This window comes from Salmo trutta, chromosome 24, assembly GCF_901001165.1.
Source record: "Salmo trutta chromosome 24, fSalTru1.1, whole genome shotgun sequence".
NCBI classification, from domain to species: domain Eukaryota; kingdom Metazoa; phylum Chordata; class Actinopteri; order Salmoniformes; family Salmonidae; genus Salmo; species Salmo trutta.
In genome coordinates, this window is record NC_042980.1 from 31,912,547 (window position 1) to 32,056,725 (window position 144,179).

The 144,179-nt window shown below is 44.1% G+C and overlaps 2 protein-coding genes and 1 long non-coding RNA gene across 6 annotated transcripts; 2 read left to right on the forward strand and 1 right to left on the reverse strand.

Moving 5' to 3' along the window:
- The first annotated feature begins 31,997 nt into the window (after positions 1-31,997).
- On the forward strand, positions 31,998-83,826 carry LOC115161116 (radixin). Of its 4 annotated transcripts, none has more exons than XM_029711870.1 (14): positions 31,998-32,283; positions 42,665-42,764; positions 64,662-64,745; positions 71,515-71,733; positions 73,192-73,343; positions 73,757-73,840; positions 73,954-74,100; positions 74,377-74,473; positions 75,688-75,851; positions 76,294-76,424; positions 79,522-79,682; positions 80,495-80,587; positions 82,421-82,630; positions 82,936-83,826. In XM_029711870.1, the coding sequence occupies exons 2-14, from the start codon at positions 42,753-42,755 to the stop codon at positions 83,098-83,100; spliced, it is 1,719 nt and encodes a 572-aa protein (XP_029567730.1). In that variant the 5' UTR covers positions 31,998-32,283; positions 42,665-42,752; the 3' UTR covers positions 83,101-83,826. The 4 variants fall into 4 exon arrangements, with proteins under 4 accessions (XP_029567730.1, XP_029567731.1, XP_029567732.1 ...); XM_029711871.1 differs by having other exon boundaries at positions 31,998-32,177; XM_029711872.1 differs by lacking the exons at positions 31,998-32,283; positions 42,665-42,764 and adding an exon at positions 48,090-48,108.
- On the forward strand, positions 44,219-46,078 carry LOC115161118 (uncharacterized). The gene is made up of 3 exons (XR_003869178.1): positions 44,219-44,365; positions 44,796-45,145; positions 45,287-46,078. It is a non-coding gene; the product is annotated as an uncharacterized LOC115161118 (long non-coding RNA).
- Positions 83,827-88,197: 4,371 nt separating the features above from the next.
- Positions 88,198-108,033, reverse strand: LOC115160529 (probable ribonuclease ZC3H12C). Its single transcript, XM_029710696.1, has 6 exons — positions 107,742-108,033; positions 102,112-102,901; positions 101,803-101,942; positions 90,077-90,311; positions 89,856-89,962; positions 88,198-89,760 (listed from the first exon to the last, which is right to left on the reverse strand). The coding sequence occupies exons 2-6, from the start codon at positions 102,792-102,794 to the stop codon at positions 88,313-88,315; spliced, it is 2,613 nt and encodes an 870-aa protein (XP_029566556.1). The 5' UTR covers positions 102,795-102,901; positions 107,742-108,033; the 3' UTR covers positions 88,198-88,312.
- Between the last annotated feature and the right edge of the window lie 36,146 nt (positions 108,034-144,179).

Below are 144,179 nucleotides of genomic sequence, written 5' to 3' on the forward strand. Positions count from 1 at the left end.
CATCAAATCAATCTTCTATATATAAATCAATCTTCCCTCTTCTATTCTTACTCTCACAATAAACCCATATCTCCTTCTACTTGTACCTATCCGTGAGCCCTCATCTCACCCCTACCTTGACCTCACCACCTCTTTACCTAACCTCTCTCCTCTCTCTTCCTCTCCATGTTTCTATTTTCGTCAACCCTCTCTCACACGTCTCTTTTTAACTTCGCCACATAACCTCATTTTCTATACCTTTGCTCATCTCACCCATTTCTCCCCTCTTTCCACTCCCTCTTTCAGAGTGAAGATTGATTGAGGTGTTTGTCAGCAGCTCTCTCTCTCAGAACAAAGATGTCATCACTGTGAGACGTCTCAGATGAGTGACTGAGTGTGTAAAAGCCACCTCTCTTCCCCTGCTCTCACTAATCACGCCTCAACAGATTCCACACAATCCATCAGTGAGTTATGTCTCAATTAGAACTGAGGGGAAAGTGGAGGCAACATAACACACATTTCTCAGGGGGGAAAGGAGATGTCTGTCAAATGAAAAATGCAACAGTGTAAAGATGCTGAACAGAGGAAGAATGCCCAGAATGTTTTCAAGAGATTATAAATCTGAAAAGTTTGATACATTTTCATAGCCGCGGGAGTGGGCGTGCTGAGAATCTTGTTAGGTGGGGGGGAGGGAGATTTGCCCATGCTATAGACGGCAACTTCAGCACCCCTACTTCCCGAGGCTAAACATGTTTTGTCAAATTTGTATCATGGTTTAGGCCTACCTGAACGTGGATGACACAAGGTAAAATGACAGTAGGAGACAAAATACAGAGTGGATGCAGTGATGTTAATAATTTGGAAAACTGTTTTATTTGATCATTTCAAAGGGAAATGGGAAAGGGGGATACCTAGTCAGTTGTCTAACAATGTATTCAACTGACAATTAAAGTCTTTGTTTTTAATTAGGTGGAAACTTGACTTTCACTTACTGGCTATTTACTGTATGTTACGAGCTATTTCCTGTACACTGTAAGAATGTCCTGTTGTTTTTACAGTAACTTACTGGCAGCTAGTTGCCTGTAAGGTACCTTAGAAAGAGTTACAGTATGTTCCCATAGCATAATTCCTGGTGTCCAATATGGTTACTGTAATTTATTTACGATACCAATAATGCTACTGTAGTAATTTTACGGTGAATAATACTCTTGGTGGCTCCACGCCTGGTGCGTGGAGCCAGCACAGGTTGCACCGGACTGATGACACGCTCCTCAGGGCGAGTGTGGGGAGCCGGCACAGGACGTACCAGGCTGGGAAGGCACACTGGAGGCCTGGTGCGTGGAGCCGGCACAGGTTGCACCTGACTGATGACACGCTCCTCAAAACGCCTGCGCTGCAGCATACTCCTAGCCAACATCTCGCTCCAATATCCCTCCTCAAACTGCTCCATCGACTCCCAGACGATCTCTGGCTCTCTCCTCGGCTCGGCCGACCGCCCCTTGTGCCCCCCCCCCCAAAAAAACTTGGGGTTGCCCTTGGGTTGTTTGTGGCCATGGACCTCGGCGTTGTCGCTGTCCTCCTTTACTCCTCGGTGACTCCCGCCAAGGAAGGCTGGATGTGCATGGATGTGCATACTAGGTGGATGTGCATCCACCTAGTATCTCTTCCCATGACCAACTCTCCTTCACCACCTGGGCACGCTGCTTGGTCCTGACTGCGTGGGATATTCTGTTACGATTGTCATATAAATAATTGGACCAAGGCGCAGCGTGAGTAGAGTTCCACATTTCTATGTTGGTGTGTGTGTATGGTTCCCAATTAGAGGCAGCTGATAATCGTTACCTCTAATTGGGGATTATACTTAGTGTGTCCTTTTTCCCACCTGCTATGTGGGATATTGTTTTGTATGTGTGCTTATGTGCGCTACGTATTTCACATCGTTATATCTTTGTTGTTTTGAGAAGTTTCACTATTATTAAAATGTGGAACTCTACTCACGCTGCGCCTTGGTCCAATTATTTATATGACAATCGTGACAACCGCCCTTTTCTATTGTTACGAATAAAACCCCCTCCTGAGGAAATCCTTTTCAGACCACGCATATCTCGGTGTAAGCTGAGGTGGCACAGGTTTGAGTACCAAGACTAGAAAACCATAGCACGTGGAGCATTGGCTACATGAATGGAAAGGGTTCAACTCTGAGACTATCGACACGAATTACTAGACTTAGATACTAATAACTAGACTGCAGCTAGAAATTACAGTTGAAGTCGGAAGTTTACATACACTTAGGTTGGAGTCATTAAAACTAGTTTTTCAACCACTCCACAAATTTCTTGTTAACAAACTATAGTTTTGGCAAGTCGGTAAGGACATCTACTTTGTGCATGACACAGGTAATTTTTCCCCAAATTGTTTACAGACAGATTATTTCACTTATAATTCATCGTATCACAATTCCAGTTGGTCAGAAGTTTACATACACTAAGTTGACCTTTAAACAGCTTGGAAAATTCCAGAAAATGATGTCATGGCTTTAGAAGCTTCTGATAGGCTAATTGACAACTGGAGGTGTACCTGTGGATGTATTTCAAGGCCTACCTTCAAACTCAGTGCCTCTTTGTTTGACATCATGGGGAAATCAAAAGAAATCAGCCAAGACCTCAGAAAAACAATTGTAGACCTCCACAAGTCTAGTTCATCCTTGGGAGCAATTTCCAAATGCCTGAAGGTACCACAAGGAAGAAGCCATTGCTTCAAAACCGCCATAAAAAAGACAGACTATGGTTTGCAACTGCATATGGGGACAAAGATCGTACTTTTTGGAAAAATGTCCTCTGGTCTGATGAAACAAAAATAGAACTGTTTGGCCATAATGACCATCGTTATGTTTGGAGGAAAAAGGGGGAGGCTTGCAAGCCGAAGAACACCACCCCAACCTTGAAGCACTTGGGTTGCAGCATCATGGTGTGGGGGTGCTTTGCTGCAGGAGGGACTGGTGTACTTCACAAAATAGATGGCATCATGAGGGAAGAAAATTATGTGGATATATTGAAGCAACATCTCAAGACATCAGTCAGGAAGTTAAAGCTTGGGTCTTCCAAATGGACAATGACCCCAAGCATACTTCCAAAGTTGTCGCAAAATGGCTTAAGGACAACAAAGTCAAGGTATTGGAGTGGCCATCACAAAGCCTCAATCCCATAGAAGATTTGTGGGCAGAACTGAAAAAGTGTGTGCGAGCAAGGAGGCCTACAAACCTGACTCGGTTACACCAGCTCTGTCAGGAGGAATGGGCCAAAATTCACCCAACTTATTGTGGGAAGCTTGTGGAAGGCTACCCAAAATGTTTGGCCTAAGTTAAACAATTTAAAGCAATGCTACCAAATACTAATTGAGTGTATGTAAACTTCTGACCCACTGGGAATGTGATGAAAGAAATAAAAGCTGAAATAAATCATTCTCTCTACTATTATTCTGACATTTCACATTCTTAGAATAAAGTGGTGATCTCAACTGACCTAAAACAGAGATTTTACTAGGATTAAATGTCAGGAATTGTGGAAAACTGAGTTTAAATGCATTTGGCTAAGGTGTATGTAAACTTCCGACTTCAACTGTATGTAAACCTGGTATGCGAATACCGATAGCTGCCGATAGACCTACAACCACTCTCTGATGAACTGCCTCTCCCGCAGACAGACCAACGACTCCAACAGAGAATACAACAACGACATATGGGCGTAAATATATTGATTACAATTATTCCTGAATGAGCGAGCGTTCATGTGCAAAGGATTAGCATTTCAATGAATATAATTATCCACTGTGTGTAGTGATCCATTTTGTCTTTCCCGCTCCTTATCAGTCCACACCCCCTTTTCTTTGTATACCAAGCCGTCATATCGGTTTAGTCCACTAGGCGATCTTCCCTATCATTGTTAGTAACCAATATCTACTGTTTGTTTGTGCATTTCTGTGATTATTTAGTTAGTTAGTAAATGCATGATTAAGCCAATTGGTGTATGGATGATTCATAGTGTAAGCTGGGTTCGTGGAGATTCTACGACGTTTGAAATGAGACTTACGTACGGTAAAGAATAATTAATTAATAGAAGACTAATTGATCAGATATTAAACAAATTTGTTTACATCCCTGTTAGTGAACATTTCTCCTTTACAAGTTAATTCATCCACCTGAGAGGTGTAGCATATCAAGAAGCTGATTAAAAATCATGATCATTACACCGGTGTTCCCGACACAACAATAAAAGGCCACATTAAAATGTGCGGTTTTGTCACACAAAACAATGCCACAGATGTCTCAAGTTTTGTGGGGGAGTGCAATTGTCATATCGGACTGTTAGCTAATAGGTCCATCGGCCAATTTCTCGTGCCGCTATTCCTATTTTGCCAATCGGCCTGGGCCCCTTTTACTACACGAAGCCCTGCTTATCCATCACGACTGGATTACCGACGTAATCTGCCCAAGGGTTTTTCTCCAACAGGCCCCTCCGTTGCAACCGTCGCAACGTCCCCTGAATGCCCATCTGCTAGTCTGCTAGCCGCGGCCCGCTTGTCTGTACATTATGCCTTGAATCTATTCTATCGCGTCCAGAAACCTGCTCCTTTTACTCTCTGTTCCGAACGTACAAGACAACCAGTTCTTATAGCCTTTAACTGTACCCTTAACCTACTCCTCCTCTGTTCCTCTGGTGATGTAGAAGTTAATCCAGGACCTGCAGCTCCTAGCTCCATTCCTATTCCTCAGGTGCTCTCATTTGTTGACTTGTGTAACCGTAAAAGCCTTGGTTTCATGCAGGTTAACATTAGAAGCCTCCTCCCTAAGTTTGTTTTATTAACTGCTTTAAAACACTCTGCCAACCCAGATGTCTTAGCCGTGTCTGAATCCTGGCTTAGGAAGACCACCAAAAACCCTGAAATTTCCATCCCTAACTATAACATTTGCCGCCAAGATAGAACAACCAAAGGGGGCGGAGTTACAATCTACTGCAGAGATAGCCTGCAGAGTTCTGTCTTACTATCCAGGTCTGTACCCAAACAATTCGACCTTTCCAGAAACAAGTCTCTTACCGTTGCCGCTTGCTATAGACCACCCTCTGCCCCCAGCTGTGCCCTGGACACCATATGTGAATTGATTTCCCCCCATCTATCTTCAGAGCTCGTGCTGCTAGGTGACCTAAACTGGGACATACTTAACACCCCGGCCATCCTACAATCTAAGCTTGATGCCCTCAATCTCACACAAATTATCAATGAACCTCCCAGGTACAACCCCAAATCCATAAATATGGGCACCCTCATAGATATCATCCTAACCAACCTGCGCTCCAAATACACCTCTGCTGTTTTCAACCAAGATCTCAGCGATTACTGCCTCATTGCCTGCATCTGTAATGGGTCTGCGGTCAAATGACCACCCCTCATCACTTTCAAACACTCCCTAAAACACTTCAGCGAGCCGGCCTTTCTAATCCACCTGGGTATCCTAGAATGATATTGGTCTCATCCCGTCAGTATAGGATGCCTGGTTATTCTTTAAAAGTGCCTTCGTCACCATCTTAAATAAGCATGCTCCATTAAAAAATGTAGAACCAGGAATAGATATAGCCCTTGGTTCACTCCAGACCTGACTGCCCTTGATCAGCACAAAAACTTCCTGTGGCGTATTGCATTAGCATCGAATAGCCCCTGTGATATGCAACTTTTCAGGGAAGTTAGGAACCAATATACACAAGCAGTTAGAAAAGCTAAGGCTAGCTTTTTCAAACAGAACTTTGCATCCTGTAGCACAAACTCAAAAAAGTTCTGGGACACTGTAAAGTCCATGGAGAATAAGAGCACCTCCTCCCAGCTGCCCACTGCACTGAGGCTAGGAAACACTGTCACCACCGACAAATCTACAATAATTGAGAATTTCAATAAGCATTTTTCTACGGCTGGCCACACCCCCCACAGCAACTCGCCCAAACCTCCCCCACTTCTCCTTCACCCAAATCCAGATAGCTGATGTTCTGAAAGAGCTGCAAAATCTGGACCCCTACAAATCAGCCGGGCTAGACAATCTGGACCCTCTCTTTTGAAAATGATCTGCTGAAATTGTTGCAACCCCTATTACTAGCCTGTTCAACCACTCTTTCGTATCGTCTGAGATTCCCAAAGATTGGAAAGCTGCCGTGATCATCCCCCTCTTCAAAGGAGGAGACACCCAAACTGCTACAGACCTATATCTATTCTACCCTGCCTTTCTAAGGTCTTCGAAAGCCAAGTTAACAAACAGATTACCGACCATTTCGAATCCCACCGTGCCTTCTGCGCTATGCAATCTGGTTTCAGAGCTAGTCATAGGTGAACCTCAGCCATGCTCAAGGTCCTAAATGATATCATAACCGCCATCGATAAGAGACATTGCTGTGCAGCCGTATTCATCGACCTGGCCAAGGCTTTCGACTCTGTCAATCACCACATTCTTATCGGCAGACTAAACAGCCTTGGTTTTTAAAATGACTGCCTCGCCTGGTTCACCAACTACTTCTCTGATAGAGTTCAGTGTGTCAAATCGGAGGGCCTGTTGTCTGGACATCTAGCAGTCTCTATGGGGGTGCCACAGGGTTCAATTCTCGGGCCGACACTCTTCTCTGTATACATCAATGATGTCGCTCTTGCTTTTGGTGATTCTTTGATCCTCCTCTACGCAGACGACACCATTCTGTATACTTCTGGCCCTTCTTTGGACACTGTGTTAACTAATCTCCAGACGAGCTTCAATGCTATACAACTCTCCTTCCGTGGCCTCCAACTGCTCTTAAATGCAAGTAAAACTAAATGCATGCTCTTCAACCGATCGCTGCCCGCACCTGCCCGCCCATCCAGCATCACTACTCTGGACGGTTCTGACTTAGAATATGTGGACAACTACACATACCTAGGCGTCTGGTTAGACTGTAAACTCTCCTTCCAGACTCACATTAAGCATCTCCAATCCAAAATTAAATCTAGAATCGGCTTCCTATTTTGCAACAAAGCATCCTTCACCCCATATACTACCTACCATTGCGACCTGTACGCTCTCGTTGGCTGGCCCTCGCTTCATACTCGTCGACAAACCCACTTGCTCCAGGACATCTACAAGTCTCTGCTAGGTAAAGCCCCGCCTTATTTCAGCTCAGCTCAGCTCTCAATAGCAGCACCTACCCGTAGCACGCGCTCCAGCAGGTATATCTCACTAGTCACCCCCAAAGCCAATTCCTCTATTGGCCGCCTTTCCTTCCAGTTCTCTGCTGCCAATGACTGGAACGAACTGCAAAAATCACTGATGCTGGAGACTCATATCTCCCTCACTAACTTTAAATCACCAGCTGTCAGAGCAGCTCACAGATCACTGCACCTGTACATAGCCCATCTGTAATGTAGCCCATCCAACTACCTCATCACCATACAGTATTTATTTATCTTGCTCCTTTGCACCCCAGTATCTCTACTTGCACATTCATTTTCTGCACATCAATCACTCCAGTGTTAAAATGGTATATTGTAATTACTTCGCCACCATGGCCTATTTATTGCCTTACCTCCCTTCTCTTACCTCATTTGCACACACTGTATATAGATTTTTTTTCCTGTATTATTGACTGTATTTTTGTTTATTCCATGTGTAACTCTGTGTTATTGTATGTGTCGAACTGCTTTGCTTTATTCTTGTCCAGGTTGCAGTTGTAAATGATAACTTGTTCTCAACTAGCCTACCTGCTTATATCAAGATGAAATAAAATACAAAAATTAAACTACAAGGTGGCTGAGAGCCTCAAGTTGCTGACACAGAGCACCTGTGAGGGAGAAAAAAACATATTTAATCAGAAAATGTTTTATAACTATACTTATTTGATTTGTCACCTGAGGGGAATTAGTACAGTTTTCATACCTAACTGATTATATTCTAATGTGAAGTGAATTGGGCAGAAACAATCGTTAATAGTCAAACTATGATTATATCTTTAAAACCTGTCTGGGCTAGGGGGCAGTATTTTCACGGCCGGATGAAAAACGTTCCCAATTTGAACAGGTTACTACTCTGGCCCAGAAACTAGGATAGAAAACACTCTGAAGTTTCTAAAACTGTTTGAATGGTGTCTGTAAGTATAACAGAACTCATATGGCAGGCAAAAACCTGAGGAAAAATACAAGCAGGAAATGAAAATCTTGTGCCTGTACTTTTTTCAAGTCATTGCTAATGGAACACACAGTGACTAAGGATTCATTTTGCACTTCCTAAGGCTGCCACTAGATGTCAACAGTCTTTGGAAAGTTGTTTGAGGCGTCTACGATGAACAGAGACCGAATGAGAAGGCTGGGAATTTGGTCACCCAGGGAAGGACATCACTTCATTGGTGCGCTTTCACGAGGGAGGAACCTCTGTTCCAAAACGTTTTTCAAGACACAGGAACCGTCCGGTTGAAATATTACTGAATCTTCACGTTCTAAAGGCCCTAAAGATTGATGCTATACAACGCTTGACATGTTTGAACGAACTTAAATAGATTTTTAAAAACTTTTTGTCGTCACATTTTCTGCGCGCTTCCTACATTCGGAGTAGCTGAACTGAACGTGCGAACAACAAGGAGTTATTTGGACATAAATTATGAACTTTATCGAACAAAACAACATTTGTTGTGGACCTGGGATTCCTGGAAGTGCCTTCTGATGAAGATTATTAAAGGTAAGTAAATATTTCTAATGCTATTTATGCATTTAGATGACTCCAAAATGGCGGCTATCTGTATTGCGTAGTGTATTTTTCTGAGCACAGTACTCAGATTATTGCAAAGTGTGCTTTCCCAGTAAAGTTATTTTGAAATCTGTCAATGCGGTTGCATTCAGGAGATGTTAATCTATAATTCTTTGAATAACAGTTTAATATTTTATCAACGTTTATGGCGAGTATTTTTGTAAATTGTAGTGATGATTCACCGGCAGTTTTGGGGGAAATACATTTTCTGAACGTCACGCGCCGATGTAAAATGCTGTTTTTAGATATAAATATGAACTTGATAGAACAAAAAATGCATGTATTGTCTAACATAATGTCCTAGGAGTGTCGTCTGATGAAGATTGTCAAAGGTTAGTGCATCATTTTAGCTGGTTTTCTGCTTTTGGTGACGCCTGTCCTTGCATTGAAAATGGCTGTGTGTAATTTTTTGTCTATGTACTGTCCTAACATAATCTAACTTTATGCTTTCGCCGTAAAGCCTTTTTGAAATTGGACAACGTGGTTGGATTAAGGAGATGTTTATCTTTCAAATGGTGTAAAATAGTTGATTGTTTGATAAATTGAAATTATTAGATTTTTGCTATCTTGTCAAGCAATCCCGTTACCGGGATGAGAACGGGAAGGGGGTCCCCTAGAGGTTTAATCTGCTCATCTCACCCGGTATCTGAACCGCTTGATATCTTGGCTGGAAACCTACCCGAGATATCGTGACTTATGAGAAGGTGTGAAGGTGTGAAGGTGTTAGCCAGCGGTAACTCACATGCTGGTTAGGCCATTGACCAGGCTCAACATGTTCATACTGTAGGTGTTCTGTGTGTTTCGGAGAGAGTATATAGTATGTGATGTGTATGCATCAGCAAGTGTGTCACTTGTGAGGCCTTAAGCCACATTGATCTTCCTGTCAATGTGTGTTTGTTAATGACTACCTACGTGTGTGTGTATGTATGCCTACGTGTGTATGTGTGTGCGTGCGAGACTCACATGTCAGTGAGGCCAAATGCCAGGTCCAGCATGTCATTCTCCTCATCAATGACGGGCCCCAGCTGGTCGTACACCTTCTGATCCAGGATCACATGACAGGTGGAACAGGCCAGGGTCCCCTCACACACACACACACACACACACACACACACACACACACACACACACACACACACACACACACACACACACACACACACACACACACACACACACACACACACACACACACACACACGCGCACACGCACACGCACACACACACACACAAACTGTTAAGACACAGTTTATTTAGGTACTATGTCAACATAGCTAATGAACTCAGACCTAGTGAAATGTGCTATATCAATGTAAAGCATTAAATGAATATCACGTCTGGTTCTGGTTGAATCCCTAGACACCCTGGCGCTGTGCTATCTGGGGAGTTGAGTGTAGGGGGTTAGTGGTGGGTGGGTCATTCTGGCAAACCTCTCAGCCTCCAAAATCACTCCATTCTGAGTAACGGAATGCCCTATTATGTCATAATAATGCCTTATTATGTTGGATGTAATTCACTGTAGAGCATAATTCATTCCAGGGACACAGAGGTCAGTGCGAGTGAGGTAAGACCTCCCCAGTCAGTCCAGCTCCAATTAGTACTGGCCCTTCTGATGGTACTGCTGAGCACCTCTAGCATCTCTCCACATCTCTCTTTGTTGATGCTTGTTGATGGTTACAAAGCTCTTACAAAGCCATGAGCTAATCCTGGCTCTGCATCACCATCATATGGTCTGTATCCCTCAGAGACTATGGGATGAATGGATGAGAATATGATACTTTACTAGGATATCAATGTGATGATGTGAATGAAGTTCACCCATGATACAAGTCAGTATTTGACGTCCATCCATGTCTTAGGACGCCGGGAGATTACGTGGAAACCGGCCACAAGGAGCAACAGTAAGTTCTGTTACCTTCAAGTAGGTTTCAGTTTTGCTGGAGTGTTGTGAATGGGCGTAAGCATTTGCCAAATCCAGTGATAGAAAATTGTTTTTGAGATTTTTGTTTTAAGCCTATCGCAAACCTTATATATATATATATATATATATATATATATATATATATATATATATATATATATATTATTCAAATGTTTGGACACACCTACTCATTCAAGGTTTTTTTTTTTTTTTTTCCTATTTTCTACATTGTAGAATAATAGATAAAGACATCAAAACTATGAAATAACACATAGGAAATCATGTATTAACCAAAAAAGTGTTAAACAAATCAAAATATATTTTAGATTCTTCAAAGTAGCCACCCTTTGCCTTGATGACAGCTTTGCACACTCTTGGCATTCTCTCAACCAGCTTCACCTGGAATGCTTTTCCAACAGTCTTGAAGGAGTTCCCACATATGTTGAGCACTTGTTGGCTGCTTTTTCTTCACTCTGTGGTCCAACTCATCCCAAAACATCTCAGTTGGGTTGAGGTCAGGTGATTGTGGAGGCCAGGTCATCTGATGCAGCACTCCATCACTCTCCTTCTTGGTCAAATAGCCCTTACACAACCTGGAGGTGTGTTTTGGGTCATTGTCCTGTTGAAAAAAAAATGATAGTCCCGCTAAGCGCAAACCAGATTGGATGGTGTATCGTTGCAGAAGGCTGTGGTAGCCATGCTGGTTAAGTGTGCCTTGAATTCTAAATAAATCACTGACAGTGTCACCAGCAAAGCACCCCATACCTCCTCCTCCATGCTTCACACATGCAGAGATCATCCGTTCACCTACTCTGCGTCTCACAAAGACACGGCAGTTGAAACCAAAAATCAAAAATTTGGACTCATCAGACAAAAGGACAGATTTTCACCTGTCCATCTATATGGCACGGCTGTACATTTTTTGGTCCTTAAATGAAACTGGTATACTTTTATTGGTCACAATTTTCTTTAACCAAATATAGTCTTTAATGCAGGGCCGACAGAGAAGTTCCTTACTTTTTTCCCCTTCCTCTTTCCTCTTCCATTTTTGCGGTAATGCTACAATTGGTTGGTTGTAATTTTGGGTAGAGCAGACATTTCCATATGTTTTTGTTAGCTACATGTGTGACATAACTCCACCAGTCCTATTTATGATATCATTTTCAAAGATTATACTTTAAAAAATATATATATATTATGTATTTTTATCAATTAATATATTTGAGTTTAACCAGAATATTTGTTGTATTATTTGTTCTTTCTTTTGTGGTGGATTAAATTGAAATTGCAACAAACTTTCTATGGCTTGTTTTAAAAATAGCAATTTGGGAGATCATTTCCTTTTCAAATTACTGAAAGTGAGAGGTTGTAATCTGAATAAAGGGAAAAAGACCATTCTTGAACATAGGGTGAGACATTCTTACTAATTTGCTAGAGAACCAGTTCGTATTTAAATATAACTTTTGTATGACTGAAGCCTTACCTTAACCATTCAGAGTTAATGCCTAACCTTAACATTTCTGAGTTAATGTCTAAACATAACCCTAACCTTAAAAATGTGGAGTCAATGCCTAAACTTAACCTTAAACACTTTTGACATTTGAGAAACATGGATGCACGTCTAATTCTGACGTGAGACTGTGAGAGCTAGTTGGAATGATATCCAAGGTTATTCTCCATTATGAACGGTATGGCAGAGTACACAGGGTTGGGTGTTGAAACCAGGCAGAACAAAGGTAGCCATACTACACAGGTTTGAATGTGTCACCTTGGAGTAATACTTCTGTAAGATATGTAACGACTGTATAGCTTTGCTCAACTGTTACTGCTGAAGTTTACACTGGATTAGATGTTTCTAAAGAATGTGCGTTGGGGAACTACAAAGGAAAAGGATGTAAAACAATGAGACTGTACATTACAGACCACTCTGTACTGGATTAGATTATGTACATTACAGATGTAGACTACATTACAATTTAAATACATTACAGTTCACTGTACATTGCTGGTTTAGGACATCATGTTTATAAATTCTTCCAGGTCAAAGGGTGAGGGATAAGGGATGATGTATATCAGGATCTATCGGTAGAGCAGAGCCCAAGACTTGACTGACTTTCATTTAGTTCATTTGATAGAAACGTTTGGGGGAATACATCATTGTATTACCTTCACCCTGCAGTTTCAGTATGGGGAGAGTGAGTGAGTGAGGCACCAGGGTGTGTGGTTGGAGCTAAAAACATTGTTTTGTTCATTTGATGGGACATAGACGTCCAGAAGGCTCAAAGGATCAAGGCACTATAAAGTTCTGGAGCTACTGGATTAAGGTCTACTCTAACGCATGTAGCGGTTTTCACTGTGAGGAGAGAGAAAGAGGCGAGGGGTTGGGAGCTTTACACCTGGCTGAGCCACGCGTTGGGTTCGTTCAAAACACAGTTCCACCCACACCCTGGACCTGCCCAGAAACAGTCCATTAAAATCAGTTCAGCCTATGAAATGCACATTCCATTCAGGATGTCCTTCCTTCTGCGAGAGGAGAGTTCTCTCTGAATAAGGAGAATGTTATCGGAGCACTTGGTTTTTACCAGCCTTGGCCTCACATGGTCCAAGTAGGATTGAGAACGAATGGAGTCCCTCTCTCTCTCCTTCCCTCTCTCCTTTCCCTTCGCGCCTCTTACACTGTTCTGAAACACATTCCATCCGCTAACGAACTCTTTCTGCAGCACCACCCAGGGCCTCTTTGGCTTAACTACTTTCTTCAGGCCCTCCATCAACATTGTTGATAACTTTGCACCCAATTTGAGTTTGTTCTTTATTAGTCTGGGTTGCCAGATCTGCCTGTCCAACTTTATGGTTGCATTTAGGTTATTGCTTGTGGCTGTGCAGGCCATTGTGAGGCCCACATGGTCTGACACGAGGTGTTAGTTTAGTAGAAATCCAGCAATACTTTGAGGGCCCTTGAGGGCCGGTAGTTGAGTAGCCCTGCCATAGAGGTCCTATATAGCAGTGATTCTCAACTGGTGGGTCGCAACCGAAATTTGGGTTGCCGGAAGTGTTGAATGGGTCACGGGAGTTTGAGTAAGAAAAACATACAGTACTCGTGAAAAGTTTGACACACCTACTCATTCAAGGGTTTTCTTTGTTTTTACTATTTTCTACACTGTAGAATAATATGGAATCATGTATAAACCAAAAAAGTATTAAACAAATCAAAATATATTTTAGATTCTTCAAAGGAGCCACCCTTTGCCTTGATGACAGCTTTGCATGTTCTTGGCATTCTCTCAACCAGTTTTATGAGATAGTCACCATTAACTAAGAATGTGAGAAATGTAGGTTTTTCCTCATAAAAACGAATAATTGGACATTTCTTACACACATACCACAAGTACCTAACCTGAGGACAGTGTTAATAACGGCATGTGAAAATCAAGACAATTAAGTGTCTCTTTTGGAAATGTTTTTAACATAAAATGATTAATCAGATAACTCTAAAATGAACAATGTTGAAGTCCTGACATCTGCAAAAGAAGACAGAACACCAGACCAGTTTTCTTTCTCTTTTTAACACTTTTTAACACAGAGTCCTTCCATGGATCCAGATTGTATCATGTCAATGCCTAAATAGGACAGATGTGCAGGAGAAAAGAGTGACAGAGGAAGAGAAAGGGAAATATAGAGCGAGAAAGAAAGCCTTGCAAACATCAAAGGTGACATTGCTGACGCATATTGTGTTCACCCTCTCTCTCTCTCTCTCTCTCTCTCTGCTTCTTCTCTGCCTCCCTCGGTTCAATCACTGTCTGGATAGACTGTTTGATCCTGGGGCTCATCCATATAAAGCCATGCAAATATTTAGTGGAAACCAAACCAAACGTGCCCAGAGTGCCAGAAGTAAATGGGCAGCATGTTGAAGTGCCACTCTTAGTGAGAGGGTGACAGTCTTATTACATGCCCTAATATGGACACAATGCCATGCCATCCTCCATATTCTTCTCAGCTTCTTCTGGGAAATGTGTCTTGGATCTTATCAAATAAACACAGCATCAGAAATATGGATCCATGTTGGCAATTTCCAGGATGCCAACAGTGCATGCACCATATACAGTAAAGCATTTAACCAGGACTGTATCCACTTGTTTGTAGACCACTTCCACCATGGCACACCACACTTACCAAAGCCATCGATATCTACGTTTTGGTCGACGTTCAGGTCTAGAAGACTGTTGCCTTTGGCACCGGAAGTGGTGATCTTCTGCCCGTCACGGTTGATGAAATAGACTGTCACCTTCTCCTCTGACCTAGAGTATGGGAGGAGAGTAAATGGAGGCAGAATGAGACAGAATGAGAGAGAGAGGGGGGGATCATTCAAGTGTATTCAGGTGTATACTGTACATTACTCTTCGGGTGAGCCAAGAATAACATCATATAAAACCTTCACAGGATCAAAACATATTGGACTGCCTTTGAACCCAACTGAAATGAGTTTACATGATGTATGTTAGCGGTGCAAGTACATTTAGTTACCTTTGAAGCCTCAAAAGGACCAAAGTATCCAGGTAATGCTACCCACACACATTCTATTCTTTTTCAGTTACTCTTTTTCTTAGAAAAACTAAAACATAGTTTCACTGCTATGTAGGCTTTTAGTGGATGGTCAACAAACCATGGTGCCGCTTTACGCTGTCTGGTCACAGTACCAAGTATCCCCTCGTCTTACTACATCATCTGAAAAAAAGCAACACTGTCTGTTGAGTATCCAACACTGTAGTGGTTTGGTTGCCAGAGCACAGCACCCAAACACCATCAACATAACAGACTTTTACAAGGCAGAATGTTTCTGTGTGCTGTACTGTACTGTACTGTGTTGGCCAGAGGCTTTGGTTTATAGAGTTAGACAATAAGAACAACACACTTTCTCTGTTTGTACTCTCACATGCTGAATCACTGCCATGGGGGTTTAAAACCTCTTAAGGATCAGACCCTTTTTTTCTTATTTTGGCCTAAAATGACATACCCAAATCTAACTGCCTGTAGCTCAGGACCTGAAGCAAGGATATGCATATTCTTGATACCATTTGAAAATAAACACTTTGAAGTTTGTGGAAATGTGAAATTAATGTAGGAGAATATAACACATTAGATCTGGTATAAGATAATACAATGAAAAAACATTTGAAATGCAAGAGAACGGCCATAACGTATTATTCCAGCCCAGGCACAATTTAGAGTTTGGCCACTAGATGGCAGCAGTTGATGTGCAAAGCTTTAGACTGATCCAATGAACCATTGCATTTCTGTTCAAAATGTTGTATCAAGACTGCCCAGGTGTGCTTAATTGGTTTATTAATACATTTTCAAATTCATAACTGTGCACGCTCCTCAAACAATAGCTAGGTATTCTTTCACTTTAATTGCTACTGTAAATTGGACAGTGCAGTTAGGTTAGCAAGAATTTAAGCTTTCTGCCCATATCAGATATGTCTATGTCCTTGGAAGAAATGTTTTTACTTACAACCTAATGCTAATCACAGTAGCCTACGTTAGCCTACGTTAGCACAACCCGCGGGGGGACACCGATCCCGTAGAGGTTTTAACAGAGGTCAGACCGAGAGCTTGATAACTGTCATGTCAGTCAGTGCTCCTCCCCCCTATGCAAACAAACATAGTCTTCATTGTAACCAGACAACATGGTTTAGTCAAGGTCAAAGTGTTCATGCTGCTGCCTCTAACAATTTAGTTATTAATTTATATACCAAAGGCTACCACAAGAAATGTGAAATACTAATTAAATATATCAAATGCAATCAGGGAAGGACTGGCCATCTGGCATTTGCCTGAAATGCCAGATGAGCTGATCCATTTTTAGCCCAGTACAGCACACAGAAACAGTCTGCACAATTATAATTATCTGGCTACAACTTGGGGTCTCAAGGGGAAAAAAATGGGCCGGTGTGAGGGCCTCAAGGAAAATAATTGTCCGGTGTGTTATAAATGCCAGAGATGATTTCTGGTCTAAGTCCGCCTCAATGAAATACTAAACCAAAAGAGTCAACAGCACATACAATGGAAGGGTTTATGGTAATCTTTTGCTGTCCTCTTGTGTCTACATGTGAGAAGACAGTTTTGGCATGGAGTCGCCACCCCTTCACCCTGAAGAGTGCACCTGCTCACTCTCTCTAATGAATTTAAAAAATTCAATAAAAATACAATCTATTGGTTGCATACACTTATTTTGCAGATGCTTTTGTTTCTAACTCTAACAGTGCAGTAACACCTCACAATACAAAACAATACACACAAATTCCCCAAAATAAAAATAAACACATTAAGAAATGTCAGAACGAGCAATGTCAGAGTCCGGAATATAAATATATATATATATATATAACACACACCCACCGAGTGTAGAAAACATTAGGAACACCTGCTCTTTCCATGATAGACTGACCAGGTGAATCCAGATGAAAGCTATGATCCCTTATTGATGTCACCTGTTAAATCCACTTCGATCAGTGTAGATGAAGGGGAGGAGACAGGTTAAAGAAGGATTTTTAAATCTTGAGACAATTGAGATACGGATTGTGTATGTGTCCCATTCAGAGGGTGAATGGACAAGACAAAAGATTTAAGTGCCTTTGAACAGGGTATGGTAGTAGGTGCCAGGCGCATCGGTTTGTGTCAATAACTGCAATGCTGCTGGGTTTTTCCACACTCAACAGTTTTCGGTGTGTATCAAGAATGGTCCCCTATCCAACGGACATCCAGCCAAGTGCAGGCCAGTGGTCGAAAACGGGTCATTGATGAGAGAGGACAATGGAAGCTGACACGAATTGTGCAGCGCAACAGACGGGCACAGTTATTCAACTGACAGTCGAGTACAACATTGGTGCCCAAATACCTAGGGTATGGAGAAAACCACATGAGTACATGCATCCATCATGCCGTGTGTCAAAATTGCAGGCCGGTGGTGGTGAAGGTGTGGGGTGAGTTTTCATGGCACACATTGGGCCCCCTGATAAAAGTGGATCAATGTTTGAATGTCACAGGATATCTGAACATCATTGCCAATCAGGTGCATTCCTTCATGGAAGCAGTGTATCCACCTGCAAATAGATTTATTCATCAGGATAATACCCATGCCACAAGGCTAGGATTGTCCAGGAATGGTCCACAAACGTCAATTCAGCTTACTGCAGTGGCCTGCCCAGTCACCAGATCTCAATCCAATTGAGCATCTCTGGGATGAGATGGAACAAGCTATTCGGAGTAGAGATCCACTACCAGCCAACTTGACACAACTGTGGGAAGCATTGGAGTCAACATAGGCCAGTATCCCTGTGAATCACTTTCAACACCTTGTAGAGTCCAATTGAGGCTGTTCTGAGGGAAAATGGGGGTGCAACTCAATATTAGGAAGTTGTTCATAATGTTTGTACACTCAGTGTATAATGATGTGTATGGACAGTATATGAATAGAAGAGGTGTAGGATGAGCCTTGACAAGATTAAAGTACATACATATGAAGTCGGTAAAACAGTATGTAAACATAATTAAAGTGACCGGTGTTCAATGACTATGTACATAGGGCAGCAATCTCTAATATGCAGGGAGAGTAAAGATTGGTAGCCGGCTAGTAACAGTGATTAAGTTTAGGGTAGGTTCCTGGGGGTGGCCGGCTTGTGGTGACTATTTAACAGTCTGATGGCCTGGAGATAGAAGCTGTTTTTCAGTCTCTCTGTCCCTGCTTTGATGCACCTGTACTGCCTAGGCCTTCTAGATGGTAGCGGGGGGAACAGACCGTGGCTCGGGTGGCAGAGGTCCTTGATAATCTTCTTGGCCTTCCTGTGGCACTGGGTGCTGTAGATGTCCTGGATGGCAGGCAGTGTGCCCCCGGTAATGCGTTGGGCTGATCACACCACCCTCTGGAGAGCCCTGCGGTTGCGGACGGTGCAATTGCCCACAGCCTGACAGGATTCTATCAATGGTGCATCTGTAGAAGTTTGTGAGGGCCTTAGGGGCCAAGACAGACGCTGTTGCGCCTTATTTACCACACAGTCTGTGTGGATGGATCATTTCAGGTTGTCAGTGATGTGCACACCGAGGAACTTGAAGCTTATCACCCTCTCCACTGTGGCCCTGTCGATGTGGATGGGGTGTGCTCTCTCTGCTGTCTCCTGAAGTCCACAATCTGCTCCTTCGTTTTGCTGATGTAGAAGGAGAGGTTATTTTCCTGGCACCACTCCACCAAGGCCCTCACCTTCTCCCTGTAGGCTGTCTCGTCATTGTTGGTAATCAGGCCTACCACTGTTGTCTCATCAGCAAACTTGATGACTGACTTGGAGACGAGTAAATAATATAAGAAATAAAATAAAAAACAAACAAAATACTGAAAGTTGGCTAGAAACAGGGCAACCCTTTCTGTCGGCACCATCTTGTCTGGCACTATCAATGTAAAAGAAATGTCAGTGCACTTTGGTTCGTTCCTCAGGACTTTCTCAGGACTGCTGCTTCTTTCTACTAACTGGCTAGGCTGGATGGCCTTATAAGCGAGATAAGGGCTTCTAAACCCAGTAATCACCACCCTTCTAGATGTAGTCATTTGTGGCTGTGTTCAAGGCCATCTCATTACAGATAAACTTGATGTGAGGAAATTTGAGCTGTTGTTCAGAAATAACTATGGCAATTGCTGTTTTAAACTAACTGTCCAGGGAAAATAGAACTTATAAAAGTTCATATTCTGTTAACTCATATCTAAATAATGTTGTTGACTCGTATTTGTGGCCAAAGCATACATTGGAGAAAAAACACCCCACCTCAAACTTGCATCTCAAACAGACCGTTTCATAAAACGCTAACTATTTCAAAGTAAAGGTAGCTGCATCCCGGACTGGTCTCGGAGTAGTGGGCATGTCTAAAGAAGTGGATGCATGAAAGCAATCGTGACAAGACATGAAGATCTGCCACCAGGGTAACCTAATTCGACAAGTTTAATAATGACATTGCGCACAGTAACCTACACAATTGCAATGAAATGTGATACATTTAAATGTTCACAACATAAATGATTTTCCTGAGTGATTTCATGACACCATCATTTTGAGTTTCCCAAACGTCTTCAAGTTCATTTCGATGTGCCTTCCTACACAGCCATGTTTCCATGAGTCTCTGCACTTGCTGACAAGAACTGACAGAAAATCTACCTATTTTTTTTCCCGAAACCCCCATTTATTTAGATGCACCCAGTCTCTGGCTGCCATATTGGGCTACAGCTACCCTCTTCTCTGCTATTTCCTCATAGAACATGATGTCATGTTGGCTCATTGGCTGAGCTGGCCAATCATCGGTCTACTTGCATGAATGATAATAATGAGCAGTATAATCCCACACCATTCTGTTTGTTGGGTATGTCCACACCATTGCAACACATAAAAGATGCTTTTACTTAGTGTTCAACACTAGCCATAAACCTCAACATATTTCCCTCGAAAGAGAAATGGAACGCAACCGACATGTTGCCGACATGTTACCACGACGCCAACGTAAAATAGCCTAAAGTATTGCCAATCAATAATGACAAGCAGCTCAGGAGTGTAGAAATGTACCAGGCTAGAGTGAAGTGCAAAACCTTTACCTTACTTGCTGTCCTAAATGGATCACTCCTGGCTCCCTCGGAATTGCTCATAGGGCAGGAGGGGACAAATTACACAGAACAATGTAACCCAAACCAGGATTTGTGTGTGTATGTGCTTGTGTGTCTTGAGCAGCACTGTGCGTGGTAGGTTACTAATTCATTTAAAACCCTAGACTCCATGGTTTATTTCTAATACCGATGATTGCCTCTAAAATGTCATTTTAAAATAAAGTAGAAGAATTGATACGTTTACTAAGTAGATTCCTTATTTCAGTCAAGTGATTTTGAAACATCTAGTTGCCTATCCCTGGCCTATAGAGATGTGTGAAATGTGGTGCGTTGTTACATAGACAGATTGAAATCCAACAAACATCACCAGACTACTGCCTTCTGTCACCCCCTAAGAATGCTATTTATGGAACAAAATACTCTAACTGGAGCAGTTTGGCTCTTGCTCCTCATCTCTTTCATATGTTTCCTGTCTTCAATAGGCTTATAGATCTTGATGTATTCCCCCACACTGGTCTCAGCCCCAAGGTCTCATAATACTCTTACTGTAGTATTTCAATGAATCCCATCACAAAGCACTGAGTTGACTTAACCATAGACTTGTTAAACTCACTCATGCAGCCTTGATTTTGTTTAAATTAACAATGAACCCTCAGGTCAATGTATAGGCTACAGTAAGACTGAGCATTAGCACTAGACTTTCGATAGAAGTTGCCCATAGGCACCGATCTAGGATCAGCCTATCCTCTAATCCCAACCTTAATTAGTGGAAACTGCTAAATTGACCAGAGATCAGTGTCTAGGGGCAGCTTTATACCTACTGAGTGAGTGGAGGTGGGGATGGTAAGGATGAAGGAGGAATAGGGGAGGAGACAATGGTTTAATTAGAAGACTGGGTGGAAGTAAGGATGGGGGAGGAGAGGAGGGGTTAATTAGAAGACTGGGTGGAAGTAAGGATGGGGGAGGAGTGGGGGGGTTAATTAGAAGACTAGGTGGAAGTAAGGATGGGGGAGGAGAGGAGGGGTTAATTAGAAGACTGGGTGGAAGTAAGGATGGGGGAGGAGAGGAGGGGTTAATTAGAAGACTGGGTGGAAGTAAGGATGGGGGAGGAGAGGAGGGGTTAATTAGAAGACTGAGTGGAAGTAAGGATAGTGAGGAGAGGAGGGGTTAATTAGAAGACTAGGTGGAAGTAAGGAAGGGGGAGGAGAGGAGGGGTTAATTAGAAGACTGGGTGGAAGTAATGATGGGGGAGGAGAGGAGGGGTTAATTAGAAGACTGGGTGGAAGTAAGGATGGGGGAGGAGAGGAGGGGTTAATTAGAAGACTGGGTGGAAGTAAGGATGGGGGAGGAGTGGGGGGGTTAATTAGAAGACTGGGTGGAAGTAAGGATGGGGGAGGAGTGGGGGGGTTAATTAGAAGACTAGGTGGAAGTAAGGATGGGGGAGGAGAGGAGGGGTTAATTAGAAGACTGGGTGGAAGTAAGGATGGGGGAGGAGAGGAGGGGTTAATTAGAAGACTGGGTGGAAGTAAGGATAGGGAGGAGAGGAGGGGTTAATTAGAAGACTGGGTGGAAGTAAGGATGGGGGAGGAGAGGAGGGGTTAATTAGAAGACTGGGTGGAAGTAAGGATGGGGGAGGAGAGGAGGGGTTAATTAGAAGACTAGGTGGAAGTAAGGAAGGGGGAGGAGTGGGGGGGTTAATTAGAAGACTGGGTGGAAGTAAGGATGGGGAGGAGTGGGGGGGTTAATTAGAAGACTAGGTGGAAGTAAGGATGGGGGAGGAGAGGAGGGGTTAATTAGAAGACTGGGTGGAAGTAAGGATAGGGGAGGAGAGGAGGGGTTAATTAGAAGACTGGGTGGAAGTAAGGATGGGGGATGAGAGGAGGGGTTAATTAGAAGACTGGGTGGAAGTAAGGATGGGGGAGGAGTGGGGGGGTTAATTAGAAGACTAGGTGGAAGTAAGGATGGGGGAGGAGAGGAGGGGTTAATTAGAAGACTGGGTGGAAGTAAAGAAGGGGGAGGAGAGGAGGGGTTAATTAGAAGACTGGGTGGAAGTAAGGATGGGGGAGGAGAGGAGGGGTTAATTAGAAGACTGGGTGGAAGTAAGGATGGGGGAGGAGAGGAGGGGTTAATTAGAAGACTGGGTGGAAGTAAGGATAGGGAGGAGAGGAGGGGTTAATTAGAAGACTGGGTGGAAGTAAGGATGGGGGAGGAGAGGAGGGGTTAATTAGAAGACTGGGTGGAAGTAAGGATGGGGGAGGAGAGGAGGGGTTAATTAGAAGACTGGGTGGAAGTAAGGATGGGGGATGAGAGGAGGGGTTAATTAGAAGACTGAGTGGAAGTAAGGATGGGGGAGGAGAGGAGGGGTTAATTAGAAGACTGGGTGGAAGTAAGGATGGGGGAGGAGAGGAGGGGTTAATTAGAAGACTGAGTGGAAGTAAGGATGGGGGAGGAGAGGAGGGGTTAATTAGAAGACTGGGTGGAAGTAAGGATGGGGGAGGAGAGGAGGGGTTAATTAGAAGACTGGGTGGAAGTAAGGATGGGGGAGGAGAGGAGGGGTTAATTAGAAGACTGGGTGGAAGTAAGGATGGGGGAGGAGAGGATGGGTTAATTAGAAGACTGAGTGGAAGTAAGGATGGGGGAGGAGAGGAGGGGTTAATTAGAAGACTGGGTGGAAGTAATGATGGGGGAGGAGAGGAGGGGTTAATTATAAGACTGGGTGGAAGTAAGGATGGGGGAGGAGAGGAGGGGTTAATTAGAAGACTGGGTGGAAGTAAAGAAGGGGGAGGAGAGGAGGGGTTAATTAGAAGACTGGGTGGAAGTAAGGATGGGGGAGGAGAGGAGGGGTTAATTAGAAGACTAGGTGGAAGTAAGGATGGGGGAGGAGAGGAGGGGTTAATTAGAAGACTGGGTGGAAGTAAGGATGGGGGAGGAGAGGAGGGGTTAATTAGAAGACTGGGTGGAAGTAATGATGGGGGAGGAGTGGGGGGGTTAATTAGAAGACTGGGTGGAAGTAAGGATGGGGGAGGAGTGGGGGGGTTAATTAGAAGACTAGGTGGAAGTAAGGATGGGGGAGGAGAGGAGGGGTTAATTATAAGACTGAGTGGAAGTAAGGATGGGGGAGGAGTGGGGGGGTTAATTAGAAGACTAGGTGGAAGTAAGGATGGGGGAGGAGAGGAGGGGTTAATTAGAAGACTGGGTGGAAGTAAGGATGGGGGAGGAGAGGAGGGGTTAATCAAAACTCAGGGACAGATTAGAGTTAGATCATAATCCCCTTCACCATCCCCAATGTCCCAATACTGTAAAAACACTAGAGACTTTAACAGGAGCTGCAGCTGAGATGTCTAAATATGACAGATATACCTTGATGTCTTGTTATTATACTTAGACAAGATACAATATTATAGTTGTCTTATACATGCAACAATACAAAGAATTCATCATCATAGAAGTATATTGGATATATATTATAGATGTAGACCACTGTATAGGTCTTTATCAATAAAATGTCACAACAAGGTGCAGAGCGTTCGATTTGCTGCTGGGGGGCAAGAATACCCCCAGCTCTGCTAAAACCATTGACAACTGCATGACGTTTTCAAGGGATTGTGAACACACTGAGCTACATTCCAATAATGATCCGATTTGGTCACTTGTAATTTGTTGTTTGGACAGTCAGTATTCCAAAACAGATTTGAAAAACAGAAATGATTTGAGCAGACCTGCAGTGTGAAAACGGCTAAGAACATTCCGTGGATTGTTGTGGCATCCACAAGATTAAAATGGAATCAGAGCCAGCTCTAGCCTTTTGGTGGCCTAAGCAAGATTTGGTTGTGGGCCCCAGCCACCAAGCAGGCAGCGAGGGGTGTAGAGTGTAGAGAAAATGTTTCAGTTTTAAAGCAAGTTTTCTTCAGTTATAGACACATTGCATGCAATTCTACTTATTTTGCCATCCATAGGGCAAAGAGACATTTTTGCAGTTTTATAGCATATTTCCTGCAATTCTACACATTTTGCCAAGACTTATGCCATATTACTGTCACGTCCTGACCAGTAAAGGGGTTATTTGTTATTATAGTTTTGTCAGGACGTGGCAGGGGGTATTTGTTTTATATGGTTTTGAGTATGTGTTTATGTAGAGGGGTGTTTGATTTATGTATTCCTGTGTTTTGGTCATTGTTCTATATTGTATCTTTCTATGTCTGTTCTAGGGTGTTTAATTCTATGTTTAGGTATTTGGGATTAGGGCCTTCAATTGGAGGCAGCTGTGTATCGTTGCCTCTGAAGGCCCTATAATTAGGAGTATGTTTGTTTTGGGAATTGTGGGAGGTTGTTCTTAGCACTGCTGTATTTAGCCTGCAAGACTGTTAGTTCGTTCGTTTCTTGTTTTGTTAAGTGTTCACAAATAAAAGTTAAGATGAGCACTCGACCCGCTGCGCCTTGGTCCATTTACTACGACGATCGTTACAATTACAGTTTTTCTCAATTGCTAAAACACTAAAACCCATTGGCTGAACAAAGTTCTCAGTTGCCTGGACTCATTTAGCTAATTATGCAGTCTGTTGTCAATACCTTAAACCATTTTACATGGTAAAACACAATTTGCAGATCTCACTTAGACTTTTCAGCAAAACTCTAAACACATTCTCATTCTCAAAACACATTCTGCACTCTAATGCACATGTCATCCATACTGGTAAACACAAGTGGCAACAATAAAATACAAATAGAGAAGACGTGTCATTGATTGAACACAACCACTCAAAATTAACCACTCAACAACCTGTTTCAAATGATGCGACACAACCAATATAAGCCAGTTCGGAGAGCAAACAGGTTGTTGAAGGTGGGAAGGAGAAAGTCTGAGAATGCATAGAAGAAACAATGTGAGAGGGCGAGGACGAGTGCGTATGCGAGTTGGGCGACGAGGAGGAGGGCAAGAAAGAGGAAGAGGAGGACGAAGAGGAAGACAAAGAGTGGAAATATCTGATGAAATTCGAGCAACAGTTATAGACCATGTTCTTGTCCATGGACTGACAATGAGGGAAGCAGGACTTAGAGTGCAACCCAATTTGAGCCGATTTTCTGTGTCCACCATAGTAAGGACTTTCAGAGAAGAGAACAGGTACAGTATACTACTGTATTTTTGTAATTGCAAATTTACTGTACTACACTATATGCAGCTGTTTCAATAGACATTTGGAAAGTTAATCACTGTATGTATTGTACTGCATGAATATGTTTTGTAACTACACAACTACTTTTTGTAGAATTGCTAGGCTGCCACATGCAGGTGGAAGGACAGCTATATTCACTCGGGAGCAAGAGGCCGTTTTAGTTGGCATGGTCCTTCAAGATAATGCAATACGACTCAGAGAAATACAGGAACGAGTGATACAAGCCAACACACACTTCCAGGCAATCGACAATGTGAGCATTTCCACAATTGACCGTGTCCTCCATTGTAACAGGATGCGAATGAAACAAGTATACAGAGTACCTTTTGAGCGCAACTCACCAAGGGTGAAAGAACTGCAAGCTCAGTATGTGCAAGTAAGTGTACATTCAGAAACATTTACTGTAATCCAGATTGTCTACAGTACTAACACATACTATGTGAATGACATTACTCTTCAGTACATACAATGTATGTGAATCAGAAGTGCATACAGTAGGCCTAATTGTACTCTACAGTATAGCACTGTCTCTGTACGACTTACAAAATCCTACATACAGTATATTGTATTTCTACACAGACAATATTTGACTTGGAATCCTTGGACAGACCCCATGAGTTCATCTTTGTCGATGAAGCAGGCTTCAATCTAACAAAGAGGAGAAGGAGAGGCCGAAACATGATTGGACAGCAGGCCATTGTTGAAGTCTCTGGTCAACGAGGTGGCAATGTCACAATCTGTGCTGCCATCAGCAACCATGGTGTTCTACATCACCATGTTACACTCGGGCCATATAACACCCAGCACCTTCTAACATTTATTGCCAATCTAAGAGATATTTTATTTGAGCAGCAGGTTCAAGAGCAGCAGGGTAAAGAGCTAAATGAGAATCCCATTCCCACCTATGTGATAGTGTGGGACAATGTCAGTTTCCACCGAGCTGCTAAGGTAAGGGAATGGTTTAACATCAATGGGCAGTTTATGAACTTGTACCTCCCTCCATACTCGCCTTTCCTGAATCCGATTGAGGAGTTTTTCCCCTCTTGGAGATGGAAAGTGTATGATAGACAACCCTACACCAGAGTAAATCTGCTGCAAGCCATGGATTTATCCTGTGGTGATATAGGTGAGGAATCATGTCAGGGCTGGATACGGCACACAAGAGGCTTCTTCCCCCGTTGCCTCAAGAGGGACAATATTGCTTGTGATGTCGACGAAGTGCTCTGGCCTGACCCAGCCCAAAGACAAGAAGAAGCACATTGATCGCATGTTTACTCCTTTGATTTTTGTCCCTTTTAGTATTGTATACTGTAGTACAGTGCATTGTAGGCTGTATACTGTACAATGGACAAATTGTATGGCCCTGAACATTGTGCTTTCCATTTATTAACAGTACTGACTGCTCAATAGATTTTGACTGGTTGCGGGTTCATATCAACAAAGAACAAGAATTACAGTATCACAGAGACAAAGGACACGTTTGTGAGATGCAGGGTACAGTAGTGTAAAAATAGGGGTACAAGGAGGAGGAAGAACAAAAAACAAAATTGCAAAGAGCAAAGCAGAGTAGTAATTTCTGATCAATTTTGAGCTACTATGATAGAACATGTTTTCGTTCATCAAAAGACAATGACGGAAAAATATTTTTTTAGATTTAAAATGTACTTCTCCCTGAGAATTGTATGTTTTGAACAATGTGTTTTCTATTTTTCGGTGTATTGTTTACTGACTGCGAGAGGAGTCAGAGGTTATGTAAATAGTGCTTGAAGATGAGGAGAGGAGAGGAGAGGAGTCAGAGGTTATGTAAATAGTGCTTGAAGACGAGGAGAGGAGAGGAGAGGAGTCAGAGGTTATGTAAATAGTGCTTGAAGATGAGGTTTTGTGTTTAATGTTTTCAGGAAATTGAGCAAGGTTTCAGAAATTGTGTTTTAGCAATTGAGAAAAACTAATGATATCTGAGTGAGAGTGACTAACAAAATCAAAAGTCCACCCTGGTGGTCAGTGTCGAGAGAGAGAGCCCACTAGATGGCGATAATGGCTTTACAGTCAGTATTCAGAGTTACAGCGAAGTCAAAGTAGACTAGTGCCAAGAGATAAACTGAGCTAGTCTTGCTGCATTTACACTGGTAGCCCAATTCAGATATTTTTTCCTACTAATTTGTCTTTTGAACAATCACATCAGATCTTTTCCAGATCTGGTCTGATTGGTCAAAAGACCAATGAGCGAAAAAAAAAACTGGGCTGCCTGTGTTAATGCAGACTAAATGAGTCAGAGACATAGCATAGGCTTAAAGAGTCAAATCAAAATGTATTATTCACGTACACAGTTTAGCAGATGTTATAGGTCCCGTGTGGCTCAGTTGGTAGAGCATGGTGTTTGCAACACCAGGGTTGTGGGTTTGATTCCCACGGGGGACCAGTATATGAAATGTATGCATTCACTACTGTAAGTTGTTCTGGATAAGAGTGTCTGCTAAATGATTAAAATGTAAAAAATGTTATAGTGGGTGCAGCCAAATGCTTATATAACTAGCTCCTAAAAATTCATTACAGTGCTTAATTTGAGCCAGATCCTGCCGGAACAGGATCAGGCACCTCACAGTTTTGGATTGTTTTGTTCCAGAACACATTTGCTAGGATCCGGTACCTCTCCTAGCATACCAAATTATTTTCACTGTTTGCAATGTAAAAAAACGAATAAAAGCAATCGAGAGTTAATTCAAATTCACTTCTCTGTATTTCTCCTGGCTGCCCGCTGAAAAACGCAATATGATATTCTAGGAATTGATTCAAGTGTTAAGGCTGGTCCGGGTTTATGGTTTGCACAACATTTTAGCCCAATACTCTGGTGAGGGAGACAGGCATGCTTGTATCTCTCACATAACTAAAACGAGATTCACTTTCTATGATCTCTCTCTGCTCTGATAGACATGAGCCTGCAACTCTCATCTCTCCAGTGTTGCACTTCATCATGTATTTCCTTATAGAATCATAGCTGCAGGAAGGGTGCTGGAGGTGGTGCAGCACCCCTGATAAATATAAATACATTTGCCAAAGTTAGAGAATTACTGCTGTCTGTTAAGAAAAAAAAAATGCCCCACCACCACAGAAAGCACTGAGCTAAGCTGAAACATCTGCATTTTGGAGCTGCCTTAGTCAAGAAAACAATAAAAGGCCATGTTTGTATGCAGCTTTATTAATGCAATGATATATATCCATTTTTACATTGTTCACACGCCTAGGCTATTGATAGATTGAATATGGATTTATTGGATGTATTGATCTCAGATTCTCAGTTTGTCAGTATCAAAGTAGCCTCTCATTTCGATCATGTGAGGTATTAAAATATATTCTGCTAAAGTCTCCAGTCATCTAAAATGATGTAGAATTGCATGAAATGCGTTTATAAAAGCCACATTTCTCACAGACCTTAGGCTACAAAAATGTTTCCCCATGTGTGCAAGTTCTGCAAGTACCTCAACTCTACTGCTCTATGCCAGTAGCAAAAGCGATGATAATGCATGCAATGCTTTATTATAAAGGTGATTTGTTTTCATGTGTTCCACTACCTCAGAGGCCCCCAGACAACACCCCCAGGTACCCCATCCAGGGTTCACTTGTTCCGGCACCTTCCAATTTATGAATTAAGCACTGCAGTATGATGTCAAACAGTGCAAAAATAATAAGAAAATGTAAATATATAAAACAAAATCAAGAAATGTTGAGGCTGTGGTAATGGAGTGTGAAGTAACCACATCAGTAGGTAGGCTAGGTATGACTCATCAACAAAGAATGGGGGCAGTTACGATGTGGTGGTAGTGTGAGGGACAGTCAGAGAACAGTGACGGACCAAGTAACAATGAGAATGTGTAGCCTACATGTGAGAATGTGCGACTACAGTCGTGGCCAAAAGTTTTGAGAACGACACAAATATTAATTTTCACAAAGTCTGCTGCCTCAGTTTGTATGATGGTAAAAAGGACCAGCTGACATGTCAGTGATTCTCTCGTTAACACAGGTGTGAGTGTTGACGAGGACAAGGCTGGAGATCACTCTGTCATGTTGATTGAGTTCGAATAACAGACTGGAAGCTTCAAAAGGAGGGTGGTGCTTGGAATCATTGTTCTTCCTCTGTCAACCATGGTTACCTGCAAGGAAACACGTTCCGTCATCATTGCTTTGCACAAAAAGGGCTTCACAGGCAAGGATATTGCTGCCAGTAAGATTGCACCTAAATCAGCCATTTATCAGATCATCAAGAACTTCAAGGAGAGCGGTTCAATTGTTGTGAAGACGGCTTCAGGGTGCCCAAAAAAGTCCAGCAAGCGCCAGGACCATCTCCTAAAGTTGATTCAGCTGCGGGATCGGAGCACCACCAGTACAGAGCTTGCTCAGGAATGGCAGCAGGCAGGTGTGAGTGCATCTGCACGCACAGTGAGGCGAAGACTTTTGGAGGATGGCCTGGTGTCAAGAAGGGCAGCAAAGAAGCCACTTCTCTCCAGGAAAAACATCAGGGACAGACTGATATTCTGCAAAAGGTACAGGGATTGGACTGCTGAGGACTGGGGTAAAGTCATTTTCTCTGATGAATCCCCTTTCTGATTGTTTGGGGCATCCGGAAAAAAATTTGTCCGGAGAAGACAAGGTGAGCGCTACCATCAGTCCTGTGTCATGCCAATAGTAAAGCATCCTGAGACCATTCATGTGTGGGGTTGCTTCTCAGCCAAGGGAGTGGGCTCACTCACAATTTTGCCTAAGAACACAGCCATGAATAAAGAATGGTACCAACACATCCTCCGAGAGCAACTTCTCCCAACCATCCAGGAACAGTTTGGTGATGAACAATGCCTTTTGCAGCATGATGGAGCACCTTGCCATAAGGCAAAAGTGATAACTAAGTGGCTCAGGGAACAAAACATCAATATTTTGACCTTAATCCCATTGAGAACTTGTGGTCAATCCTCAAGAGGAGGATGGACAAACAAAAACCCATGAACTCTGATAAACTCCAAGCATTGATTAGCATACCACCCTGCATCCCACTGCTGGCTTGTTTCTGAAGCTAAGCAGGGTTGGTCCTGGTCAGTCCCTGGATGGGAGACCAGATGCTGCTGGAAGTAGTGTTGGAGGGCCAGTAGGAGGCATTCTTTCCTCTGGTCTAAAAAATATCCCAATGCCCCAGGGCAGTGATTGGCCCTGTGTAGGGTGCTGTGTTTTGGATGGGATGTTAAACAGGTGTCCTGACTCTCTGAGGACATTAAAGATCCCATGGCACTTATTGTAAGAGTAGGAGGTGTTAACCCTGGTGTCCTGGCTAAATTCCCAAGCTGTCCCTCATACAGTCACCTAATCATCCCCAGCTTTCAATTGGCTCATTCATCCCCCTCCTCTCCCTGTAACTATTCTCCAGGTTGTTGCTGTAAATGAGAATGTGTTCTCAGTCAATTTACCTGGTAAAATAAATAAAAATGATGCAAGAATGGGCTGCCATCAGTCAGGATGTGGCCCAGAAGTTAATTGACAGCATGTCAGGGCGGATTGCAGAGGTCTTGAAAAAGAAGGGTCAACACTGCAAATATTGAGTCTTTGCATCAACTTCATGTAATTGTCAATAAAAGCCTTTGACATTTATAAAATGCTTGTAATTATACTTCAGTATTCCATAGTAACATCTGACAAAAATATCTAAAGACACTGAAGCAGCAAACTTTGTGGAAATTAATATTTGTGTCATTCTCAAAACTTTTGGCCACGACTGTAGGAGAAGAAAGTGTGTGTAAACCGGGACATGTTTGATCAAGTGCATGAAATGTAGGCTTATTATATTCCCAGAAGAGTATGAGTTGGCCTAGGTCTATAAAGAAGACAGGTTTAGGAACCACAGGTGTCACAACAAGTTGCAGTCATATGTTCTCATCATTAGGACGTTCATAATCAGTGAGTCACATTTCCTGCTCACCATAAGCTGGTAATGCAGTACGGTACTCATAGAAGAAAGCAATATGTCAGTGAATAAATTGGTAGGTCTTATGTTTCTGAAGTGTCATCCTCACAAGCAGATCTTGGTAGTCAGTCATATGTCATGCCTGGAACTGGTCTAGTCTGTAAACTACAGTATGTGGATTATGTAACTCACAAAATGAATGCTATATTTAATTAGACCTTAAATACAAATAGAAAAGATAATGACATTTTAGCTGCTGAAAAAAGTATATTCATAGAAACAACACTACCTTGAAATGATATACTGATCTCAACACTTAATCTGTATAAAATAATTACTTTTTCAGAAATATTTTATATTGGCTGTAGTCTAGTCCATCTTTCTATGGGTTACCTTCAGGTTATTGTAGGCTGGATATTTTGAAGTTGACTCTTTTGTTATATTAACGTTTTTTGTTGTGTGTGTGTTAATGGGGTGATTGGTGGCTAATCGGGTGGTGTATGTGTATTCCTCTCTCAACTCAGTTTGAAGGGAGCGTGTCTGAATTTCGCGGCACACGTTATGCCCCCGGCTCAACCACGCCTCGCGTCGCACGGTAAAGTTCGACGGCCATATTGACTGTCTACACCTCCTCTCTTGCCCGGCGGTGAAACTGGCTCAGTCGCTTCATACATCACACTGCATACCGAGGCTGAGAAACAGCGGAGTGTCTAACGGTAAACAAATCGATCTATTTTGGTCGCGTTGGATATATAAAGTAGACTACCCTGTGGGCCCAGGGGAGGCAGTTTACCATTTTCTGAACGCAGTCCATCTACTGAGGTGAGTTTTTATCGGGTGTATTTCTTCGCTGGTGGCTCCTAAAGAGCTCAGAATGAAGAGGATTTGCCCTGTGCTCGACGGTGGCTGTTTGTCGTCGTTACGCAGGCTTGTTGCCTACCTAAGTATAGCCTACGTGCTGTCTATATGCCTATTGGTATTAATCCGTTGTGTAAACATTTGGTATCATGTTCCACGTTTTATTCAAGGGGATTACTGTGGTCCATCGACAATAGAACAACATTTAAGCGCTAAACATTTCAAAAGTTATCTAATTAGATAAGCGCTTCATGACTAGCGTTGCACCCTTAGGTTACTGTGAATCAACATTAAGCTAATTGGCAACTTCATTCACTTTAAAACGTTACATTTAATTCATTGTACTGGCATAGATAAGGTGTTAAGTGTTTATATATATATATATATATATATATATATATATAATATTTGTGTATTGTATTATTTGAGATTCATGGACATGCTCCCCATTGTGGCATAGTGGAAACAACGGTGTGCAACTTTGTTGCAAGTGATTATATGCAGCATTTGTAACAGCAGTTTATTTTTGCACTCTTGTGACCAGGGTCCTCAAAATAGCTTGCCAGTGGAGTGTTTTTCTTTGGCTTTACATTTTTTTTGTGGTAGTAACTTAATTCAAATTTTACTTGTCTCCTCAGGCAGGGTTGCCAGGTTAAGCTAAAATGTCGAGCCCAATGACCACTCAAAACTGTCCCAAAAGGCCTGAAAACTAGACCATTTATGATTTTTTTTCACATCAAGAGTGGCGTTGCCATATTTATACAATAAACCCTTTTCCATAGCGTTATCGAGACAACTAAGAAGGAATATCATATTAACTTGTGTTACAAGCTAAATCTGGGTTTCAAAATAATAATTATTGCAAGCTATGACATTAAGCAAGCTATGACATGACGTAACAAAGGAATTTGAATATGTGGCAAGAGAAAAGATAATTCACCCTTATTAACCTCACCAGATCATTTGCACAAGGGGGTATCGTATATGGCGAATATAGCACGGCTAAGGGCTGTTCTTAAGCGTGATGTAACGTGGAGTGCCTGGATACAGCTGTTAGCTGTTTGTAAAGGGTGCGTAACTGGTGGCAGGGAAGTCAAACGCAGGAGAGCAGAACTTGGTGAATAGCCGGAGCAGTTTAATATATAAAACTAACGGCATACAAAACAACAAACACATGGGTACAAAACCCATAGCACACCAGTAACACATAGCACGAGTACTTACAAAAGAAACAATTCCCGACAAGGACATGGGGGAAACAGAGGGAATATATACAACATGTAATTAGGGAATTGAAACCAGGTGTGTGTGAAAACAAGACAAAACAAATGGAACATGAAAAATGGATCGGCGATGGCTAGAAGACCAGTGATGTCGAACACCACCCGAACAAGGAGAGGAAAAGACTTCGGCAGAAGTCATGACAGCCGTGGTATATTGGCCATATACCACAATCACCTGGGGTACCTTATTGCTATTATAAAATGGTGACCAACGTAATTAGAACAGTAAAAAGTTATGTTTAATCATACCCATGGTATATGATCTGATATACCACGTCTTTCAACCAATCAGCATTCAGGGCTCGAACCAGGTTTATAATTGTAAATAAATCCCCTTTGCACATGTGCATAACTATAGATACATCCGACAGGAGAGTTGGACAGAGGATCTCAAAATCTTTGAGCAAGAAAAACTTAGTTAAACAATGCCTACGTCTCATTTCAGTTAGTCTACAGTAGACTAGACAAGATGTAGGCATGATGAAAACCGAACAATTTAGCAGCTTGCTTAGTTCAAGTTAACTGACTAATTTATTCAACATGAATAGCGAGGCAATTTAAGAGGTAAGAAGTGTTTGTGTTTCCCAATAGCTTGCTGGAATAGGCTACTGAGGATGGGGTCATTTCAATGACTGAATTAAATATTAATAATATGTATATGAACTGAATTTGCTTGTCAACAGCCAGTGTTTATATTTTAGAATGTTTTACCTGTAGCATAATCTGACTGCTATTACCGTCAAACTAATGCATTCTAACAATTGCGATAGAGCTTTGATCATTTCCAATTTAATTAACTAAACATGTCCATTAATAATTGCATAATAACACAAGGCTACAACAACAATAAACTGAAGTTTAAGGCTATTTATTAAATTGGCTACACAAGTGACACAAATTGATTTGCAATGACTCCAGAGATATCGTCATTTCATCATATTTATTGTACCAAATGGTAGCCGACAATGGCATATACATTAATTGGCTACTTGATGACCAACAGAGGCAAATGTATCATTCCTCAGACTTTGCCTAATGTCAGTTTCATTTAGGACTTTCTCCATAAAAAGAGCCATACAAGGAAGTTCCATAACCTCCATTTCAAATTTCCCCAAGAGCTAAGCATGCATAAGCACTTCGCTTGATACCGTTTTCTTTTAGCAGTAAACATTAGACTGCAGTTTAAACCAACTACGACCGAATTCATCTAATATGCTCTAGTGTGCCCAAAGTGTTTTTCCAGTGCTTTGTCTCCATTATTTCTTGATGTGCATCAGTTTTAGTGTATTCATGTTTTATGTATAAAGAGTTGGAAGTTGGCGTCTCCATAATGACAATCTAAATAGCCTACATACAACTGGCAGTGGCTGTTCTAGCTTGTATGGCTCCCTGGGTGAACCCCCCTTCAAATTCTGCACTAACTCTCATTTTTATTCAGACATTTGGAACAACACAAATAAATAATCATAACATTTAAAACTATATAAATATATATACAAAAATAAGACTCAAATATCAAAAAGAAGTAGCAAAGACAAATAGAAACAAATCGTAGTATATCAATTATTACACTATTACCCTATTGCTAACAAAAAACACACCTAAAACTAAATTGCACAAATCTTATCACACAAATACACAAATAGAATAACACACTTATAAAGAAGAGAACCTGATTATTACACTATTGCACTTCAAACAAGAAACACACAAACTAAATTGCACAACCAATTGCGTTAGTACTGTACAAAGTTAGAGGTGTGCTATTTTATAGATTCTCCCCTTACCTCAGGCTTCCAGTGGGGAGACCTGAGGTCAACCTACCCCCGCTCCCTCCCCATCTCATACTTCTGAGTGGGAGACCTTCCCAGGCAGTAGCCTGCCTAGCTCACAAACTAGAATCAGGGCGCCCACTCCGACAAGGTTAATTGACCCACAGTCCCACACGGTGACATGATATCATTGACGTGATGTGCAAAGGAGTGATAGAAAACCGATCAAGCAAAAGTCACCATTTGGAATATATATATATATTTTTTTGTGCGGGCGCCCCATGCTATTCCCGGCAAGATGCCACCCTGGGTGGCTGCCCATGTCGCCTATGCCTAAATCCGCCACTGACAACTGGTAATAAGTTGTCACAACGTGCATGCGTGCTACTCACACACACACACACACACACACACACACACACACACACACACACACACACACACACACACACACACACACACACACACACACACACCCCACCCCTCCGGCCACTCACTCATCAACAGCCTGCCTTACTGCCTCAGCAGCAGGTCACAGTGAAATCTACATTTAAGAGGAATGCCATGACGGCCGCGGTGCAACTTAGAAGTAGCCCAAAAACCTGCAACAATTACATTTTCACCCGCAAAAAACAGGGAAAACAGCGAACATGGCAACACTGTTCTCGGGGCACCAAATACTTCAGATCCTAGAAACTACACTATGGGGTACTATGCATTTGGGCAGGTTGCGTTCTCCTGGCATCTGCCAAACCCAGTTTAGTCTGTCGGACCGCCAGATGGTGAAGCGTGATTCATCACTCCAGAGAACGCGTTTCCACTTCTCCAGAGTCCAATGGCGGCACGCTTTACACCACTCCAGACAACACTTGGCATTGCACACTGTGATCTTAGTCTTGTGTGCGGCTGCTCGGCCATGGAAACCGATTTCATGAAGCTCCAGATAACAGTTCTTGTGCTGATGTTGCTTCCAGAGGCAGTTTGGAACTCGGTAGTGAGTGTTGCATCCCGAAGACAGACGAATTTTACCCGCTACTCCCTTCAGCACTCGGTAGGCTTGTTCTGTGAGCATGTGTGGCTTACGACTTTGTGGCTGAGCTGTTTCCACTTCACAATAACAGCACAGTTGACCAGGGCAGATATTTGACAAACTGACTTGTTTGAAAGGTGGCATCCTACAGTATGGCGTGCCACGTTGAAAGTCACTGAGCTCTTCAGTACGGGCCATTCTACTGCCAATGTTTGTCTATGGAGATTGCATGGCGGTGTGCTCGATTTTATACACCTGTCAGCAACAGGTGTGGCGGAAATAGCCGAATCCACTAATTTGAAGGGGTGTCCACATACTTTTGAGGACACCCCTTCACTATAGTGTACCTTAATTGAAAATGACTAAAGTAAAAATTAAAGTCACTCAGTAAAATACTACTTGAATATACTTAAGTATCAAAAGTAAAAGTATAAATCATTTCAGATTCCTTATGTTAAGCAAACCGGACAGCTTTTTTAAAATTTACGGATAGCCAGGAGCACACTCCTAAACTCAGACATAATTTACAAACGATGCATTTGTGTTTGAGTCCATCAGATCAGAGGCAGTAGGGATGACCAGGGATGTTCTCTTGATAAGTGTGTGAATTGGACCATTTTCCTGTCCTGCTAAGCGTTCAAAATGTAAAAAATATAAATAGTATAAAATACAGATACCCCAAAAACTACTTAAGTAGTACTGTAATGTATTTTTACTTTACTTTTTTACTCTATCTTTATGTAGTGTTGTCTATCTTGTTGTGATGTGTGTTTTGTCCTATATTTATATTGTATTTATTTAAAAATTATTTTAATCCGAGGCCCCCGTCCTCGCAGGAGGCTTTTTGCCTTTTGGTAGGCCGTCATCGTAAATAAGAATTTGTTCTTAACTGACTTGCCTAGTTAAATAAAGGTTAAATAAATAAAATACTTCAGTACTTTACACCACTGCTATGGAGGAGGGGTTAAGGTTCCTTCTGGACAGGGCCTAACTATAAAAGTAATATATTACCCCCAATGCTGGTCCGAAGTGATTCTTTTGCAATTTGTCTATTTTTCCACATTAAAAGTTGTAGATGGAACTCTGTGTTGTTTATTGTTTTGGTATAACTGATATCATCATTGCTTAAATGGCAAATGTGAGAGTACAGACATGCTACTGTAAATATACACATTTCTGAAATTCTGAGAATGTCAACCATGTTCTGGGTATGTTTCTGTAAGAAGCAACACTGCTACCTCAGCCATGTTTCTATCAGAAGCAACAGAACTACCTCGTACCATGTTTCTATCAGAAGCAACACTACTACCTCGAACCATGTTTATATCAGAAGCAACACTACTATCTTGAACCATGTTTCTATCAGAAGCAACACTACTACCTCGGCCATGTTTATATCAGAAGCAACACTACTACCTCAAACCATGTTTCTATCAGAAGCAACACTACTACCGCGACCATGTTTATATCAGAAGCAACACTACTACCTCGAACCATGTTTATATCAGAAGCAACACTACTACCTCGAACCATGTTTATATCAGAAGCAACACTACTACCTCGAACCATGTTTATATCAGAAGCAACACTACTACCTCAAACCATGTTTATATCAGAAGCAACACTACTACCTCGAACCATGTTTCTGTCAGAAGCAACACTACTACCTCGAACCATGTTTCTGTCAGAAGCAACACTACTACCTCAAGCCATGTTTATATCAGAAGCAACACTACTACCTCGAACCATGTTTATATCAGAAGCAACACTACTACCTCGACCATGTTTATATCAGAAGCAACACTACTACCTTGAACCATGTTTATATTTGAAGCAACACTACTACCTCGAACCATGTTTCTGTCAGAAGCAACACTACTACCTCGGACCATGTTTCTGTCAGAAGCAACACTACTACCTTGGACCATGTTTATATCAGAAGCAACACTACTACCTCGGACAATGTTTTTATCAGAAGCAACACTACTACCTCGAACCATGTTTATATCAGAAGCAACATACTACCTCGAACCATGTTTATATCAGAAGCAACACAACTACCTCGAACCATGTTTCTATCAGAAGCAACAATACTACCTCGAACCATGTTTATATCAGAAGCAACACTACTACCCCAGACCATGTTTATATCAGAAGCAACACTACTACCCCGGACCATGTTTATATCAGAAGCAATACTACTACCTCGGACCATGTTTATATCAGAAGCAACACTACTACCTCAAACCATGTTTATATCAGAAGCAACACTACTACCCCGGACCATGTTTATATCAGAAGCAACACTACTACCTCGGCCATGTTTATATCAGAAGCAACACTACTACCTTGAACCATGTTTCTATCAGAAGCAACACTACTACCTCGGACCATGTTTCTGTCAGAAGCAACACTACTACCTCGGACCATGTTTCTGTCAGAAGCAACACTACAACCTCAAGCCATGTTTATATCAGAAGCAACACTACTACCTCGAACCATGTTTATATCAGAAGCAACACTACTACCTCGACCATGTTTATATCAGAAGCAACACTACTACCTCGAACCATGTTTATATCAGAAGCAACACTACTACCTCGAACCATGTTTCTGTCAGAAGCAACACTACTACCTTGGACCATGTTTATATCAGAAGCAACACTACTACCTCGGACAATGTTTTTATCAGAAGCAACACTACTACCTCGAACCATGTTTCTGTCAGAAGCAACATTACTACCTTGGACCATGTTTATATCAGAAGCAACACTACTACCTCGGACAATGTTTTTATCAGAAGCAACACTACTACCTCGAACCATGTTTATATCAGAAGCAACACTACTACCTTGGACCATGTTTATATCAGAAGCAACACTACTACCCCGGACCATGTTTATATCAGAAGCAACACAACTACCTCGAACCATGTTTCTATCAGAAGCAACAATACTACCTCGAACCATGTTTATATCAGAAGCAACACTACTACCTCGGACCATGTTTATATCAGAAGCAACACTACTACCTCGAACCATGTTTATATCAGAAGCAACACTACTACCCCGGACCATGTTTATATTAGAAGCAACACTACTACCTCGGCCATGTTTATATCAGAAGCAACACTACTACCTTGAACCTTGTTTCTATCAGAAGCAACACTACTACCTCGGCCATGTTTCGGAAATGCAAGGACGAGAACTGATGCCATTCCTTATCAGAGACACATTTGGTGCATGTGGTGTGGATTTCAAAAAGACAATAGCTGAGCATCTCAAAAAGAACTCTATCTAGAATTCTACCGATTCCCGTCTTTTAATGAGAAACACATTTTAATGAGATCAGATAGGTGTTTTTTATAATTGTTGCCAAATAATGACATTAACATATATTGCTAAGAATGTGAGTGTAGGGGGACTCCCCAAGCGGGTCGCAAACCCAGGCCACTAGCACCAATGACAAACACCTTAACCACTGTCCCAGTAAGGGAAATCTCTAGGGCATGTGCTAATTGGGCCAGTACAGTTAGGCCGTGTCCAGAAGAAACCGTAAACCCTCCTCCCTAGGCACTTGTGTAGATCTGAAACAACTTGATAGGGGTAAGCAATAGGGTGAAGGCACTTGAATCTCAGCTCTGTTAAAGGTACACTTAACAAAAACTATTATTGATCATAGTGATCACTTTAACCATATCTACATGTACGTACTACCTCAATCAGCCTGACTAACCGGTGTCTGTATGTAGCCTCACTACTGTATATAGCCTGTCTTTTTACTGTTGTTTTATTTCTTTACTTACCTATTGTTCACCTAATACCTTTTTTGCACTATTGGTTAGAGCCTGTAAGTAAGCATTTCACTGTAAGGTCTACACCTGTTGTATTCAGCGCACGTGACAAATAAACTTTCATTTGATTCAGGAGTATCCTTTAAACAGGTTAATATGCCCCACCAATATTAGATAACTAAGCCCTTACATGAATGATGAGAGAATATTCAAATGAACTAAATGATAACTGACATAGACATGGTGGCGTAGCAGCAAGATGTGAAGCAAGAGGATATGTTGAATACTAATAACTGTGTAAATGAACATGCACTATGTAATAATGTATGTCAAAGTGTGTTAAATATGTAAGTTGAAAACACTGTTAAAAGCACTGTGTGTGTGAGTATCCTTGCCAACAGACAGAAATAGCTGTGAATGGAGCAGTGGTTAGCCAATCAGGGTCTTTCTTGATGGGCTTGGCAAAAGTAACAAGGTTTGATGTGCAATATCTTTTGGGGGGGGTGAACTTTTCTTTGGAACCATCAGACGAGGTCATGACAGAAATCGTACACAGTGTCACTCTTGTGAGCCTTTCACCCAACTATCTGGAAGTTGTAATGCCCCCACAAGGAGAGCCTAGTACAGTTTCTTGTTGTTGTAGTGGGTTCTACATCTCCTTTGTTTGTATACCCTCTGTAGTATCACTCACACCACAGCTGGAGATGTGGCCATCAGATCTGTAAACACACACACACCCCGCAAACCCATTGGCCCATGTGTTCAGCAGCCCTTCTGCACTCGCTTGTACCACTGCAGTGAAAGTATGAAATGAGAGGAACAAGGGAATGGAGAGGAGGGAAACAGGATTCATGAGGAGTACACTGACAGGGTGTGGAAAAGGCTTGTTATTTATACGCCTGTAACTAGTTTTATGAGAGCTATAAGCCATGTCCTGTTAAAAGCTACTGCGTCAGAGAGAGCAAAAGAAAAATTCAGAAAGGGAGAGAGATGAAAGAGAGTAATGTGTGTGTGGAGATCAGAGCCTGTTACTTTCTGCATGAATGGTGACCTGGAAGCTGTATCCGTTTGAGAGTGACGCTCAGGATTTGGTGAATGGAGGGGTCAGGTAACACACACACACACACACACACACACACACACACACACACACACACACACACACACACACACACACACACACACACACTGCAGACAGGATTATAGCTTTTCTCTGCCAGGCAGGTTTAAAAGTGAGTGGGGTAAACAGGGAGTACCTATGTTTGGCGCCGGATGCTATTTAATGACCTCACAAAGTCGCCGGTTAAGGCTGCCCTGAGGTGGGAGGGGAAATCACAGGTCATCTTTCTCCCAAAGACCCACCGGAGGTCCTTGTAGAGACTAATATAGCTAGAATATATAGAAACCAGTCCTGCTCTAGGGATGAAATCTAAGCACCTGTGTCACGTTGGGGACGGTGATAGATATGATTGCTTCCTCTACATGTTAGCGAGGCATGTCTGGCCTGATATATTTCTATCTCAGCGTACCACAACGCTGTGCCCTACTAAACGCAGGGAGTCCAGGTACTTGACGACACCCTATAATTTATTAGGGAGATAAAAGGGAGATTAAAAGGTAGAGGAATAACATGAAATGTCTATTTGGACTCAATACCTTATCTAAAATAGTTCCTGTGTCCTTCAAAAGGGTAATTCTTACTCAGAAGTTAGAATAACCTTATTTTCTTCCTTCGTGCTCAATGAGGGAGAAAGTTAGTTAGGAAGCAATGTAGAGCTTCTGCCCCTTCTTCCTCCACCACTCTAGTGATTCTGTCCACTCTTTTATCTCCTCTGTACCAGGTAAGTGGGGCAGGCCCAGCTTGGGTTCTCTACCTCCCCTATCACACTGCAGTATATCTGTTCCCCCAGTCTCTGCTAGGGAGAGAGAGAGTGAGAGGTAAAGATAGAGTCAGATTACCGTCCCTCAGTAAGACTGCTCCTCATTTCCTGCTTAGTTCTGCAGCCCTGCCTGCCTGGCTGGCTGCTATCACATCTCTCTGCTCTCTCTCTGGGCTGACTTTCATTACTTCATTAGCAGAGCCTATTTCTGGCCTTTGCCATCTCAGGGCTCTGTCACCACAGGGACTACATCAAGGCCTACCTAACGCTGGCGCTCGAGCCCTCCCCCTCCCTCCCGCCATGTACGTTCCCTCCCTCCCATTTTCTATTTTCACTGTTTGGAGTTGTTGTTCAGGAGCCAGCATATGTTTTCAGTTGGGAAGTGTAGTAACCACTACAACTGACTCAATACTAAATAAATTCAAATGTAATGTTTTTTTACATGAGTTTTGTTATCCTGAACTGTCAATTATCACTGACATTGATGTTAGATACATCTTTTTCTTTCTCTGTGTTAATGGTAACTGATCTGCGCTCTCCTTTGTTATTTATAGTGTTAATAATAACTTATCTGCTCTCTCCTACAGGCAGTGGAGCCCAGGGCGAGTCAACGAGACGGAGGACGATTTCTTTGCATTTTCTCAGCAGAAGGGCAAGGCTGGAGAGAGGACAAAGATGCCCAAACCGGTGAGACTCACCTCGGGAAAAAATGATGAAAATATAGATGTATAAACACATTGGGGAAAACAATATTCACAGGAGACATGAATGTTCAGGTTGTGTTGTGAATTTCACAATGTATTTTCCACCACAACACCTCAGGCTTTGTCCAAAAGTATCTTTCACACCATGCAAGAACAGCAGCCACATGTTAGGACACAGTAACCTGTCTGTAACAAACACTCACATACACCGCAGGAGGTTGGTGGCACCTTAATTGGGGAGGACGGGCTCGTGGTAGTGGCTGGAGCGGAATTAGTGGAATGGTATCAAGTACATCAAACACACCTATTTGATGCCTTTCCATTTGCTCCGTACTCCCCTCAGCAGCCTCCACTGACAACCACACAGTACCCCCCCAACACACAAACAAAAACACAGACAGTGTCCTGATTACCCACTTCAGACCTGTTTGTAGAAAACACAAAGGCATCTTTACTCTTATTTTGAGCAAACGCACACACACACACACACACACACACACACACACACACACACACACACACACACACACACACACACACACACACACACACACACAGGCTTATTTTGTCTGTAACAGGCTCAGAGCTTGGGGACAGACAGACGGAGAGCTCCAGAGAGTCTCCCTATGGTTTACATAATCACTGTAAACCCTCCACTCTATAGTCCGTCAATCACTGTAAACTAGAGGTGTCAAACTCATTCCACAGAGGGCCGAGTGTCTGCAGGTTTTTTTGGGGGAGGGGGGTTGTATGTGTGTTAGTGAGTACTTGTTTGTTGTGTGTTAGTGAGTACTTGTTTGTTGTGTGTGTACTTCATCTGTATATTTGTGTGGCTTGTAAGCATGTATCACCATTGTAGGACTATGGTGTGGGGCATGGAGGGACTTAATGCATTATTGATTTACTGAAACGTTTTGCACATGTCGCCCCTCTGGTTCGCCTCACTACTTTCCCTGCTCCACACCAGCATGCCTGCGCCCACCCGCCAGACACACAGGCAGGCTTTAAATATTTCATAAGCCGGTTTTCATTAATATAATGGGAATTATCCAAGTCAGTAAATCTAATTATCAGGTGTGAAGTTCACTCACCCATCCCTTTCCCTCAACCTTACCTTAGCCCAAACACATAAAAAAACGTAGGCTCTACATAATCCTCCGCTCTCCACGTCTACCGTCGCTCTCCCCTGCTCATTATTTTCTCAATACCTTTTGATGTCCTTCTAGTCCTCCCTCTCTATTCTCATCCTCTCCTAGTCTCTCCATCTGGAACAGTTTGTGCATATATTATGAAGACATTTTGTGACATTTTGGTTCGTTTTGGTCTTCGTTAAGGGTTTTGTTCATCTGTTTGTGCACACAAAATGTTTTGACGAAGCAAGCCGAAGTTCGGTAGCCGAAGTCTACACCCCTTCGTTGGCGATTGGTTAACTGTAGGGGTGACGCGAGTTTCTTCTTATCGATTTAGTCCGAAAACTCAGTGTGGATTCAACATGGCGAACGACAACTTCAAGCGTTGCTTAGCCAAGGAGGTACAGAAGTAAGCAAGACGGAAAGCAACATGCCATCTTCACAAGAGAATGAGGTATGTTGTATTTTCTATTGTAGTCGAGGAAAAGAGTAGCCATGTTTGCAAACAAAAGCCAGCCAGCCAGCCAGCCAGCTAGCTCTAGCCTAGCAACATACTCATGTAGAGAAAGCAAGCAAGCCAACCAACTAAACTAAAGATCTTTACAACTTTTTGATCAAACATAATTTTGTCAGAGAAAGAAAATCATAAGCTTCCCACATTGGTAACACCTAAGTCAAAGTTCGGTATCAAGGTCCAGCTAGCTAAAATGTTGCAAATGTTTGAGCAGAGTTGAGTAGCTAAGCCAACTCAACTCTGCGCAAACATTTGCAACATTATAGTCTATTTTAGTCCTGGTTAATGATATTTCATATGTTGTTCATTGAATGTTTTGGATGGTTTGATTATGTGAACTAAAAAGCCCTCTACTTTTTTATTTTTCAAGGCACAAACACCAGTGAATGGGGACAACACCAGGTTTTGTTCTCTGCTCTGCAGCATTGCCTCTTCACCTGCCCCCAGCACTGACTGGTCATTAACCCCCAACCCATCTGCAGTGCAGAATGGAAAACCATCTCAATGATGGACCTGGGAAGCCCTATCCTGGGCCCACCTCCAATACCTACTCCACTGGCTTGCTCCTCACCAATGCCACAGAGCAGCAGCAGTAGTAGCAGGACTGTGAGAAGAAGGGAGAAAAGAGCTGCAGACTCAGCCCTTGACACATCACTCGCAATGGCGTTGCAAAGACCGATTTCAAGATCTGGAGAACGTCATGCATTGAGCCACCCAGAGGTAAATCATTTCAGACTCTCCTCCTTTATTCTGATATCCTTTCCTCTCTTCTGTTGTCCTTTTTTCCTCCTCTCCTCACCATGCACACTGCTCTCCACAGACACTCCTAACATGTCCCCCCTCTTCTCATCCTCTCCACAGGGCCCTGGCACCTATAGCTGATTTCATGGATGAACTATTGCCAAAACTCTGGTTGGAATTTGATCACCAGCTGCATGAATTTGTGCATGACTTCAAGAAGAAGACATGGACCGAACGACTGGGACCACAGTGAAATTAACAACTTGTTCTTGTTGTTCAGACATCTCAGGAGTCAGACTCTAGACAATTTTATTCAATAGACACTTTTGTTTGCATGTCTGTTTTTCACAGACACATTTGTACTATTCTACAAATAATTGCATTTGTCTGACACTTTAATGATATTTCATTGATGTGTTGTTTACATGTCTGTTCTTAGCAGACACTGTTGTATTGTGGTTTACTTTCAGAGCCCAGATGCAAGAATAAGGTTAATTTTTTTGTGTGCTGAAAAAGCTCTGTTCATCTCGATACAAGGTGTTTCAATGCATTCTATTTGATGATCAAGTACTGACAATGTTGAGAAGAGCTGTGTGCTGCAGACCTTACCGGCTATCTTTTGTGTGGTGTAGTTCAATCTAATCTAAATTAATGCACACAGACATCATAAAAATGAGTTGTAGTTGTGGAAGGCCAGACAAGCCTTCAGAATGTCCTTAGCCTTTTCAGGGTTACACTCGGTTAGCCGAACAAGAGTCCTCATCCTTGCAGCCATGATGCCGAATGCATTCTCTATGACAACGAGAGTGGCGGTAGTTGTAGGAACACCCAGGTTCATTGAGATGGACACCTGTGAATGAGAGATAATGAGAATATATGTTAGATATAAAATATAGCCTATTGGTAAAAAAAGAATACCATTTTCCGGGAACCATATTCCAAAAGCCTTAATAAAATGGCATTTCTCATATAGATGTGCATACATGTATGCAGTAACAAGGGAAATTAGAAACAGAAAGATTGATTCCAACATTCTATTATCAACATACCTGGATAAGGGTGAATCAGTTTTTCATGTAGGGGGCTGTATCTCCCAGAAAAACATGCACTTGGTGTTGTGGTGCCTGGCAGGACAACTGGTGGTGGTATATCAAGAGTCTTCTGCAGCAGTTTGGACCCAAAATAACTATCTTGAAACACTCAACCCTTAACCCCAAAGAACTCTCTTGAAACACTCACCCCTTGACCCCAAAGAACTCTCTTGAAACACTCAACCCTTGACCCCAAAGAACTCTCTTGAAACACTCAACCCTTGCTCTCTCGGCCGTATGTCCCTACATCCGTCTCTGTATCTTTTCTATTATATGTCTTGCTAGGTAAAACAAATCTAGTAGATCCCGGGCAAGAGATGAGGGAGAGGGTGAGGTAATGGAGGTAAAGGGGGATGGGTGAAGAGGGGTTAGGCAGAGGGTGAAGTGGGATGAGGTAGAGGAGGAGGATGGGTGAGGGGTGAAGAGGGGTGAGGTGGAGGTCAATGGTTAAGAGGGGTGAGGTAGAGGAGGATGAGTGAGGGGTGAGGTGGATGAGGATGGGTGAGGGGTGAAGAGAGGTGAGGTAGAGGAGGAGGCAGTGAAGAGGGGTAAAGCCTGGTCCTCTGTGACTTAAAGCCCCTGGTAACCGGCTTAGCAACAAACAGCTGTGCATTTAATTAGGCCTGTCTGGTACCACAAACACACACACACAGTTTACCATATGGAAAATCCGTACTTATCAAGATTTAATTTTTTTGGTGGGGGTGGGGGTAGATCAGATTGAATATTGCAGATTGTGGCTTCCATCAATGTAATTATCTGCATAATTTCCAATCCCCCCATATATATATTTTTTGTAAATATACAGTACCAGTCAGAAGTTTGGACGCACCTACTCATTCAAGGGTTTTTCTTTATTTTTACTATTTTCTACATTGTAGAATATTAGTGAAGATATCAAAACTATGAAATAACACATATGGAATCATGTTGTAACCCAAAAAAGTGTTAAAGAAACCAAAATATATTTTATATTTGAGATTCTTCAAAGTAGCCACCCTTTGCCTTGATGACAGCTTTGCACACTCTTGTTATTCTCTCAACCAGTTTCATGGGGTAGTCACCTGGAATGCATTTCAATTAACAGGTGTGCCTTGTTAATTTGTGGAATTTCTTTCCTTCTTAATGCGTTTGAGCCATTCAGTTGTGTTGTGACAAGGTAGGGGATAGACATATTTGGTAAAAGACCAAGTCCATATTATGTCAAGAACAGCTCAAATAAGCAAAGAGAAATGACAGTCCATCATTACTTTGTGACATGAAGGTCAGTCAATGCAGAACATTTCAAAAACTTTGAACGTTTCTTCAAGTGCAGTTGCAAAACCATCAAATGCTATGATGAAACTGGCTCTCATGAGGACCGCCACAGGAAAGGAAGACCCATAGTTACCTCTGCTGCAGAGGATAAGTTATTTTTGGTTCCAACCCCGTGTCTTTGTGAGACGCAGAGTAGGTGAATGGAAGATCTCTGCATGTGTGGTTCCCACCGTGAAGCATGGAGGAGTAGGTGTGGGGGTGCTTTGCTGGTGACACTGTCTGATTTATTTAGAATTCAAGGCACACTTAACCAGCATGGCTACCACAGCATTCTGCAGTGATACGCCATCCCATCTGGTTTGCACTTAGTCCCACTATCATTTGTTTTTCAACAGGACAATGACCCAAAACACACCTCCAGGCTGTGTAAGGGCTATTTGCCCAAGAAGGAGAGTGATGGTGCTGCATCAGATGATCTCGCCTTCACAATCACCCGACCTCAACCCAAGTTGGACTGCAGAGTGAAGGAAAAGCAGCCAACAAGTGCTCAGCATATGTGGGAACTCCTTCAAGACTGTTGGAAAAGCATTCCAGGTGAAGCTGGTTGAGAGAATGCCTAGCGTGTGCAAAGCTGTCATCAAGGCAAAGGGTGTTTTTGGGTTACTACATGATTTCATAGTTTTGATGTCTTCACTATTATTCCACAACTTTCTTATATATTTTCCTTTATTATTTTCTCCTAACCCTACCACCCCTTCCCTAATTGGAGTAAACTAATGGACAACAAGACTTATGCTTCTAGTTCCGTCTTATACGTACTGTATACATTTTCACCGACACAGTGAAAATGTGATACAATAGTTATCTTTTGTTTGTTTTTCAGAACTTTCATAAAAGTTATTTTTATTCTCATAGATTCTACATATTTTAAATTAAAGATAAAAAAATTTGCTATGAGTATAATTGTGTTATTGATCGATTGACTATGACTTTTTAAATCACCTAGCAGTGCTATTTGCAGAGTTAGCCCCAGGTAAATGTTGCAATTCTTCAGCCATTCTTGAACCTGTGACCAAAAACAAGCTACATATGGACAGTACCAAAACAAATGATCTAATGATTCTGTCTCTTCGCAGCAAAATCTGCAGAGCTGGAATGGTTATATCCCCCATATACATGTATATAACATTCTATTGATTGCAAGAATTTTGTATAATCATTTAAACTGAAAGGTTTTGAATCCAGCGTTGTCTTGTGCATCAGTTCACAAACCATGTGCCATTGAATCGGTACATCTCTTCACAACTATTTTGCTATCTATAAGTCACAGCTGTCCATCTTTAACCAATTTTACCAATACTTACCAAGTCTTGCTTGGGTTGGGGATATGTAACGGGCTACCTCTGCCTTGGGGGTCACTGGACCTATAGAAACAGCCACCATAAAGATGGTGTTATCAGTTTTTTTGCCTGGTTTTCTAAACCATTTCCAATTTACTTCCTGAATTAGCTGAACAGAAACTGAATTGACCCCTAACTAGCAGACGTTGCTACTGTATGTATAGCCGAGTTGCAGTCAGAGAATAGAGGGTTCTAGTATTCACTGTGCAGTGCTCTGTCTCTACGTGGTTTGTCAGTTGGTGATCAGCTCCTATCAGTTCTGAGACATCTTGCTCTGTCTGTTCTTGTCCTCTACAGTATCTGTCAGTTTCTCTCACTCTCTCTCCCACTCAGTTTCTCTCGCTCTCTCTCCCGCTCAGTTTCTCTCGCTCTCTCTCCCACTCAGTTTCTCTCGCTCTCTCTCCCGCTCAGTTTCTCTCGCTCTCTCTCCCGCTCAGTTTTTCTCCCTCTCTCTCCCGCTCAGTTTCTCTCCCTCTCTCTCCCGCTCAGTTTCTCTCCCTCTCTCTCCCGCTTAGTTTCTCTCCCGCTCGCTCCCGCTCAGTTTTTCTCCCTCTCTCTCCCGCTCAGTTTCTCTCCCTCTCTCTCCCGCTCAGTTTCTCTCCCTCTCTCTCCCGCTCAGTTTCTCTCCCTCTCTCTCCCGCTCAGTTTCTCTCGCTCTCGCTCAGTTTCTCTCCCGCTCGCTCCCGCTCAGTTTCTCCTGCTCAGTTTCTCTCCTGCTCAGTTTCTCTCCCTCTCTCTCCCGCTCAGTTTCTCTCGCTCCCGCTTGCTCCCGCTCAGTTTCTCCCGCTCAGTTTCTCTCCCTCTCTCTCCCGCTCAGTTTCTCTCGCTCTTTCTCCCGCTCAGTTTCTCTCGCTCTCTCTCCCACTTAGTTTCTCTCCCGCTCAGTTTTTCTCCCTCTCTCTCCCGCTCAGTTTCTCTCGCTCCCGCTCAGTTTTTCTCCCTCTCTCTCCCGCTCAGTTTCTCTCCCTCTCTCTCCCGCTCAGTTTCTCTCCCTCTCTCTCCCGCTCAGTTTCTCTCCCTCTCTCTCCCGCTCAGTTTCTCCTGCTCAGTTTCTCTCGCTCTTTCTCCCGCTCAGTTTCTCCCGCTCAGTTTCTCTCGCTCTCTCTCCCGCTTAGTTTCTCTCCCTCTCTCTCCCGCTCAGTTTCTCCTGCTCAGTTTCTCTCCTGCTCAGTTTCTCTCCCTCTCTCTCCCGCTCAGTTTCTCTCGCTCCCGCTTGCTCCCGCTCAGTTTCTCCCGCTCAGTTTCTCTCCCTCTCTCTCCCGCTCAGTTTCTCTCGCTCTTTCTCCCGCTCAGTTTCTCTCGCTCTCTCTCCCACTTAGTTTCTCTCCCGCTCAGTTTTTCTCCCTCTCTCTCCCGCTCAGTTTCTCTCGCTCCCGCTCAGTTTTTCTCCCTCTCTCTCCCGCTCAGTTTCTCTCCCTCTCTCTCCCGCTCAGTTTCTCTCCCGCTCAGTTTCTCTCCCTCTCTCTCCCGCTCAGTTTCTCTCCCTCTCTCTCCCGCTCAGTTTCTCCTGCTCAGTTTCTCTCGCTCTTTCTCCCGCTCAGTTTCTCCCGCTCAGTTTCTCTCGCTCTCTCTCCCGCTTAGTTTCTCTCCCTCTCTCTCCCGCCTAGTTTCTCTCGCTCTCTCTCCCACTCAGTTTCTCTCCCGCTCAGTTTCTCCTGCTCAGCTTCGCTCAGTTTCTCTCGCTCTTTCTCCTGCTCAGTTTCTCTCGCTCTCTCTTGCTCTCGAACACGCATATACAAACATATTCAATTATTTCCTTATAGAAATAAGCTGTTGATGGGCTATAGGATGGGCACTGCTACGACACAAAGGAAATTATCTTTACACCGCACCAGAATTACCTCCAATACCAGGATCCAGGCCACATAATCATTCTTGAAGGGAAAAAGTGGTCTACCTGCAAGACTTCTGTAGCTAGAGGTCCTGTAGCTATTGAAGTGTATAATTATATATATTTTTATAAACTTTTGCATAAAGACCGTTTAGATCAAACATAATCAATCTACGTTGTTAGATTTGTGGAATATATATCGTGCAACCTTTCTGTTAATGTGGTCCATCATGCGTTAATGATGGAGTGTTACTAAGGACCCATCTCCCAGCCTAAGAGGTTAATCCTACAGTCATTGTTTTCTGTGCCCCAGTCAGTGTTTAAATCCCTGTTTAGTGGTGTGGGGCAGCTTTTTACAATTACATTAAACCAAGCCCACAAGGTGTCTGCCACGTTGTCAGCCACCTGTTACACACATGCAGACACGCGTACACGTGTGCGCACACACACACACACACACACACACACACACACACAGTCTTGTATAAATAACCTAAAGTCCCATTCAAAATAATATTTTCCCTAACCCTGACCCTAAAACTAACCCTAGCTCCTTACCCTAACCCTAACCTTTAACCGAAAACCTAACCTTTAACCCCAAACCTACAGTAGACCTAGCTCCTAACCCTAAAACTAACCCTAAACCTGACTGTAACCCTAACACTAATTCTAACCTTAACCCTTTACCCCATACAATAGCATTTGACCTTTTTGGGACTAGCAAAAGTTGGTGAAATCTTTTGCTTGTTTATTATTCTTGTGGGGACTTCACACACACACACATACACATGGTTTGTGGAGATCTGTGTAGAAGAACTTGACTGACCTACACAGAGCCCTGACCTCAACCCCCATTGAACACCTTTGGGATTAATTGGAAAGCAGACTGCGAGCCAGGCTTAATCGCCCAACATTAGTGCCTGACCTCACTAATGCTCTTGTGGCTGAATGGAAGCAAGTCCCAGCAGCAATGTATAGGGGTGGATAACCTTCCTAGAAGATTGGAGGCTGTTATAGCAGCGAAGGGGGGACCAACTCCATATTAATGCCCATAATTTTGGAATGAGATGTAATATGAGCAGGTATCTACATACTTTTGGTCATGTAGTGTGTATATACAGTACCAGGGAAAATAAACAATTTTAATCAATTTTAGAATAAGGCTGTTACGAATCAAAATTTGGAAAAAGTCAAGGGGTGTGAATACTTTCCCAATGCACTGTATATATATCAGTGCCTTCAGAAAGTATTCACACCCCTTGACTTTTTCCACATTTTGTTGTGTTAAGGCCTGCCTTTAAAATTGATTTAATTGAGATTTTTTTGTCACTAGCCTACACACAATATCCGATAATGTCAAAGTGGAATTCTTTTTTTAAACATGTTTTCACTTTGTTATTATGGGGTATTGTGTGTAGATGGGTGAGAAGATAATAACTATTTAATAAATGTTGAATTCAGGCTGTATCACAGCAAAATGTTGTCCAGAGGTATGAATACTTTCTGAAGACACTTATATACAAACCACACCCTTCATACAGCCCCATCCTAACCCTCCGTAACCATCATTTACACAACACATAAATAGACACAGTACTTACTGTATATATAGACACCAAAGCCGTAACCCACTAATCCTCCGACAGCCCTGTCCTGACCTGCTAATTCACTGACTACCAACATGTCAACATCCTCCTCTAATAATACCTGACCTACTGCTTTCTATGTGCATGCTCTTCTAGCATTGCACCTCTCTCCTCGTGCACACTCTTGATAGGTCCTCTCTCCTCGTGCACACTCCTGATAGATCTGCTCTCGTGCATGCTCCTGATAGCTCCGCTCTCCTCTTGCACGCTCCTGATAGATCCGCTCTCCTCTTGCACGCTCCTGATAGCTCCGCTCTCCTCTTGCACGCTCCTGATAGATCCGCTCTCCTCTTGCACGCTCCTGATAGCTCCGCTCTCCTCTTGCACGCTCCTGATAGATCCGCTCTCCTCTTGCACGCTCCTGATAGATCCGCTCTCCTCTTGCACGCTCCTGCTCTCCTCTTGCACGCTCCTGATAGATCCGCTCTCCTCTTGCACGCTCCTGATAGATCCACTCACCTCTTGCACGCTCCTGATAGATCCGCTCACCTCTTGCACGCTCCTGATAGATCCGCTCACCTCTTGCACGCTCCTGATAGATCCGCTCACCTCTTGCACGCTCCTGATAGATCCACTCTCCTCGTGCACGCTCCTGATAGATCCGCTCTCCTCGTGCACGCTTCTGATAGATCCTCTCTCCTCGTGCACACTCCTTTAGCCTGACTTCCTTAGCATATTTTCTTGCTCCTCCTTCCTAGTGCACAATCGAAAGGCACATCCTCTGCTTTTGCACACTGCTCTAAGTGTGTGCACGCCCTTTAAGCTTCTGTCTCTGGTGTGCACACCCCTCTTACTGCTAGTGCATTGTCCCCAGCTGCATCTCTGCTGCTGCTGGCCGGTGATGTACTGTATATACCAAGGCCAGTGCTGTCAGTCTGTCAGCTGAGTTGGCCAACTATGCACTGGGATATTTACTCCCTCTGTCACATGTCTTATTGCAGATCTCCACTCTGCTCTAACTTGCTCTCTCTCTCAATTCAATTTCATTTTCAATTTAATGGCGTTATTGGGAAACATATGTTTACATTGCCAAATCAAGTGAAATAGATAATTAACAAAAGTGAAATTACCAATACAAATGTACAGTAAACATTACACTCACAAAATTTCAAAAATAATAAATACTTTTCAAATGTCATCTGTCTATATACAGTGTTGTAATGATGTGCAAATAGTTAAAGTACAAAAGGGAAAATAAATCAACATAAATATAGGTTGTATTTACAATGGTGTTTGTTCTTCACTGGTTGCCCTTTTCTTGTGGCAACAGGTCACTAATCTTGCTGCTGTGATTGCACACTGTGGCATTTCACCCAATAGATATGGGAGTTTAGCAAAATTGTATTTGTTTTTGAATTCTTTGTGGGTCTGTGTAATCTGTGGGAAATATGTGGCTCTAATATGGTCATACATTTGGCAGGAGGTTAGGAAGTGCAGCTCAGTTTCCACCTCATTTTGTGGGCAGTGTGCACATAGCCTGTCTTCTCTTTTTTATTTTTTTTTATTTCACCTTTATTTAACCAGTTAGGCTAGTTGAGAACAAGTTCTCATTTGCAACTGCGACCTGGCCAAGATAAAGCATAGCAGTTAGACACATACAACACAGAGTTACACATGGAATGAACAAAACATACAGTCAATAATACAGTACAAAAAAAGAAAACAAAAAGTCTATATACAGTGAGTGCAAATTAGGTAAAATAATGGAATTAAGGCAATAAATAGGCCATGGTGGCAAAGTAATTACAATATGGCAATTAAAAACTGGAATGCTAGATGTGCAAAAGATGGATGTGCAAGTAGAGATACTGGGGTGCAAAAGGAGCAGAATAAATAAATAAATACAGTATGGGGATGAGGTAGATAGATGGGCTGTATACAGATGGGCTATGAACAGGTGCAGTGATCTGTGAGCTGCTCTGACAGCTGGTGCTTAAAGCTAGTGAGGGAGATGGGAATCTCCAGCTTCAGAGATTTTTGCAGTTCGTTCCAGTCATTGGCAGCAGAGAACTGGAAGGAAAGGCGACCAAAGGAGGAATTGGCTTTGGGAGTGACCAGTGAGATATACCTGCTGGAGCGCGTGCTACGAGTGGGTGCTGCTATGGTGACCAGCGAGCTGAGATAAGGCGGGGCTTTACCTAGCAGAGACTTGTAGATAACCTGTAGCCAGTGGGTTTGACGACGAGTATGAAGTGAGGGCCAGCCAACTAGAGCGTATAGGTCGCAATGGTGGGTAGTGTATGGGGCTTTGGTGACAAAACGGATGGCACTGTGATAGACTGCATCCAGTTTGTTGAGTAGAGTGTTGGAGGCTATTTTATAGATGACATCGCCGAAGTCGAGGATCAGTAGGATGGTCAGTTTTACAAGGGTATGTTTGGCAGCATGAGTGAAGGATGCTTTGTTGCGGAATAGGAAGCCGATTCTAGATTTAATTTTGTATTGGAGATGCTTAATATGAGTCTGGAAGGAGAGTTTACAGTCTAGCCAGACACCCAGGTATTTGTAGTTATCCACGTATTCTAAGTCAGAGCCGTCCAGAGTAGTGATGCTGGATGGGCGGGCAGGTGCGGGCAATGATCGGTTGAATAGCATGCATTTAGTTTTATTTGCATTTAAGAGCAGTTGGCGGCCACGGAAGGAGAGTTGTATGGCATTGAAGCTCGTCTGGAGGTTAGTTAACACAGTGTCCAAAGAAGGGCCAGAAGTATACAGAATGGTGCGTCTGCGTAGAGGTGGATCAGAGAATCACCAGCAGCAAGAGCGACATCATTGATGTATACAGAGAAAAGAGTCGGCCTGAGAATTGAACCCTGTGGCACCCCCATAGAGACTGCCAGAGGTCCGGACAACAGGCCCTCCGATTTGACACACTGAACTCTATCAGAGAAGTAGTTGGTGAACCAGGCAAGGCAATCATTTGAGAAACCAAGGCTGTTGAGTCTGCCAATAAGAATGTGGTGATTGACAGAGTCGAAAGCCTTGGCCAGGTCGATGAATACAGCTGCACAGTAATGTCTCTTATCGATGGCGGTTATGATATCGTTAAGGACCTTGAGCGTGGCTGAGGTGCACCCATGACCGGCTCTGAAACCAGATTGCATAGCGGAGAAGGTACGGTGTGATTCAAAATGGTTGGTAATCTGTTAACTTGGCTTTCGAAGACTGTAGAGATGCAGGGTAGGATAGATATAGGTCTGTAGCAGTTTGCGTCTAGAGTGTCTCCCCCTTTGAAGAGGGGGATGACCGCGGCAGTTTTCCCATCTTTGGGAATCTCAGACGATACGAAAGAGAGGTTGAACAGGCTAGTAATAGGGGTTGCAACAATTTTGGCAGATCCTTTTAGAAAGAGAGGGTCCAGATTGTCTAGCTCGGCTGATTTGTCGGGGTCCAGATTTTGCAGCTCTTTCAGAACATCAGCTATCTGGATATGGGTGAAGGAGGGCTTGGGCGGGTTGCTGTGGAGGGAGCCGGGCAGTTGACCGGGGTAGGGGTAGCCAGGTGGAAAGCATGGCCAGCCGTAGAGAAATGCTTATTGAAATTCTCAATTATTGTGGATTTATCGGTTGTAACAGTGTTTCCTAGCCTCAGAGCAGTGGGTAGCTGGGAGGAGGTGCTCTTATTCTCCATGGACTTTACATTGTCCCAGAACTATTTTGGGTTTGTACTGCAGGATGCAAATTTCTGTTTAAAAAAGCTAGCCTTAGCTTTCCTAACTGCCTGTGTATATTGGTTCCTAACTTCCCTGAAAAGTTGCATATCACGGGGGCTATTCGATGCTAATGCAGAACGCCACAGGATGTTTTTGTGCTGGTCAAGGGCAGACAGGTCTGGAGTGAACCAAGGGCTATATCTATTCCTGGTTCTACATTTTTTGAATGGGGCATGCTTATTTAAGATGGTGAGGAAGGCACTTTTAAAGAACAACCAGGCATCCTCTAATGTCGGGATGAGGTTGATGTCATTCCAGGATACCCCGGCCAGGTCGATTAGAAAGGCCTGCTCGCAGAAGTGTTTTAGGGAGCGTTTGACAGTGATGAGGGGTGGTCGTTTGACCGCAGACCCATTACGGATGCAGGCAATGAGGCAGTGATCGCTGAGATCTTGGTTGAAAACAGCAGAGGTGTATTTGGAGGGCGAGTTAGTTAGGATGATATCTATGAGGGTGCCCGTGTAGATTGTAGGATGGCCGGGGTGTTAAGCATGTCCCAGTTTAGGTCACCTAGCAGCACGAGCTCAGAAGATAGATGGGGGGCAATCAAATCACATATGGTGTCGAGGGCACAGCTGGGGGCAGAGGGTGGTCTATAGCAAGCGGCAACGGTGAGAGACTTTTTTCTGGAAAGGTTAATTTTTAGAAGTAGGAGCTCGAATTGTTTGGGTACAGACCTGGATAGTAAGACAGAACTCTGCAGGTTATCTTTGCAGTAGATTGCAACACCGCCCCCTTTGGCAGTTCTATCTTGTCGGAAACTGTTATAGTTAGGGATGGAAATGTCAAGGTTTTTGGTGGTCTTCCTAAGCCAGGATTCAGACAAGGCTAGGACATCCGGATTGGTGGAGTGTGCTAGGGCAGTGAATAAAACAAACTTAGGGAGGAGGCTTCTAATGTTAACATGCATGAAACCAAGGCTTTTATGGTTGCAGAAGTCAACAAATGAGAGAACCTGGGGGATGGGAATGGAGCTAGACACTGCAGGGCCTGGATTAACCTCTACATCACTAGAGGAACAGAGGATAAGGGTAAGGGTACGACTAAAGGCTAACAGAACTGGATGTCTAGCACGTTCAGAACAGAGAGTAAAAGGAGCAGATTTCTGGGCACGGTAGAATATATTCAAGGCATAATATACAGGCAAAGGTATAGTAGGCTGTGAATACAGTGGGGGTAAACCTGTGCATATAGTGATAATGAAAGAGATATTGTCTCTAGAAGTAGCATTTAAACCAGGTGATGTCACTGCGTGTGTGGGAGGTGGAACTAAATTGTAAGCCGAGGCGTTTTGAGCAGTGCTAGACGCTCTACAGTGAAATAAAACAATAGTTACAAACCAAAACAGCAATGGACAAGGCATGGTGACGTTAGGGAGAGGCATGTGTAGCCGGGTGGTTATAAGAGTCCAGTGCGTGGCTGCAGGCAGTTAGCGGCGGGCTAGCAGGCTAACAGAAAGGCCTTAGAGGGGCGACGCGATGGAGGAAAGTCTGTTGTGGCCTCCTCGTGCAGTTACATCAGCGGACGGATCAGCAGGGCTCCATGTGGTAAACCAGGCCAATTGGCAAAATATGTATAGTGGCTTAAGCCAGCAGTCCAATGTGCTTTAGATAGCTAGCAGGCCGCGGATTAGCGGCTGTGCGTTCAGGGGACGTTAGCTGCTATAATACTAGGTGGGGAAATATATATATATATATATATATATATATATATATATAATGACCGTTAGCTGGCTAGCTTACGTTGGAGATTACAGTAATAGAGAATAGAGATTCCAGTAATAGAGAAAAATACTTTAGAGAAAAAGCAGGTCCACACTACATTAGGTGAGGCGGGTTGCAGGAGAGTATTTTGAAGTACGGGGATAGAAAAATATAAAAAGATATGCGAAGAAAAATATATAAAAATATATACTGCACAAAAAAATAAAGGGAACACTTAAACAACACAGCCTAGATCTGAATGAAAGAAATAATCTTATTAAATATTTTTTTCTTTACATAGTTGAATGTGCTGACAACAAAATCACACAAAAATAATCAATGGAAATCCAATTTATCAACCCATGGAGGTCTGGATTTGGAGTCACACTCAAAATTAAAGTGGAAAACCACACTACAGGCTGATCCAACTTTGATGTAATGTCCTTAAAACAAGTCAAAATGAGGCTCAGTAGTGTGTGTGGCCTCCATGTGCCTGTATGACCTCCCTACAATGCCTGGGCATGCTCCTGATGAGGTGGCGGATGGTCTCCTGAGGGATCTCCTCCCAGACCTGGACTAAAGCATCCGCCAACTCCTGGACAGTCTGTGGTGCAACGTGGCGTTGGTGGATGGAGCGAGACATGATGTGCTCAATTGGATTCAGCTCTGGGGAATGGTCGGGCCAGTGCATAGCAGCAATGCCTTCCTCTTGCAGGAACTGCTGACACACTCCAGCCACATGAGGTCTAGCATTGTCTTGGATTAGGAGGAACCCAGGGCCAACCGCACCAGCATATGGTCTCACAAGGGGTCTGAGGATCTCATCTCGGGAACCTAATGGCAGTCAGGCTACCTCTGGCGAGCACATGGAGGGCTGTGCGGCCCCCCAAAGAAATGCCACCCCACACCATGACTGACCCACCGCCAAACCGGTCATGCTGGAGGATGTTGCAGGCAGCAGAACGTTCTCCACGGCGTCTCCAGACTCTGTCACGTCTGTCACATGTGCTCAGTGTGAACCTGCTTTCATCTGTGAAGAGCACGGGCGCCAGTGGCGAATTTGCCAATCTTGGTGTTCTCTGGCAAATGCCAAACGTCCTGCACGGTGTTGGGCTGTAAGCACAACCCCCACCTGTGGACGTCGGGCCCTCATACCACCCTCATGGAGTCTGTTTCTGACCATTTGAGCAGACACATGCACACTTGTGGCCTGCTGGAGGTCATTTTGCAGGGCTCTGGCAGTGCTCCTCCTGTTCCTCCTTGCACAAAGGCGGAAGTAGCGGTCCTGCTGCTGGGTTGTTGCCCTCCTACGACCTCCTCCACGTCTCCTGATGTACTGGCCTGTCTGCTGGTAGCGCCTCCATGCTCTGGACACTACGCTGACAGACACAGCAAACCTTCTTGCCACAGCTCGCATTGATGTGCCATCCTGGATGAGCTGCACTACCTGAGCCACTTGTGTGGGTTGTAGACTTGTCTCGTGCTACCACTAGAGTGAAAACACCGCCAGCATTCAAAAGTGACCAAAACATCAGCCAGGAAGCATAGGAACTGAGAAGTGGTCTGTGGTCCCCAACTGCAGAACCACTCCTTTATTGGGGGTGTCTTGCTAATTGCCTATAATTTCCACCTGTTGTCTATTCCATTTGCACAACAGCATGTGGAATTTATTGTCAATCAGTGTTGCTTCCTAAGTGGACAGTTTGATTTCACAGAAGTGTGATTGACTTGGAGTTACATTGTGTTGTTTAAGTGTTCCCTTTATTTTTTTGAGCAGTGTATATATACATGGGACACGACAGGACGAAGGACAAAGACGTCTGACTGCTACGCCATCTTGAAAGTCAGGTCTGCCATAGCAAGGCTATGCTCACTGAGTCTGTACTCTCTTTCTCTTTCTTTTTCTCCATGTGCCAGTCTCTTTCCTCTGCCAGCCTCTACTCTTCCATCCTCCCTTTGGTTATATCCGGTTGATACTGGCTGAGCCTGACTTGCTGCAGTCACAGACACACACTGAAGCAATGGAAGTTATTACACACTGACTGCAAGGGAGATAGATGGCCACATTTTGGCACTGAAGCTACAAATTACCCATATAGTTATGATGGGCTAAATTAATATTGATGTTTGGTTATGAGACTTGTTGTTATTTATTTGTTTATTAGGATCCCCATTACCTTTTGCAGAAGCAGCAGCTACTTTTCCTGGGGTCCACAAAAAACACAGAACATGACAAGTAACAAAACACTGATACATTGATAGACAAGGATAGTCACAAAAATGTAAAATACAACGATTTACAAACAATGTGTGTTTGTGTTTGTCCCTTCACAGTCCCCGCCGTTCCATTAGTTGTTTTTTAATACATTTTTTAAAGGTCATTTTGCTGTTTGCTTGAGAAATTGGAGATGGAACAGAGTTTCATGCGATCATTGCTCTGAATAAAACTGGGCATTGCCGTGAATTCGTTTTGGACTTTAGGACTGTAAAGAGACCCCTGGTGGCATGTTAGGTGGTGTATGTATGGATGACTGAGTTGAATTTTTTGACTATGCAGACAATCTGAAATTTTTGTCAAATTAATATTTCTCATAAATACTAGAAGAGAAGCAGTTAATATATTGTCAACCCTCAACCAGGAAAGACTGGCATGAATGTTGTTGTTAGTTCTGCATGTGTAGTTAAAAGCATGCTGCTCTGTTTTGAGCTAGCTGCAGCTTTGCTAGGTCTTTCTTTGCTACCCTTGGCCATATTACCAGACAGTAATCAAGATGGGACAAGACCAGTTACACCAGCTTTGTCAGGAGGAATAGGCCAAAATTCACCCAACTTATTGTGGGAAGCTTGTGGAAGGCTACCCGAAACGTTTTACCCAAGTTAAACAATTTAAAGGCAATGCTACCAAGTACTAATTGAGTGTATGTAAACTTCTGACCCACTGGGAATGTGATGAAAGAAATAAAAGCTGAAATAAATCATTCTCTCTACTATTATTCTGACATTTCACATTCTTAAAATAAAGTGGTGATCCTAACTGAGCTAAGACAGGGCATTTTTACTTGGAAATAAATGTCAGGAATTGTGAAACTGAATTCAAATGTATTTGGCTAAGGTGTATGTAAACTTCCGACTTTAACTCTAGTTGCTAACCAGTCAATGTTCAGGTCACCCAGAACATAGACCTCTCTGTTGACTTTACACACATTATCAAGCATTGCACACATATTAGAGGTTGACCGATTAATCGGAATGGCAGATTAATTAGGGCCGATTTCAAGTCTTCATAACAATCGGTAATCGGCAGTTTTGGACACCGATTATGGCCGATTACATTGCACTCCACGAGGAGACTGCGTGGCAGGCTGACTACCTGTTATGCGAGTGCAGCAAGGAGCCAAGGTAAGGTGCTAGCTAGCATTAAACTTTTATTATTTTTTATAAAATATCTTAACATAATCACTAGTTAACTACACATGGTTGATGATATTACTAGTTCATCTAGCTTGTCCTGCGTTGCGTATAATCGATGTGGTGCCTGTTAATTTGTCATTGAATCACAGCCTACTTCGCCAGACAGGTGATTTAACAAGCGCATTCGCAAAAAAAGCACTGTCGTTGCACCAATGTATCCCTAACCATAAACGCCAATGCCTTTCTTAAAATCAATACACAAGTATATATTTTTAAACCTGCATATTTAGTTAATATTGCCTGCTAACATGAATTACTTTTAACTAGGTGTCTAAAGGAGCGGACCAAAGTACAGCGTGGTTGTAGTTCGACATTTTATTACATCCGTGAAACTTTGCAATACACAAATAACTGAAAATGACAAAACAACAAACTGTGACGCAGAGAGAAACAAACACTACTCAAAATATAACAACCCACAAACACAAGTGGAAAAAACCCCTACTTAAATATGATCTCCAATTAGAGACAATGAGGACTGGCTGCCTCTAATTGGAGATCATCCCAAAAAAATAGAAACATAGAATAACCACATAGAAATAGAGAACATAGAAAACCACCCCAAAACACCCCCTGTCACGCCCTGACCTACTCTACTATAGAAAATGACATCTTACATGGGTCAGGACGTGACACTAGGGAAATTGTGTCACTTTTCTTGCGTTCTGTGCAAGCAGAGTCAGGATATATGCAGCAGTTTGGGACCCTGGCTCGTTGTGAACTGTGTGAAGACCATTTCTTCCTAACAAAGACTAATTAATTTGCCAGAATTTTACATAATTAGGACATAACATTGAAGGTTGTGCAATGTAACAGCAATATTTAGACTTAGGGATTTGATGAGTAGATAAAATACGGAACGGTTCCGTATTTCACTGAAAGAATAAACGTTTTGTTTTCGAAATGATAGTTTCCGGATTTGACCATATTAATGATCTAAGGCTCGTTTTTCTGTGTGTTATTATAATTAAGTCTATGATTTGATAGAGCAGTCTGACTGAGCGGTGGTAGGCAGCAGCAGGATCGTAAGCATTTATTCAAACAGCACTTTCGTGCATTTGCCAGCAGCTCTTCGCTGTGCTTCAAGCATTGCGCTGTTTATGACTTCAAGCCTATCAACTCCCGAGATTAGGCTGGCAATACTAAAGTACCTATTAGAACATCCAATAGTCAAAGGTATATGAAATACATATGGTATAGAGAGAAATAGTCCTATAATAACTACAACCTAAAACTTCTTACCTGGGAATATTGACGACTCATGTTAAAAGGAACCACCAGCTTTCATATGTTCTCATGTTCTGAGCAAGGAACTTAAATGTTAGCTTTTTTACATGGCACATATTGCACTTTTACTTTCTTGTCCAACACTTTGTTTTTGCATTATTTAAACCAAATTGAACATGTTTCATTATTTATTTGAGACTAAATAGATTTTTTTGATGTATTATATTAAGTTAAAATAAGTGTTCATTAAGTATTGTTGTAATTGTCATTATTACAAATATAAAAAAATCGGCCGACTATAATCGGTATCGGCTTTTGTTGGTCCTCCAATTATCGGTATCGGCGTTGAAAAATCATAATCGTTCGACCTCTGGCTGTTAGCACTTGATGGCATATAGCAGCACCACAAAAGAATAGGCTTTAGATGGGGCAGGTGAACTTCCAACTCCAACACTTCAAAAACATTTGACACGAGATCAAATATGAGGAATATGGCTCTGAACATATACCGCAACACCTCCCAATAGGCATTCCTGTCTTTTCTGTAGATGTTATATCTCTGTATTGCTACTGCTGTCTGCCTGTTCTAAGGCCTCTGTGTTCTATAGATGTGATTAAGATGGTGTATGTTTTCATTAACGGTTAAAGGGTCTTATGACTTTTAGCTTTGGCGCTGACATAGTTCTGATATCCTGGATTGCATTGGATTGAGTCCAATATTGCCCCTGGTACAAATCTGAAACACTTAATTTATTTCATGTTTTGTCTCTGTCTTTGGCCTATATCTCAGCTCCTAGAACAGAACTACACTGCACTATTCACTCCTCAAGTTCAGCTGGCATTGAGGATTTATTTTTAAAGCGGTGAATAATTCAAACCCATGGAGTTCTGTTTCTGTACCAGAGGTATTTACTCATTGACGCGCTAAAGCACTGGTTCTCAATCCTGGTCCTGGGGACCCAAAGGAGTGCACGTTTTTGCCCTAGCACCACACACCTGATTCAAATCATCAAAGCCTTTTGATGAGTTGATCATTTGAATCAGCTGTGTAGTGCTAGGGCAAAAACAAAAATGTGCACCCCTTTGGGTCCCCAGGACCAGGATTGAGAACCAGTGCGCTAAAGGGCCATCAGAGAATCCTCAGTCAAATGGCTGCTGCTGCTATTCTGGTGCCAAATGACTGCTATTGTACCCTCTTTCTGTGAAGCTCAGTGCCTCGGGACGAGAGGAGAGGGGGAGAGAAATGGGACACAGAGAGAGAGAGAGAGTGAGAGAGGGGATCATTTCAACAGAGCAAGTGTGACTCACTTAGATTCTGGCCCGGAGCACTTTCTGGCTTATTTTGTGTCTTATGAGCTGCATCATGTGAATTGACAGGAGTTTATATTTTTTTTTATTGTGTTTCGTCTTCAGGGGGTATGTCTATGGCACCGCCCTCTTGGATGCATTGTTGCTCAACTTTTTTTTTATATTCTTTTTTATTGAACCTTTATTTAACTAGGCAATCACTTAAAGGGGTAGTTGACCTAAATTCTGAAGTGAGAATGAGAGCCTGTCTGACTTGTGTGCTCGTGGCGTGCATATGTAGTGTGTGAGTAGATGTCCGACAAGAGGTTAGAGATATTTCTAGAAGAATGATAAGAAGTGGAGCACACACACTTACATGTCTTCAGCAGAAGACTGCACAGGTGCCCACTCAACACAGTCCGATAACTCCAACATCCACGTGAACACGCATTAGGCTACAGTATATGCAGCTAAAGCCCTTGGCCCTCTCTTTTCAGGTCCCCGGCAGTGGTGGTGTATCAGTGTAGTGGATTCTCACTTTGTACTGCTGTACATTAACAGTATGTGTTCTCTTCTCTCCAGCTGTGAGATGGAAGGATGCAGCTAAGGAGACTGACTGAGGGAGGGAGGGGAAGGGAGGGGGGAGCATGCTGCCAAGTGGGTTCTGTGTAACACACATATCTGTGGGACATTAACATGTGTATCTCTTTCCTCTGAATTTGCTGTGCTCATATTGGTCTCGTCAGAACCAGCACCTTGGAAGAGAATTACCCTGCTGTGCACAAATGTTTCCTCTCCTTTTGCTTAAAGTACTGTCTGTGTTTATGAACATATGAGTTACTAATGGGTATTCTGTCTGTCTGTCTGTAGATCAATGTGCGGGTCACCACCATGGATGCAGAGCTGGAGTTTGCCATCCAGCCCAACACCACCGGCAAACAGCTCTTTGACCAGGTAAGCATGGGGTTGACTTAGAACAGACACACACACTACAGAGGGTCAACAAGGCTGGGAGCTGGTCTAGTTAGAGCCTGTATGGGTATTGTCAGGAACAGAGAGGGAGAGACTGAGACAGAGAAACAGAGCAGTCATTGTGCAGAGCAGTGACAGAGAGAGGCCAGTGGAGACTGAGACAGAGAGGTGGGAGGCCAGTGTGTTTGTTGTGTGCAGAAGGGCAGCTTTCAGAAGCAGAACTCGGGTGGGCTACAGGAGACTGCTGGAGCAGCAGAGAGCGAGAGGGATAGGCAGAGAGATGTGGAGACAGATATTGTTTGTATGTGTTTCCCAAGGAAGCTGATTGAGACAGGAAATGGCTGTGTATGTGAGTCGAGGAAATGCTGATATTTGAAACCTTTTAACTCGTAATGTGGTTTACGTTGACAGTCAGTTCAATTTGCGACTCCATTCCAGTCCAAAGATTGTTAGAAACTAGTTATCTCTGTAGTGCTGGACTGGAGCCCAGCTCTGACTCAGCAGGCATCCTCTTCTGCTGACTCTGCTGGTCACACAGGCAGAGTCACATCAGTGGACACCCTGGACTCCAATGACACACTCAGTCACTGGACTCCAATGACACACTCAGTCACTGGACTCCAATGACCTTTACTTACACTCTTGCATGCACACCATGTCATAATCGCTACAACACACACAAAGACAAACACATATATATACACACACACACTACAGGATACTCTGTTGCATTTTCTACCAAATAATTTCTCTCTAACGCTCTCTTGCTCTCTCTCTCTCTCTCTCTCTCTCTCTCTCAAACACTACACTGGGCCAACTGTTGATCCAAGTCTGATGGGCGATTGTTCCCTCTTCCGAAATCAGGATTTGTTCAAAGCACCGGAACTAATGCTGCTTTTTATCTCACGCATCCTGTTGTATCATGACTGATCTATGGTACCATTTCTGTTGAACTGGTCTGTCCACGAGAGATGAAACTCAGCCTAACCTATGACCTGACCCATCACCTTATTATGTACAGTCGTGGCCAAAAGTTTTGAGAATGACACAAATATTAATTTTCACAAAGTTTGCTGCTTCAATGTCTTTAGATATTTTTGTCAGATGTTACTATGGAATACTGAAGTATAATTACAAGCATTTCATAAGTGTCAAATAAGTGTCAAAGGCTTTTATTGACAATTACATGAAGTTGATGCAAAAAGTCTATTTGCAGTGTTGACCCTTCTTTTTCAAGACCTCTGCAATCCACCCTGGCATGCTGTCAATTAACTTCTGGGCCACATCCTGACTGATGGCAGCCCATTCTTGCATAATCAATGCTTGGAGTTTGTCAGAATTTGTGGGTTTTTATTTGTCCACCCGCCTCTTGAAGATTGACCACAAGTTCTCAATGGGATTAAGGTATGGGGAGTTTCCTGGCCATGGACCCAAAATATCGATGTTTTGTTCCCCGAGCCACTTAGTTATCACTTTTGCCTTATGGCAAGGTGCTCCATCATGCTGGAAAAGGCATTGTTCGTCACCAAACTGTTCCTGGATGGTTGGGAAAAGTTGCTCTCGGAGGATGTGTTGGTACCATTCTTTATTCATGGCTGTGTTCTTAGGCAAAATTGTGAGTGAGCCCTCTCCCTTGGCTGAGAAGCAACCATGGTCTCAGGATGCTTTACTGTTGGCATGACACAGGACTGATGGTAGCGCTCACCTTGTCTTCTCCGGACAAGCTTTTTTCTGGATGCCCCGAACAATCAGAAAGGGGATTCTTCAGAGAAAATGACTTTACCCCAGTCCTCAGCAGTCCAATCCCTGTACCTTTTGCAGAATATCAGTCTGTCCCTGATGTTTTTCCTGGAGAGAAGTGGCTTCTTTGCTGCCCTTCTTGACACCAGGCCATCCTCCAAAAGTCTTCACCTCACCCTTTTTGTGCAAAGCAATGATGACAGAACGTGTTTCCTTGCAGGTAACTATGGTTGACAGAGGAAGAACAATGATTCCAAGCACCACCCTCCTTTTGAATCTTTGAGTCTGTTTTTCGAACTCAATCAGCATGACAGAGTGATCTCCAGCCTTGTCCTCGTCAACACTCACACCTGTGTTAACGAGAGAATCACTGACATGATGTCAGCTGGTCTTTTTGTGGCAGGGCAGAAATGCAGTGGAAATGTTTTTGGGGGGTTCAGTTCATTTGCAATGCAAAGAGGGACTTTGCAATTAATTGCAATTCTTCTGATCACTCTTCATAACATTCTGGAGTATATGCAAATTACCATCATACAAACTGAGACAGCAGACTTTGTGAAAATGTATATTTGTGTAATTCTCAAAACTTTTGGCCACGACTGTACTACTGCCCCCCAGTAGTGACATCCCAAAAAACACTATACAACACACATGGCTCCTAGCCTGGCCCTTGCATGCTTTCTGAACCTAACACTAAAACTGAAAATAATTCATATAAAAACTAAATAGATGTATTTTTAGACAACTAAATAAAATCTAAATAAAAACTAGAAAATCAGGTCTGAAAACTGAAATTAAACTGAATTCCAAGTAAAATTTGATAACATATTTAATCAACCGTTATACTTATTTTCCCCAATAGCACAAAGAGGTTGCAGAGATAGCAGAGAGAGCCTGCAGAGTTCTGTCTTACTATCCAGGTCTGTGCACAAACAATTCAAGCTTCTACTTTTAAAAATCCACCTTTCCAGAAACAAGTCTCTCACCGTTGCCGCTTGCTATAGACCACCCTCTGCCCCCAGCTGTGCCCTGGACACCATATGTGAATTGATTGACCCCCATCTATCTTCAGAGCTCATGCTGCTAGGTGACCTAAACTGGGACATGCTTAACACCCCGGCCATCCTACAATCTAAGCTTGATGCCCTCAATCTCACACAAATGATCAATGAACCTACCAGGTACAACCCCAAATCCGTAAACATGGGCACCCTCATAGATATCATCCTAACCAACTGCCCTCCAAATACACCTCTGCTGTCTTCAACCAAGATCTCAGCGATCACTGCCTCATTGCCTGCATCCGTAATGGGTCTGCGGTCAAACGACCACCCCTCATCAATGTCAAACGCTCCATAAAACACTTCAGCGAGTATGCCTTACTAATCAATCTGGCCCGGGTATCCTGGAAGGACATTGACCTCATCCCGTGAGTAGAGGATGCCTGGTTATTCTTTAAAAGTGCCTTCCTCACCATTATAAATAAGCATGCCCATTCAAAATAATGTAGAACCAGGAACAGATATAGCCCTTGGTTCACTCCAGACCTGACTGCCCTTGACCAGCACAAAAACTTCCTGTGGTGTACTGCATTAGCATCGAATAGCCCCCGTGATATGCAACTTTTCAGGGAAGTTAGGAACCAATATACTCAGGCAGTTAGGAAAGCTAAGGCTAGCTTTTTCAAACAGAAATTTGCATCCTGTAGCACAAACTCAAAAAAGTTCTGGAACACTGTAAAGTCCATGGAGAATAAGAGCACCTCCTCCCAGCTGCCCACTGCACTGAGGCTAGGAAACACTGTCACCACCGATAAATCCACGATAATTGAACATTTCGATAAACATTTTTCTACGGCTGGCCATGCTTTCCACCTGGCTACCCCTACCCCGGTCAACATCCCAGCACCCCCCACAGAAACTCGCCCAAGCCTCCCCAGTTCTCCTTCATCCAAATCCAGATAGCTGATGTTCTGAAAGAGCTGCAAAATCTGGACCCTTTCAAATCAGCCGGGCTAGATAATCTGGACCCTCTCTTTCTAAAATGATCTGCCGAAATTGTTGCAACCCCTATTACTAGCCTGTTCAACCTCTTTCGTATCGTCTGAGATTCCCAAAGATTGGAAAGCTGCAACGGTCATCCCCCTCTTCAAAGGGGTAGACACTCTAGACCCAATCTGCTACAGACCTATGTCTATCCTACCCTGCCTTTCTAAGGTCTTCGAAAGCCAAGTTAACAAACAGATTACCTACCATTTCGAATCCCACCGTACCATCTCCGCTATGCAATCTGGTTTCAGAGCTGGTTATGGGTGCACTTCAGCCACGCTCAAGGTCCTAAACGATATCATAACCGCCATCGATAAGAGACATTACTGTGCAGCCGTATTCATCGACCTGGCCAAGGCTTTTGACTCTGTCAATCACCACATTCTTATCGGCAGACTCAACAGCTTTGGTTTCTCAAATGACTGCCTCGCCTGGTTCACCAACTACTTCTCTGATAGAGTTCATTGTGTCAAATCGGAGGGCCTGTTGTCCGGACCTCTGGCAGTCCGGCATCAAGCTTAGATTGTAGGAGGGCATCAAGCTTCGATTTTAGGATGGCCGGGGTGTTAAGTGCCACAGGGTTCAATTCTCGGGCCGACTCTCTTCCCTGTTTACATCAATGATGTCGCTCTTGCTGCTGGTGATTCTCTGATCCACCTCTACGTTGACGACACCATTCTGTATACTTCTGGCCCTTCTTTGGACACTGTGTTAACTAACCTCCAGACGAGCTTCAATGCCATTCAACTGTCCTTCCGTTGCCTCCAACTGCTCTTAAATGCAAGTAAAACTAAATGCATGCTCTTCAACCGATCGCTGCCTGCACCTGCCCGCCGGTCCAGCATCACTACTCTGGACGGTTCTGACTTATGTGGACTGTAAACTCTCCTTCCAGACTCACATTAAGCATCTCCAATCTAGAATTGGCTTCCTATTTCGCAATAAAGCCTCCTTCACTCATGCTACCAAACATACCCTCGTAAAACTGACTACCCTACCGATCTTCGACTTCGGTGATGTCATTTACAATATAGCCTCCAACACTCTACTCAACAAATTGGATGGAGTCTATCACGGGGCCATCCGTTTTGTCACCAAAGCCCCATATACTACCCACCACTACGACCTGTACGCTCTCATTGGCTGGCCCTCGCTTCATACTCGTCACCAAACCCACTGGCTCTAGGTCATCTACAAGTCTCTGCTAGGTAAATCCCCACCTTATCTCAGCTCACTGGTCACCATAGCTGGAGACTCATATCATGTTTCCTGAAGCACCTCCCACAAGTTGGATTGGCTTGATGGGCACTTCTTGCATACCATACAGTCAAGCTTCTCCCACAACAGCTCAATAGGGTTGAGAACCGGTGACTGTGCTGGCCACTCCATTATAGACAGAATACCAGCTGACTGCTTCTTCCCTAAATAGTTATTGCATAGTTTGGAAGAAATTGGCTCCAATTATGCACTGTCCACAGGGTATGGCGTTGCAAAATGGAGTGATAGCCTTCCTTCTTCAAGATCTTTTACCCTGTACAAATCTCCCACTTTACCACCACCAAAGCACCCCCAGACCATCACATTGCCTCCACCATGCTTGACAGATGGCGTCAAGCACTCCTCCAGCATCTTTTCACTTTTCACCTCAAACTTAGACTTGTCTGTCCATAGCACCTTTTTCCAATCTTCCTCTGTCCAGTGTCTGTGTTCTTTTGCCCATCTTAATCTTTTCTTTTTATTGGCCAGTCTGAGAGATGGCTTTTTCTTTGCAACTCTGCCTAGAAGGCCAGCATCCCGGAGTCAGTTGCCTCTTCACTGTTGACGTTGAGACTGGTGTTTTGCACCAGTTGAGGACTTGTGAGGCGTCTGTTTCTCAAACTAGACACTCTAATGTACTTGTCCTCTTGCTCAGTTGTGCACCGGGGCCTCTCACTCCTCTTTTTCTATTCTGGTTAGAGCCAGTTTGCGCTGTTCTATGAAGGGAGTAGCACACAGCGTTGTACAAGAGCTTCAGTTTTTTGGCAATTTCTCGCATGGAATAGCCTTCATTCCTCAGAACAAGAATAGACTGATGAGTTTCAGAAGAAAGTTATTTGTTTCTGGCCATTTTGAGCCTGTAATCGAACCCACAAATGCTGATGCTGCAGATACTCAACTTGTCTAAAGAAGGCTAATTTTATTCCTTCTTTTATCAGACAAACAGTTTTCAGCTGTGCTAACATAATTGCAAAATGTTTTTCTAATGATCAATTAGCCTTTTAAAATGATCAACTTGGATTAGCTAACACAACGTACCAATGGAACACAGGAGTGATGGTTGCTGATAATGGGCCTCTGTACGCCTATGTAGATATTCCATTCAAAATCAGCCGTTTCCAGCTACAATAGTGACTACAATAGTGATTTACAACATTAACCATGTCTACACTGTTTTTCTGATCAATTTGATTTAAAAAACAAGGACATTTCTAACTGACCCCAAACTTTTGAACGGTTGTGTGTGTGTATATATATATATATATATATATATGACAGTTGATAATTAAATAATAATAAAACACAAGCAGGCTTCGTTCAGTACGAGTGTGTGTTTGAGAGAATGGGGTCACAGAGTGAGCGAGAAATGGACAGAGTAAGATTGAGAGGAGAGTTAATGATGTGTTGTTAGTGAATGATGTCCCAGGTCAGTGGTGCTCTATTGACTGTAAATCACACACCCTCAGGGGCCTTTCTGAGAGAGAGAAAGTGGACGAGAGAAAGAGATGTGGTTATGTGTGAATGGAGAAAAGAGAGGAGTGTTGTAATAAAGTGATGTTCTCCCACTTATAGGTGAAACAGTGAAGTGGCTCACACACTTGAGCCTCAATGGTGAGCAGGCTTTGGGCTAGGGTGAATCTGGGTTCTCAGTGCTACGTGAGGCCTAACCTGCTAATCATTGACGCATATTGTGTTTGTGTTTTCAGGTGGTGAAGACAGTGGGCCTCCGGGAGGTGTGGTTCTTTGGCCTGCAGTACACAGACAGTAAAGGCTACAGCACGTGGCTCAAACTCAACAAGAAGGTGACCCAGCAGGATGTGAAGAAGGAGAACCCTCTGCAGTTTAAGTTCAGAGCCAAGTTCTTCCCGGAGGATGTGTCTGAGGAACTCATCCAGGAGATCACACAGAGACTCTTCTTCCTGCAGGTAACACACACACTTATACTGAACAAAAATATAAACGCAACATGTAAATTGTTGGTCCCATGTTTCGTAAGTAAGTGAGCTTTTCTCCTTTGCCAAGATAACACAATAAGCTGATTAAACAGGATTATTATTTGCACCTTGTGCTGGGAACAAGAAAAGGCCACTCTAAAATGTCAGTTTTGTCACACAACACAATGCCAAAGATGTCTTAAGTTTTGAGGGAGCGCGCAATTGACATGCTGACTGCAGGATTGTCCACCAGAGCTGTTGCCAGAGAATTTTATGTTAATTGCTCCACCATAAGCCACCTGCAATGTTGTTTTAGAGAATTTGGCAGTACGTCCAACCGACCACGTCTAACCATGCCAGCCCAGGACCTCCACATCTGGAGTCTTCACCTGTGGGATCCTCTGAGACCAGCCATCCGGGCAGCTGTGGGTTTGCTCAACCGAAAGGTTTCTGCACAAACTGTCAGAAACCGTCTTAGGGAAGCTCATTTGCGTGCTCGTCGTCCTCACCAGGGTCTTGACCTGACCACAGTCAGGTGTCGTAACCGACTTCATTGGGCAAATGCTGAACTTCGATGGCCACTGACATGCTGGAGAAGTCTGCTCTTCACGGCTGAATCCCGGTTTCAACTGTACCGGGCAGATGACAGACAGTGTGTATGGCGTTGTGTGTGTGCGAGTGGTTTGCTGATGTCAACGTTGTGAATATAGTGCCCCATGGTGGCGGTGGGGTTATGGTATGGGCAGGCATTAGCTACAGACAACGAACACGATTGCGTTTTATTAATGGCAATTTGAATGCACAGAGATACTGTGATGAGATCCTGAGGCCCATTGTCATTCCATTCATCTGCCACCATCACCTCATGTTTCAGCATGATAATGCACGACCCCATGTCGCAAGGATCTGTACACAATTCCTGAAAGCTGAAAATGTCCCAGTTCTTCCATCACCAGACATTGAGCATGTTTAGGATCCTCTGGATCGACTTCTACGACAGTGAGTTCCAGATCCCGGCAATATCCAGCAACTTTGCACAGCCATTAAAGAGGACTGGGACAACATTCCACAGGCCACAATCAACAGCCTGATTAACTTTATGCGAAGGAGATGTGTCACACTGCATGAGGCAAATGGTGGTCATACCAGATACTGACTGGTTTTCTGATCTACGCTCCTACCTTTTTTTAAAGGTATCTGTGACCAACAGATGCATATCTATATTCCCAGTCATGTGAAATCCATAGATTAGGGCCGAATGAAATTATTTCAATTGACTGATTTCCTTCTATGTACTGTAACTCAGTAAAATCTTTGAAATTGTTGCATGTTACATTTATTTTTGTTCAGTGTTTATTGGTGTCCTTTGTACTCACAATGTACATTGCAGATCTCAACAAAGTATTTAAACAAGTGTGTGTTTCTGTGTGTGTTCCCTGCCCATGCCAGGTAAAGGAGGCCATCCTGAATGATGAGAACTACTGTCCTCCAGAGACAGCCGTGCTGCTGGCCTCCTATTCTGTCCAGGCCAAGTACGCAGACTACAACAAAGACCTCCACAGGCCTGGCTACCTCACCTCCGACCGCCTTCTGCCACAGAGGTCCGCACCCCACACACACATCTCTCTGTCCCCTCTCTAACCCTCTCTGTACAGAAGAGACCTCCACATTTCCACCTTCACTTCCTCTGCCCCTCTCTGTCCCACTCAAAGAATACCAGGGGAAGAGTCTTGCTGTCATAGTAACTCAGAGGATCTCTATTGAAATTGCCCCTACAATGGTTGAGGAGGCTGGAATGTCCTTCTACTTCATGAATTCTCTCCATACTCCCCCGTTAGAGTGTGTGCTGGAGGGAGGGATTGTGTGCTTTTGTAAAGGAGTTGTTCTTCAGTAGAGTGGCTTGCCCCTCCCTCACTATAAATCTGTTCTGTCTTTTGATGCTAGGCCTCTAGTGTGGCCCTTTTTGAATAACCTGGTTTGAATAACCCTTTGTGTGTTTTTGTGTGTCCTGCAGAGTCTTGGAGCAGCACAAGTTGACTAAGGAGCAGTGGGAGGACAGAATACAGACCTGGCATGAGGAACACAGAGGCATGCTCAGGTAGGGCTTTGTATGAGAGTCTATATGCGTCTTTCTTTATATGAGTCTGTTAGTGTCAAACTTGCTTCTCTACACAAGTTCTAACTGTTTCTAATGTGTGTTTGTGTCCACAGAGAGGACTCAGTGATGGAGTATCTGAAGATAGCCCAGGACCTGGAGATGTATGGAGTCAACTACTTTGAGATCAAGAACAAGAAGGGAACAGAGTTGTGGCTGGGTGTGGATGCACTGGGACTCAATATCTACGAACACGAGGACAAGTACGTAATACTGATATATACAGTTTTTTTGTTATTTTAGAGTGGAAGGTGGAATATGCCATTCATCCACTAAGGTGGAACGTAAGAGAGCCTTTGTGGCTACCTGAGCATGGCCTTGTCAGATATACTCCATGACACTGTCGCCCTCTGCTGGCCATGTACCTCTAGTTTAATTTAGTACTACACTGATATGGGTAGGTAGTTACCTTCACATGGCATAGTACTGTACTAGCATAGTGTTGAGACAGTCTGTGTTTTTTCTTCCCTCCTCCCCAGGTTGACACCAAAGATTGGCTTCCCCTGGAGCGAGATCAGGAACATCTCCTTCAGCGACAAGAAGTTTGTCATCAAACCCATCGACAAGAAAGCTCCAGTAAGTCAGTCTACTGTGAAGGTAGGGTTAGGTTTGGGGTTAGTCAGTCTACTGTGAAGGTAGGGTTACGTTTAGGGTTAGTCAGTCTACCAGGAAGGTAGGGTTACGTTTAGGGTTAGTCAGTCTACTGGGAAGGTAGGGTTACGTTTAGGGTTAGTCAGTCTACCAGGAAGGTAGGGTTACGTTTAGGGTTAGTCAGTCTACTGTGAAGGTAGGGTTAGGTTTGGGATTAGTCAGTCTACCAGGAAGGTAGGGTTACGTTTAGGGTTAGTCAGTCTACTGTGAAGGTAGGGATAGGTTTGGGGTTAGTCAGTCTACCAGGAAGGTAGGGTTACGTTTAGGGTTAGTCAGTCTACTGTGAAGGTAGGGTTAGGTTTGGGGTTAGTCAGTCTACCAGGAAGGTAGGGTTACGTTTAGGGTTAGTCAGTCTACTGTGAAGGTAGGGATAGGTTTGGGGTTAGTCAGTCTACTGTGAAGGTAGGGATAGGTTTGGGGTTAGTCAGTCTACCAGGAAGGTAGGGTTACGTTTAGGGTTAGTCAGTCTACTGGGAAGGTTGGGGAAGGCAGGAGGAAACAATACAACACAATGTACAATAAACAATGATAATATAATAAAGACATTGCACTAATCTGTAAATTAGTAAAAAGAGTGCTAAATTCCTTAAATGTAAAATTGCCTGCAAAATTTGTCAACCTCTTTTCCTTTTCTCCCCTCCCTCCCCTCCCTCCTCTCCCCTCCTCTCCCTTCCTCTCTCCTCCCTGCCTCTCCCTCCTCCTCTCCCCTCACTCTTCCTCTCCCCTCTCTTCTTCTCCCCTCATCTCCCCCCGCTTCTCCTCTCCTGTCTCTTCCCTGCCTCTCCCTCCTCCTCTCCATCCTCTCTCCTCCCTGCCTCTCCCTCCTCCTCTCCCCTCATCTCCCCCCGCCTCTCCCCTCCTGTCTCCTCCCTGACTCTCCGCTTCCTTTTCTCCTCTTTTCCTCTCCTCCTCCTCTCCGCTCCTCTCTCCTCCCTGCCTCTCCCTCCTCCTCTCCATCCTCTCTCTTCCTTGTCTCTCCCTCCTCTCCTCTCCTCCGTGCCTCTCTCGTCTGTGCCGCTCTCCCCTCCTTTCTCCTTCCTGCCTCTCCCTCCTCCTCTCCATCCTCTCTCCTCCATACCTCTCTCTCCTCCCTGCATCTCCCTCCTCTCCCCTTTTCCTCTCCACTCCTCTCTCTATAGGATTTTGTGTTCTATGCGCCGCGGTTGCGGATCAACAAGCGTATCCTGGCGCTGTGCATGGGGAACCACGAACTGTACATGAGGAGGAGGAAGCCCGACACCATCGAGGTTCAGCAGATGAAGGCCCAGGCCAGGGAGGAGAAACACCACAAACAGATGGAAAGGTACAGAAGGAACACATGCAGACATGTAGTTGTGATTCTGACCAGAAGGGGGCAGCATTGTATTAAAATATGTCTGGTCTGTACCAGAGCCACATAAAGGGTGGATCTCTGTATTCCCTTGATTCTTCAAAGGAGGTGAGAAGAGCGGATATTGGGAATTACAGAAATGCAATGGAAATATTAGCCCGATCCACCATCCTGACAGCTGCGCTCGTGTGTCCAATGAGCTGTATTGCTCTTATGTGCATTTTTGTGTCTTACCTTTTTGTAAATCATCTTGAAGTTGCAGAAAGTTGTACCTGTGTTGTGATCATATTTTACACATCAAAATATAGTTTGATATTGAATGATATGAGTAAGATATTCACCTATTAATTTAATTTGAATATATTATTAGCCCAGGCATTTTCATCAACTGAACTATGTCTCTTTTGTTTTACAGAGCCCAACTAGAGAACGAGAAGAGAAAACGAGAGCATGCAGAGAAGGAGAGGGCAAAGATAGAGAAGGAGAAGGACGAGCTTGTCGAGAGGCTCAGACAGATTGAGGAACAGACGCTAAAGGCCCAGAAAGGTATCTACAGTTGAAGTTGGAATTTTACATACACCTTAGCCAAATACATTTAAACTCAGTTTGTCACAATTCCTGACATTTAATCCGAGTAAAAATTCCCTGTCTTTGGTCAGTTAGGATCACCACTTTATTTTAAGAATGTGACATTTCAGAATAATAGTAGAGAGAATGATTTATTTGAGCTTTTATTTCTTTCACCATATTCCCAGAGGGTCAGAAGTTTACATACACTCAATTAGTGTTTGGTAGCATTGCCTTTAAATTGTTTAACTTGGGTCAAACGTTTCGCGTAGCCTTCCATAAGCTTCCCACAATAAGTTGGGGGAATTTTGGCCCATTCCTCCTGACAGAGCTGGTGTAACTGAGTCAGGTTTGTAGGCTTCCTTGCTCGCACGCTCTTTTTCAGTTCTGCCCACAACTATAGGATTGAGGTCAGGGCTTTGTGATGGCCACTCCAATACCTTGACTTTGTTGTCCTTAAGCCATTTTGCCACAACTTTGGAAGTATGCTTGGGGTCATTGTCCATTTGGAAGACCCATTTGTGACCAAGCTTTAACATCCTGACTGATGTCTTGAGATGTTGCTTCAATATATCCACGTAATTTTCCTTTCTCAATTATGCCATCTATTTTGTGAAGTGCACAAGTCCCTCCTGCAGCAAAGCACCCCCACACCATGATGCTGCCACCCCCGTGCTTCACGGTTGGGATGGTGTTCTTCGGCTTGCAAGCCTCCCCCTTTTTCCTCCAAACATAACGATGGTCATTATGGCCAAACAGTTCTATTTTTGTTTCATCAGACCAGAGGACATTTTTTCCAAAAAGTAGTCTTTGTCCCCATGTGCAGTTGCAAACCGTATTCTGGCTTTTGGTTTTGGAGCAGTGGCTTCTTCCTTGCTGAGCGGCCTTTCAGGTTATGTCGATATAGGACTCGTTTTACTGTGGATATAGATACTTTTGTACCTGTTTCCTGCAGCAACTTCACAAGGTCCTTTGCTGCTGTTCTGGGATTGATTTGCACTTTTCGCACCAAAGTACGTTCATCTCTAGGAGACAGAACGCGTTTCCTTCCTGAGCGGTATGATGCTGCGTGGTCCCATGATGTTTGTACAGATGAACGTGATACCTTCAGGCGTTTGGAAATTGCTCCCAAGGATGAACCAGACTTGTGGAGGTCTACAATTTTTTTCTGGGGTCTTGGCTGATTTATTTTGATTTGTACATGATGTCAAGCAAAAAGGCACTGAGTTTGAAGGTTGGCCTTGAAATACATCCACAGGTACACCTCCAATTGACTCAAATTATGTCAATTAGCCTGTCAGAAGCTTCTAAAGCCATGACATCATTTTCTGGAATTTTCCGAGTTTTTTAAAGGTACAGTCAACTTAGTGTATGTAAACTTCTGACCCACTGGAATTGTGATACAGTGAATTTATAAGTGAAATAATCTGTCTGTAAGCAATTGTTGGAAAAAGTACTTGTGTCATGCACAAAGTAGATGTCCTAACCGACTTGTCAAAACTATAGTTTGTTAACAAGAAATTTGTGGAGTGGTTGAAAAACGAGTTTTAATGACTCCAACGTAAGTGTATGTAAACTTCCGACTTCAACTGTACATCTCAACACACACTCACACACACGCGCACACACGTACATTACACACACGCACATGCATTACACACGCACATATACACACGCGCACACACACACACACACACACACACACACACACACACACACACACACACACACACACACACACACACACATACATTACATGCATGTACAGACATTACATGCACATGCATTACACACACGCACATACGCACACACACACAAACAAAGGATTCAACTTCAGAGGAACAATGTAAATGGGACTGATTTGCATCATCTCACTTATTTTAAATGTCATAGGTTACCATGCAACCAACACCTTGGAGTAAGGAATGGGCTATTATTTAGAGACCATAGGAGGACTGCTATCTGTTTTATCATGTTACAGGGAGGGGGACATGAACATTCATTCTCTATTGTGTTGGCCCTTGACTTGTAGCACCACGACCATCATAACCGAAAAGGGCAGAACACACCTGGGGCGTATTTACATAGTGAAGGGCTGGAGGGAGAGAGTTGGCTACAGCCCTGAAATCCCCGGCAGATCTAAAGAATCACTGCATATCCATTCTGTTGGTAAAAGACAGGAGTTTATTTGCTTGGCTGAGATAAAAAATGATTTGATCCCAAAAGGGCCATTCCCATCAGAATCAGAATGATTTATTTCTACAGAATGTTGCCTCTAGAAATGCTCTCATCAAATATAGGTCAGGCCTTTCTCAGAGGTATCTTTCTGTCTCCCTATATAAACACTGGTGTTCCATGGGAGATTATTCAAGTCCTCCTCTTGTGTTTCATGAGATGAATGTGTGAATGTGTGTCAGGAAAGATGGGTGCTGTAATGAACACGATGGGAGACAGAGAGCTGGTTTCAAGTGCAGGGCGCAGCAGGTGTTTATTAGTAAAGGACCACAGGAGGAGGCAGGTAGCTGGGTCCAGGGGCAGGCAGAAGGTCATACACAGGGGGTCCAAAAAGGCAACAGTACAGGCAGGGGAAAGGCTAGTAACATCGTCCGGGAGATCAGGCAATAGGTAGACAACAGGAAATCTGATAGGCTAAAATACAGGCAGGGAATAGGCAAAAGTACAGGCAGGGAATAGGCAAAAGTACAGGCAGGGAATAGGCAAAAGGCGTCGTTAGTGAGGCAGGCAAAAACTATCAAACTCGGGAGGTTTCAATTACGGGAAAAACAGCGCTCCGAATAGAAGTGTGTCACAAAATAAACAATACCTCACAATGATGGGGTGCAAAGAACTGAACTAAATAGTGTGTGATAATGACATACAGGTGTGTGAATAGGTGATTAGAATTCTGGTGATTGGGATCTGGAGAGTGAGCTGCGTTCAGGGGATCTATGTATTTGAGTGTGAGTTGGAAGCAGACGCTACAGGTGCAACTCTCGCTAAGATCTGAGTATATTTGTTATACAGTACATTGTTGTAATCAGTAATTGTGTGTGTCTGTCTGTGCACACTCATACAGAGCTGGAGGAGCAGACGCGCAGGGCCCTGGAGTTGGACCAGGAGAGGAAGAGAGCGAAGGAGGAGGCGGAAAGGTTGGAGGGAGAGAGACAGGCAGCTGAGGAGGCCAAGGCAGCGCTGGCTAAACAGTCCGCTGACCAGATGAAGAACCAGGAACAACTGGTAACACTTCACCACTTTCGATCAGGGCCACGTTGACATACTTTCAGTGCATCCTTCTTTCCTTCCTTCCTTGAAGAAATCACAGATTTTATATTAAATGACTGATGAATGCAATATAATAGACACCCTACTCGACTTCCTATTGATTGATTACCTGAAGGAAGGATGTACCATGTACATATACCTACTGTAGACAGGTATACAGCAATTCTCTAAGTCATCGGTCTCTTCTGGATTGTCCAACACACTAAAACCTTTGTAAACACTCTAACCTACAACATATCTGCACTGTACCTGCTAAGTTATTATCACGTCAATACATATGGTTCTATGTAAATGAGTGGCACTGACTGACCTTTTGTAAACACCTCCCTTGCTTACACAAAATGTATGGATGCTTTCACGACGTGTATTCCAAAGGTGATTTGGTTGTTCCTCATGGTATTTAACCTGGAATCCCATAGCTCTAGTAATGGCTTATAGCTCCAAATGACTGACAGTAGGCTTATTGCTCATGTAGCTGTTTCCACATCAAATCAAATTTGATTGGTCGCATACACATATTTAGCAGATGTTATTGCAGGTGTAGCAAAATGCTTGTAAAACAAAATGGTGGTGAGTTAACACCGCTCTAATATCCAAAAGTTATTTCCGGCTGTATGTAATAATGCACGGAACCATGTGGCAATCACATTTTCATATTGGTTGGCCCATTAAACCTCATGGGCGCCATGGACAGCTCTTGCAGTCTGGTGGCCAGTGTGTTGGTGTGTGTGTCTGACAGAAGAGTGCTTTATGCTTGTCTCTCGCAGGCCGCTGAGCTAGGAGAATTCACTGCCAAAATCGCTCTGCTTGAAGAGGCCAAGAGGAAGAAGGAAGAGGAGGCGACTGAATGGCAGCACAAAGTAACGGCTACCTCTCTGATCCAGTGGCGGCTACTGAGGGAAGGATGGATCATAATAATGTCTGGAATAGAGTTAATGGAATGGTATCAAACATAAACATATCGTTTTCATGTGTTTGATACCATTCCATTCACTCCATTCCAGCCAGAACACTCAGTTCCAGCCATTATTATGAGCCGTCCTCCCCCCAGCAGCCTCCACTGCTCTGCCCCCTGGGACTGACACATAAATAATAGTGTCTGTATCAAAATGTGTGGGGCTGTATGCCCTCAAACCAAATAATTTAACAGCATTCATAAGATCTAATGTACACTGAACAAAAATTTGAAGGCAACATGTAAAGTGTTGGTACCATGTTCCATGAGCTGAAATAAAATATCCCAGAAATGTTCTATATGCACAAAAAGCTTATTTCTCTCAAATTGTGTGCACAAATGTATTTATATCCCTGTTAGTGAGCATTTCGCCTTTGTCAAGATAATTCATCCACCTGACAAGTGTGGCATATCAAGAAGCTGATTAAACAGCATGATCTTTACACAGGTGCACCTTGTGCTGGGGACAATAAAAGGCCACTTTAATAGGTGCAGTTTTGTTACACAACACAATGCAACAGATGTCTCAAATTTTGAATGTCCACCAGAACTGTTGCCAGATAATTGAATGTTAATTTCTCTACCATAAGCCGCCTCCAACATCATTTTAGAGAATTTCACCATACGTCCAACCGGCCTCACAACCGCAGACCACGTGCATGGCATTGTGTGGGTGAGCGGTTTGCTGATGTCAACGTGAACAGAGTGCCCCATGGTAGAGGTGGCGTTATGGTATGGGCAGGCATAAGCTATGGATAAGGAACACGATTGCATTTTATTGATGGCAATTTGAATGCATAGAGATACCGTGATGAGATCCTGAGGCCCATTGTCGTACCATTCATCCGCTGCCATCACCTCATGTTTCAGCATGATAATGCATGGCCCATGTCGCAGGGATCTGTAAACAATTCCTGGAAGCTAAACATGTCCCAGTTCTTCCATGGCCTGCATACTCACCAGGAATGTCACCCATTGAACATGCTCTGGATCTACATGTACGTCAGTATGCTCTAGTTCCCCCCAATATCCAACAACTTAGCACAGCCATTGAAGAGGAGTGGGACAACATTCCACAGGCCACAATCAACAGCCTGATCAACTCTATGCAAAGGAGATGGGTCGCGCTGCATGAGGCAAATAGGGGTCACATCAGATACTGACTTTTTTTGATCCACGCTCCTACCTTTTTTTTTTAAGGTATCTGTGACCAACAGATGCATATCTGTATTCCCAGTCATGTGAAATCCATAGTGAATTTATTTAAATTGACTGATTTCCTTATATGAACTGTAACTCAGTAAAATCTTAGAAATTGTAGCATGTTGCGTTTATTTTTGTTCAGTATATGTATGAGTAAGAGCTGAGGTTGAAATTGTGTGCGTGAGCCAGAACAAGATGTTTTTAAAATGTAATTGTGTCCCTTATTTGCACGTTAACCCCTAGTTTAGTATGTGTGTGTCTGCGTGAGTGTTTTATTGTTTTTGAAAAGTCTCTGGTCTACTCAGGTCCCACACCGGCATGCACTTTAAATACAGGGGTCCCTGTCTTTTGACAAAGTTGTCTTGAAATGTGTTGGTGTATGAGTTTGTGAGCAAGAATGTTTTTGTGTTGCCTGTTCCAAATAGAATATTGAAATGTGTCAGTACTGTATGATTGTTATATATGATACAATAGATGAGTAGTTTATTGAACGCCAAGTGACAATCAGTTATTCCCACATTAACCCTCCCGCCAGGCCATCTCAGCCCAGGAAGACTTGGAAAAGACTAAAGAGGAGCTGAAGTCTGTGATGTCATCACCCCCGGCGCCGGAGCACGATGAGCAAGATGAGACGAACGCAGAAGGCAGTACCGAGCTGCACAGTGACGGGGTCACCAGCCACCGCAGCGAGGAGGATCGTGTCACAGAGGCCCAGAAGAACGAACGCGTCAAGAAACAGCTGCAGGTAGGCTAATGAAGACGTGGCCTCACTTCATTAGGATGGATAGACCCCTACAGGCTCAAACTGTCAACAAGATAAAAATCAAATACTGTTTTATTGGTCACGCATATTTAGCAGACGTTATTGTGGGTGTAGCGAAATGCTTGTAGCTATCGACTGCAAAATAAATGTAGGGTTATGTTTAGGCCTAGGGCTAGTGTTGGGGTTAGTAGATCAACAGTTTGCTGATAATATGTTGAACAATACACCATCTGTCTGCAACTGTCAAAATGAAGTGTTCTCTGTTTTCCCCTCTCCCTCTTTGTCAGGCTCTGAGTTCAGAGTTGGCTCAGGCGAGGGATGACACCAAGAAGACCCAGAATGACATGCTACATGCGGAGAACGTGAAGGCTGGGAGGGACAAGTACAAAACCCTGCGCCAGATCCGACAGGGCAACACCAAGCAGCGCATTGACGAGTTCGAGTCCATGTAAGAGACTGCGCCCTCGCGTTGCCATGACAACAGCTCACTTTCTTGTACAGCCGAACCTGCCCGTTCCCACCCCGTTCCCCCAAATCCCTACTTGCAAAAAGGCCAGAGGTGTGTGGATTCAATGTCCCACCCATTACGCCTTGCCAAAGCTCTGCCCACTAGCGGTTGGCCAATCAAACCGCTCCATGCTTAGAGCTCCACCAACCACATCTGGAATCATCCAATCTACAATGACAAGTAACATATCCTGCCGAAATGAACTTCTCCTTGAGCAAAGGATAATTTAGCCCTTGCATGTCTGATGTAAGAATGGATTTTTAAAAATAATGTAGAGAGAAATTGGTGAATATCTTGCTTTTATTGAGAGAATTGCCATTTGTAGCTTTTTGATGTTGTTGGCAAGCTTGTATGTAAAGCTTTAAATACCGTACTTTACTTTTTTTGTTTGTCATCAAGTATTTAAATGGTTTTCTTAAAAAACTGCCTTATTTGTCTCATTTCATTTACATTACTTTAGTTTTGGTTTCATATTTAACTGTGGTGAATTAGCTGTGCTCTAGTCATGGGTTAGCTGATGTTGAACCAGTGGTTTAATTCCTCCAGAATTTGAACACAGCATTTTATTTGTCCCTTCTAACCTATACGTTTGATGTGTTGTTCACCGTCCATTGAAGGTTTTGTTAACATACATTTTGGTCCACAATAAAGAATCCATGTATATTGCTTACTTCCAGTCAGTGAAAGTATTTATCCCAGGTCGGATAAGGGTAGGATGGGAGGGAGGCAGCAGTTCAAAATGATATGGATGGAGTGGTATGAGGAACTGTTTATTTTGAACATTCCAGATGAATCACCTTCCAGGCATTTTAAGAATGAGTGAAGGGAAAATAACCATACAACCACCTTAGACAATTTAGTGGTCTAAATCATCAGCTCCTCCTACAACTGGTAAAACAGTCTCTCTAGTCTAGACCGACGGGTTGCCTCCCACAATGTAACCAGTGTTCCAGTCTGGGAATTCTAAGACTAGGTAAAATAGTCATGTCAACCACAGTACAGTGTGTACCGATCTCTTCTAGATGTCAAATCATTTAAGTGAAACCCATAACTCTAACGTGGCGGTAACCCTTCCAAAGTACATGTGTAGTGTTTTATATAGTGTTGTGGATGACAACACACTAGGTCATTCAATGAACTTCATCACCACAGGAAATGTAACAACTGTTTGATTTGAAATGTAATTTCAGATGTCAGAGTTGATTTATGTATGCATCATCTTCAGACATTCCGTTCAGTATGACAATAAAAAAATAGATATAAAAGTTGTGAAGAATATTTCAGGTAGGCCTATTTGGATTGACATGTAAAAGTGGAGGAAAGTCTAGCATAATTATCATGATGTTGAAGTGACAAACTTCTTATTAACTGTCATCCCAATCAGTGTAGGTTACAGTACATGTCTGACATATGCCCCCAGTGTTGAAATTGGATTATCACATTTTGATACACACATGCCTCACTAGCATTCTACTGTATCTAAATTAACCTGAACAATTTTGGCAGCTAACCCATTCCTTTCCCCACGAAAAAGACTCATCGTCACCACCCGAAAGCTTGAGTAAGGCTTTATTGCTTTATTATTCATAACTCATAAGGAGTCAACATTTTCCATTTGGCCTCAGTTCCCTGAATCAGCAAGTAAGACTGCTACACAGGCCAGAGTATTATAAAGAGTCACGTGCTCTGGGGTTACGGTACTTAAAGCTCATTGTTTTAACATGCGTTGTCCCCACCATTCACATACAGTACAGTCACAAAGGCAATTACATCAACATCACATCAGGTCACACTTCTCCATTTTCCTCCATTACATTTTGGCTTGAAATGACCCATGTTGACCTGTGAAGAGAGGATCATCATAATACATACATAACATAGGCTAACCCTATCATTTTGCCAATTGCTTTGGTCCCTGACGGAATACTGCATCCCAACCTTATTCTTTGCACTTTTATAAGGCATTTATTAGATTTAACAGTTTTATTGTAGCACAAATTATGTTGGATTTAAAGCACAACAGGGATGAATATTTAAATAAATTATACATGGTATTTGGAGAAGTGTCTGACAAACTGTTTTTAAAACCTGAATTGTAGGCCTTGGATACAGACTGACACAATGAAACAAACAGTCAAATAGAATAATATACTAACCAGTCAGATGAAATAAAATAAAATGAACCAAATTCCAAAATGATACAAAAAATTGGTGTAAGAAATTCAACCAAGTACTGTATACAAAAACCAGCACATATACCACAGGAGGTTGGTGGCACCTAAATTGGGGAGGACGGCCTCATGGTAATGGCTGGTGCAGATTAAGTGGAATGGTATCAAACACATGGTTTCCATGTTTGATGCCATTCCATTTATTCCATCCAGCCATCATTAGGAGCCGTCCTCCCCTCAGCAGCCTCCACTAACACACAGTATACATACACTGTCTGCAAACTGAACACAAGTAACCTCAAAGGGTGTTTCATTATACCAGAGATGAACAGTAGAGTACAGCACAGGCCATATCCAGTGACACTGAGGAAAACCACCCAAACAATTCCCCTCAAATATCTTAATGCTGATAAAAAATTTAACACATCACACAGAATTCCAAAAACACCTCTTTAAAAAATCTGAATATGGAAAAATATTACATTTTTTTTAACTGAACATGGTTCAGACTATCATCAGATATCCATGTAGAGGCATTTAATACTCTGCCACACACCAGAGCACACTGGCACATAGTGCCCTAGAAAGGTGCTAGATGTTGCTCAGCAAAAGAAAATGCACTTTTGGCTGTTGTCATGTTGAGAAACTGGTTCCAGAGACTAAGTACTGTCTTTGTCAAGTCAGCGGTGTTCCACTGATCCTCTGAAGGGATAGCCTTAGTTTGAAGAGAGAGCTGAGAACCACAGTACAGAAATATATTAAGAGTAAGATCATGACTGTCAATAGAGGCTGATGGTGAAGAAATAAATCCTGGCTTCACCGTAAAGCTGACCCCCACAGTCACACTCACATGACTGAGACCACACAACACAATTTCAGTTCAACAATAATAAAACAACCCACCTTTTCCTGTCGATCAGTGCTATCCGGAATTCTTGGGACATCCCTACCTTATTAAACCCTCACCCCCATCCTAACCATTACCTAACCCAAACCATAACCATTTAAAATGTCAACTTCAATGGGGTAGGGACGTCCCACGGAACCCGGATATCACATACCTTTTTCTGTCCTCTCTGTATACTGATCATCAATCACAGTACAGTAGTTTGAAGAAATTGCATTTGATGCCCTTTTCTTTCACAAATACTTCTTAAAACACAATTTAAAAAACTCCAAAAATATATACTGAACAAAAAGATAACAACATTGGAGGTGGCTTATGGTAGAGAAATTAACATTCAATTATCTGGCAACAGCTCTATTGGACATTCTGCAGTCAACATGCCAATTGCACGCTCCCTCAAAACATGAGACATCTGTGGCATTGTGTTGTGTGACAAAACTGCCCATTTTTAGTGGCCTTTTATTTTCCGCAGCGAAGTTGCTCCTGTGTAATGATCATGCTGTTTAATCAGCTTCTTGATATGCCACATCTGGATTATCTTGGCAAAAAAAATGCTCATTAACAGGGATGTAAACATTTGAGAGAAATATGCTTCTTGAGCGTATGGAAAATATCTGGGATATTTTATTTCAGCTCATGAAACATGGGATCAATGCTTTACATGTTGCGTTTGTATTTTTGTTCAGTATATTTTAGAACAATAACAAATGTGACCAGTTACGGCACATATACTCAAAATACCTTTTGTATAAATATTCTCATATAAAACAATGATCTGGTTTAAGTTAATAGGATACAATTTGTATCAACGAGGAGAGGCATTCTTTTGTTCACTAAAGTATGTGGTGGTCAGGTTACCTTGGCAACACAAGTCCAGTGTTTTGGACTGCTGTGTGTGAGTAAGGCACAGAGGTGTCATTGCCTAACTATTTATTCTATTCACTGAGCGATAGTGACAACTTGCAATGGATTCTAAGCCAGGAGGTAGAGGCTAGAAATACCCTGTCCACAGACTGAAGTTACAGTGCAGCGTTATTTGTCTGTCTGTCTGGATGGTTACACCAGATGTCTTCTCTTGTAATGATACCCACTTTAACTAAAATACTCTTACTCATAATGAAAATGACAAAGGGACAAATAAATTAACACATTCATTCGTAAAAAAACAACAACATAAAAAAAAATGTTTAAACGAACAGTGCACCTGCACTAGTTTGAATATCCTCAAGAACCATCTTGATATGATTTCAATGGCCAGAATGTTTTTGGAGGACAAAGAAAAATGATTTAAAAAAGGAAAAGAAAATGAATATCGCAATCTTCCATGCTGTGAAGTAAGTTTTTGATCTCTCCCCAGAGAGGAACTAGCTCCTGTATGTAAGAGTAAACAATAATCTGGGGTTTTCACATGGCCTTTAACAGTTGGAGTTCCTGTGTTTCACTTCTCTAAAGGGGAAATTCATCAAATCTTTCAACGACGATATCAAATTCACCACCTGTTTTAACAATTCTCTAATGAAAAATGACAGGGATAAAATGAAATCAGTGTAGCTTGGACGTATGTATTTGCTTTGTCATTTAGTTTAAAATGTTTGGAAGTGTAATTTTATGACGACAAACCATACCCTAGATTTGGAATCCCAGAATTCACCCTGTTTTGACACCTCAGGATTTTCCCTAACTCTGAAGCACCCTGAAACACTTCTCCCCCCCCAAAAAAATCATAAATAAATCTATGAAAAGTGCCATTAAAAAATATAAAAAGCTATAGAAATAATTTAAAATATATTACAAAATAAATAAATTAAAGCAACACATCCCATTCAAAGAGTCTCCGGAATACCATGGCACACGTTCACACCCACCCACCCACCATAAACCATCCTGACCTTAAGTGCTGAAGGTGTTCTCATACCACACAACAGTAATGAACGAGCAGGGCAGTGACATAAAACAATAAGGTTGAAAAAATATTTGATGGAAAAAGATAAAGCATCTTCCCCTGCATCGTAGATGTTTTGGGGGGACTATAGAGTTGAGCACGCCACTTATTTCCTCTGCTACAGTAGTGTCAGTACTCAGTAGCCAGCCTGGGACTTCTCAGCCAGGATGGCTGCAGCCAGCTGCTGGGCGTCCATCACATGGGGGTTCCTCAACATCACCACCCTCACCAGCTCTGGGGGGAAAATGTTACACAGGTTGACAAACACATTCTCCCTCACGTCCTGGTATCTGCCCAGGGCAGGGGGCTCCTGGTGCTGGGTGGCCGTGGAGGGGTGGGTAAGAGGTGGAGGATGGGAGGAGGAAAGGGATTGAGGATGGGGAGAGTGTATCCCCCTGGGCCAGGGCGAGTGCCAGGGATGTTTGCGGCCCTCAGGCAGGGACTGGAAAGTGAAGGGCTCATAGCAGGCCTGGGGGGGATGCTGGTAGTGGGGGTCCCATCTGGCCAGTCGCTGCTCCTGTCCTGGCCCAGGGTAGATCCTCCTTGGGTGGACAGGGGATTGCTTGTAGAGGTTGTTGTTGTCCTGCCAGATGGAGCCCCCCAGGTTATGCCCCAGAGGAGAGCTGTGAGAGTGGGAGTGGGGGCTTGAGGTCTGGGATAGAGGTTGGGGAGGGTAGTTCCCAGAACAGCCAGAGTGGCTCCCCACAGACGGTTGCTGAAAATGAGGAGGAAGGTAGGAGAGCTGGGCCTTGAAGTGGTGGAGGGAGGAGGGAGGATCCTCCAGGCTGCTCTGAGCTAGAGGGTAGCCATGGTGGGAGCCTCCATGGGGGTGCTGGGTCAGACCAGGGGGTAGGTGGTTAGGGTGATGTGGGTAGCAGCTAGGGCAGTGATGGTGGTGGTGATGGGGATAGTGGCACTTGAGGCTGTCATCCAGCAGGGGATCAGGGGAGAAGGAGTCTGAGCTCACGCTGCCCTCGCTGCTGCAGTCAGACACCAGTGAGCCCGTCCGTAGGTCAGCCGGGAACAGCCGATCGGGGCTCCGCGGCACTACCAGGCTTAGGCTGGAGTAGGCCCTCATCAGGGAGTGGTAGCTTAGCTCCGGGGATTCACAGGTGGAGTATGACTTTGAGTGACCAAGCCCCGACAGCCCTGGAGCTCTGGAGGAAGTGTTCCCCCAGTCCTGAAGAGAGAAGCCGTGGCTGAAAGAAGGTCCCCCAGGAGCAGAAGCCAGGAGGCTGCTGCTGCAGCTGCTGCTACTGCTGCTGCTACTCCCTCTGCGGGCCTCTGCTTTAGTCCTCCTGCCTAGACGCTCTTCCAGGAGGTCATTGTAGGAGGGGGCGCAAAGGCTGGGGTCCGACTGCCTCTTTGGGGGAGCTTGGTGGGGGTCTGGGAGCCCGTCTACCCTGGAGCTGCTGGACATGCTGTGACTCTTCACCATCAGAGCCTCGCCCACCCTTTTTGAGGAGGAGGTAGAGGATGAAGAGGAGTTCTTGGCACGCAGCTCGTCGGCCACAGCGCGTTGGGGCTGACAGCCTCTCTCAGGGTGGAAGAACTTACACTTGTGGCCGTAAGTGCACTTCTTCCCTAAGGAGAGAATACAGGATGGTTAACTCTCAATTATGAGACAAGCCAAAAGAGGCTGAATGAATAATGCATAAGAGAGAATGGCTAGGTGTTACCATAGGGGCATTGCTGCTTCCTGTGTTCTGGGATAACTGGTCTCTTCCTCAGGAAGTTCTCCAGACTGGGACCATGGCGGCCCAGAGGATCATCAGGAGGCATGAACCTGGACACAACCACATACCAGACACACCATCAGATATCAATCCCCTTGGAAAAACAACTCCAGATACTAATAGTGATTGGCTCTTTGTCCACTGTGTTGGTGGGACTTCCATACTTGTCATTGACGAACGTATACATGAGCAACCGCTCGTCAACAAACTTCTTCCACTCTGGCTTCTCATTGGCCAGGTCCCGGTAGTTGTCGTTAGAGACGATTATGCCGTCGGACTCGTAGGCCAGCTTGACGATGAAGCGGTCGTCATAGCAGACCACCCGGCGGCCCTGGACCCTACGAGATGGAGTGAACACAAGGATCTTGTCTTTCTCCAGATGCCGCAATATCTCCTGGTCTAGAGAGAGAAGAGATAGAGAGAGAGAGAGAGAGAGAGAGAGAGAGGTATGCATTATGTGACGCAATTGCAGAGGCCAAATTGAGCTCTGTAGCACATCGCCATGCGCCGTTCAAATTTTGTAACAATGCGGAGGGCTCTGTATAGCTCCATATAGCTCCCAATTGACATGATTGGTTGACGGTAGGTGGGGGCAGGAGGTCCTGTATAGATACAAACTCACTTCCTTGACACTAAGGTAACATGCCTAAATGACTACCGACCCGTAGCACTCACGTATGTAGCCATGAAATGCTTTGAAAGGCTGGTCATGGCTCAGATCAACACCATTATCCCAGAAACACTAGACCCACTCAAATTTGTATACCGCCCCAACAGATCCACAGATGATGCAATCTCTATTGCACTCCACACTGACCTTTCCCACTTGGACAAAAGGAACACCTATGTGAGAATTAGTTTTATTGACTACGTGCTCAGTCCCCTCCTGTACTCCCTGTTCACTCATGACTGCATGGCCAGGCACGACTCCAACACCATCATTAAGTTTGCTGATGACACAACAGTGATAGGCCTGATCACCAACAATGATGAGACAGCCTATAGGGAGGAGGTCAGAGACCTGACCGTGTGGTGCCAGGACAACAACCTCTCCCTCAACGTGATCAAGACAAAGGAGATGATTGTGGACTACAGGAAAAGGAGGACCGACCACGTCCCCCTTCTCATCAACGTGGCTGCAGTGGAGTGGAACAGGTTGAGAACTTCAAGTTCCTTGGCGTCCACATCACCAACTAACATGGTCCAAGCACACCAAGACAGTCGTGAAGAGAGTATGACAAAACCTATTCCCCATCAGGAGACTGAAAATGATTTGTCCTCAGATTCTCAAAAGGTTTTACAGCTGCACCATTGAGAGCATCCTGACGGGTTGCATCACTGCCTGGTATGGCAACTGGTCTGCCTCCGACTGCAAGGCACTACAGGGGGTAGGGCGTACGGCCCAGTACATCACTGGGGCCAAGCTTCTTGCCATCCAGGACCTCTATACCAGGCGCTGTCAGAGGAAGGCCCTAAAAATTGTCAAAGACTCCAGCCACCCTAGTCATAGACTGTTCTCTCTGCTACCGCACAGCAAGCGGTACCGGAGCGCCAAGTCTAGGTCCAAGTGGCTTCTAAACAGCTTCTACCCTCAAGCCATAACACTCCTGAACAGCTAATCAAATGGCTACCCAGACTATTTGCATTGCCCCCCCCCCCCACGTTGCTGCTACTCTCTGTTATTATCTATGCATAGCCACTTTAATAACTCTACCTACATGTACATAATTATCTCAGTTAGCTTGACACCGGTGCCCCCGCACATTGACACATTGACTCTGTACCGGTACCCCCTGTATAAAGCCCCGCTATTGTTATTTACTGCTGCTCTTTAATTATTTGCTATTCTTATCTCTTACTTTTTTTAGGTATTTAAAAAAAATCTGCATTGTTGGTTAAGGGCTTGTAAGTAAGCATTTCACTAAGGTCTACACCTGTTGTGACAAATAACATTTGTTTTGATACTTTCACAACAGCTCTGCGTTGCTCTACAAAGCTCAAGAAGTGTGAATGCCCTGACTTCTGCAGAGGCCGTATCACCGTAAATGATGCAAGGCCAATAAAGATGTCAGATTGACCATGCAGCGGATTTAATGGTGAGATGTCACATGGTGAGATATCGAAGCCTCCCACCATTAGCTCGGACAAATTGAAAACCCTAGTCATTGGCGACTCCATTACCCGCAGTATTAGACCCGCAGTAAAGAATCGGCCAGCGATCATACACTGTTTACCAGGTGGCAGGGCTACCGACGTTAAGGCTAGTCTGAAGATGGGGCTGGCTAAGGCTAAAACTGGCGAGTGTAGAGAGTATAGGGATATTGTTATCCATGTCGGGCACCAACAATGTTATGATGAAACAGTCAGAGGTCACCAAGCGCAACATAGCTTCAGCGTGTAAAGCAGCTAGAAAGACATGTCGGCATAGAGTAATTTTCTCTGGCCCCCTCTCAGTTAGGGGGAGTGATGAGCTCTACAGTAGTCTCACAACTCAATCTCTGGTTGAAAACTGTTTTCTGCCCCTCCCAAAAGATAGAATTTGTAGATAATTGGCCTTCTTTCTGGGACTCACCCACAAACAGGACCAAGCCTGGCCTACTGAGGAGTGACAGTCTCCATCCTAGCTGGAGGGGTGCTCTCATCTTATCTATGAACATAAGCAGGGCTCTAACTCCTCTAGCTCCACAATGAGATAGGGTGCAGGCCAGCCAGCAGGCTGTTAGCCAGCCTGCCAGCTTAGTGGAGTCTGCCACAAGCACAGTCAGTGTAGTCACCTCAGCTATCCCCATTGAGACGTTGTCTGTGCCTCAATTTAGGTTGGGATAAAACTAAACATGGCAGTGTTCGCTCTAGCAATCTCACTGGAATAAAGACCTCCATTCCTGTCATTATTGAAAGAGATTGTGATACAGTATCTCACATCTCAAAATAGGGCTACTTAATGTTTGATCCCTCACTTCCAAGGCAGTTATAGTCAATGAACTCATCACTGATCATAATCTTGATGTGATTGGCCTAACTGAATCATGGCATAAGCCTGATGAATTTACTGTGTTAAATGAGGCCTCTCCTCCTGGTTACACTAGTGACCATATCCCCCGCGCTTCCCGCAAAAGCGGATGTGTTGCTAACATTTACGATAGCAAATTTCACTTCCCCCCCATAAAATGACTGTATACAGCGTTCCTCACTGAGTTCCCTGAATTCCTATCAGACCTTGTAGTCATGGCAGATAATATTCAAATTTTTGGTGACTTTAATATTCACATGGAAAAGTCCACAGACCCACTCCAAAAGGCTTTCGGAGACATGTTTTGTCCAACATGTCTCCGGACCTACTCACTGCCACAGTCATACTCTGGACCTAGTTTTGTCCCGTGGAGTAAATATTAATGTTTTTCCTCATAATCCTGGACTATCGGACCACCATTTATTACGTTTGCAATCGCAACAAATAATCTGCTCAGACCCCAACCAAGGGTCATCAAAAGCTGTGCTATAAATTCTCGAACAACCCAAAGATACCTAGATGTCCTTCCAAACTCCCTCCACATACCCAAGGACGTCAGAGTACAAAAATCTGTTAACCACCTAACTGAGGAACTAAATTTAACCTTGTGTAATACCCTAGATGCAGTTGCACCACAAAAAACAAAAAACATTTGTCTTAAGAAGCTAGCTCCCTGGTATACAGAAAATACCCAAGCCCTGAAGCAAGCTTCCAGAAAGTTGGAATGGAAATGGCACTACACCAAACTGGAAGTCTTCCGATTAGCTTGGAAAAACAGTACCATGCAGTATCGAAGAGCCCTCACTGTCGCTCGATCATCATATTTTTCCAAATTAATTGAGGAGAATAAGAACAATTCAAAATGTATTTTTGATACTGTCGCAAAGCTAACTAAAAAGCAGCATTCCCCAAGAGAGGATGGCTTTCAGTCCAGTAGTGATAAATTCATGAACTTCTTTGACGAAAAGATCATGATCATTAGAAAGCAAATTATGGACTCCTCTTTAAATCTGCGTATTTCTCCGAAGCTCAGTTGTCCTGAGTCTGTACAACACTGCCAGGGCCTAGGATCAAGGGAGACACTCAAGTTTTTTAATACTATATCTCTTGACACATTGATGAAAATAGTCATGGCCTCTAAACCTTCAAGCTGCATACTGGACCCTATTCCAACTAAACTACTGAAAGAGCTGCTTCCTGTGCTTGGCCCTCCACTGTTGAACATAATAAACGCCTCCCTATCCACCGGATGTGTACCAAACTCACTAAAAGTGGCAGTAATAAAGCCTCTCTTGAAAAAGCCAAACCTTGACACAGAAAATATAAAAAACTATCGGCCTATATCGAATCTCCCATTCCTCTCAAAATGTTTTGAAAAAAATGTTGCACAGCAACTCACAGCCTTCCTGAAGGCAAACAATGTATATGAAACACTTCAGTCTGGTTTTAGACCCCATCATAGCACTGAGACTGCACTAGTGAAGGTGGTAAATTACCTTTTAATGGCATCAGACCAAGGCTCTGCATCTGTCCTCGTGCTCCTGGACCTTAGTGCTGCTTTTGATACCATCGATCACCACGTTCTTTTGGAGAGATTGGAAACCCAAATTGGTCTACACGGACAAGTTCTGGCCTGGTTTAGATCTTATCTGTCAGAAAGATATCAGTTTGTCTCTGTGGATTGTTTGTCCTCTGACAATTCAACTGTAAATGTCGGTGTTCCTCAAGGTTCCGTTTTAGGACCACTATTGTTTTCACTATATATTTTTACCTCTTGGTGATGTCATTCAGAAACATAATGTTAACTTTCACTGCTATGCGGACGATACACAGCTGTACATTTCATTAAAACATGGTGAAGCCCCAACATTTCCCTCCCTGGAAGACTGTGTTTCAGACATAAGGAAGTGGATGGCGGCAAATGTTTTACTTTTAAACTCGGACAAAACAAAGATGCTAGTTCTAGGTCCCAAGAAACAAAAAGATATCTGTTGGATCTGACAACTAATCTTGATGGTTGTACAGTTGTCTCAAATAAAAGGACCTCAGTGTTACTCTGGACCCTGATCTCTCTTTTGATGAACATATCAAGACTGTTTCAAGGACAGCTTTTTTCCATCTACATAACATTACAAAAATCTGAAACTTTCTGTCCAAAAATGATGCAGAAAAATTCATCTATGCTTTTGTCACTTCTAGATTAGACAAGTGCAATGCTCTACTTTCCGTCTACCTAGATAAAGCACTAAATACACTTCAGTTGGTGATAAACAACACTCTTTCCGTGGCCTCCAACTTCTCTTAAATGCTTGTGTAACAAAATGCATGCTCTTCAACCCATCGCTGCCCGCACCTTCCCGCCTGTCCAGCATCACTACTCTAGACGGTTCTGACTTAGAATATGTGGACAACTACAAATACCTAGATGTCTGGCTAGACTGTAAACTCTCCTTCCAGACTCACATTAAGCATCTCCAATCCAAAGTTAAATCTAGAATCAGCTTCCTATTTCGCAACAAAGCCTCCTTCACTCATGCTGCTAAACGTAGCCTCGTAAAACTGACTATCCTACCGATCCTTGACTTCAGCGATGTCATTTACAAAATAGCCTCCAACATTCTACTCAGCAAATTGGATGCAGTCTATCACAGTGCCAACCGTTTTGTCACCAAAGCCCCATATACTACCCACCACTGCAACCTGTATGCTCTCGTTGGCTGGTCCTCGCTACATATTCGTCGCCAAACCTTACAAACCAACTTTAAGCGTCAGCTGTCAGAGCAGCTTACCAATCGCTGCAGCTGTACACAGCCCATCTGTAAATAGCCAATCCAACCAACTACCTACCTCATCCCCATATTTGTTTTTGTTTTTCTGCTCTTTTGCACACCAATATTTCTACTTGCACATCCCCATCTGCACATATCACTCCAGTGTAATTTGCTAAATTGTAATTACTTCGCCACTATCGGCCTATTTATTGCCTTAGTTCCTTACTTCATTTACACACACTTTATACAGATGTTTCTATTGTTATTGACTGTACGTTTGTTTATCCCATGTATAACTTTGTGTTGTTGTCTATTGTCGCACTGCTTTGCTTTATCTTGGCCAGGTCGCAGTTGTAAATGAGAACTTGTTCTCAACTGGCCTACCTCGTTAAAAAAATTTAAAAATAAAAATAAAACACGCCTGCTAGAATCTTGACCAGAACCAAAAATTGTGATCATATTACTCCAGTGCTAGCCTCTCTACACTGGCTTCCTGTTAAGGCTTGGGCTGATGTCAAGGTTTTACTGCTAACCTACAAAGCATTACATGGGCTTGCTCCTACCAATCTTTCCGATTTGGTCCTGCCGTACATACCTACACGAACGAACCGGTCACAAGACGCAGGCCTCCTTATTGTGCCTGGAATTTCTAAGCAAACAGCTGGAGGCAGGGCTTTCTCCTATACAGCTCAATTTTTATGGGATGGTCTGCCTATCCATGTGAGACGCAGACTCAGTTTCAACCTTTAGGTCTTTATTGAAAACTCATCTCTTCAGTAGGTCCTATGATTGAGTGTAGTCTGGCCCAGGGGTGGGAAGGTGAATGGAAAGGCACTGGAGCGACGAACCTCCCTTGCTGTCTCTACCTGGCCGGTTCCACTCTCCACTGGGATTTTCTGCCTCTAACCCTATTACAGGGGCTGAGTCACTGGCTTACTGGTGCTCTTCCATGCCGTCCCTAGGAGGGGTGCGTCACTTGAGTGGGTTGAGTCACTGACGTGATCTTCCTGTCCGGGTTGGCGCCCCCCCTCGGGTTCGTGCCGTGGGGGAGATCTTCGTGGGCTATACTCTGCCTTGTCTCAGGGTAGTAAGTTGGTGGTTTGAAGATGTCCCTCTAGTGGTGGTGGGGGCGGTGCTTTGGCGAAGTGGGTGGGGTTATATCCTGCCTGTTTGGCCCTGTCCGGGGGTATTGTCGGACGGGTCACAGTGTCTCCCGACCCCTCCTATCTCAGCCTCCAGTATTTATGCTGCAATAGTTTTTGTGTCGGGGGGCTAGGATCAGTCTGTTATATCTGGAGTATTTCTCCTGGCTTATCCGGTGTCCTTTGTGAATTTAAAGTATGCTCCCTCTAACTCTCTCTCTTTCTCTTTTTTCTCTCTTCTCTCGGAGGATCTGAGCCCTAGGACCATGCCTCAGGACTACCTGGCCTGATGACTCCTTGCTGTCTCCAGTCCACCTGCTGCTGCTCCAGTTTCAACTGTTCTGCCTGTGGCTATGGAACCCTGACCTGTTCACCGGACGTGCTACCTTGTCCCGTACCTGCTGTTTTCGACTCTCTCTCTCTACTGCACCTGCTATCTCTAACTCTGAATGATCAGCTATGAAAAGCCAACTGACATTTACTCCTGAGGTGCTGACCTGTTGCACCCTCTACAACCACTGTGATTATTATTATTTGACCCTGCTGGTCATCTATGAACGTTTGAACAATCTTGGCCATGTACTCTTATAATCTCCACCCGGCACAGCCAGAAGAGGACTGGCCACCTACCTCAGAGCCTGGTTCCTCTCTAGGTTTCTTCCTAGGTTCCTGCCTTTCTAGGGAGTTTTTCCTAGCCACCATGCTTCTACATCTGCATTGCTTGCTGTTTGGGTTTTAGGCTGGGTTTCTGTATAGCACTTATGACATCGGCTGATATAAAAAGGGCTTTATAAATACATTTGATTGATTGAACTTATACAGTATAAGATAAACTAGGAACTTAGGTGCAGAAATTGACTATGGCTTCAGACTATTAGTCTGGTGAGACATGTAAAAATCAATATATTAAGATGGCGCCGACAGAGAGGGCTGCCTCGCTTCTAGTCCTTTGGAAACTTTGCAGTACACTCGCAATAACATCTGCTAACCATGTGTATGTAACCAATAACATTTCTTTTGATTTGATTTGAATTCATGAACAAAGCTACCCAGCGTTTGTGTGTGATTCTTCTCTGATGAAACATTTAAATGTCAAGTAGCCTAACACCAGGGCTCGGCTTGTGCCTATAGAGAATGTAAAAGTACGCAATTCCCACCTATATGCAAATAAGCAATGATATCGGTAAAAGGTTAGACAAGTCTATAACAGTCTAAAGTGGCTACAGGTTTGTCCTTGAATGTCACAGAATAAGTCGTGCGGGAGAGAGAAGGACCAAGGCGCAGCGGAAGTGTGGATACTCATATTTTAATGTTAAAAAAAAGAGCAGAGCATCCACTGAAAAAAAAAACAATAAACAAAACAATGAACGGTACTCACGATGTGACGTGTGGCAAGCTAAACCAAACAAAGCAGTGCTCACAACAATTCCCCACAAACACACAGACAAACACACCCAACTAATATAGGACTTCCAATCAAAGGCAACACCACACAGCTGCCTTCAATTGGAAGTCCACCCCAATTACCTCTACATAGAAACACCCAACCTAGACAGAACAAAGAAAACCCAACTTCTCCTGCCACGCCCTGACCAACACTTAACACCTACTCCACCTGCTGGTCAGGACGTGACATTACCCCCCCCTAAAGGTGCAGACCCCGAATGCACCTTCAAAAGAAAAAACACAAAACACCCAAAACAACCCGAAAATTTCCCCCTAACTACAGGGAGGGAAGGGAGGGTGGCTGCCGTCAACGACGGCACTGTGCTACACCCCCCCTCCCCAACCCACCTATGTTGGAGGCAGCTCAGGTTCTGGCCGTTCCAGGCAGTCTGGGCAGTCCGGCGGCTCGGGGCTGTCCGGGCAGTCCGGCAACTCGGGACAGTCCGGGCAGTCCGGCAACTCGGGACAGTCCGGGCAGTCCGGCAACACGGGGCAGTCTGGCAACTCGGGACAGTCTGGGCAGTCTGGCAACTCGGGACAGTCTGGGCAGTCTGGCAACTCGGGACAGTCTGGGCAGTCTGGCAACTCGGGACAGTCTGGGCAGTCTGGCAACTCGGGACAGTCTGGGCAGTCTGGCAACTCGGGACGTTCAGGGCAGTCTGGCAACTCGGGACATTCAGGGCAGTCTGGCCAGTCTGGCCACTCCGGTTCAATCAATCAGTCTGGCCACTCCGGGACGTTCAGGGCAGTCTGGCCACTCCGGGACGTTCAGGGCAGTCTGGCCACTCCGGGACGTTCAGGGCAGTCTGGCCACTCCGGGACGTTCAGGGCAGTCTGGCCACTCCGGGACGTTCAGGGCAGTCTGGCCACTCCGGCAGTTCAGGGCAGTCTGGCCACTCCGGCAGTTCAGGGCAGTCTGGCCACTCCGGCAGTTCAGCGCAGTCTGGCCACTCCGGCAGTTCAGCGCAGTCTGGCCACTCCGGCAGTTCAGCGCAGTCTGGCCACTCCGGCGACTGTTGACTGGTGGGCAGCTCCGACGACTGTTGACTGGCGGGCAGCTCCGACGACTGTTGACTGGCGGGCAGCTCCGATGACTGTTGACTGGCGGGCAGCTCCGACGACTGTTGACTGTCGGGCAGCTCCGGTGATAGTTGACTGGCGGGCAGCTCCGACGACTGTTCACTGGCAGGCAGCTCCGACGACTGTTGACTGGCGGGCAGCTCCGACGACTGTTGATTGTCGGGCAGCTCCGGTGATGGTTGACTGGCGGGCAGCTCCGACGACTGTTGACTGGCGGGCAGCTCCGACGACTGTTGACTGGCGGGCAGCTCCGACGACTGTTGACTGGCGGGCAGCTCCGACGACTGTTGACTGGCGGGCAGCTCCGACGACTGTTGACTGGCGGGCAGCTCCGACGACTGTTGACTGGAGGGCAGCTCCGACGACTGTTGACTGGAGGGCAGCTCCGACGACTGTTGACTGGCGGGCAGCTCCGATGACTGTTGACTGGCGGGCAGCTCCGACGACTGTTGACTGTCGGGCAGCTCCGGTGATAGTTGACTGGCGGGCAGCTCCGACGACTGTTCACTGGCAGGCAGCTCCGACGACTGTTGACTGGCGGGCAGCTCCGACAACTGTTGATTGTCGGGCAGCTCCGGTGATGGTTGACTGGCGGGCAGCTCCGACGACTGTTGACTGGCGGGCAGCTCCGACGACTGTTGACTGGCGGGCAGCTCCGACGACTGTTGACTGGCGGGCAGCTCCGACGACTGTTGACTGGCGGGCAGCTCCGACGACTGTTGACTGGAGGGCAGCTCCGACGACTGTTGACTGGCGGGCAGCTCCGACGACTGTTGACTGGCTGGCAGCTCCGGCGACTGTTGACTGGCGGGCAGCTCTGGCGACTGTTGACTGGCGGGCAGCTCCTGCCCCGTCACACAGCCCTTGTGCCCCCCCCTAAAAAATTCTTGGGGGTGCCTCTCGGTCTCCCAGTCCTTGCCAGCCTTCTTCCGCTGCTTGGTCCTGTGTAGGTGGTGGGGAATTCTGTCACGGTTGTCGTCGGTGAAGGAGGACCAATACGCAGCAGGTACATGTATGCTCATCTTGATTTTTAATTACTCTCAAAAATGAACATACAAAAATAACAAAGAAACGAACGAACGAACAACTGCAAACAGTCTGGCTAGCATAGGCTCAACACAGAACAAAGCAGTGCTCACAACAATTCCCCACAAACACACAGACAAACACACCCAACTAATATAGGACTTCCAATCAAAGGCAACACCACACAGCTGCCTTCAATTGGAAGTCCACCCCAATTACCTCTACATAGAAACACCCAACCTAGACAGAACAAAGAAAACCCAACTTCTTCTGCCACGCCCTGACCAACACTTAACACCTACTCCACCTGCTGGTCAGGACGTGACATTGAATTGGTGTGGCATTTGCATCCCTCACCTTTGCAACCATGAAAAACACTTTAAAATTGACAAATAGTTACACATCATATATGTTTTTGTTTATATTGAACTTTTATCAATGATAAAACATAATGCAAGTCCTTTATACTGCAAAAATTTATGTTTTGCATTGAAACAAAGTATCATTGGTGTTACTCAATTTCAAGTAAGGGAAATTACATTAGGAGCAAAATTATTAATCTTATCCTCCATTTCTGTCCTCTCTAGTGGACATCAGTTCTTGGTCCGAATCTCTGTGGCCATACAAGCCACTGTATTAAGTCATGTTGTCCCTTTGAGAGGACATTCTGGGATGTTCAATGATATCACGTGTGGGGGTAGGACCTTGACAACTTTATCTTCCTGGTAGAAAAAAATGGCTGCCGTCAGAATCAGCACATTTTATGGAAATTTGAAAAGAAGTGTGTGTAATTAATAATTATAATTTTTGTCAGTTTGATATTCAAATTGTTTCTAGCAAGTGAATATCTCAGGAATAGTTAAATGAGTTGGCAGGACTGTGTAATAATTGTTTCAAATTAAATAAGCGCAAAATAAGAGCTTATTAAGAAATGTCCTCTATAGTAGACACTCTATATATAGACACCCAGATGCCACAATTGTTTTTCACCTACTGTACCCATTGACTGTAATGCACATGTTTTCATATTTAAATCCTAATGACCACTACAGGGGACAATTTTGCACTTACCATAAAATATAAATAACAATATTTTTTCTAAACACATTTTTGGTAACATGTTTTTTTCCACCGCAAACACTTAGGTTATGTAAAAAAAAAAATATCCAAACTTTTTTGTGGGGTCTCAGGAGGATAGATTTGTTCAGTTTTTTTTTATGGTTAATGACCTGAGATTTGAGCATCCTCAATTACCTAAAATGTGTTTCTGTCCTTTGACAGTAAAGGGAAGACACAAATGTTGGGAGAAAGAGGTGATTTAAAACAGGAGTGAGGGTGGAGTTTAATCAAAATAAGGTGGGGGTTTGGTGGAGAGTTATGGAATGTTGGGGATGCACGTGGAAATGCTGGTTAACCTGTGATGAGGGTGTCCGGTCTGGACTGTTCCTTTCTCCAGGCGGGCACAAACACAGTGATGTCACGGTGACCGCGCTCCAGGAACCAATCAACAGCCAGCTGGATGCCGTGACAGGAGAACACTTCCTTATTCCCATGGCTGTGGAAAAACATACACAAATTCATGGTCATGAAATTATTGGTGTCTTCGTTTATTTCTATAATACTACAGAATAAAGATTAGAAGAGCTAGTGGATGAGGTTTTTCAGAGTGAAAAGGAACATGAGTAAAGTGTTTCTGAATAGAGCAGCAGTTTGTGTTGACTCACCTCATGGCTACATTACTCCCATCCACCACCACAGGCCTGATGTTCTCCTTGTCATCCAACAGCAGCTGGGAGGAGCAGTCCAGCCTGCAGGAGTCCAGAGAGGAGGAGGATAAGGAGGAGGAGGGCGAGTGGGAGGTGGCCGACCCCCCAGCCTGATCCGTCTCTGACTTGGTGCCCAGTTTGACCAGTTCTCCCAGTATGTCATTGATGAGGGCGTCAGGCCCTAGCTTCTGCACAACCAGCAGAACCAGCTCCTCAGAGTAGCCCAGCTTCAGGGCAAACTCCATCTTGGAGCGATACTCTGTGAAGGGGTTGGTGGAGTGTGTTGGGTCCCTAGAATGGGGGCTCTGTGCCGGGCCCTGCCCAGCAGGGTGACAGGGGTGCGGGTGAGTGGTCTGAGCATCAGAACTAGAGCCATGTTGGACCCCCCGCTCATCCTCGCTGTCCGACGCAGCACTCTCTTCAGAGGAGTTACTACAACTACTACTACTGCTGCTACTACTGACACTGCTATGGGTGCCTCCTACCTCCGTCTCGTCCCTCTCCAAGGCTCCTGAGTGGGTGCCGACTGTGGCACTCAAGCTGGCCTGGCGGTCGGTGCCTTCCACGTGGAGGTAGTCCAAATCCAGCGCCAGGTTGAGGATGTGGCCTGTTTCATCCTCCAGATGGTCCTTCAGGCCCATGAAGCCAACTCATACATCCAGTATCTAACACCGGACCTCTGACCCCAGACGACCCCAATGTCACTGATGCTGACGGGCTGCTCTTTGACCAATCCTGAGACAGAAGCCTGGGGGAGAGGGAGGGGCATTGGTCAGACTGGTTTCCTCATGTAAATCTGGGGAATTTTCAATACATTTCTATTTGAACCTTTCGTAATGTTACAATTAAACCCCAAGTGATTTGACTCCTATTTCCTAACTTGTTAAAATACTTTATAACAGCCAGAGTAAATCCCTGGGCCCAGCCCTCCCTTCCAACACCCATGCTGCAGGCGGTAGGTAACCTTGAATAGTTCTAATTGAGTAACCTGAGCTGTAGTAGAGCTTATTAAGCGTTAGGCTGAATGACACACCAAATGCATCTCCAAATTGGCAGGTTTAAAACCGTCATTTCCATCATTCACTTCAACTGATTTGCATTTTAGCAGCGATGAGATCAGCAGTCAGAGAAGCTCTCAATCAACGTCGGTGTTAACAACACACCGTGCTAAGACACACAAACATGGCGGAATTGACACTCAATAACATACTCTACATTGCACCTACACCCATACAGGAGAATGCAGGATGGTATTTTTTTGTCTTGACATGATTAAAGGGGACTCTTTACATCCACCACCTGATGTTCAAACTAGGATCAGTGGTCGTGTGCAGCCCTGGCTGAGGTTTGTGATTTGCCGAAACAAAGAAAGACCTGTTCTAATGGGCCAGCCTCCTAATTGCTCAGTGACCCCTTTAAAAGAGACATGTATTACAGCATCATCCGAGCACGGTGACACACTAATCTAGTGAGCCAGGGCAACCTGGACTCAGGGGTATACATAATATAATAAACGATTAGGGTTAGGAGTTAAGGTTAGGGTTAAGGTTAGGAGCTAGGTTAAAGAGTTAAGGTTAGGGGAAGGGTTAGCTAACATGCTAAATTGTTGCAAAGTAGCTAAAAAGTAGTAAGTAGTTGCACAGTTGCTAATTAGCTAAAATGCTGAAGTTGTCAGTGATGAGATTTGAACACGGAATCATTGGGTTGCTAGACGTTCGTGTTATACTATTATTTCATCAATGTGCACAAGCAGTTGTCCTATTGCCCTGTATTTACACCAGACCACTGCACATCAAACTTAAGGGAATATCTGGAGTGATATATGAGTGTTTAAGTGTGTGTGTGGAGCGATATATGAGTGGGTTTAAGTGTGTGTGTGTGGAGCGATATACGAGTGTATAAGTGTGTGTGTAGAGTGATATATGAGTGTATATGTGTGTGTGTGTGGAGTGATGTATGAGTGTGTATAAGTCTGTGTGTGTCTGCATGTATAAGTAGGGTAAAGGTGGGATCTCAGTACCGGAAAAAAGGCCTCCTAATGACCTGCCCCTCAGTATCCAAGCTGCTGCCCCATTGTGGGTCACTATGAATGCCACAAGATGGCTGAAATCATTTTGTCCTCCACCAACAAAAGGGGCACAAACAAAGAAAGAGAGTGTGTGTGTGTGTGTGTGTGTGTGTGTGTGTGTGTGTGTGTGTGTGTGTGGGGGGGGGGCTAAAGTGTGTCTGGCCTGCCGTCCCCAAACAAAGCCGCTGCCATCCCAATCTGGACTCCTCTTACAGAGCATTGTTCCACAGCGGCATACGGTGTGCACAGACAGAGGATGGGGCTATTCAAACACACACACACCACATACAATTACCCCATCAGAATCAGAACAGACGTACTTGTGCGGGCCTGAGTCACTGCTCACCAGATGAAATCCGCAAGTGTTTAAACATGATAAGACACTGCACACACACCTACACACTCACCAACACACACACACTAAGACTGCAAACACACCAACATGAACACACACACACACCAACACGAACACACACACCAACAATAGACACACACCAACACTACACACACACTCTTAATCTCTCCCACTTTAAACACAAACACACAACCTCCAAATTTTACCCAAATAATCTTCCAAACATACACAGACACCATTAAAATCTTCCACAAGCAGTGGATAAGGAGGTCAGAATATTTCCATGTTTCTACACATCATAGATCTACTCATTCTCCCCATGAAGATAAGTAGTACAATGCAGTGCTCAGTTCATTGATTGTACTGTAGTCAGATGTAAAGGACCATGGCTGAATAGACACTGAATAGAAATTACAATGTAGAAAGGTCCAAGGCTTTGAGATCAAATTAATGAATACCCAAAGTCCTTTGACTCATTTATAGAGGACTGTGTCCATTACTTCTTTATATGATGACTTAAGTGTAATCTTGTTTTATTAAACGCAACAACAGAAACCAGACCTATTCTGTATTAGAGATGAAGAGAAACTTGAATGGCTATTTAGAAAATAAGTGACCCTGGTTGCACATTTTATTTTGCAAACAATAACCACAGGCACTAGCAGTCCTAGAAACTCCAAAACTGCTCTCCCCTCTGCACTGCCTCAGTCTCCAGCAAAGACGAGTGGAAGTAAATGCAAAGCTAGACTTCCAGCTGGAGAGAGATACAAATAAAGACAAAGAATGATATGGAAAAATGGAAATAAAGGGTAAGCTAGATCTAGACATGGAGATAGAGACAGCGATGGAAGTGGGCGTTAAGGTCCTACTACAGTGAGCAGATGCTGCAGCATCCTCCTCAGTGTCCGAGCCTGCTGTACCTGGGGCTGGGGGAGAGAGCCAGGGTTAGCCCCCTTAGGCCCTGCTATCTCCCCTGGGGCTGGGGGAGAGAGCCAGGGTTAGCCCCCTTAGGCCCTGCTATCTCCCCTGGGGCTGGGGGAGAGAGCCAGGGTTAGCCCCCTTAGGCCCTGCTATCTCCCCTGTGGCTGGGGGAGAGAGCCAGGGTTAGCCCCTTTAGGCCCTGCTATCTCCCCTGGGGCTGGGGGAGAGAGCCAGGGTTAGCCCCCTTAGGCCCTGCTATCTCCCCTGGGGCTGGGGGAGAGAGCCAGGGTTAGCCCCCTCAGGACCTGCTATCTCCCCTGGGGCTGGGGGAGAGAGCCAGGGTTAGCCCCCTCAGGCCCTGCTATCTCCCCTGGGGCTGGGGGAGAGAGCCAGGGTTAGCCCCCTCAGGCCCTGCTATCTCCCCTGGGGCAGACCTGACCTATTCCCCTCAGAATGCTGAGCCATGACACTCTGAAGTCTGCACTGAGCCAGGGACAAAGAAAGGGAGGTAAGAGGAGTGAAAGAGAGGGGGAGGAGGGACAGGGGGAGTGTATAGGCAGCAGGGGCAACAGATGCCTACTGAAACCACAGGGGACCAGGGAAACTGGCGCTCAGTAAAGGCTGATACATATCCCCACTGTCATGTGACCCGGTAATGGACCTCACTTTAACCCCTCAGCACAGACATGAACACGAATTTCCATTTGCTCAGTCCTTCACTCACTTTATATCTGACCCCCCCGTCTCTCTCTCTTGCTCCTCTCTCTCGCTCTCTGAATTAAATTAAATGGGGCTTTATTGGCATGGGAGCATTGCCAAAGCAAGTGAAATAAACAATAAACAAAAGTGAAACATTTTTAATATTAAAATTTAACAGTAAATATTGCACTCAAAAATACATTTCATGTGTTATATTATCAGCTGTGTACAGTGTTTTAGCAATGTGCAAATACTTCTAGTACAAATAGTAGAGGAAGATAAATAAACAAATAAATATGGGTTGTATTTACAATGTTGTTTGTGCTCCACTGGTTGCCCTTTTCTCATGGCAACAGGCCACACATCTTACTGCTGTGATTGCACACTGCGGTATTTCTCCTGACAGATAGATATGCGAGTTTATCAGTGTTTGATTTGTTTTAAAATTCTTTGTGGGTCTGTGTGATCTGTGGCAGGAGGTTAGGAAGTGCAGCTCAGTTTCCACCTCATACTGTGGGCAGTGTGCACGTAATCTGTCTTCTCTTGAGAGCCAGGTCTGCCTATGGCGGCCTCTATCAATAACAACGCTCACTGTATCTGTACATAGCGACAGTGGACAGGTTGTCTCTCTCTCTCGCTCTCTCAGACAAAATATTCACTGTATCATAGGCTACTGTATGTGAAAGTATGTTTTATTTTCATTGGCAGCAATCCCTGACCTGTCTTTCCCTGTCATTAAACATGAAGACTGGTGACTCTGAAAGCGCCTGACTACATGGATTGAACAATTCGATCTTTCAAACATAAACTGTATCTTTAGCCCAAAGGTGAAATGAAAAGCTTCAACACGAACACACTCCATCTTGTATTGTCTATTCCAACACTGTTTTATGGGTTAGTGCTATCCGGGATCCTTGGACCATCCATACCCATAACCCTTACCTAACACTAACCTTAACCATTTTAAATGTAAACTTCAATGAGGTAGAGATTCCCTGGTTGCTATGTTACGAGTATAAACATAATAATGTATGCCATTTAGCAGACGCTTTTGCGCAAAGCAACTTACAATCATGCATGCATACATTTTACATATGGGTGGCCCCTGGAATCAAACCCATAACCCTGGCGGTGCAAGCGCCCTGCTCTACCAACTGAGCTACAGAGGACCACATAGCTATGTTTAGGACAATTAGCATCTTACATCTTTACTGTTTTACTGATAGTATACCGGTATTATTAAGTATAGTCTATTTATCAATGAATTTATCATAGAGATCAAATGAATAAATAATCAAACTGGGATTAAGCTTATCTATCAGTAGATATATTTAAGATTGTTTCCCACCATGAATTTGGAAAACAAAAACGCTTAATCAAACACTTAAAGTAAATCACATAATCAATGAAAATTGTGCACTTAACTGTGCAAAGGTCAGGACCAGACAGGGAAAAAATTGGACTTCAGATGTAGTTTTTACACCTGTTGTAACTATAAAATGAACGTATATAACTGCCTATACAAATGTTTATTAAAAGACTTACCACAGGCTTCAAGGAAGACAAAAAAAACAGCAACACAAATACAGAAGGAACTCCTAGAGATATGCTCCGGACAGAATAGCTTTGGTCATTCCAGCATAGCAGAAGGACTTTCTCAGCTTTTTCAAATGTTCTAAAATTTTTGTACATACAAATCCAGGTTCTATGTATCCAGCAGAGAATGAATAAAATGAGAAAAAATCCAAAGGGAGGTGTAGTGAATCAAGCTTCCTTGTGGTCCAAACTCAACTCAACGCCTTTTTAGGTTTGGTAGTGCTGCAGTCTGGTCCCAAGGCAGGAGGGTTGAACAATGTGAGTGTGAACAGATGGAGCTGCAGTGTCTACCATTCATTTCCCCATTACACACAGTCTGCCTAGTGACCAATAAGAGCACAGCAGTGACCACCACCAAGCCGTCTGCTCCGGCACACGTTTATTCGCACGCACGTACGCGCACACACGCACACGCACCACCCTTGACCCCCTCCACCTCAACATACACACACCACCCTACCCCCCATCACATACACACAAACACACACACCACCCTAAACCTACTACCTCGACCCCCCTCCCCTCCCCACACACAAACACACCAATATGGCAATAAAATAAGCACCTCTCCCTTCCCTCCACCCCACCCCTCTAGCTCGAGCCATGAATGGACAAGGGGCGTGCACTGACAATGGCAGTCAAACAAAAGGGTCCCGGCCGGCGGGCAGCTGCAGAGGCACCGGGCTGCAGCCATTACAGAGCGGCGGCCTTGCCCTGGGGAACACCTGGCTCACTGGGGACCACTGTCTCCCTTGGCCCCTTTGTCCCCCAGAGGGTGGGGGGTGGGCAGACAATAAGCTGAATTATGTTAAAAGTAGTGCATATTCCTAAATGGTGTTAGAAGAGATGGAATGGGGAAGGGGGAGGATGGGAAAGAAGGAAAAAAGAGGGGGAAAGTTAAGATGGGGTTGTGGAGGGAGACCCTGCAAAAATGTTCAGTGTCATTGGAGGTCCAGAGAGAAAGAGAGAGAGAGGGGGTGAGGGCAGGGCGGTCCTAATTGTTTGGACACACTTCAACAAAATGGTGCGCTCTTTTCAAAGGAATCGGATGGCGACAGACAGGGATTACTTTCGGACTTTGAGGTTATCAAAGAGTCAGGGTGAGGCAACAGTTAAACAACTGGGGTTGGTAACTCTCTGTCCCTGAGAGCCAAGGAGACATCGCATTGCCTTTCCTCTCCAGTTACTGTGACAACATGTATCCCATTATCACCTACAGACACATATTTGCATATAACACAGAAACCCCAAATGCAATATCTCCCAGGCACAAAGCCAAACTCAACTCTCCACACCGCTTTAACAACAATAGAGAGATGTACATGTTGGATTCTTCTTCTGCCATAAACAAAACACAGAACAAGCAAACTCATGCCTTATATCTAAAAAAAATACAGTCTCACTAAAGGCATCTTAGAGGTGCTCCAACACGTTTTAATTTGATAAAAAGAAAAGTGTTGACTTAGTGAAATACACTTAAACCAGTAATGCATATCTATCTCTAGTCCTGTTGAGATCTGTTGCTAATGGTACCTTTACTTACACCTAATGGTGCCTTCAGAATGATTAAAAACATGAGTTTCAGAAGATTAGCTTGAACTACACCCCGACTCGTAATTTACTGAGTTTCCGAATTGTGACTTTTCATCACTGACCTTTCACCTTTTCTACCAAAAGACAACAAGAAATCTGTTTTTGACAACCTTACTCAGAAAAAAAATAAACCCCCTTTCACTGTCAACTGCGTTTATTTTCAGCAAACTTAACATGTGTAAATATTTGTATGAACATAAGATTCAACAACTGAGACATAAACTGAACAAGTTCCACAGACATGTGACTAACAGAAATGGTCATGCCCCTGAACAAAGGGGGGGGGGGGTCAAAATCAAAAGTAACAGTCAATATCTGGTGTGGCCACCAGCTGCATCAAGTACTGCAGTGCATCTCCTCCTCATGGACTGCACCAGATTTGCCAGTTCTTGCTGTGAGATGTTACTCTTCCACCAAGGTACCTGCAAGTTCCCGGACATTTCTGGGGGGAATGGCCCTAGCCCTCAACCTCCGATCCAACAGGTCCCAGACATGCTCAATGGGATTGAGATCTGGGCTCTTCACTGGCCATGGCAGAACACTGACATTCCTGTCTTGCAGGAAAATCACGCACAAAACGAGCAGTATGGCTGGTGGCATTCTCATGCAGGAGGGTCATGTCAGGATGAGCCTGCAGGAAGGGTACCACATGAGGGAGGAGGATGTTTGCCCTGTAACGCACAGCGTTGAGATTGCCTGCAATGACAACAAGCTCAGTCTGATGATACTGTGACACACCGCCTCAGACCATGACGGACCCTCCACCTCCAAATCGATCCCGCTCCAGTGTAGGCCTCGGTGTAATTCCTTTGACGATAAACGCAAATCCGACCATCACCCCTGGTGAGACAAAACCACGACTCGTCAGTAAAGAGCACTTTTTGCCAGTCCTGTCTGGTCCAGAGACAGTGGGTTTGTGCCCATAGGTGACGTTGTTGCCAGTGATGTCTGGTGAGGACCTGCCTTACAACAGGCCTACAAGCCCTCAGTCCAGCCTCTCTCAGCCTATTGCTGACCATCTGAGCACTGATGGAGGGATTGTGCATTCCTGGTGTAACTCAGGCAGTTGTTGTTGCCATCCTGTACCTGTCCCGCAGGTGTGATGTTCAGATGTACCAATCCTGTGCAGGTGTTGTTACACATGGTATGCCACTACAAGGACAATCAGTTGTCTGTTCTGTAGCACTGTCTTAGGCATCTCACAGTACAAACATTGCAATTTATTGCCCTGGCCAAATCTACAGTCCTCATGCCTCCTTGCCACATGCCTAAGCCACATTCACAAAGATGAGCAGGGACCCTGGACATCTTTCTTTTGGTGATTTACAGAGTCAGTAGAAAGGCCTCTTTAGTGTCCTAAGTTTTCAGGACTGTGACCTTAATTGCCTACCGTCTGTAAGCTGTTAGTGTCTTAACAACTGTTCCACAGGTGCATACATTTTTTTATTTATTTATTTTACTTTTATTTAACTAGGCAAGTCAGTTAAGAACAAATTCTTATTTTCAATGACGGCCTTGGAACAGTGGATTAATTGCCTTGTTTAGGGGCAGAACGACAGATTTTTACCTTGTCAGCTCAGGATTTGATCTTGCAACCATTCTACTAGTCCAACGCTCTAACCACTAGGCTACCTGCCGCCCCACAATTGTTCATGGTTCATTGAATAAGCATGGGAAACAGTGTTTAAACCCTTTACAATGAAGATCTGTGAAGTTATTTGGAATTTTACGAATTCTTTGAAAGAGAGGGTGCTGTAAAAGGGACGTTTCTTATTTTGCTGAGTTTACAAAGATAGACATTTGGTAAAAAAGCTATTTTGACCAAATTGTCCATGTTAACCGAGCTAGCTAACTTCATTACTAGCAATGTCAGCTAGCTGAAATATTATTGGTTGAAGAGTTGTTCCGACATCAAAAGCACTTGAACACAATCATGTCAGAAATACGACTTGAACGTTTTCCACTTGCGACGAGCACATGAAGGCAGTAAATTTCAAATCAAATCAAATTGTATTTGTCACATGCGCCGAATACAACAGGTGTAGACCTTACAGTGAAATGCTTACTTACAAGCCCTTAAACAACAATGCTTTAAGAAGTTTTAAGAATAAAACAAAAAAAATGTGTTAACCTCTTGAAGGTCGCCTAGGATAGGGGGCGCTACAGTGATTTTTGAAAAAAATTCTTGCCCATTTTAAACGGCCTCCTACTCAAACTCAGAAGCTAGGATATGCATATAATTAATACTTGTGCATAGAAAACACCCTAAAGTTTCTAAAACTGTTTGAATGGTGTTTGTGAGTATAACAGAACTCATATGGCAGTCAAAACCCCGAGACAGATCGTAACAGGATGTGGAATTCTGAATTGCGGACTCAACTTCATCACTTTGCCTATAAATCACACCGTGAGCAATGGTTCATTGAGCACTTTCTATTGCTTCCACTAGATGTCCCCAGTCCTTACAAAGTGGTTTGAGCCTTCTACTGTGAAAACTGACACAATGAGAGTCTGTGGAACGTGGTCACATGAGGAGGGCCATCACCATTATGACGCCGGCGCCCCTGGCTACCCTCCCCTTTCGAAACGTTTTGAAAGACAATGCAATCGTCCCCCTTGAATGTTATTGGAGCTCTGGTTGAAAAAGGCCCTAAAGATATATGTTACACAACGTTTGACATGTTTGAACGAACCTAAATAAAAAAAAATGAATTTTATTGAAAGAGGAGTCCCGCGGCCGACGGAGCTTTTGGAGCAGCCTTCAGAACGCGCTAACAACAACAAGCTATTGAGACGTAAAGGATTAACTTTTTCGAACGAAAATACATTTGTTGTGGACCTGGGATTCCTGGAAGTGCTTTCTGATGAAGATAATCAAAGGTAAGGGATTATTGACAATAGTATACAAGAGTAGATTTGATATGCGATTGTTCCAAGATGGCGCTGACCTGTAACGGTAGCCTATTTTTCTGAGTATCGCATCCCCTTTTATCGCAAAGTGTGATTACCCAGTAAAGTTATTTTTCAATCTGGCATTACAGGTGCTTTCAAGAGATATTCATCTATAAATCTTAGAATGACAATATTACATTTTAAAAATGTTTTTGAATAGTAATTTAGTAAATTGTAGCGCTGTTTCACCGGATGCATTTGAGGGAAAATAGTAAGTCAACGTCACGCGCCGATGTAAAATGCTGTTTTTATATATAAATATGAACTTTATCGAACAAAAGAATGCATGTATTGTGTAACATGATGTCCTAGGAGTGTCATCTGATGAAGATTGTCAAAGGTTAGTGCTGCATTTAGCTGTTTTTTGGTTATTTGTGATGCATGTGGTTGGTCGGAAAATGGCTATGTGGCTACTTTTACGATATACTCCTCTAACATAATCTAATGTTTTACTTTTGCTGTAAAGCCTTTTTGAAATCGGACAACGTGGTTCGATTCAGGAGAGGTGTATCTATAAAACGATATAACATAGTCCTATATTTGAAAAAAATTATAATAATTCGTTATGCTAATGGCGATAGGATTTTTCGCTGGATGTCCGCTGGATGTCCGTCCCGCATACGGGACGGGGCCCGACCAGGGGTTAAACGTCTTACTCACATCGGCTACGGAGAGCATAATCACACAGTCATCCGGAACAGCTGGTGCTCTCATGCAAGTTTCAGTGTTACCTGCCTCGAAGCGAGCATAGAAGTAATTTAGCTTGTCTGGTAGGTTTGTGTCACTGGGCAGCTCGCTTCTATGCTTCCCTTTGTAGTCTGTAATAGTTTGCAAGCCCTGACACATCCAATGAGTGTCAGAGCTGGTGTAGTACGATTCAGTCCTCTATTGACGCTTTGCCTGTTTGATGGTTTGTCGGAGGGTATAGCAGGATTTGTTATAAGCTTCCGGGTTAGAGTCCCGCTCCTTGAAGCGGCAGCTCTACCCTTTAGCTCAGTGCAGATGTTACCTGTAATCCATGGCTTCTGGTTGGGGTACGTACGTACGGTCACTGTGGGGACAACGTCATCGATGCAGTTATTGATGAAGCCAGTGACATGTGATGTACTCCTCAATGCCATTGGAAGAATCGCGGACATATTCCAGTCTCTGCTAGAAAAACAGTCCTGTAGCTTAGCATCTGCTTCATCTGACCACTTTCTTGTTGACCGAGTCACTGGTGCCTCCTGCTTTAGTTTTGCTTGCAAGCAAAAATCAGGAGGATAGAATTATGGTCAGATTTGCCAAATGGAGGGTAAGGGAGAGCTTTGTACATGTCTCTGTGTGTGGAGTATAGGTGGTCTCGAGTTGTTTTCCCTCTGGTTGCACATTTAACATGCTGGTAGAGACTAGGTAAAACGGATTTGAGTTTCCCTGCATTAAAGTCCCCGGCCACCAGGAGCGCCGCCTCTGGATGAACATTTTCCTGTTTGCTTATGGCCGTATACAGCTCAGAGTGTGGTCTTAGTGCCAGCATCGGTCTGCGGGGTATATAGACAGCTACGAAAAATATAGGCGCAGCGTGTAGAGTGCTCATATTTACTTTTAATGAATATACTTAAACAAAACAACCGACAACAGTTCCGTCAGGTGACATACACTAAACAGAAAACAACTACCCACAAAACCCAGGAAGAAAAACCCCTACTTAAATATGATCTCTAATCAGAGGCATCGAGGATCAGCTGCCTCCAATTAGAGATCAACCCAAACAATCCCAACATAGAAATAGAAAACATAGAACAACCCAAAACACCCCCTGTCACACCCTGACCTACTGTACTATAGAAAATTACATCTTACTAGGGTCAGGACGTGACAAGATGTTATCTCTCTTGGTAAATAGTGTGGTCCACAGCTTTTTCATGCCAGTCTGATGTACAGTTCCAAAAGTTTGGACAAAAAAAAAGTTTGGACTGATTGGCTGAAACTTATTAAGAAGGAAATAAATTCAACAAATTAACTTTAAAACAAGGCACACCTGTTAATTGAAATGTATTCCAGGTGACTACCTCATAAATCTGGTTGAGAGAATGCCAAGAGTTTGCAAAGCTGTCATCAAGGGTGGCTATTTCAAGAATCTCAAATTCTCAATATTTATTTGTTTAACAGGTTTTTGGTTACATCATGATTCCAAATGTGTTATTTAATAGTTTTGATGTCTTCACTATCATTCTACAATGTAGAAAATAAAACAAATAAAGAAAAACCCTTGAATGTGTAGGTGTGTCCAAACTTTTGACTGGTACTGTATATGTGTGGTATGCCTGGGGGAATGTAGGTATTAACAGATTTGGAGCTCCAGTAGTGGACGTGTGGAGGGTCTTCATGAATGGGAAAGTGTTCTGGGAATGTAACTTTGAGGCGGGACATAAAGGTTTGCAGTTGCCTATTTGAGTGTGTGTGCCTATGTACAGTATGTGCGTAACTCTGTGAGTCCATATGTAGGTGTAATCACAGGCGGGCGAGGTATCCTGGGCAGTTTGACTTGCGTTGCGGAGCAGTGCAATGCAGTGGGTGACTCAGCTGACAGCTTTCCCCTGGGGAACCATGAACTGGCCATCTGCTGCTAGGCCGATATAAACAGGTGTCCTCCTTCTCCTTCTCCTCCTCCTCTCTGCCTGCCGGTCTGGCCCTGCACCTTTCAAACCCCCTATAGAACACACCACTGCGCTGCTCTCCTCTCCTTAACTGGCTCATCTCAGCCTGTAGGGAACTAATGCAACCTGCTCGCCTCACTTGGTTTGATTTAAATCCTTAAAAAAGATGTGTGGGTCTCTTGAAGACGTTACACATGCTGCTGTGCTGCTCGTTCAGTAGAAATAAACTATTGAGGTAGTAACAAAAGAAGGTGAAACTATTTACACTGAACAAAAATATAAATGCAACATGCAATCATTTCACATTTTTTATTGAGTTACAGTTTATACAAGGAAATCAGTCAGTTGAAATAAATTCATTCAGCCCTAATCTATGGAGTTCACATGACTGCGAATACAGATATGAATCTGTTGGTCACAGATACCTTAAAAAAAATCTAGGTGCGTGAATCAGAAAACCACCTTTTGCTTCATACAGCGCGACACATTTCCTTTGCATAGAGTTGATCAGGTTGTTGATTGTGGCCTGTGGAATGTTGTCCTTAGCTTATGCCTGCCCATACCATAACCCAATCGCCACTATGGGGCACTCTGTTCACAACATTGACATCAGCAAACCGCTCGACCACACACAACGCCATACACACTGTCTGCCATCTGCCCGGTACAGTTGAAACCGGGATTCATCCGTGAAGAGCACACTTCTCCAGCATGTCAGTAGCCATCGAAGGTGAGCATTTTCCCAATGAAGTCGGTTACTACACCAAACTGTTGTCAGGTCAAGACCCTGGTGATTGTGTAAACCCACAGCTTCATCAGCTATCCTGGTGGTTGGTCTCAGACGATCCCGCAGGTGAAGAAGCTGGATGTGGAGGTCTGCGGCTGTGAGGCCGGTTTGATGTACCAAATTCTCTAAAATGACAATTGGAGGCAGATTATGGGAGAGAAATGTACATTAAATTATCTGGCAACAGCTTTGGTGGGCATTCCTGCAGTCAGCATGCCAATTGCACACGCCCTCAAAACATGTGGCCTTGCGTTGTGTGACAAAACGGCACATTTTAGAGTGGCCTTTCGTCCCCAGCACAAGGTGCACCGGTGTAATGATCATTCTGTTTAATCAGCTTCTTGATATGCCAAACCTGTCAGGTGGATAGATTATCTTGGCAAAGGAGAAATGCTCACTAACAGAGATGTAAACAAATTAGTGCAATTCTTTTGTTGAGAAATAAGCTTTTTGTGCATATGGAAAATTTCTGGGATCTTTAATTTCAGCAGGCTACTGGGCCTGCACTGGGAGCCCCAGGCCTCTAAAGGGGAAGAGGTAGTCCAGAAGCCTAGCTGATGCTCTGTCCTTATATCTCTACTCACCACCACACATGGACACTCTCTATTGTGCAAACACACACAGCATTGGGCCCTGTTAGATTCCTTAGTCTTGCCGTCTTCTCCATAGGGGGGAGCATGTGTGAGGGCTGTTAGTATTGTGTTGGGAGGTGTGCATGTTCAGTGTGTGTGGTGTGTTTTTGTGCACATTGGTTTAAGTGATCCTGAGGGCAGTAGGCCTAAGGCCAGTCCATTGTACCTCTACGACCCCCCCTCCCCCCCACCTGCTGTTCATTCAGAGCTGTTGGTTAATAGTGATGGAGTGGATTCCTCCCCTACAAACCCAGAGAAAAGGAGTAAAGACTTCACTAAGATACTATGGCCTAACTCAACAACACTTTCCTCATCATCCAAGAAAAAATGTGTCAGTCAGACTAGCACATTATGAATCCCAGTGTACTCCCTAACAGAGACTCTGGAGACTCTGGCAGGACACGCCCTATACAGACCTCCCCAGTCATTTCAACATGGTGCTGCTGCCATCACCACTATGATATATGACACAGAGACAAGGTCAAATGTGACACCACACGATTCCCATTAATTCACTTCAATCACTTTCAATATGCTTTCTATATTGGTGGACAGCCCTTGAACAGCCATAGCAGTGGTAGTGACTACATTGCCGATCACAGATTCATGCCTGAGTTATCTATGTGGTTGTCATTCATTGTGCATCTGGTGTCTGTTTTTAGCGCTCTCTAATTAACTCATGATGGATCGGCCCCCACTGGCCTTGCCCCTGAAAGGGTGGGGTTCGGACAGGGGTTTGTTTGGTTCAGGGGGTCCAGAGAGAGGGGTGTGGAGGAGAAGGGAGGCAGTGGGGGGACAGCAGGGCGAGTGCCATGTCACCGGGGCCAGAGAGGAACAAAGCCGGGGAGCAGGTCTCCTATGGCCCCGTGCCAGCTGTTAAGCCAAACATCATCTCCATCACTACCCCCAAACACCCACCCTTTCCCATCTGAATGGGAGTGTGCTGGCTTCTGCTGACACACACAAACACACACACACGCGGTCGGCCCAGGGGGCCATGGTCATGTCTGGGGCCCACTAGAGACTAGGGGAAAGAGCACATGGGAACATGCAGAGAAACGTGTAAATACATCCACATGCACAGCAGTCACAACTACATTAAACTTGACTGAGAAAGGGATGTCTTTCACGCAGAAGTTGTTGGATGATGAGAGAGTGATGAAACTAAAACAACTGTTCCAGTCATATGCTGCTGAGATAGATCCTTTGGATGATGGCATATTTAGACAGAAACCATTAGCAGATTTGGCTGTGATTCAACAATCCAAACTGACCTTCATGAACAAAACCACCTATAAAACAGTTAGTTGTAAGTCAATGAGTTGAATAAAAACATATTTTGCACTTTGCAGTCTCACACACAATTTCTGAGTTTTTATTGACATAAGTGGTAAACCTTAATGTTGTAAGCACAATAAGAGGCATGGAGAATGAGACTAAGCCAGTGCTGCTGGAGGAGAGGCACAGTCCCAGAGGGCAGTCATCATTTACTAGTGAATCTTTGTTTTCATTTCAACAACTTACTATTTTGTGCTAACTGCCTTGTTTTTAAGATTGATGCAAAACAAATCCACTGGTGTAGATATGCTTGACCCGTTTTTATTGCAGTTTTTCACGTCTTGATTGCTGAATCATTAACACGTATTTTTACTCTGACAATCGTAACTGGTACTATCCCCAGGGTTTAGAGGGCAGCCCATGTACCTCCTCTCCACAAAGGTGGTTAACCTGGTGACCGAAATAACTAATCGCCCTATTTCTAAACTTTCCTGCCTTGCAAACATATTAGAATCTTTGATCAATTCTCAGTTAATATCTTTCCTGTTTGCAAAATGTATTCAAAATGTTAATCAATCTGTCATCAGGCCAGGTCATAGGACCATCTCTGCTTCATCACTGTTTATAAATGATATAGTTAACAGCAGGCAACATTGTGCTGCCCTTTTAATTGACCTGTCAAAGGCTTTTGACACTGTGGACCACTCATTATTAATTCAAATGCTGTCCAAAATTGGCCTGGATCAGGCTGCATGTAACTGGTTTAAAAACGACCTGAGAGACAGGACAAAATATGTATCTTCTAATGGTGTTAAATCAGGTTTCCTTGATGCTACAAAAGGTGTCCAACAGTGGTCGATTTTGGGTCCTGTACTTTTTACTATCTATATTAACAATATTTGTTTGTCTGTAAAAAAGGAAAGAAAGAAAAAGTAACCTTCACTTGTATGCGGATGATACTACTGTGTATTTTGCTGCCCCTTCTGTTGACAAGACTCTGTCTGATCTACAGTCTGCCTTAGTTGTTTTACAGAAAACCTTTATTGACCTCAAACTAGTATTGAATGCGGGTAAAACTAAGTATATATTGTTTGGCCCCCTGACCTCCCGACCCTGAGCCTGACCCTGAGCTTGAGCTGGGGGTCAGGGTGACCATCAGCCTCCTGCTCGGCTGCATACATCAGCCTCCAACAGTCTGGGGACACAACAGAGGAGTGGAAGAAGTTTAAGTTTTTAACAGTTTATTATTGTTCAATTAGCCTCTTAGAGGGTAGGGAACTGTCTAAAAGAATCAACCTTCTCCAGGTAAGTCATTTCTGCTGTGGATGAAGAGTGTTAAGCCTCATTTCTGCTGCAGGACAGTTTCTCACAAAGTGACACTTTCTCCTCCATGCCTTGGTCTACACCAACCATCTGGTAGACAACTTAAGCATCCTAGACCTTCCGATCTGAAAACGCAGATAAAGAGGTTTCTGTCTAACCTCTGCTTGTAGGCCGTCATTGTAAATAATAATTTGTTCTTAACTAACTTGCCTAGTTAAATAAAGGTTCAATAAAAAAAGAGTGGATTCTAGAGATTATATTAAATTCTATTTTAACTGAAATTGAGTTATTTTATCTTAAAAGGCCCATGATTTATTAGTTCAATTCTGTAATTTGAGCAAAATGAGCATAATTTTACTTTGAGCAGATAGGCCTACTGCAGACTATAGGCCTACTGCACTGCACAATGAGCGGGCCCTATTTAGACTTCCCCTGTGTGGTGTGACTAAGATTCAAGTGGGAGAATAAACACACTAGTACATCATAATTAAGCATCCTAGGTCTAGGATCCTAGGTCCTAGGTGTAGGATGCTTAATTACATGTGTATTTACACTGTAACAACTTTTGTAGTTAACTGTAACTACTTTTGTAGTTAACTGTAAATACTTATAGTTACAATGTAATAAAAACATGTGCCTGGTTGTAATTGTGGTTTGTAATTACAGAACTTTAACAACAAATGCTTGTTACCATACTTATTACAATTGTGCAAGTTTACACTAATTCACCAACTTAGTGTTTTGCTTCATCTGAGCTGCATCTGATTCATGAACAACTTTGACAAAGGTTGCAATCCCTTGTGGATGTACTGGGTGTCTGAGAGATTATAGCCTATAGGCTCTAATTACTGCCCATAAAATAAAGCATACCATCTGGGTCAACTTGGTTGAGCTAACGAAAGCAGATTTAATGCGCGTGTCATCCCACACCATTTCAAAGCACATGTGATGTTTGCCTAAGTACAATGTAATTACTAGTTGTTACACAGCATATAGCTAGTTAAAATGAAGTGCATCTTGAGGGGAACTTCTATGTGATTAATGTGTACTTATACAGTACATCCTGACAACCTGGCCCTCATTTTAAAGTTTCTGGAAGTGTGATCCAGTGGGAGAATAAACACATAAAATACATCAAAGAATACATGCAATTACTTGTTGTTACACAGGTTTTAGTTCATTAAAGTGCATTTAGAAGCCAGATGTGGAGGTCCTGGGCTGGCATGGTTACACGTGGTCTGCGGTTGTGAGGCCAGTTGAACGTACTGCCAAATTCTCTTAAACAACGTTGGCGGCGGCGGCTTATGGTAAAGAAATGAACGTTCAATTCTCTGGCAACAGCACTGGTGGACATTCCTGCAGTCAGCATGCCAATTGCACACTCCTTCAAAACTTGAGACATAATTTTAAATGTTTTATTTATCTATTTGGCGTACCCCCGACCGCACTGCGCTTCACCATTTGGTGAACAACGGACTAATCTGGGTTTGGCGGATGCCAGGGGAACACTACCTGCCCCAATGCATAGTGCTAACTGTAAAGTTTGGTAGAGGAGGAATGGTCTGGGGCTGTTTTTCATGGTTCGTGCTAGGCCCCTTAGTTCCAATGAAGGGCAATCTTAATGCTGCAGCATACAATGACATTCTAGACTATTCTGTGCTTTCAACCTTGTGCCAACAGTTTGGGGAAGGCCATTTCCTGTTTCAGCATGTCAATGCACCCTTGCAGAAAGCGAAGTCCATACAGAAATGGTTTGTCGAGATCGGTGTGGAAAAACTTGACTGATCTTCACAGAGCGCTGACCTCAACCCCCTTCGAACACCTTTGGGATGAAATGGAAAGCCTGCGAGCCAGGCCTAACCACCCAACATCAGTGCTTGACCTCAATAATGCTCGTGGCTGAATGGAAACAAGTCCCCGCAACAATGTTCCAACATCTAGTGGAAAGCCTTCCAAGAAGTGTGGAGGCTGTTATCACAGCAAAGGGGGGACCATTGCCATGTTAATGCCCATGATTTTGGAGTGAGATGTTCGACGAGCAGATGTCCACATACTTTTGGTCATGTAGTGTATGTGTCATGACAGTGTTATGACCATATTATTACAGGTTATGACAAGTTATGTCAGCTGTTATGACATGGTTATGGCCGTGTCATAACGTGTTATGACGCTGGGTGTCAAGTAAATGAGTACTTTCAAGTACAGTAAAGATGCACTCAGACTTTTGTATAATTTCAGCCAGTAGTTTTGAAAGTGGTGCTCTTGAGCCAAAAGTAGTCCCCATTTTTTGTGTACTACGTCATCAAATATCAGTACTATGTCATCCATTTCGTAGGATATGTTACATCCTGCAATTTTTTGGTGCAATTCGTATGATATGTTACGATTCCAATTCGTACTACGTGTTACAAATTTGTTGTGTTTAAGGTCCTAGAGTGCATCTTTAAGTACCGGTACTTTAGTTTACATCACTGCCGATAGCATCCCAATACACCTTATTTCAGCCTGCACAAGCCTCGTGATATGTGTTAGCCAACTGAGAACCGATCTCATTGACACAACTCTGCTTGTTTACTAGTTTAACGACCTGGCCAACGCTGTCACTGCTGGCAAGTACTGAGCTAGCCTAGCTAGCTAGTAATGTTAAGTATACATACTTTTGTAATCGGTTAAATAGGATGACACGTAGAATTTAAAGCCCTGGCAATTCTATGGACATAGTTTACGGTTAGGTGTTTGTGCAGCATAGAGAGGCTTGCCAGTCGCCATGTCATGTAATTACTTTGCATTCACTCACTGCTGCATGTATTTAATCTCAGCCAGATAAATTGGTCCACATGTGCAGTTTTGTTTTTTCTCTTTATCCTGTATTTTTTGAGAAGCATCCAGCTGCAGACGGTGCGTGCTGAGGACACCTGGTCAGCGAATGTCTCAGATTATATTTTTGTGTCTGTTGGTATTTGCTCATGGAGTGCCCTAACGCCTTGGTCTAAAGCTATAATCTGCCACTAGCTCTTTGTCTAGGGCATAGCTAGTAGCTAGCTAGCTTTGGTCTGCACTAATTAGCTCTGGTCCAGGGAGTAGCTAGTAGCTTGCTAGCTCTAGTCCACACTAGCACTGGTCAGAAGTCCTGGGGTCACTAACACCAGGTGAGGTGTGAAGACTGATGAAACTTGAATTGACTAAATTAATGTTACTGTGTGAATTAATTGTCATGTTTGGATTGTTTCAAGATTTCCTACATTTTTATATGTTTTATTGTACTGTAAGTGCTATGGATTTATGTTACAGAGAAAGTGTTATTATGTTCGTCAGACGGCGGAGAGTTCAAAGAGGAGCAACACAGGGGCATGCTCGTATAATTTATATAAGAGTTGTGAAAATCAGATCCAATAATGTGTGTTGTTTTCATGCCTTTTGTTTTAATGTTTTGGGCCATGCAAGTGATGTTACAAACTATATTTCTCACATTTCTAAGTAATATTCCTTTAATTATTATTTGGTGAATTGTCTAATGGGTAATGTAATATATATATATATATATATATATATATATATATATATATATATATATATATATACACACTGCTCAAAAAAATAAAGGGAACACTTAAACAACACAATGTAACTCCAAGTCAATCACACTTCTGTGAAATCAAACTGTCCACTTAGGAAGCAACACTGATTGACAATAAATTTCACATGCTGTTGTGCAAATGGAATAGACAACAGGTGGAAATTATAGGCAATTAGCAAGACACCCCCAATAAAGGAGTGGTTCTGCAGGTGGGGACCACAGACCACTTCTCCGTTCCTATGCTGATGTTTTGGTCACCTTTGAATGCTGGCGGTGCTTTCACTCTAGTGGTAGCATGAGACAGAGTCTACAAACCACACAAGTGGCTCAGGTAGTGCAGCTCATCCAGGATGGCACATCAATGCGAGCTGTGGCAAGAAGGTTTGCTGTGTCTGTCAGCGTAGTGTCCAGAGCATGGAGGCGCTACCAGGAGACAGGCCAGTACATCAGGAGACGTGGAGGAGGCCGTAGGAGGGCAACAACCCAGCAGCAGGACCGCTACCTCCGCCTTTGTGCAAGGAGGAGCAGGAGGAGCACTGCCAGAGCCCTGCAAAATGGCCTCCAGCAGGCCACAAATGTGCATGTGTCTGCTCAAACGGTCAGAAACAGACTCCATGAGGGTGGTATGAGGGCCCGACGTCCACAGGTGGGGGTTGTGCTTACAGCCCAACACCGTGCAGGACGTTTGGCATTTGCCAGAGAACACCAAGATTGGCAAATTCGCCACTGGCGCCCTGTGCTCTTCACAGATGAAAGCAGGTTCACACTGAGCACGTGACAGACGTGACATAGTCTGGAGACGCCGTGGAGAACATTCTGCTGCCTGCAACATCCTCCAGCATGACCAGTTTGGCGGTGGGTCAGTCATGGTGTGGGGTGGCATTTCTTTGGGGGGCCGCACAGCCCTCCATGTGCTCGCCAGAGGTAGCCTGACTGCCATTAGGTACCGAGATGAGATCCTCAGACCCCTTGTGAGACCATATGCTGGTGCGGTTGGCCCTGGGTTCCTCCTAATGCAAGACAATGCTAGACCTCATGTGGCTGGAGTGTGTCAGCAGTTCCTGCAAGAGGAAGGCATTGATGCTATGGACTGGCCCGCCCGTTCCCCAGACCTGAATCCAATTGAGCACATCTGGGACATCATGTCTCGCTCCATCCACCAACGCCACGTTGCACCACAGACTGTCCAGGAGTTGGCGGATGCTTTAGTCCAGGTCTGGGAGGAGATCCCTCAGGAGACCATCCGTCACCTCATCAGGAGCATGCCCAGGCGTTGTAGGGAGGTCATACAGGCACGTGGAGGCCACACACACTACTGAGCCTCATTTTGACTTTTTTTAAGGATATCACATCAAAGTTGGATCAGCCTGTAGTGTGGTTTTCCACTTTAATTGTGAGTGTGACTCCAAATCCAGACCTGCATGGGTTGATAAATTGGATTTCCATTGATTATTTTTGTGTGATTTTGTTGTCAGCACATTCAACTATGTAAAGAAAAAAGTATTTAATAAGATTATGTCATTCATTCAGATCTAGGATGTGTTATTTTAGTGTTCCCTTGATTTTTTGAGCATTGTATATAAAAAGAGCTGCAGTATTTATTTATTTATTTATTTTATTTCACCTTTATTTAACCAGGTAGGCAAGTTGAGAACAAGTTCTCATTTACAATTGCGACCTGGCCAAGATAAAGCAAAGCAGTTCGACAACATACAACAACACAGAGTTACACATGGAGTAAACAACATACAGTCAATAATACAGTAGAAAAAAAATAAGACTATATACAATGTGAGCAAATGATGTGAGATAAGGGAGGTAAAAGCAAAAAAATGCCATGGTGGCAAAGTAAATAAAGTACAGCAAGAAAAACACTGGAATGGTAGATTTGTAGTTTGAAGAAAGTTCAAATATAAATAATATGGTGCAAAGGAGCAAAATAAATAAAATAAATAAATACAGTAGGGGAAGAGGTAGTAGTTTGGGCTAAATTATAGATGGGCTATGTACAGGTGCAGTGATCTGTGAGCTGCTCTGACAGCTGGTGCTTAAAGCTAGTGAGGGAGATAAGTGTTTCCAATTTCAGAGATTTTTGTAGTTCGTTCAAGTCATTGGCAGCAGAGAACTGGAAGGAGAGACGACCAAAGGAGGAGTTGGCTTTAGGGGTGACCAGAGAGATATACCTGCTGGAGCGCGTGCTACAGGTGGGTGCTGCTATGGTGACCAGTGAGCGGAGATAAGGGGGGACTTTACCTGGCAGGGTCTTGTAGATGACCTGGAGCCAATGTGTTTGGCGACGATTATGAAGTGAAGGCCAGCCAACGAGAGCATACAGATCGCAGTGGTGGGTTGTATATGGGGCTTTGGTGACAAAATGGATGGCACTGTGATAGACTGCATCCAGCTTGTTGAGTAGGGTATTGGAAGCTATTTTGTAAATGACATCGCCGAAGTCGAGGATTGGTAGGATGGTCAGTTTTACGAGGGTATGTTTGGCAGCATGAGTGAAGGATGCTTTGTTGCGAAATAGGAAGCCAATTCTAGATTTCACTTTGGATTGGAGATGATTGATGTGAGTCTGGAAGGAGAGTTTACAGTCTAACCAGACACCCAGGTATTTGTAGTTGTCCACAAATTCTAAGTTAGAACCGTCCAGAGAAGTTATGCTGGATGGGCGGGCAGGTGTAGGCAGCGATCGGTTGAAGAGCATGCATTTAGTTTTACTTGTGTTTAGGAGCAGTTGGAGGCCACGGAAGGAGAGTTGAATGGCATTGAAGCTCGTCTGGAGGGTTGTTAACACAGTGTCCAAAGAAGGGCCAGAAGTATACAGAATGGTGTCGTCTGCGTAGAGGTGGATCAGAGATTCACCAGCAGCAAGTTGACCTTTAACAGTGACTATGGGATTGCAGCCCTTACCTTGAAGTTGCCCTGGCTGTACCTCTTTTCTGAGGTGTAGGCAAATCCCAGTGTGAGCACTTGGATGGAAACTAGCTGAGACTGACAGGGCTGAGACGGCTGCTTTTGTAATTGTCTTTGGACCAATCACACCCTCTCACACAGCTGCCTGTTAATCAGCAATCAAGCTAATCGTCTGTCAGTCGATCAATCAATCAGTCTGCCATCTTTCTCCCTCTCCTCAGGAGAAGCTCAACTGGTTTTTCTTGACTCCTCGCGTTCTCGTGGAATCCCAAACTATATGTGTAAAGTGTTAAAAATAAATTGAGCTGATTGTCCCATACGTTTTATAGATAAAAGATAAGGAGCATATGGTTTAGAAATGTGTCCATGCTTATCTCCTAGAGGAAACAACAGCCTATTCAAAGGAGGTTTAAGGATACACTTGAACTTCCTCGGCGGGAGGAGGCTATAGAGGAAAGGAGGGAACCTCGGCCAACCAGTCTATATCCCTGGCTTTGCGTGTGTACGTGCATGTGTACAGGTGCAGGTGTGTGTGTAAATGTATTTGTGCATCATTGTGTGAGCCTACTGTCACGTCCTGACCAGTATAAGGGGTTATTTGTCATTGTAGTTTGGTCAGGGCGTGGCAGGGGTGTGTTCGTTTTGTGTTGTCGGGGTTTTGGAGTTTTGTTCTATGTTTTGTATTTCTATAGTTTTTCTATGTTGTATATTTCTTTGTGTTGGCCTGGTATGGCTCTCAATCAGGAACAGCTGTACATCGTTGTTGCTGATTGGGAGTTATACTTAGGTAACCCTTTTTCACCTGTTGTTTGTGGGAAGTTGTTTTTGCATAGCTGTGTGTGTAGCCTGCAATACTGTGCGTTTGTTCGTTTTCTTGTTTTGTTCAATAAAAGTAAAGATGAGCACTCAACCCGCTGCGCCTTGGTCTACTCCGTACGACACTCGTTACAGAACTTCCCACCAACAACGGACCAAGCAGCGGGGTAGGGAGCAGCAGAGGAACTATGTGGACTACAAGGAATCATGGACATGGGAGGAAATTCTTGACGGGGCTGGACCATGGCACCAGGCTGGTGAATACCGTCGCCCACCGGAGGAGATAGAGGCAGCCAAGGCGGAACGGCGACGTTATGAGACATTTTACGCGCCGATTGGACAGTGTGAGAGGCAGCCCCAAGAAATGTTTTGGGGGGGCACACGGGTAGTTTGGCTGGGCCAGGGTTGAGCCTCAAGCCAACTCCCCGTGCTTACCGGAGGCAGCGTGATACTGGTCAGGCCCCGTGCTATGGGGTGATGCGCACGGCGTCAAGGCCGAGCACTCACAGGCCGGTGTGCTCGGTGCCAGCGTCCCGCATTTGCCAGAGGGAAGCGGGCACCCAGCCAGTACAGGTGGAGCCAGTCCTGCGCTCGAGACCGCCAGTACGTCTTCACGGCCCAGTGTATCCTGTTCCCGCTCCTCGCACTAGCCTTGGGGTGCGTGTCTCCAGTCTGGTACCTCCACTACCAGCCCCATGCACCAGGCCTCCAGTGCGTCAGCCCAGTCCAACTCGTCCTGTTCCTGCTCCTCGCACTAGCCTTGGGGTGCGTGTCTCCAGTCTGGTACCTCCACTACCAGCCCCATGCACCAGGCCTCCAGTGCGTCAGCCCAGTCCAACTCGTCCTGTTCCTGCTCCTCGCACTAGCCCTGTGGTGCGTGTCCTTAGGCTGGCGCCTCCTAAGCCAGCCCCACGCATCAGGCTTTCAGTGCGCAGTCCCCGTCCAGAGCTTCCGACGACAGTACCCCGTCCAGAGCTTCCGGAAACAGTGCCTCGTCCAGAGTGTCCGCCAACAGTGCCCCGTCCAGAGTGTCCGGCAACAGTGCCCCGTCCAGAGTGTCCGGCCACAGTGCCCTGTCCAGAGTGTCCGGCCACAGTGCCCTGTCCAGAGTGTCCGGCGACAGTGCCCCGTCCAGAGTGTCCGGCGACAGTGCCCCGTCCAGAGTGTCCGGCGACAGTGCCCCGTCCAGAGTGTCCGGCAACAGTGCCCCGTCCAGAGTGTCCGGCAACAGTGCCCCGTCCAGAGCTTCCGGTGACAGTGCCCCGTCTAGAGATGGCTCACAGTTTGGAGCCTGCAGAGACGGCCCACAGTCCGGAGTCTGCAGAGACGGCATACAGTCCGGAGCCTGCCGAGACGGCCCACAGTCCGGAGCCTGCAGAGACGGCATACAGTCCGGAGCCTGCCGAGACGGCCCACAGTCCGGAGCCTGCAGAGACGGCCCACAGTCAGGAGCCAGCCGAGACGGCCCACAGTCAGGAGCCAGCCAAGTCGGCCCACAGTCCGGAGCCAGCCGAGACGGCGCACAGTCCAGAGCCAGCCGAGACGGCCCACAGTCCGGAGCCGGCGCAGCCAGAGTCGCCCTACAGTCCGGAGCCGGCGCAGCCAGAGTCGCCCTACAGTCCGGAGCCGGCGCAGCCAGAGTCGCCCTACAGTCCGGAGCCGGCGCAGCCAGAGTCGCCCTCCAGTACAACGCAGCCAGATTCGCCCGTTGCGAGGGTCCCCAGTCCGGGGTCGATGGAGAGGAACCTCGCTCTAGAGACGTTATGTAAGTGGGGTGAGCCAGGGGTGGAGTGGGGTCTGCGTCCCGCTCCTGAGCCACCTCCGTTGGGGGGAGTATTGGGAAGGGGGGGGGGTGTTGCAGAAGCACCGTCGGTGACGGGCCACCCTCCCTTCCCTCCCATGTAGTTTTGGGATTTTTTTGTTGTTGTTGTGGGTATTTGTTTTGTTGGGTTTTGTTTCAGGTGCATCTGGGGTCTGCACCTTTGGGGGGGGGGGGTACTGTCATGTCCTGACCAGTATAAGGGGTTATTTGTCATTGTAGTTTGGTCAGGGCGTGGCAGGGGTGTGTTTGTTTTGTGTTGTCAGGGTTTTGGGGTTTTGTTCTATGTTTTGTATTTCTATGGTTTTTCTATGTTGTATATTTCTTTGTGTTGGCATGGTATGGCTCTCAATCAGGAACATCTGTACATCGTTGTTGCTGATTGGGAGTCATACTTAGGTAGCCTATTTTCACCTGTCGTTTGTGGGAAGTGGTTTTTGCATAGCTGTGTGTGTAGCCTGCAATACTGTGCGTCCGTTCGTTTTCTTGTTTTGTTCAGTTTTCAATAAAAGTAAAGATGAGCACTCAACCCGCTGTGCCTTGGTCTACTCCGTACGACACTCGTTACACCTACAGTACTTGCATGCTAGCATCAGTGTGTGTTATACATGTGTTGTGTGTGTGTTCGCTATAGGTGCAGATAGGGTTGCAAAGGGAAGGTATTTGGTAACTTTCATGGATTTTATGTAATTTATCACGTGGTCTAGTGGCCTTTTTGGGTTCTTCAGATTGTCACAGGTGTTGGTAATTATTTCTGTGTGGCCTTATCACATGTAAAATATATAAAACAATAAAATGTGATTTGAAAATAGAATGACAAAGCCGTAAAACACAACGAGACGTGAGGGACTATTCCCAGTAGGCCTGTCTGATTGGCCCTGCGTGGGCCACGCTCCTCAACTGGCTCTCTCTCGCTCTCCCACTTGCTCTCTCTCATTCTCACTCACTCACTCACTCACTCACTCACTCACTCACTCACTCACTCACTCACACACACACACACACACACACACACACACACACACACACACACACACACACACACAACAGCCTCTGTCTTGAATGGATCAATCCAATATTGCAATATGTAAGGGGGAGGAAGAGTGACCCCATCCCTAATGTAATTTGTCTGGCATTTTTTCAGAACGTGACTGGTCATATTCGTTCCGTGTTCTGTGTCTGCATGTTTTCCAAATAACTATTCTGAGTAGCCTCGTGGTCTCATAATGGAGAGAAAATGAAAAGGTGGTGTGGAGAAATTAAGAGAGAGACGGCAATGGTAAAGAACTAAGCCAACCTCAGCGTGAGCTCTGGTTGAACGACAATAACCTAACAAAATTAGCATCGAATCTCAATGTGAAGGTGACGACTTACACGCCGGAAGGATGAATTTCGACTATACCAGCCAGAATATAGCATGAGCTTAAAGTATGGCATTTTGGTATGAACTTTGAACTCTTATTCACTCCAGAAGTGATACCTCCTAGCCGTTGAGTTAGTAGCAGTTGCTAAACGTGGGTTAGGAGAGGACGGACAGAGTATCCATTCTACTACGCTCCAGTTCACCACTAGACATTCTTCAGAGGACCAGAGATCCAAAAAGGACAAACTGGCCTAGCATCGACGACCAATCTACCGAAGCGCAGCTCAGAGTAAATATTTATTGCTTTCTCCTTTTTCAAATGGGCGGTTATTTAGAATGCATAAGATTCTGTATTTACGATAGCATAGCTTCTCCCTTTGTTACTCAGTCTTCCCGCTCTTTCACTCAAACCCAACCCCCTCTCTTGTGTAACCAGCCGTCGTATCTGTTCCGTCCACCAGGGACGTTTTCTTTATGATATAATAGGTCCATCAATGTATGATTAATTCTGTGTATATGTAATTCTGTGTGATTAATTCGGTATTTAGTAAATAAATAATGAAACCAAATTTTATATTGCTGATTCAACTTGTTAGCCAGGGTTCGTGAAGATGACCAAGAATTTACCACTTTCAGATGAGACTAAACAAGGTGACGATTAAATATTGACTGCTATTGATGTAAAAGATTAGCAGGTCTTTAAGAGTTTATTTGGAAGATAACAGCTCTATACACATTATTTCGTGGTGCCTCAACTTTCTAGTTGATTAGCTTAATCAGGTAATATTAATTACAGAGAAACAATTTTATAGAATAGCATGTCATATCACTTAATCCGGAATAGCCAAAACACGACAGCCCCCAGCTGTGCCCTGGACCCCAAATATGAATTGATTGCCCCCCATCTATCTTCAGAGCTCGTGCTGCTAGGTGACTTAAACTGGGACATGTTTAACACCACGGCCATCCTAAAATCTAAGCTTCATGCCCTCAATCTCACACAAATTATCAATGAACCTACCAGGTACAACCCCAAATCCGTAAACACGGGCATCCTCATAGATATCATCCTAACCAACTTGCCCTCCAAATACACCTCTGTTGTTTTCGACCAAGATCTCAGCGATCACTGCCTCATTGCCTGCATCCGTAATGGGTCAGCGGTCAAACAACCACCCCTCATCACTGTCAAACGCTCCCTAAAAGACTTCAGCGAGCAGGCCTTTCTAATCAATCTGGCCCGGGTATCCTGGAAGGATATTGACCTCATCCCGTCAGTAGAGGATGCCTGCTTATTCTTTAAAAGTGCCTTCCTCACCATCTTAAATAAGCATGCCCCATTCAAAAAATGTAGAACCAGGAACAGATATATCCTTTGGTTCACTCCAGACCTGACTGCCCTTGACCAGCACAAAAACATCCTGTGGCGTACTGCATTAGCATCGAATAGGCCCCGCGATATGCAACTTTCAGGGAAGTTAGGCACCAATATACTCAGGCAGTTAGGAATGCTAAGGCTTTTCAAACAGAAATTTGCATCCTGTAACACAAACTCAAAAATGTTCTGGGACACTGTAAAGTCCATAGAGAATAAGAGCACCTCCCAGCTGCCCACTGCAGGCTAGGAAACACTCTCACCACTGATAAATCCACTATAATTGAGAATTTCAATAAGCATTTCTCTACGGCTGGCCATGCTTTCCACCTGGCTACCCTAACCCCGGTAAACAGCCCTGCACCCCACGCAGCTACTTGCCCAAGCCTCCCCAGCTTCTCCTTCACCCAAATCCAGATAGCAGATGTTCTGAAAGAGCTGCAAAATCTGGACCCCTACAAATCAGCCGGGCTAGACAACCTGGACCCTTTCTTTCTAAAGTTATCTGCTGAAATTGTTGCAACCCCTATTACTAGCCTGTTCAACCTCTCTTTCGTATCGTCTGAGATTCCCAAAGATTGGAAAGCTGCCACAGTCATCCCCCTCTTCAAAGGGGGTGACACTCTAGACCCAAACTGCTACAGACCTATATCTATCCTACCCTGCCTTTCTAAGGTCTTTGAAAGCCAAGTTAACAAACAGATCACTGACCATTTCAAATCCCACCGAACCTTCTCCGCTATGCAATTTGGTTTCAGAGCTGGTCATGGTTGCACCTCAGCCACCCTCAAGATCCTAAACGACATCATAACCACCATCGATAAGAGACAATACTGTGCAGCCGTATTCATCGACCTGGCCAAGGCTTTCAACTCTGTCAATCACCGCATTCTCATCGGCAGAATCAATAGCCTTGGTTTCTCAAATGACTGCCTCTCCTGGTTCACCAACTACTTCTCTGATAGAGTTCATTGTGTCAAATCGGAGGGCCTGTTATCCGGACCTCTGGCAGTCCCTATGGGGTGGGGGTGCCACAGGGTTCAATTCTCGGGCCGACTCTCTTCTCTGTATACATCAATGATGTCGCTCTTGCTCCTGGTGATTCTCTGATCCACCTCTACGCAGACAACACCATTCTGTATACTTCTGGCCCTTCTTTGGACACTGTGTTAACTAACCTCCAGATGAGCTTCAATGCCATACAACTCTCCTTCTGTGGCCTCCAACTGCTCTTAAATGCTATTAAAACTAAATGCATGCTCTTCAACTGATTGCTGCCCGCACCTGCACGCCCATCCAGCATTACTTCTCTGGAAGGTTCTGACTGTCATGAATCCCGCTTCCTGAGTCTGTTTTCTGCCTGAGTTGCCTGTTTTCTGTCTTGGAGTCTGTTTCCTGAGGTTCCTGAACGCACCCTGTCTGGTTGCCGGGCGACGAAGCTAGGCGGGAGATCTCTCGATTACCCGCACCTGCATCTCATCAGCTATCTGCACACCTGGTCCTGATCATCACCTCTCTACTTCATAAGCTCTGACCTGACATCCATTCCCTGCCAGATCGTTAGCAATGAACAGTATGTTGTGTCAGCGTATCAGCCTCAAGTTTACTAGAGTTAGTTTTGTTGTTCTGTACTTTTTGCTTGCCGTGTACTCACCTCCGTTTACTGTGTCTACAGTCATTCTCCCGGAACATTCACCCACCCCTGCCTGGTCATCGGTGGTTTCTGTGACATCATTGGATCTGCCTATTCACTCTCACCAACTCACCTCCACTGCCCGCTCCGTCTCCTGGATTATTCTGCTTTCCCATTTGAGTCTGTAAATAAATACTCACCTTCGCTCAACTCACCTTGTCCTGGTCTGCTTCTGGGTTCTGCTTTAGAGAATCGTGACACTGACTTAGAATATGTGGACAACTACAAATACCTAGGTGTCTGGTTAGACTGTAAACTCTCCTTCCAGACTCACATTAAGCATCTACAATCCAAAATTAAATCTAGAATTGGCTTCGTATTTTTGGCATCCTTCACTCATGTTGCCAAACATACCCTCATAAAACTGACTATCCTACCAATCCTTGACTTTGGCAATATCATTTACAAAATAGCCTCCAACACTCTACTCAACAAATTGGATGCAGTCTATCACAGTGCCATCCATTTTGTCACCAAAACCCCATATACTACCCACCACTGTGACCTGTATGATCTCGTTGGCTGGCCCTCGCTTCATTCTCATCGCCAAACCCACTGGCTCCAGGTCATCTACAAGTCTTTGCTAGGAAAGCCCCGCCTTATCTCAGCTCACTGGTCACCATAGCAGCACCCACCCGTAGAACGTACTCCAGCAGGTATATTTCTCTGGTCACCCCCAAAGCCAATTCCTCCTCTGGCCGCCTTTCCTTCCAGTTCTCTGCTGCCAATGACTGGAACGAACTGCAAAAATCCCTGAAGCTGGAGACTCATATCTCCCTCACTAACTTTAAGCTCCAGCTGTCAGAGCAGCTCACAGATCACTGCACCTGTACATAGCCCATCTGTAAATAGCCCATCCAACTACCTCATCCCCATTCTGTATTTATTTATTTATCTTGCTCCTTTGCACCCCAGTATCTCTACTTGCACATTCATTTTCTGCACATCTATCACCCCACTGTTTAATTGCCATATTGTAATTATTTTTTCCCCATGGCCTATTTATTGCCTTACCGCCCTTATCTTACCTCATTTGCACACAATGTATATAGACTTTTTTCTACTGTGTTATTGACTGTATGTTTGTTTATTCCATGTGTAACTCTGTGTTGTTGTATGTGTCGAACTGCTTTGCTTTAACTTGGCCAGGTCGCAGTTGTAAATGAGGACTTGTTCTCAACTAGCCTACCTGGTTAAATAAAGGTCAAATTTAAAAAAAGATTGATATCATATCTGCAGCTGAACGCTTCTTGGGATTGAAGGATGTCATAGGCGAGGAGCTGCACGGAATACTGGCTGGAGCAGTTCAGTCCTCTCAGGCTCCCGGATCTGTGTAGAGCTCTGCGTGAATTTGAATGACTGAGGAGTGGAAGGTACAGTACTATCTACATTGTATGTAGGCCTATAGTAGATATAACTACAAACTGCCTTTGCACTCAGTCGATTAGTGTAGTTGAGGGAGTCACAGAGTGTAAGTGCAGCCTGTAGCCTCCCAGTGGTTAGGGTTGAGTTTGACACTTGAAACATCCTATTTAATAACATGTTTAACAACTAATTAGAAGCTGTTCGTTTTCAATTTTGTGTGTGTGTGTGTGTCTGTGTGTGTGTGTCTGCGTGTCTGCGTGTGTGTGTGTGTGTGTGTGTGTGTGTGTGTGTGTCTGTGTGTGTGTGTGTCTGCGTGTTCACCTTGTCCCCAGGTGTGTATGGGTAGCTGTGTAACATGAGAAGGTGTGTGCCAGAGAAGAGTCTAAATGTCATGAGAACAGATGGTTGGGAGATGTTTAGATACAACAGTAGCAGCAACATATGGCAGACCAACAGCAGTGCAGCCAAACCATTCACACAGACCTCAATAAATACTGACAGAAAGGACAGAAACAAAGAGTAAATAATTGGCAGCTCTTTACAAACTCAAAGGCAACCTACAGTAGACCATCTTGTGCTTTTATTTTATTTTCATAATAGTCAACACTTTTTCTTATGTAAGTAGACAGGCAAGTTTCTCAGAGGTCCAAAAAATGTAGTTTTCCATTGATTTAAAGCATGTGATACCCCACCTTCCCTCATGCCACCTTAAGGAGGCCCTCTTGCGGAACAGGTGATGCAGGCTGGGGGGCCGGTGTGTGTAGCCCCCCTCTCCCATTTCCCCCAGCTGGATGAGGAAGACACTCATCTCACTGTGGTCCAGAGCCTGGTGGAGCCTGGTGGCCACGCTTGCCCTCCCGACCTCCCGACCTGAGCTTGAGCTGTGGGTCAGGATGATGTCATGACTGGCCTGCTCGGGTCAGGTTACCTTGGACCACAATCCTACAGAGAGATCTCTCACACCCACCAGAGGGGAAGAGATCGAGAGGTATGGAGATGGGGGGGTTTATGACACCTCACGCCCATTGTAAATCTAAGGCAGCAGACAAAATTCCTTTGTCCTCTCACTATGGAGAACCGGCCTCAGAACATTAACATGCTATAAATGGACTTTGGGAGGATAGGTTTCATCAGAAAATGGTGTTAATGACGATAGATAGAATATGAAAATGTATTTCATTTTCAGTGTTATTAAAAGTTAAAGGACAACGTTATAACGAAAACATTGTAACTTTAAGAGTTGTCCTAGTATGTGCTGGATGTTTGCATATTGTACGTTGTGTGGAAAATGTCCAGATCAAAGAGAATGTTTTTATAAGGATGAAATGTGAAGTTAGCTGTCTAAATTGGATCTGAGTAAAATCCAGACCTTGCCTCGTAACTTGGTACGCCCAGAGAATTGCCCTAAAAGGCAGAAATGCCCATTTCTGACCCGAGGGTATAAAACTTGAGTTAAGAATTTACAACCAGACTAAGTGACCTGAGCTGCAGCCAAGGTCTGAGTAGTCAGCAACCCCAAAACGCAACACGAGATTGAAGACAAGGAACCTTTTATCTATCTATTTTACTGATGAGTAGCTGCGTCTAAGAGGGTGAATTCAAGCAGGACCACCCGGTCACCACTCTCCATCGAATCGTGTGTCTACACTGCTTTCATCCCTAGGCTGTGAGCCCTGAGCTACAGGGCTGGCTGTTCTGAAAAGACCCCTTTCAGAACAAGAGCGAGGAATACAGACCACTAAGACAAAGGATACTGACATCGTGAGGACAACCAGAGAGTTACACCAGAGAAGTGCGTCATCCGAGAAGCCGAAACGGTCCATGCAGAGACCCCCTTCGGAGACCTTCAACACGTAATTCCATCTTTATATTCTGACCCATAAGAGCAGCAGTTCGGGGCAAGGTTAGGGTTAAAATAAGCATAGCTGACAAATGCACCCAAGTGTATTTTTCTCTCGTGTATACTCTCTCTCTTTCTCTCTTTAAATCCCCATGTTGTGTAACACATGTCATATTGTGTTGGCCGGAGCTGTTCGTTGTACTAAATTCTAATCAATAGCCTAGACTGTGTGTATGTGTATTTTATATTATAATTTTAGCTTGTTAGTAAATAAATAATCAACTCAATTGGTGTGGTACGGACTTATTGGTGGGACTCGGGTTTGTGCAGATTCACGGATTATGTGACGTTCAGAATGAGACTGTAGAGGAAATTGATTAATTAGCGACTGTTGTAAAATCGATATTCTGATAGACTTTGAGTTAATTTGGGAAATAGTAAAATCAGACTTTCCCATGGTGCCCCAGGTTAATGAGTTAATAATTACCTGATTCATTTAATCACATAATTATGAACCATTAATCATTCGATGAGCAGCAGTCGACACAATCAATACAACGTCACAAAAATGACCATCAGCCTCTTGCTCGGCTGCATACATCAGCCTCCACCAGTCTGGGTACACAACAGAGGAGTGGAATAAGTTTATGTTTTTAACAGTTTATTACTGTTTATTACTCTCCACGGAAGAGGAGAGCCACACACTTGAACTCTGACTGGAGGTCCTTGATAATCATGGTGTCTATGGTCAGGATAGCCATGAAGATACTCTGCCTTGAAGATATCTCCACACCTCTACTAGAACTGGAAATGCCAATGACCTCACGATACGATATTATCCCGATACTTAGGTGCAAATATGATATGTATTGCAATTCTCAGGATTCTCCCGATTCTATATGTATTGCGATTTGATAGTGATTTTATTGCGATTCGATGTTCCAAACATATTGCTCACCATATGTCTGCTGCAGAGGGACAAGAGAAAGCCATGAGAAAACGAGTTTTGATCAGTCATGGAAATAAATAGCTGAAAATAAATTGTCTCTCTATTAAAAAAGAAGATGTAGAACAAGCTTTGAAGCAAAAATACTGGAGTTTTGGTGCAAAAGTACATCAAACTAGAGAAAAGATATTATCAAAACAATACAATATATCAGGGTCTCAACTTTGGTTCTAGAAGTGGGGGCGACAATACCTGGCAGGGGTCCTCCCTCAGAATTTCTTTGGGCATCTAAAGCTCATTTCCTGCATTTCTACTAGGGCTGTCCCCAACTAAAACAAATCTTGGTCCACCAAGAGTAGTCTTTTGACTAGATACATAATTAATAGCTTCAATTGATTGGTAAAATTTGTCAACATATATTACAGACAGAAATACTCCTCAACACTGCCTCAGACGATACCGAGGGTGAAGAAGCCGGATGTGTAGGTCCTGGGCTGGCGTGGGTACATATGGTCTGCGGTTGTGAGGCCGGTTGGACGTGCTACCAAATTCTCAAAAATTATGTTGGAGGTGGCTTATGGTAGAGAAAGGTACATTAAATTATCTGGAAACAGCTCTGGTGGACATTCCTGCAGTCAGCATGCCAATTGCACGCTCCCTCAAAACTTGAGACATCTTTGGCATTGTGTTGCGTGACAAAACTGCACATTTTAGAGTGGCCTTTTATTGTCCTCAGCACAAGGTGCACCTATGGTATGATCATGCTGTTTAATCATATTCTTTATATACCAGACCTGTCAGGTGGGTGGATCATCTTAGCAAATAAGAAAATCTCACTAACAGTGATGTAAACAAATTTGTGTGCAAAATTTGAGAGAAATACACTTTTTGTGCATATGGAACATTTCTGGGTTCTTTTCAGCTCATGAAACATGGGACCGGCACTTTACATGTTGCTTTTATATTTTTGTTCAGTATATAAGTCTTTGTATCTCAAAATCATTGTCTGGTTAATCTACATTCTATCTACAGAAAATTACAATTATATAAATCTAAACAGTCCCGAGCTCACTGGCACAGGAAACTCTGAGGGCCCAGAATATTTTATACAATGTTGCAAGTTCGCAAGTGCAAGCTTGGGCTGGACCCAAGTTAGTAGTTGACACAATATTTAAAGTTCGTTGCAGACAGGCCATATGTAGCCAATGTGATTAATAGATATTTATTTTTATCAGGATAATTTCTACCTGCAGGCTGCAATGTTTTTATTTGTTGGCTTTATTTAGGCTATTTTTACATAGTTGGCAATGGCAATAGAAGTTACTTTTTAGGTTCGTATCATTTTAATTTAGATTTGGATAGAATTTTGATTAACCACATGACAATGATTTTGAGGTATGAAGACGTTATTATAAATTAAATGAAACTGTTTCCCAAGAAATGGTAAGATAAATTGGCATTCAACATTAGAAAGGTTGCTGACTCCTCGTGTAACCTATTACCGGCAACTTCAGGAGAGTAATGGCAGAATCTGCAAAAGCCAGCAGGAGCGGGAGGAGAATAGTTGGGTCAGGTTAAGTTGTTCTTTTTCTTGTTATTTTGATCTCTGGCGCCCTCTTGGAGCAGTTGTCTTATTTCATCAAACCGTAATCTTAAAGCATCAGACAAGCTCAATGAATATAGGTGATTTTCACTACTCTCTACAGTAACAAATACACACAGAACATTCACACATTCATGAATTATCAATAGCAAATCTGAGGTGTTGTTTTCAATGAAATGTGTACATTCTGTTGCCTTTTTCTAAAAAACAAGGGTGTATGTGTGCCTGCATGCATGTGTGCATTCATGTGTGTGTACCATAGAGAACGATAGACTCTTTTTATCTGTCCCATTATGACGTCTGTGACTTCACAATTCAACTTCTTAGTGGTGCCTATAAAGAATGAGAGATACTGTGAAGATGACTCCTACCGAGGGTGACTCCTCTCCCTGTTCGGGTGGCGCTCGGCGGTCGTCGTCACCGGCCTACTAGCTGTCATGGCCTGACCAGTAAAGGGGTTATTTGTTATTATAGTTTGGTCAGGACGTGGCAGGGAGTATTTGTTTTATATGGTTCGGGGTGTGTGTGTATGTAGTGGGGTGTTTGATTTATGTATTCCGGGGTTTTGGTCATTGTTCTATATTTGTATATTTCTATGTCTGTTCTAGGGTGTTTAGATCTGTGTTTAGGTAATTGGGATTGGGGCCTTCAATTGGAGGCAGCTGTCTATCATTGCCTCTGACTGAAGGTCCTATAATTAGGAATGTGTTTGTTATGGGAATGGTGGGAGATTGTTCTTTGCACTGCTGTGTTTTGCCTGTTCGTTCAATGTTTTGTTTATTTAAGTGTTCACAAATAAAAAGTGAAAATGAGCACTCAACCCGCTGCACCTTGGTCCACTTACTACAACGACCGTGACAGAACCTCCCACCTCAAACGGACCAAGCAGCGGGGAAGCGGGGAGCCGCAGGTGGACTATCGGGTGTTTTGGACATGGGAGGAAATTCTGGACGGGGCTGGACCATGGCACCAGGCTGGTGAATACCATCGCCCACTGGAGGAGATAGAGGCCATTATGAGGCTATATACGCGCCAATTAGGAAGCACGAGAGGCACCCCCAATAATTGTTTTTTGGGGGGGCACATGGGTAGTTTGGCTAGGGCAGGCAGTAGACCTGAGCCAACTATCCGTGCTTATTATGGGGAACAAAAAATCAGGAGAGCGCACGATCTCGCCTATGCACACGAACAGTCCGGTGAAAATGATTCCAGCCCCTCGCAAGTGCCATGCTCGAGTGAGCACTCAGGCGTAGGGGTTGTGTGCTCCAGTCCTCCAGTGATGCTTCACGGCCCAGTGTATCCTGTTCCCACTCCTCGCACTAGCCTTGAGGTGCGTGTCTCCAGTCTGATACCTCCAGTACCAGCATCACGCACCAGGCTTCCAGTGCATCAGCCCAGTCCAGTACGTCCTGTTCCTGCTCCTCGCACTAGCCTTGGGGTGCGTGTCTCCAGTCTGATACCTCCAGTACCAGCACCACGCACCAGGCTTTCAGTGCGTCAGCCCAGTCCATTACGTCCTGTTCCCGCTCCTCGCACTAGCCTTGAGGTGCATGTCTCCAGTCTGATACCTCCAGTACCAGCACCACGCACCAGGCTTCCAGTGCATCAGCCCAGTCCAGTACGTCCTGTTCCTGCTCCTCGCACTAGCCTTGGGGTGCGTGTCTCCAGTCTGATACCTCCAGTACCAGCCCCACGCACCAGGCTTCCAGTGCGTCAGCCCAGTCCAACTTGTCCTGTTCCTGCTCCTCGCACTAGCCTTGGGGTGCATGTCTCTAGTCTGGTACCTCCACTACCAGCCCCACGCATCAGGCTTTCAGTGCGCAGTCCCCGTCCAGAGCTTCCGACGACAGTACCCCGTCCAGAGCTTCCGACGACAGTACCCCGTCCAGAGCTTCTGATGACAGTACCCCGTCCAGAGCTTCCGGCGACAGTACCCCGTCCAGAGTGTCCGGAAACAGTGCCCCGTCCAGAGTGTCCGATGACAGTGCCCCGTCCAGAGTGTCCGGTGACAGTACCACGTCCAGAGTGTCCGGAAACAGTGCCCCGTCCAGAGTGTCCGATGACAGTGCCCCGTCCAGAGTGTCCGGTGACAGAGCCCCGTCTAGAGATGGCCCACAGTCCGGAACCAAGAGAGACGGCCCACAGTCCGGAACCGAGTGAGACGGCCTACAGTCCGGAACCGAGTGAGATGGCCTACAGTCCGGAACCGAGTGAGACGGCCTATAGTCTGGTATCGGCGCAGCCAGAGTCGACCTACAGTCCGGAGCTCCCAGAGTCGACCTACAGTCTGGAGCTCCCAGAGTCGCACTACAGTCTGGAGCTCCCAGAGTCGCACTACAGTCCGGAGCTTCCAGAGTCGCTCTTCTGCCCGAGGCCTACAGCGAAGCGCTTCAGCAAATGGTATTCTGCGGGGGTGGACACGTTAGGTGGTGGACTAAGGCCAGAACCTGAGCCACCTCCACAGTAGGAGGATTGGGGAGGGGGGGTGTAGCACGGGAACCGTCGGTGACGGCAGCCACCCTCCCTTCCCTCCCTTTAGTTTAAGGGGTTTATTTTTGTGTGTGTGTGGGGGGGGGGAGTACTGTCACGTCCTGTCCAGTAAAGGGGTTATTTGTTATTATAGTTTGGTCAGGACGTGGCAGGGGTTATTTGTTTTATATGGTTTGGGGTGTGTGTGTATGTAGTGAGGTGTTTGATTTATGTATTCCGGGGTTTTGGTCATTGTTCTATGTTTGTATATTTCTATGTCTGTTCTAGGGTGTTTAGATCTGTGTTTAGGTAGTTGGGATTGGGGCCTTCAATTGGAGGCATCGTTGCCTCTGATTGAAGGTCCTATAATTAGGAATGTGTTTGTTATGGGAATGGTGGGAGGCTGTTCTTTGCATTGCTGTGTTTTGTCTGCAAGACTGTTAGTTCGTTCGTTCATTGTTTTGTTTATTTAAGTGTTCAAAATAAAAAGTGAAAATGAGCACTCAACCCGCTGCGCCTTGGTCCACTTACTACGACGACCGTGACACTCACTGCCACCGATCCCTTTTTCCCTTTCTGTTTGTTTTGTCTAATTAGTTTCACCTGTTTTCATTTAGGCTTGTTAGTTGGGCTATTTAAGCCAGTAGGCCCTCCTGTTCTTTGTGCGGGCTTAATGATCCTTCCACTGTGTTCTGTGTGGTGGATAGCATATTTTTGGCGTTTGTATTTTGGTGCGCCCGGCATTTTGGGCAAATTACTTTTGTGCGTAATAAAGCGCTAAATTGAACTTTCTGTCTCCTGCACCTGACTCCACACCCACTACGCCCAGACCATTACACAAACCAAATCAAGCACAAATATTTGAAAGCGTTTGAGCCAGGTGTGCTCCCTACTGAGGTCAGTGGTATCTGTGCTTCTGGCTTTAGGCACGTTGTCTGAGGAGGATGGGAGGCAGAGGGAGCTGAAGAAGACTAATACACAGAAAAGATAGATACATTTACATTTACATTTACGTCATTTAGCAGACGCTCTTATCCAGAGCGACTTACAAATTGGTGCATTCACCTTATGATATCCAGTGAAACAACCACTTTACAATAGTACATCTATATCTTTTGGGGGGGGGGAGGGTGGGGGTAGAAGGATTACTTAATCCTATCCCAGGTATTCCTTAAAGAGGTGGGGTTTCAGGTGTCTCCGGAAGGTGGTGATTGACTCCGCTGTCCTGGCGTTGTGAGGGAGCTTATTCCACCATTGGGGTGCCAGAGCAGCGAACAGTTTTGACTGGGCTGAGCGGGAACTGTGCTTCCGCAGAGGTAGGGAGGCGAGCAGGCCAGAGGTGGATGAACGCAGTGCCCTTCTTTGGGTGTAGGGACTGATCAGAGCCTGAAGGTATGGAGGTGCCGTTCCCCTCACAGCTCCGTAGGCAAGCACCATGGTCTTGTAGCAGATGCGAGCTTCAACTGGAAGCCAGTGGAGTGTGCGGAGGAGCGGGGTGACGTGTGAGAACTTGGGAAGGTTGAACACCAGACGGGCTGCGGCGTTCTGGACGTGTTGTAGGGGTTTAATGGCACAGGCAGGGAGCCCCGCAAGCAGCGAGTTGCAGTAATCCAGACGGGAGATGACAAGTGCCTGGATTAGGACCTGCGCCGCTTCCTGTGTAAGGCAGGGTCGTACTCTGCAAATGTTGTAGAGTATGAACCTACAGGATCGGGTCCTATGTATAGAGGTGTGTTTGTAATGGGAATTGTGGGTAGTTGTCTCCTTGTTTAGTGTCTGAGCACCTGACAGGACTGTTAGTGTCGTTCGTTGTGTTTTGTTTGTTTTTCCTTCTTTTGACCAATTAAAGTAGATGAGTATACACGTTCCCGCTGCACCTTGGTCCAATCATTACGACACCCGTTACAGTGTTATACGTCCACCATGACCAACCACCCTACTTTTGTTTTTGCCTTAAGCAACCATCTGTCTTATGTAACCATACCAAACATAACATATCATTCTAATTTGAGGGTACCGGATTTACATTTACTATGTTACGTCTTGTTCATGAGACCAGGCTGGACACTTTTAACCTACCTGGACCTGCTTTTGTCTCAAGAGTGCATCTTATGCCTGGTTCCATTACACGCCACCCACCAAGCCCGTGTTCTACTTTGCGCCACCGCCAATGGGAATTTGTGAGGTTTAGGGCCTAGTAATAATTGAAATGTGAAGTGTATATATTTTAGAGAAGCAATTCTTATCTAAAAAGGTGCATGAATGTTAGGTCTACTGATAAAAACAAACACTCCTTGTTAACGTTTAGTTAACACACCAATGTATCTTTATAGGCCTATATATTTCATTAATGTTTCACAGCTCATGGATTTTGAAATCATTATAAGTCAACTCATTAACACTGTTTAATTGAACCACTACTAGAATGAACCATTTGATTATTTCTCATATTAACTTCACTTGACATGAGTTAAAATACTTTTGAAAGATTACATAAATTATTCATTTCAAATGGCATTGGATAACAGTAAAACAGGTTACCAGTCACAGCTAAAGGCCTACTAGTATGAAGGTTAGCCATAACAAAAGAGCTGGCACACAACCAACTTCTGCAAACATCACACCCTTTCTGGGAAGTTTCTAGGAAGTTTCAGAGAACACTACAATAATATGCTTAAATATATCATATTTTGTATTTGTTAATAGTCAGCAAAAGTTTTATAGAAATGTAGTGTTTTAATTGCTTTGGTGCAATTTTCACAACTCTTAGTACAAAACTAAAAAGAGATAATCAAATCTCTAAGCACATTTTCAATTGACTAAGTCTAACACACACAGTGTTTATCTAGAGTACGTGTTCCACATTGCAATACATGTTCATATAAAGTAATTGCCTCTCACAATGCAATGGTCACATTCATTTTGATGTGAATATTTTCTCTTTTGTTAATGTACATTTTAATATTACATAATCCGACTGCTCTTAACTGATGATCACCAAAACGTTTGGTAAACCTATAGATTGAACGTGTAACTGGTTTGTCTACAACAGATTTTAAGAACTACAGCTGAAGTCAGAAGTTTACATACACTTAGGTTGGAGTCATTAAAACTTGTTTTTCAACCACTCCACAAATTTCTTGTTAATAACAAACTATAGTTTTGGCAAGTCGGTTAGGACATCTACTTTGTGCATGACACAAGTACTTTTTCCAACAATTGTTTAAAGACAGATTATTTCACTTACAATTCACTGTATCACAATTCCAGTGGGTCAGGAGTTTACATACACTAAGTTGACTGTGCCTTTAAACAGCTTGGAAAATCCCAGAAATTGATGTCATGGGTTTAGAAGCTTCTGATAGGCTAATTTACATAATTGGAGTCAATTGGAGGTG

Excerpts from the sequence above, each read along its gene's own strand:
- LOC115161116 (XM_029711870.1), top strand. Across the intron at positions 64,746-71,514 it reads GCAAACAGCTCTTTGACCAG|GTGGTGAAGACAGTGGGCCT; the intron begins GTAAGCATGGGG and ends TTGTGTTTTCAG. Across the intron at positions 73,841-73,953 it reads GAACACAGAGGCATGCTCAG|AGAGGACTCAGTGATGGAGT; the intron begins GTAGGGCTTTGT and ends TTGTGTCCACAG.
- LOC115160529 (XM_029710696.1), bottom strand. The coding sequence starts at position 102,794 with ATGGGCCTGAAGGACCATCTGGAGGATGAAACAGGCCACATCCTCAAC. Across the intron at positions 101,943-102,111 it reads GGGAGTAATGTAGCCATGAG|CCATGGGAATAAGGAAGTGT; the intron begins GTGAGTCAACAC and ends GTTTTTCCACAG. Across the intron at positions 89,963-90,076 it reads TATACGTTCGTCAATGACAA|GTTCATGCCTCCTGATGATC; the intron begins GTATGGAAGTCC and ends GGTTGTGTCCAG.